The 144,179-nt window shown below is 43.3% G+C and overlaps 1 protein-coding gene across 1 annotated transcript; it reads left to right on the top strand.

Annotated features, from left to right (window-relative positions):
• The first annotated feature begins 50,908 nt into the window (after window positions 1–50,908).
• Window positions 50,909–130,978, top strand: gabra4 (gamma-aminobutyric acid type A receptor subunit alpha4). The gene is made up of 9 exons (XM_060927907.1): window positions 50,909–51,003; window positions 51,218–51,336; window positions 64,825–64,892; window positions 66,555–66,775; window positions 72,925–73,007; window positions 75,983–76,117; window positions 84,435–84,587; window positions 115,267–115,535; window positions 130,123–130,978. Exons 1-9 carry the CDS (start codon window positions 50,909–50,911, stop codon window positions 130,654–130,656), a joined length of 1,677 nt encoding a protein of 558 aa, XP_060783890.1. The 3' UTR covers window positions 130,657–130,978.
• The last annotated feature ends 13,201 nt before the right edge of the window (window positions 130,979–144,179 follow it).

The raw sequence follows: 144,179 nt of genomic DNA, 5'->3' as shown, positions 1-144,179 counted from the left end.
AATTCTGTGTAAGCTCTAAAGACTGTTGTATGTGAAATTCCCAGATCAACTGCTTCTGAAATTTGCGTGTGTGTGTGTGTGTGTGTGTGTGTGTGTGTGTGTGTGTGTGTGTGTTGTTGTGTTTTAAAAGCTGTGTAAAGCCTGAATTAATCCTCAGTAAAGGTGATGAGAGAGTAAGGGTGTTAAGAGAGCTCACCTTCAACATCAACACTATATAGGCAGGAGTGTTCACAGGATTGTCAAAGTGACATTACAGAAAGTCACAGTGGCACAACAGATACTAAGTTTCAGGATGGTTGCTTTGCTCTTGGCATGTACTAACAGTGCACAGCCCTATGTACTATCAACTGCTATTACTGAAACTCCAATTTTCTACTCATACCATTATGCATGGTAATGTCAGAAATATGGGTACAGTAGGAGTCCATTTCTGTCCCCCAAGGTACAATCTACACTAATGTACCCCCTCGAGTTCATTATTGGACTTCAATGTAACTATGCGTAACTATTTAGGGTCAAAAAGGTACATCCCAGTCAGTATATAAAAGGTAGAAATAAGTCCCTTAGAGGGAACTGCCTCAGTGACAAGCCTTTGTACCCATAAAGGTACAATGATGTACTTTGCTTTCTGAGCGTGTATATATATAAAACACCAGTCAGTAATGAACTGTAGACCTCTCTTACAATATGTAACATTTTCAGGACTACCATAGACCATAGAATAATGATATTCTTAGTCTGTGACCTAGTGAACCAGCATCAGGATGTATTTACTGATAGAAAATTCAAAACACTTATGTAACTCATTCTGGATAAGGGTGTCTGCCAAAAGCAATAATGTAAATCAAATTTACCATAATATTTATTTGTGCTAAATTCACATTGAAATTAAATGAATAGTTCAGATCAAATATATCTGCTTGTCACAAAGTTGAAAATACACAGAGGGTAAATAAGTATTTGGACACTTTTTTAAAATTATCATTTACTGTAATAGGGCGGCATGGTGGTGTACACTGTAAAAAATAATTTGTTGTGTTAACTTAAAAAAAGAGATTAGCCTGGTTGCCTTAAAATTTCAAGTTTGTTGAAACTCATAAAGTAGGTTGGCACAATCCAACTTGATTGCCTCATTACTCTAACTTACTATATGAGCAGGGGCGCAGATAGGATTTTTGAACTGGGGGGACTGAGCTGTCAGCAAATTATTCCATTTTGTGTATGCATGTATGTGTGCGTGTGTGTGTGTGTGTGTGTATATATATATATATATATATATATATATATATATATATATATATATATATCTCGTCTCATCTCTCGTCTCGTCTTCTTCCGCTTATCCAGGACCGGGTCGCGGAGGCAGCAGTCTAAGCATGGAAGCCCAAACTTCCCTTTCCCCAGACACCTCGGCCAGCTCCTCGGGAAAAACACCGAGGCGTTCCCAGGCCAGCCGAGAGACATAGTCCCTCCAGCGTGTCCTGGGTCTTCCCCGGGGCCTCCTCCCGGGGGGACATGCCTGGAACACCTCCCCAGGGAGGCGTCCAGGAGGCATCCGAAAAAGATGCCCGAGCCACCTCAGCTGGTTCCTCTCGATGTGGAGGAGCAGCGGCTCTACTCCGAGCTCCTCCCGAGTGACTGTGCTTCTCACCCTATCTCTAAGGGAGCGCCCAACCACCCTGCGAAGGAAACTCATTTCAGCCGCTTGTATCCGCGATCTTGTTCTTTCTGTCATTACCCAAAGCTCATGACCATAGGTGAGAGTCGGAACGTAGATCGACCAGTAAATTGAGAGCTTCGCCTTTTGGCTCAGCTCCTTCTTCACCACGACGGACCGGTAAAGCGACCGCATCACTGCGGAGGCTGCACCGATCCGCCTGTCGATCTCACGCTCCATCCTTCCCTCACTCGTGAACAAGATCCCGAGATACTTAAACTCCTCCACTTGAGGCAGGACTTCTCCACCAACCTGGAGAGGGCAAGCCACCCTTTTCCGGTCGAGAACCATGGCCTCGGACTTGGAGGTGCTGATTCTCATCCCAGCCGCTTCACACTCGACTGCAAACCGCCCCAGTGCATGCTGAAGGTCCTGGTTTGAAGAAGCCAACAGGACAACATCATCCGCAAAAAGCAGAGATGAAATCCTGTGGTTCCCAAACAGGATTCCTTCCGGCCCCTGGCTGCGCCTAGAAATTCTGTCCATAAAAATTATGAACAGAACCGGTGACAAAGGGCAGCCCTGACGGAGTCCAACATGCACTGGGAACAGGTCTGACTTACTGCCGGCAATGCGAACCAGACTCCTGCTCCGTTCGTACAGGGACCGGACAGCCCTTAGCAAAGAGCCCCGAACCCCATACTCCCGAAGCACCCCCCACAGAATACCACGGGGGACACGGTCGAATGCCTTCTCCAGATCCACAAAGCACATGTGGACTGGTTGGGCAAACTCCCATGAACCCTCGAGCACCCTATGAAGGGTATAGAGCTGGTCCAGTGTTCCGCGACCAGGACGAAAACCGCATTGTTCCTCCTGGATCCGAGGTTCGACTATTGGTCGAATTCTCCTCTCCAGTACCCTGGAGTAAACTTTCCCTGGGAGGCTGAGAAGTGTGATTCCCCTATAATTGGAGCACACTCTCCGGTCCCCTTTCTTAAAAAGAGGGACCACCACCCCAGTCTGCCACTCCAGAGGCACTGTCCCCGACCGCCACGCGATGTTGCAGAGGCGTGTCAACCAAGACAGCCCCACAACATCCAGAGACTTGAGATACTCAGGGCGGATCTCATCCACCCCCGGTGCCTTGCCACCGAGGAGCTTGCAAACCACCTCAGTGACTTCGGCTTGGGTAATGGACGAGTCCACCTCTGAGTCATCGGCCTCAGTCTCCTCAGTGGAAGACATGACGGTGGGATTGAGGAGATCCTCAAAGTATTCCTTCCACCGCCCGACAATGTCCCCAGTCGAGGTCAACAGCTCCCCACCCGCACTGTAAACAGTGTTGGCAGAGTACTGCTTCCCCCTCCTGAGGCGCCGGACGGTTTGCCAGAATTTCTTCGAGGCCGACCGATAGTCCTTCTCCATGGCCTCCCCGAACTCCTCCCAGTTCCGAGTTTTTGCCTCTGCAACTGCCCGAGCTGCAGCACGCCTGGCCTGCCGATACCCGTCGGCTGCCTCAGGAGTCCCGGAGGTCAACATGGCCCGATAGGACTCCTTCTTCAGCTTGACAGCATCCCTTACTTCCGGTGTCCACCACCGGGTTCGGGGATTGCCGCCACGACAGGCACCGGAGACCTTGCGGCCACAGCTCCGAACAGCTGCATCCACAATGGAGGTAGAGAACATGGTCCACTCAGACTCAATGTCCCCCGCCTCCCTCGGAAGCTGGGAAAAGCTCTCCCGGAGGTGGGAGTTAAAGACCTCCTCAACAGAGTGCTCGGCCAGACGTTCCCAGCAGACCCTCACCATACGTTTGGGCCTGCCAGGTCTGTCCAGCTTCCTCCTCTGCCAGCGGATCCAACTCACCACCAGGTGGTGATCAGTTGACAACTCAGCCCCTCTCTTCACCCGAGTGTCCAAGACATAGGGTCGGAGATCAGATGACACGACTACAAAGTCGATCATCGACCTCCGACCTAAGGTGTCCTGGTGCCACGTGCACTTATGGACACCCCTATGCTCGAACATGGTGTTCGTTATGGACAAACTGTGACTAGCACAGAAGTCCAATAACAAAACACCACTCGGGTTCAGATCGGGGAGGCCGTTCCTCCCAACCACGCCCCTCCAGGTGTCACTGTCATCGCCCACGTGAGCATTGAAGTCCCCCAGTAGCACAATGGAGTCCCCAGTCTGAGCACCCCTCAGTACCTCTCCCAGGGACTCCAAGAAGGCCGGATACTCTATACTGCTATTTGGCCCGTAGGCACAAACAACAGCAAGGGCCCTCTCCCCAATCCGAAGGCGCAGAGAGGCGACCCTCTCGTTCACTGGGGTAAACTCCAACACATGGCGGCTGAGCTGGGGAGCTATAAGGAAGCCCACACCAGCCCGCCGCCGCTCACCACGGGCGACTCCAGAGAAGTGGAAAGTCCAGCCCCTCTCGAGGAGCTGGGTTCCAGAGCCCAAGCTGTGCGTGGAGGTGAGCCCGACTATCTCTAGCCGGTACCTCTCAACCTCCCGCACAAGCTCAGGCTCCTTCCCCCCCAGCGAAGTGACATTCCATGTCCCAACAGCCAGCTGCTGTGTCCGGGGATCAGGTCGTCGAGGCCCCTGCCTTCGACTGCCACCCAATCCACACTGCACCAAACCCCTACTGCTACCTCTGTGGGTGGTGAACCCACAGGAGGTCGGGCCCACGTCACCTCTTCGGGCTGAGCCCGGCTGGGCCCCATGGGCAAAGGCCCGGCCACCAAGCGCTCGCATACGAGCCCCAACCCCAGGCCTGGCTCCAGGGTGGGGCCCCGGCTGCGTCCTACCGGGCGACGTCACGGTCCTGGATTTTTTCTCCATAGGGGTTTTTTGGTGAACTGCTCTTGGTCTGGCCTGTCACCTAGGACCTGTCTGCCTTGGGAAACCCTAACAGGGGCATAATGCCCCCGACAACATAGCTCCTAGGATCATTCAAGCACACAAACCCCTCCACCACAATAAGGTGGCAGTTCTAGGAGGGGATATATATATATATATATATATATATATATATATATATATATATATATATACACACACTACCGTTCAAAAGTTTGGGGTCACTTTGAAATTTCCTTATTTTTGAAAGAAAAGCACTGTTCTTTTCAATGAAGATCACTTTAAACTAATCAGAAATCCACTCTATACATTGCTAATGTGGTAAATGACTATTCTAGCTGCAAATGTGTGGTTTTTGGTGCAATATCTCCATAGGTGTATAGAGGCCCATTTCCAGCAACTATCACTCCAGTGTTCTAATGGTACAATGTGTTTGCTCATTGCCTCAGAAGGCTAATGGATGATTAGAAAACCCTTGTACAATCATGTTAGCACAGCTGAAAACAGTTTAGCTCTTTAGAGAAGCTATAAAACTGACCTTCCTTTGAGCAGATTGAGTTTCTGGAGCATCACATTTGTGGGGTCGATTAAATGCTCAAAATGACCAGAAAAATGTCTTGACTATATTTTCTATTCATTTTACAACTTATGGTGGTAAATAAAAGTGTGACTTTTCATGGAAAACACAAAATTGTCTGGGTGACCCCAAACTTTTGAACGGTAGTGTGTATACATGTTATTTCACCTCCCTCACTGCCATCACCAGGAACTACCTGCAGGCCAGGACAATGATAACATTTTAACATAGCCTATGGAAATCCAAAGTTTACACATTATCATCACGCACAGAAATTGCAAAACTACAAAACTAGTTTTAAAACCGCTAAGTTCCAACTGTTAACCATAGCGAGAGGCTGGGCTACGTGTGTGCGTGTAAAGTGTAAACCAGTGCATCCTGACTTTCTAACTATGCCTGTGTGTTGCGTGAGCGGCAGTCAGTCAACAACTCTTCGCAAAGTTTCCTTATGAAACACTATGCTCGCTGAAATTATGGCAGGGAACGCCAGATTAAACATTAAAACTGCCTTCTGAGCACTGTATCTACAGGCTACCACCGAAAGAAGGAGGCTACCAGAAAGGCATCTCTACTCTGTACGATTTTACTTTCACTACGACATTACTTTGAACAGACTATCAAAAAATTGCAAGGTGATATGATAAAGTAAGGCACAGTTTACTTACAGTCGTTTTTTTTTTTTTTGAAAAAACGATGCAATCGTTTTCTGCCTTTTGGCACCCTTCATCATGCCGTGTTGGGGTCCTGAACTAGGAGGCGCTGTCCCCGATATGCCTGTCAAACTTGTTGTGGGTAACCATAGCAACCAAGCTCGAGCTCGCAACCTGTGCAGTCTGCGCAGTTGCAACTATGTATGTACTGCTGTGCACCTCAATAAACCGAATGGTAATTAGTCTTTTGATTTTTCCGTGAGGTTTGCCTTATGCAAAGAAAGACAGCATAGACGTTTTTTCCTCCCTATAAGTGGGGGGGACCGAACGAGGTGAATTTAAATCTGGGTGGGACGAATCCCCCCCGTCCCCCCCTCTATCTGCGCCCGTGTATATGAGCACCGGCGCGGGAACCGGAGGTGCGGGGGGTGCGGCAGCACCCCCTGGTGGTTGACCCTCAAAACTGACATGAACATAAAACAAAACTTACGTGAAAATATATTTGTTTATTTATTTGTTTTCATTTGGCTCTGCTGATTTTATATGTCATGTTTTAGATGTAGGATGATGAGGGCTACATTTTAGTTATTTAAAAAAGGATTTAATTAAAACTTATAACTTAATATGTAGCCTAGTGGACCATCAGAATTTTTTTTGTCGTGACGTTGACGTTCAGCTTTTCAGCGCGCGAAATTACAACAGGAAGCGAATACGAGTCGACCGTCTGTAGAGAAATACAATGTTAGCACATTTCCAGTTTGGTATCTGCGTTGGGTGTGTTAAACCGTGTGGATTTAAGTGGAATAATTGCGAGAAGTCATATGATCAAGACAGCGTTTTAAGGTAAGGCCATTTGGTTATTAATTTTGCCCGCTGTGTCGTGTTCACTTGAGCCTATTTGGTATGCCTTGAACAAGTGCAGGTGTTGCTAGCATCGTGCTTTGAAGTTGACTCAGATGTAACTACAGTCTTAAAAAATGTTCGTTTAAAACGGTGTGTCCATGCTCATCATGTTTTACTTTTACTTTTCTTAATGGAGAGTGTGAAATACCGCTGCATCACTTTTATGAGTGATTTTTACAATAGAACACTAAGTTAGTGTCACTAACCCATAGTAGTAGGATGAGTGGGTTCATGGATTTCGGTCTGTTGATTGAGAGAACCATGGTGTTTGTGTTGTTCCAGCGAGAGTGTTGTTCTGTTTCATGTGTGTGTGTGTGTGTGTGTGTGTGCGCGTGCGTGCGACTAACTACTGTATTTGAAATGCACACTCGCTTGACTGGATCTGGGTATGTAAGGCTGTAATTGGGTGGAATCCACGTCTCCTTCAGTTTATCTAGAGCAGATGTAAAACCTGCGACTGTTAAACCACAGCTGTGCGCTTCTGCTTCTAAAATAACCTGTCCTTCGTAATCGTGTTAACTGAGAATTGTCATTGACAGACAGGCTTCAGATTCTTCCGTCATCACTCAAAAAAAAAAAACGTCGTTTTTACGGATTAGGCCTATAAGTAGTAGGCAGTTTAACGAAATATTGCAATTGCAAGCTTAAAAGGATTTCGGACGCCTGATTGGTTAAAATGCAGGAAATTGCATCTAAGAAATACAAAATTTTCTGGGGGAGGACCCCCAGACCCCCCGTCAAAAAAATGTCCCAGGTCACGTCACAGCACCCCCTGCCGACAATGTCTTCCCGTGCCGCTGTATATGAGTTTTAATGAGCTCAAAATTTGAAGGCAAACAGGTTAATCACATTCTTAAGTTAACGCAACAAATTATTTTTTACAGTGATAGTGGTTAGCACTGTCGCCTCACAGCAAGAAGGTTCTGGATTCGAGCCCAGCAGTCGACAGGGGCCTTTCTGTGTGGAGTTTGCATGTTCTCCCTGTGTCTGTGTGGGTTTCCTCCAGGTGCTCCGGTTTTCTCGACAGTCCAAAGACATGCAGGTTAGGTTAATTGGTGGCTCCAAATTGACCATAGGTGTGAGTGAGAGTGTGAATGGTTGTCTGTCTCTATGTGTCAGCCCTGTGATGATCTGGTGACTTGTTCAGGGTGTACCCCGTCTCTCACCCATAGTCAGCTGGGATAGGCTCCAGCTTCCCCGTGACCCTGCACAGGACAAGCGGTTACGGATAATGGATGGATGGATTTACTGTAATATACATCCAGTGCATGTATGCACTTTATGGGAATACAAACTGTCCCAAGTCTCCCCCATCCTGAGTCTCTCCACTCTCCCCTAGTCCTAAAACATATTTGTCAGTACAACTGATTTGATAATATGCAGATGGAAAGTTTATGGGACCACAACTAATCATCACCAGACAGGTGCACCACACAAGATATCAAAACGTGCTTTCAGACTAATGATGAGGAAGATGAGCTCACAAGGCAGCTGTTGCTCACAAAGATTGACCTCAAAGCAACAAAAACAACAGTTACACAGACAGCAATGAACTGTACTATTTTCTCAAATTTGCGCCCAAGCATAAATCAGAAATCTTTTGGAACAAAAGATGAAACAAAAATAGAACTCTTTGGCAGCAATTCAGATCATGATGTTTGGAGAAAGAAGGATTGCATGTGTGGTCCCAGTAACACCATACTTCACAGTGATGTCTGGACGTGGGAGCAACATGATGTGGGACTGCTTCTCTGCAAATGGTACACATCATTGAATGAAACATGAATGGAGTGATGTACCAGGACATACGTACAGTAGCAGAGGAATTCCAGCCAAGAAACTAAATCTGGGGAGAAGATGGACATTTCTACAAGACAACAACTCCAAACAAACAGTAAAAATAACTCAAGACTGGTTTGTGAAAAAAAAAGAAAGTGAAGCATGGCGTAAAATCTGCTGACTTTATTTACAGATTTTGAAATTGCATGTCAATCAAAGACACCCTTGTAACCTTGGGAATTAAAGACAATTTGCCAAGAGGAATGGGCCAAGATTGAACTACACTGCTGCCAAAAACTAATTACTTCTTACGGTCAATGTCTCAGAGCTCTAATTACCAACAACAGCTTTGCAACAAAGTACTAATGTTGTTAGTTAGTGGTGTCCAAATACTTTTTCTCTATCAAGTTCACTTTTTAAACATATCTTTGTTTATTCTTCTGAATGCATGCCTTTTGTTTATATTTGTTCATATTTGTTCAAAGTCAAAAGGCATTATATGTGTAAATTTGAATGGATATTGGCTGTAATTATATTAAATAACAAAAATAAAAGTATCCAACTATTTACTTGGTTCCTATGATTAGACACTGTTGTAAAATTAACATTTTCCAGCATAGCATAATTTGACTATTTTACTGTTTTTATGTATTTTATGTATTTTCCTTAACTGTATATTCTCAGTACATTGACCATCATTTATGCTTACACTTGGTAGATATCAACAAGGTAATTACTAAATTAGATAGACCCCATTGACATCCAATTTGGGGCTGGAGTAGGGCTCCATCCATTAACCTTTCAATTCTCTGTGGCATAACATTTCTTCCTCAGCATTATTTGTTCAGAGGTTTTTCACTCCCTCTTATATAACTAACTGTCTGGCCTGTGGCTAAGCACTGTTAATGTGATTGAGTTTGTCTCCCTTACTGTACCCCATACTGTTTGTTTTTTCAGCCTTCTACTATAGTGGGGCTGTAGTCAGGTTTCCCTCTATTCCGCCCTTATCCTCGTCACCAGATCATGTCCTCTTTCTATGTTTTTCCCTTGCTGCAGCACCTTGCAAACACCTTCCACCACTGAAGGGTCTCAAAGAACATTGCCATGAAGGGCAGGGGCTAATGGTGGGGTAATTTAAAACCAAAAACATTTCTAAATGAGCAGCAATTACATGAAATCAGAGGTTTTCATTCCTGCAATGATTTGGCGACTTGTCCAGGGTGTACCCCGCCTCTCACCCATAGTCAGCTGAGATAGACTCCAGCTTGCCTGCACAGGATAAGCAGTTACTGATAATGGATGGATGGATGGAGGTTTTCATGTCATTTATCCTGATGACAGTGTCACAACACTACACTACACAGTGGGCAACTAACTCCACTTATGCCAAGGACCTCACTGATATCTCAGCCCAACAAGATTGCTGCATGGTTCATAATCCAATTCTAGTTTTGAGATGACTGAACTCCCTCCATTTTCCAGATGCTAAGGTTTCAGAGGTAATTACTCCTATGCAACTCAAAAGCACTACACTGAGCACCTAACACTGAAACACGCCACATAATTCATTCTCATTCATTGAGAATTCTACCCACATTGCCAAACCAAAGTGTAACAGATAGTATGGTACTCATCTGTTGGGTTCAGCCAGGTTACTCTGTGTGAAATTGGCTCCTGCTGTAATGCCAGGATTACTGACAGCAGCCACAGTGGTAGTTCCCTTGGGATTGCTGGAACTTAGAGACTTTCAGAAGTGGGTTATTAGCCTGTGGCTGTATCCCAAATACCACAGGCAGAGACGGGGTCCTCATTTCAGCAAAAGGGGCACAGGTTCTACTTGCCTTCCTAAGAAAGGGGTCTTCTTAGGAGCAGTCATCTATTGGAATTACTAGCTGGTGGGTAATGTGGTACCACAGAGGTACAGGGGATTTGTGGCCCCTGATGCGAGATCAGAACATATCAAGCAGCTATGGCTGAGGATGGTTCATAAGGTGATCCATAAGGTTATTGTGGCCAGTTTTCAGATATTGGCACATGCAAGTCCGTACACCGTGACAGTCAGATACAATCAATCATCAGCATTACCTTGGATGACTTTCTTCACCTTGCATGGACACTCCTCATGTGGGCCTGTTTATGATTTGTCTTACTAAGATCAAATAACATACCAGAAGTATTCCTGGGAATCTGAAAAGTTTGGCAAAATGCAGGTGGACCTTTGTACTTTTTGCTGATTATGGAGCGAGACAGCAAGCTTGGACAAGAAGACTTACTACATACTGCCCCTTTCTGCCTCTACTGCAGATTCTGCATGTTGCACAGAATTCGGCAACTGGACCACCTTAGTCTTCATTGTTACTTTTGCTAGTGGTCAGGACACCCTGACACTTTCCTCACTGTGATCTGCTATCCCAAATGAACAGAAAAATTTAGTACCCCCAGCCAAGTCACTTGTGCTTTTGGGTTTGGCCCCTTGGAACAACACATGGACTAAGGACTTCAGTCCCTAAGTGGTGTATCCTTAGGTGGGAGCCGTTCCTCATATAATATGCACCTTATCAGTTTGAGCCTACGGTCAGGTTTTCAAAATACTAACTTTTCTTCAGGGGCCACTTGACAGCAACAAGGTTCCATCTACATTAAAACATATGTGGAAGCCATTGCAGAATGTCACAGCAGCATGGATTTTATCTCTCTGGAAAGGGAATCATAATATTATTTATGATCTTTCTGAAATGGGCAAAGCATCAGCCACAATTCTCCAAGAGCTTAGCACGGGTTCTCTCCATTGTGCTATAGTTCACTTATGGCTGCTCTTTATGTGGCCATGCTGGAAGCTGAACTGCAAATGGGTGTCTCTAAAAGCTGCTTTTTTTGTTAGTGATCATTTCAGTTTCAGCAAGTGGGAGTGGGAAAACTGGTTGCTTTGCAAGCATCGGTGGCCAGATGGAGTGATTTTGTTGTTAAACCCACGTTTTCTGCCCCCAATTCAAACCTTGTTTAGGATCACCAAAGGCTAGTGTAAGCTCTGTTCATTAGAATTCCACAACATTCCACCCCCATTTTAGCACTACTGTCCAAATCTCCAGCCGAGTGTTCTGTTACCTGGCACTATCCTCCCTCACTGCTTCCAAATACCCCATCTAATGTACCAGATGTGTCCATATCCCATGCCATCCAATCAGAACCAGAGCTTTTTCCTCCAAAACTTGATCCACCAGGTGGCATTGGCAGCTTATATGTAAGCATTGGCAGCATGTATGTACTACATTACATAACTATTCCCATTCTCTCTAATATATATATATATATATATATATATATATATATATATATATATATATATATATATATATATATATGTATGTAGTAAAAATAATTTGTATTACAAAAATGTAATTATTTCAAGTTCTGCAGATCATGTTTTTTGTTAAAGTGGTTGTAGTAAGAAATAATGTGTAAACATTTATTAACATGGTTGTAAAGGAGAAATAAGAAAGGTCTTTTTTCAGATGTGCACTGGATCCCACTCCTCCTGCGCAGTATGTCTAAATACAGAGAGAGAGAGAGATCTCCTCCTACCCATGCATGTATGACCTGGCACATCTTAAACAGCGAGCCAGCCCACACATACTCACACACATGAACAATTTTAATATCCACAGATCAGAGTCTCTCAATCATGCGTGCATCTAGTGTGTGAGGGAATCATGGAGCACATCACAAAATGGATGCAAGGTTGGCTTGGGAATATGGAGATCAAAGAAGGAATAAAAGAGGTCCATCTCATCTCATCTCATTATCTCTAGCCGCTTTATCCTGTGAAAGAGGTCCATACTTGCAAAAATGTAAACGTGTGTAGGCTGAAAAGGAGAAAACAATGAGTTTTTTTTTAATGCAATATGGGTTATGCTTGTTGATGTTGGCTGTGGAGAATTACTAAGCAGAAATTTTCAGAATTACTTACAGCACTCATTGTGCTTGTGAATGCTTTGATTGATTTGTGCTGTGTGCTGTGCTGTGCTGGTATTGACGTCCACTGACAGACTGGCCTGTGTTCCAGTTTGTATTTGCACAGTAAAGAAGCATCCATCTTATTCAAAATTGTTCATGAAAAGCTGTGGATAAAAAAAAGTACTGTATCACTTACTGCATCAGGTGGCTCATGCTCTCCTCCCCATCACATCATACTGACACTGACCCACTCACAATGAGGGAGAAAGAAACCTGCAGTAGCCATCTTGGCAGGTCCTAAAATAGATTTCATTTAATTTATTTCATATGACTTTAGCTCAAATAGTCATTTACTTTTTTTTCCATTTAGAGGACAAGTTATTGACCAAACATAATGGCAAATAAAGCAGAAGATTTATGAAATATAAGACTCATATAGATAGCTCTATAATCATTTACAGCCTTTGATTTCATACAATAAATATACCTGAAAGGGATAGCAGATTATTACCAGACATACGGAGTCTTGATCTTGCTGTCTTGGTCTTGAGACCTCTGACAAAATGTGAAACGTGAACACAAAAATATGGCCTTGGTCATCGTTTTTATACTGATTTAGGGCCTGATCTTGCTCTAGGTCTAAGACTATGTCTTGGCTTATGGTCATAGACATGGCCATATCTGCCACACACACACACACACACACACACACACAAAAAAAAAAAAAAGCTTTTCTTACATTTGATGGTTTTCTTGCAATACATTGGGAAAAAAAAGTTGGAACAGTAAACCTTTACCACTTTGTAATTTTCATCTCATCTCATTATCTCTAGCCACTTTATCCTGTTCTACAGGGTCGCAGGCAAGCTGGAGCCTATCCCAGCTGACTACGGGCGAAAGGCGGGGTACACCCTGGACAAGTCGCCAGGTCATCACAAGGCTGACACATAGACACAGACAACCATTCACACTCACACCTACAGTCAATTTAGAGTCACCAGTTAACCTAACCTGCATGTCTTTGGACTGTGGGGGAAACCGGAGCACCCGGAGGAAACCCACGCGGACACGGGGAGAACATGCAAACTCTGCACAGAAAGGCCCTCGCCAGCCACGGGGCTCGAACCCGGACCTTTTTGCTGTGCGGTGACAGCGCTAACCACTACACCACCATGCCGCCCTGTTTGGAATATTGATCACCAAAAATTAAAATGCAGAATTTATAGTAAATTAATGAGAAGACTCCAGTGACCTGTACTGTTATTTTGCAATAGCATCAAGTCAGTTATTATTGTAAACTGCAGTTAGTCGCACTGTATTAAATTTATCATTTTGGCACCAAGAAAAATGTAAGACATAAATACTGGAAAACTGGGAAAATCACAGACCTAGCAATGTTGTTACTTGCATCCTCAGTCACACTGAGTGACTGTAAATGGAAAAAAAAAAGCATGGTGAGGCAGTGGGGAGCATTATCCCCTCACAGCTCCAGAGTTTCAAGTTCAATCCTGATCTCAGGATATTCTTTGTATGGAGTTTGGCATGTTCTTTCCATGTCCATATGGGTTTCCTTCGGGTTTTCTGGTTTTCTCCTGCATCACAAAAACAAGGCAGTAAGTGGAATGATTATGTTAAATTGTCACTTGGTGTGAATGAGTGTGTGAATCTGTATGCATGGTGTTCTGCAATGAAATGGTGTCACATCCACAGTCTATTCCTGCCTCATTCCCAGTGTTCCTGGAATATGCTCTGGAGCCACTGTGATCAGTTACTGAAGATTAATGAATGAATGAATGAATGAATGAATGAATGAATGAATTCCATCCATTATTTATAGTGCTTATCTGTCAGGGTAGCAGGGGAAGCTGGAGCCAATCCCAGCTGATTTCAGGTGAGAGGCAGGGCTCATCTTGGGCAGATCGCCAATCTATCACAGGGCTAACACAAAGATTAACAGCTCACCTTCACACCTATGGGCAGTTTAGAGTAGCCAGACCTAATCCACATGTCTTTAGACTGTGGAAGGAAACTGGAGCACCCAGAAGAAACCCGCACAGGTACAGGGAGAACAACGGTGCTAACCACTGTACCACCATGCCACCTGAATTAATTAATAATTAACCAATTAATGACCTCAGTCTGTACAGAGCAAAGACCCAATCATTACCTCTTCCAAGGAGGTTATGTTTTCAGTGCAGTTTGTTTGTCTTTCTGTTTGTTTGTCTGACTGTGAGCAGGATTACGCAAAACCTAGAAACCCTATGTCCATGAAACTTGGTGGAAAGGTTTACCATGGGCCAAGGAAGAGCCCATTAAATTTTGGAGTGGATTTGAGTCACAGGACGGATCAACAAATGTAGTATTACTTTCATTAATATTGAAAGATACAGCATTGGCCTTGGTGAAGGTCTGCGCTCTCAGAGTGCCTTTTGAGTTTGTTTTTTTTTTGGGGGGGGGGGGGGGGGTTATATATAGAATCAATGTTTTTTCTCCTCTAAAACCCTTATTAACAAATCATTCCCAAACTCATTTGTTATCTCAGTACTGCTGCGGTGAATATCCCAAGTGCTGAATGTGGCATTGATTTCACCCATCATTATCCTTGTACATGTGTTTCAGTCTATTTTCAGTGGAGCTGTAGTAAAAGTTGCCAGGAGTTGTATAAATTTATTTTGTCATGTAACTACTTCCAAATTCTGTCTTGCTGAGCAGCTTCTTGTTCTATATTATTTCCCATATTATTGTTCCGTAACGCACTCTATATACTCTATGTCCTCAGGTAAAGATGCCATCTGGCACTTTTCTGTTCTGTACCGCACATAGTCTAGAAAGAAGCTGGTAAATTGGTAGGTTGTACAATAGTTTGGGAATTTAATGAGTTTAAAAAAACAAGATAGATAGAGAACTGTACTCTATTCTTCTTGTTATAGGACATAGCCAGTACATAATTTTTAAACCATTGTAAAATAAGTATTCATTCACTTTTTAAGATTCTGAAGAACAAACTTGCTCTGCATCTGATAAGGCAACACTGATTATTATAATTATGGATTTGTATGCAGCATGTGTCCAAAATATTCTACGAATGAATATTGGTATTTGGTGTTTTAGTACTTCTGTCATACTAAATCCATCCATTATCCATAACCATTTATCCTGTGCAGGGTAGCAGGCAAGCTGGAGCCTATCCCAGCTGACTGTGGGCAAGAGGCGGGGTACACCCTGGACAAGACGTCAGGTCATCACAGGGCTGACACATAGACACAAACAACCATTCACACTCACATTCACACCTACAGTCAATTTAGAGCCTCCAATTAGCCTAACCTGGATGTCTTTGGACTGTGGGGGAAACCAGAGCACCTGGAGGAAACCCATGCAGACACGGGGAGAACATGCAAAGGCCCCCATCGACTGCTGGGCTCAAACCTTCTTGCTGTGAGGCAACAGTGCGAACTACTACACCACCATGCCACTCATATTAAATCATACTACAGATTTATTGTGCCACTTGGTGAGGATGTAAATAATCAGCATTCTTTCAAGATACAGGGTTTCACTGTTATCCCAGTTTTGCTGGTGCACAAAGTTTAAAAGTGCCATATTATACCATTTCTACAAGTTGATCCAGTTCCCTGAGGTCTTAATGAAATGTCTATGACATGCTCTAGTCAAAATACCACAAGCACCACAGTACCCTTTTCACCCTGTCTAAACAGCCAGGGCCGATTTGAGTACCTTTTCCTTTAAATGATAATGAGCCACTGTTCCCCCTCTTCTGCTGGCCAATCAGGTAGCACATTCCTCATGAATATTCATTAGCAAAGGCAATTTTTCAGCCATGAGTGGAGATACTCAGATGAGCAGGTGGTATCATTTTAATGAGGGTCACTTGTGACATAGAAAGAGGAGCCAAACCTAAACAGCTTGTTGAAGTTTTCTGAAGTAGGCAGCCCAAGAGAAACTGACTGTTTTGTCTTATTTCAGAATTTTTGGGTTAGTATTACATTACATTAAATTACATTACATTGCATTTAGCAGACGATCTTATCCAGAGCGACATACAACGAGTGCAAAAGTCAGGTACACGAAGTGCTGAACTTCTAGACAAGAAAGTTCTAGTGCCAACTGTATATGTGACAGCAATACCGAGTGTCGTATTCTGTTGAAATACCAATACTCAAACAGCCAAGGAAACAAACCAAACATATAAAGTACAACTAAATAGAGAACTCAAACGGCTAACCCCAGACTAGACAGTACACAGCCTGTGTTGGTCAAGACTGAAACCCAGTTACACAGTGGGTAGGGAAGCAGGGGAGAGGTGCAACCTGAAGAGGTGAGTCTTCAGTCTGCGCTTGAAGGTGGTCAGGGAGTTGGCAGTTTTGACCTCAATGGGAAGGTCATTCCACCAACAGGGAGTCAGAACAGACAACAGTCTTGAGCAGGCTGGGCAGGAGTGGAGAGGAGGAGGGGCCAGGCAACCAGCAGCAGCAGAGCAAAGGGATCTGGCTGGTGTGCAGGGGTGGATCAGACTCTGGAGGTATGCTGGACCTAACCACTTGAGAGTCTGGTAAGCTAGCACCAATGTCTTAAATTTGATGCGAGCTGTGATAGGTAGCCAGTGCAGGTTAGCAAGCAGAGGGTGACATGGGAAGGACCAGGGAGGTTGTAGACCAGGCGAGCTGCAGTGTTCTGGATGAGCTGCAGGGGTCTGATGGCAGGACCTGGAAGGCCAGCAAGGAGAGAGTTGCATAGCACTTGGATCAGGAGCTAAGTAGAGTAGATGGGGAGAAAAGGGCAGATCCTTCGGACATTGTAGAGGAGGAATCTACATGTCCAGGTCACTGCAGCGATGTTTGCTGAGGAGGAGAGTTTGTCATCGATGTCCTCCATGGAGATGACAATGTCCAGAGGATGGAGCAGGAATGTAGATTACCTCTGTCTTGCCTGGGTTGCCCTTAGCAAAAAGAAGTTTATTCAAGTGTACTATGAGTATACTTATTTTTTACTAAAACTGAGGAAGTACACTTGAAGTTGATTTTTTTATAAACTATATTTTATATACTTAAGAATAGTATAGTGAAGTATACTTGGCTTATACTGAAAAGTATAAACAAAAGTCTAAGACTAAGTACATTAATACTAAGACTTATACTTTAACTGGGCTGCCAACTCTCACGCAATGAGCGTGAGACACACGCATTTGATTGTCTTCACACGCTCACACACCATACCTCCAATTTCTCATGCTAGAAAAAAATCTAGTTTATCTATCTAATCTAGGCTACCCATTGCGTCGCGCCAACCACTTGCGATTGATCAATTATGCCTTACGCACGGCTAAACAGGCAGAGAGGTGTTCCCTTCTGTACACACTCCCCTATGGTAGGTGGCGCATCTAATGATGCTGCACTCGCCGGAAGTTGGATAATTGCCTACCGTCAATTTAGAAGAATAGGAGAGAGAAGAAGGTATCCGAGTTGAAGACGGGTGTCTCAGACTGGTTTGTACATATGCACGTCAATGTGTGGTGTTACTGGCGTAATTATGAACTTATATAAAGTTTCTTAATCGTTTTAGCCTATAAATGTTGTGAGAATATTTAATGCCATATCGAGAGCTGTGTACTAGGCATGCTAAATCATTATAGGCCTACTGCCGTGCCACAGCCTCTATCTTCCCCAACAAGCAGCATGGGAGAGCACCTCCTTAGCACCCACGTGCAATGAACCGGTGCTCTAGCCCCTGCCCCTTTTCTGTTTGCTGTCCAAAGTGCCCTTTTCATAGGGACTGTTTTACAAATATTAAAAAAAAAAAAAGATAAGTTAGCTCCAACATCAATATTCTCTACAATTTGACAATAATAGATTAAATTATAGATTTATAAAATAACGCTTTTCTATGTAAATGCGGGCATCAATCCGTGACGTCATGCATTCAGTGAGCCTCCGTGCAGAAAGCGCATGCAGGCGGTTGACAGTGGGAGACAGTGCGAGGAACGGCATGGTAAGGTCACACTGAAAGTCTCCTTTCATTTCTTATCTGAACATGCAATATTGTGCAGCTCAGAACACAACAGTAAATGCGTAGGGTTGTTTATCATTTAATGAAGCCGCCTAGGCTATATTTAAACCGTTTGCTCCATCCATTTCATTAACGTGGTAGATTCGGAAACTTTAGTTTGAACGACGGCGTTAATAACATATTCTAGCAGCTTCAAAAACTTAAGGCTGAATGACGACGTCCACAACATATTCTGGGCTGTCAGACCTTCTTCTGCTGGCAATTGAGAAAGATATCCATATTGAATACAGTGTTGTCATAGACATTTTCAAGAACATGGCAAACCGAAGACTGCTGCTTTGAAGAATACTGCAGCATTTAGATGGATCTCACACACACACACACACACACACACACACACACACACACACACACACACACACACACACAGAATGTTCAGCTGCAATTGAAATTTAGTTTTGAATAAAGTTAACTTGTGTGAAAAATTTGTTCCAAGTGCCCTTTTTTGAATGTTGAGCCCCTGCCCCTCTAAAGGTCTTTGCACGGCCCTGCTCCTTAGCACACGTTTGTTAAGGCGCATTTTTAGTTTGTTTACTGTATGTTATCATACTTTATGACTTTATTTGAAGCCATACTGGAAATGTTGTAAAATAAAGCAAGTAAGAGATAATATTAGAAATGCAAGAAGAGCCATTAGCCACCATACCTATTGTTTATTTACAGGGTTTTTATTTTTAATTATTTATGATGTATGTAATTGCTCAGTTAAAGTAAATAAAGCATGGTCACCTGTAATATCAAAGAACTTGAACTTGTGAATAATTAAAAAAAAAGACAGAACAATATACTGAGGAGACAGGGTTTCAAAGAGGGCAAGACAGGTAGAGAATATTTGTCAGATAACAGGCCCTGACAAATGCTCTATTACTAATAAGAAACATAGATAAGAAATAAATTAATAAGAAATATATTAATATAGCTTATTTAAATATGACCAAAATTTTTAAGCCCAACTTTGTGTGCACATTCCCACGTATGGCCAAGGTTCAGCTTTTTGTGTTTCAATACTGTTCAAACTTAATCATTTTAATGTTTCTTGTAGCACATGCACATTTTTCTTACTGTTTAAGCATTTTATTTGTTCTTTTGCTGTTGATATTTTTCCCCATGCCAATCTTCTGCTGAACCCAGTGGTGGGGAAAGCCCTTAAATGCATAATGAATAGTCAGTGAGGGACAATCTTATTTTTGCAACAGTTATTAAAAACTTAACATTTAGTTTCAATTCAGAAGGTGTTTAGGCTTAGCTGATGAAATATTTTCAAACATGAACTTGCCTTTAAATCTGAAACACAGGTCTATAGGGCTACAGGAACATTGGCAGTCATCTGTAGTTTTCTAGTGTGGGAGCTTTTAAGCCAAAACTTGGTGCTTTTGTTGGCCACAAGCTGAAGGCCTGGCAAGTCAGGGTGTGTAAGAATGTAGGTATGGCACAGCAGGCCACTCCAAAAATCCACCAGAATGCAGGAACATCTACTAAATCCAAAATCTCAACACACACCCCCCATTGTCCATCTCCAGCTGGACGACCCATAAACAAAACACCAGAATGCAGGGGGACAAGTGAATATCAAACTGAATACAAAATTCCCACTTACTGCATGGTGTGCGGAAAAATTTTGCCATCGAACCCCCCCCCCCCAAAAAAAATCTCACTCCAAGGAATTTCGAAAAGTTGGCAGCCCTGACTTTAATACTAAAACTTATACACTACCGTTCAAAAGTTTGGGGTCACCCAGACAATTTTGTGTTTTCCATGAAAAGTCACACTTTTATTTACCACCATAAGTTGTAAAATGAATAGAAAATATAGTCAAGACATTTTTCTGGCCATTTTGAGCATTTAATCGACCCCACAAATGTGATGCTAGAAACTCAATCTGCTCAAAGGAAGGTCAGTTTTATAGCTTCTCTAAAGCGCTAAACTGTTTTCAGCTGTGCTAACATGATTGTACAAGGGTTTTCTAATCATCCATTAGCCTTCTGAGGCAATGAGCAAACACATTGTACCATTAGAACACTGGAGTGAGAGTTGCTGGAAATGGGCCTCTATACACCTATGTAGATATTGCACCAAAAACCAGACATTTGCAGCTAGAATAGTCATTTACCACATTAGCAATGTATAGAGTGGATTTCTGATGAGTTTAAAGTGATCTTCATTGAAAAGAACAGTGCTTTTCTTTCAAAAATAAGGAAATTTCAAAGTGACCCCAAACTTTTGAACGGTAGTGTATCAAACTTGTTTTCAACATTCTGTCTTGTGATTTTGTAAATGCATCACACTCTTGTGTACATACAGTATGAGTAAACTTTAAGAATACTTTAAGGAGTATATTTCCAGTATATAAATAGTAAGCTACAAGTAATATGCCAAGCAAACTTAAAGTATAACAAGTAAACTAGTGAAATAACCAACGTTTATAAAAGTATACTTAAAGTATACAATAATAAACTAAAAATAGGGACTCGAAGTATATAACTAGTACAATGGCAGTATATCGATAAGTGTACTTGTGGTATACTTTAAGCATACGAGAGGGATATACCAAGTACATTGATAGTATATAGATGAGTGTACTTGTTGTATACTTTAAAGTGTACTTTTGCAAACTTAAAATGAACTTTAAAGTATACTTTTATAAACTTGAAATGTTCCAATTTAGTCCGAAAAAGTATTAAATTTGTATACTTTCTAGTACACTAAAAGTACATGGTCTGTAGTATACTTGCTATACTTATACTGAAGCATACTTAATAAAATGAACTGTAAGTATACTACTTTTTGCTAAGGGTGAGTTTCAAGTGATGGTTGTCGCAATCCAGATACCCAAATGTATATGCAGAAGCACCAAAAAAAGTGAGTTTTTCCCCTTTATAACAATTAAATTTAGAAAGCAAATGAGAGAAACATGTACAGTACCAGTCAATTGCTATGAATAAGTGTGTCCAAACTCTGGACTTGTACTGTATGTGATCCGAAGACTAATCAGAGGCATAACTAATGCCTGTTAATTGCAAATAATTACCAAAATTGACTTTGTGGATCAGTTCCAAACAGGCTAGTAAGTTCTAGTAAAAAAGAGTAAGTGCAAGCGAGAGACAGAGAAGGGGGAAGGTGTGAAATTATTGTGATTTTTTTGGGAGAAATTCTGTGAGGTTGTTTTAGGTTTAACACGTAGGATGAGAAAACAGGCTGTTTTCTTAATCGGTTTGAACTCTTAAGCTTTCTTTGCAGTAAGTCTTGTCTCTGGGTCTGTTATAGAGAGTGTGAAAGATATCAGAAGTAAACTGATGACTGACTAATTTAAGAACTCAAAAAAAAGACTAATTCAGATAAAAATGCAGTGTATTTAATACCAAGTTCACTTCGAACATAGTCAAATTAAATCAATAAAAATGACAGTATTACTTCTAATGACTGGAAGCTGCTTGCCACGCGGTAGCAAAAACAGAGCTATTAGCTTTCACTGTTTCTTAATAATTTTGCACAAACTGTTCCTTTAACCTGAAAATCTCCTAGGAGGAATGTGGCAAGCGTGGCCCTCAGTGAACTATAGAGTCAAGAGCCTCTGCCAAATCCTTCCCTGGCCAATCTGAACAATCTGTCACCACAGCTGAAATCCAGAATGCTCCATCAGTTGATGTGAGCAGTCTTCCTATATAACCCTCAGACTCCTGGCTAGGTTTGCCATTATTCAAATAACCAGTGCATATGATATAGATTTATATAATTTGTGTGTAATGTAATATGAAGATGTATCCATTTTCACATGAAAAGTTAATTGCAGTGACCAATGCGATGTACTATGATCATGCAATATGGTGATTTAGATCTTTTTCGTTTCTTTTATTTAGTCTTATAATGTGATCAAATAGCAAAATATTAAAAGTACAATTAATGTAAGACCCTACAAGTGAATAGGGTAGTTTTTTTAAAACAATACATCACAATCAGTCTTCATTAGTCGATTTGGTGTATTGGAAGCTTACATTTACATTTGTTTATGCACATAAGGCTTTGTCTAACTAATTGTATAATTTTTCATACAACCCTGATTCCAAAAAAGTTGGGACAAAGTACAAATTGTAAATAAAAACGGAATGCAATGATGTGGAAGTTTCAAAATTCCATATTTTATTCAGAATAGAACATAGATGACATATCAAATGTTTAAACTGAGAAAATGTATCATTTAAAGAGAAAAATTAGGTGATTTTAAATTTCATGACGACAACACATCTCAAAAAAGTTAGGACAAGGCCATGTTTACCACTGTGAGACATCCCCTTTTCTCTTTACAACAGTCTGTAAACGTCTGGGGACTGAGGAGACAAGTTGCTCAAGTTTAGGGATAGGAATGTTAACCCATTCTTGTCTAATGTAGGATTCTAGTTGCTCAACTGTCTTAGGTCTTTTTTGTCATATCTTCCGTTTTGTGATGCGCCAAATGTTTTCTATGGGTGAAAGATCTGGACTGCAGGCTGGCCAGTTCAGTACCCGGACCTTTCTTCTACGCAGCCATGATGCTGTAATTGATGCAGTATGTGGTTTGGCATTGTCATGTTGGAAAATGCAAGGTCTTCCCTGAGAGACGTCGTCTGGATGGGAGCATATGTTGCTCTAGAACCTGGATATACCTTTCAGCATTGATGATGTCTTTCCAGATGTGTAAGCTGCCCATGCCACATGCACTAATGCAACCCCATACCATCAGAGATGCAGGCTTCTGAACTGAGCGCTGATAACAACTTGGGTTGTCCTTCTCCTCTTTAGTCCGAATGACACGGTGTCCCTGATTTCCATAAAGAACTTCAAATTTTGATTCGTCTGACCACAAAACAGTTTTCCACTTTGCCACAGTCCATTTTAAATGAGCCTTGGCCCAGAGAAGATGTCTGCGCTTCTGGATCGTGTTTAGATACGGCTTCTTCTTTGAACTATAGAGTTTTAGCTGGCAACGGCGGATAGCACGGTGAATTGTGTTCACAGGTAATGTTCTCTGGAAATATTCCTGAGCCCATTTTGTGATTTCCAATACAGAAGCATGCCTGTATGTGATGCAGTGCCGTCTAAGGGTCCGAAGATCACGGGCACCCAGTATGGTTTTCCGGCCTTGACCCTTACGCACAGAGATTCTTCTGGATTCTCTGAATCTTTTGATGATATTATGCACTGTAGATGATGATATGTTCAAACTCTTTGCAATTTTACACTGTTAAACTCCTTTCTGATATTGCTCCACTATTTGTCGGTGCAGAATTAGGGGGATTGATGATCCTCTTCCCATCTTTACTTCTGAGAGCCGCTGCCACTCCAAGATGCTCTTTTTATGCCCAGTCATGTTAATGACCTATTGCCAATTGACCTAATGAGTTGTAATTTGGTCCTCCAGCTGTTCCTTTTTTGTACCTTTAACTTTTCCAGCCTCTTATTGCCCCTGTCCCAACTTTTTTGAGATGTGTTGCTGTCATGAAATTTCAAATGAGCCAATATTTGGCATGAAATTTCAAAATGTCTCCCTTTCGACATTTGATATGTTGTCTATGTTCTATTGTGAATACAATATCAGTTTTTGAGATTTGTAAATTATTGCATTCCGTTTTTATTTACAATTTGTACTTTGTCCCAACTTTTTTGGAATCGGGGTTGTACATAAAGCACAAATCAAGTATTTGGATCTATCTATCATCAGTGCCCTGTAGGGTGTTTGGCCTGTGAGTTGCCAGCCTCTTACGAGGCTACCTGCATCAACCTTGAGACACTTCTAGGACACTTCATCTACCACCAGCTTGCTAGGCTTGTTGCAGCTTCCCAGACAAACAACCATTCACACACACACAGGCGATTTAGAGTAGCTAATTAACATAACTGTATGTCTTTGGGGAAAACCAGAGCACCCACACAGACACAGGGAAAACATTCAAACGCCACACAGAAAGGCTCCCATCAGTCGCTGGGCTCAAACCCAGAACCATCTTGCTGTGAAGTGACAGTGCTAACCACTGCACCACCGTGCCGCCCCAACTATTTAGATAATGTTTAATTTTCTTACACTGTGAATACATACTGAAATTAAAGACTTTTACAAAACAATTGGTTGCAAAATTATTTCTTTAATTTTATATTAAAACAGTTATGCAACCCCAATTCCAAAAAAGTTGGGACAAAGTACAAATTGTAAATAAAAATGGAATGCAATAATTTACAAATCTCAGAAACTGATATTGTATTCACAATAGAACATAGACAACATATCAAATGTCGAAAGTGAGACATTTTGAAATTTCATGCCAAATATTGGCTCATTTGAAATTTCATGACTGCAACACATCTAAAAAAAGTTGGGACAGGGGCAATAAGAGGCTGGAAAAGTTAAAGGTACAAAAAAGGAACAGCTGGAGGACCAAATTGCAACTCATTAGGTCAATTGGCAATAGGTCATTAACATGACTGGGTATAAAAAGAGCATCTTGGAGTGGCAGCGGCTCTCAGAAGTAAAGATGGGAAGAGGATCACCGATCCCCCTAATTCTGCGCCGACAAATAGTGGAGCAATATCAGAAAGGAGTTTGACAGTGTAAAATTGCAAAGAGTTTGAACATGTCATCATCCACAGTGCATAATATCATCGAAAGATTCAGAGAATCTGGAAGAATCTCTGTGCGTAAGGGTCAAGGCCGGAAAACCATACTGGGTGCCCATGATCTTCGGGCCCTTAGACGGCACTGCATCACATACAGGCATGCTTCTGTATTGGAAATCACAAAATGGGCTCAGGAATATTTCCAGAGAACATTTTCTGTGAACACATTTCACTGTGCCATCCGCCGTTGCCAGCTAAAACTCTATAGTTCAAAGAAGAAGCCATATCTAAACATGATCCAGAAGCGCAGACGTCTTCTCTGGGCCAAGGCTCATTTAAAATGGACTGTGGCAAAGTGGAAAACTGTTCTGTGGTCAGACGAATCAAAACTTGAAGTTCTTTATGGAAATCAGGGATGCCGTGTCATTTGGACTAAAGAGGAGAAGGACGACCCAAGTTGTTATCAGCGCTCAGTTCAGAAGCCTGCATTTCTGATGGTATGGGGTTGCATTAGTACGTGTGGCATGGGCAGCTTACACATCTGGAAAGACACCATCAATGCTGAAAGGTATATCCAGGTTCTAGAGCAACATATGCTCCCATCCAGACGACGTCTCTTTCAGGGAAGACCTTGCATTTTCCAACATGACAATGCCAAACCACATACTGCATCAATTACAGCATCATGGCTGCATAGAAGAAGGGTCCGGGTACTGAACTGGCCAGCATGCAGTCCAGATCTTTCACCCATAGAAAACATTTGGCGCATCATAAAACGGAAGATACGACAAAACAGACCTAAGACAGTTGAGCAACTAGAATCATACATTAGACAAGAATGGGTTAACATTCCTATCCCTAAACTTGAGCAACTTGTTTCCTCAGTCCCCAGACGTTTACAGACTGTTGTAAAGAGAAAAGAGGATGTCTCACAGTGGTAAACATGGCCTTGTCCCAACTTTTTTGAGACGTGTTGTCGTCATGAAATTTAAAATCACCTCATTTTTCTCTTTAAATGATACATTTTCTCAGTTTAAACATTTGATATGTCATCTATGTTCTATTCTGAATAAAATATGGAATTTTGAAACTTCCACATCATTGCATTCCGTTTTTATTTACAATTTGTACTTTGTCCCAACTTTTTTGGAATCGGGGTTGTATAAAAATGGTCTTTTTTCAGTATAAAATTGTCAAGAACCAGGCTACAGATGAATGTAAGTCCAGATGAGATGTCTAACAAAAACACTGGCAAACGTCTCCAAAAACATGAGATAAAGACTCAGTTGAAAACAGGCACAGGTCAGTTGATTTGTCCACAGCATTTGTCAGTAAACCCGTTGAGAAAGAACGAACTACAAACATGAACACTCTGGACTACAGCTCCCAAAACACACAGCGCCCTCTGTCTCCAGCCTACTGAATCTCAGCTGGCTCTCATTTACTTACTCACCTGTTCCTCTATTTAAGCTCCCCTAACAAACACACTGTTGTGAAGTATTGTCCTGCTGGTTCAGTTCATACTAAGCCTTGTAGCTTTTCTGACTGCCTCTTATATTTCTGACCCTTTGTTATTTCCTCCATGGTTTCGCTCTTTGTCTTCCCTATGTTACATTGTTCGCTGATTGCCTGACCCTCGCTAGTTTACCAACACTGATTCCAGTCCCTCGGCTTGGCTTTATTGACATTCTGCAATCTGTTCTCCTCTGTGCATACATCTGTAGGTGCCTGCCTTCTAACAGCATTCAGAGGTCAAAGACAAAGAGCAGATAAATGATATACAGAACCAGATCAAAACTGTGATATCAGGAGAACAATAAAAGCTCAGTAAGTTCAGGTAACTAGACACTGAGCGTTACTTCACAAAAGTGAGTGTGTGGAGAGAGTCCTTACACACTGTGAGCTGTGATTGTGTGAAACAAGGAAAAGGTGTGTATGGTTTAAAGTCCAGTAAGTGTGAACATGACAATTTGAGCTGTGTGTGGGTGGGTGTTGTAGTCCTTGGTGGCCATATTTGTAGGCTGATGTGTGTTCTTGGAAGTGGAGTTCAGATGGAATTCTGGTGCATACATGACACATCTTATGTAAATCCAACAATCAACATTTTGGGAAATTCTTCTGCAACACTGTTCTAAATCAGAGTAGGAATGAACTTTTCAGAAATGCAGGTCATCTAGAAACTGAGATTTTTGGTTCTGACTGTAGAATTCTTTTTAGAACAACAATATTAAAAAAAAAACAATTTCATGTGTTTGGGGCAGCACGGTGGTGTAGTGGTTAGCACTGTTGCCTCACAGCAAGAAGGGTCTGGGTTCAAGCCCAGTGGCTGATAGGGACCTTTCTGTGTGGAGTTTGCATGTTCTCCCCGTGTCCGTGTGGGTTTCCTCCGGGTGCTCTGATTTCCCCCACAGTCCAAAGACATGCAGGTTAGGTTAATTGGTGGCTTTAAATTGACCATAGGTGTGAATGTGAGTGTGAATGGTTGTTTGTCTCTGTGTGTAAGCCCTGTGATGACCTGGCGACTTGTCCAGGGTGTACCCCGCCTCTCACCCATAGTCAGCTGGGATAGACTCCAGCTTGCCCGCGACCCTGCGTAGGATAAGCGGTTATGGATAATGAATTGACAATCATGGCTTGATAGACTGTATTAGTACTGATTTAGAAAGAATTATATTTGATTGAGCTTCATGTAAATATGTCACAGTTGAAATATGCTATTGCCTGTAGAAAGAGAAATACTGTATGAGTAGAGTCTTCTTTCCCACGTCTAGATTTATCAAGGAGCCATATATTCTTCCTGTTTTCTCTTTGGTCTTTTTTGGTGGTGTAAGCTGTGATTCACTGTCAGGAAACAGTTTATGATTCACCATCAAGCATTTGATGGTGTCAGTATATTTCTATGGAAAGGCTTCTGTTGCCTTAGAGATTAGGAGGCTTGTTAGGAACCCATTGGTTCACGGAGGTTTGCTATTCACACAACTAACATCCAGATCAAGCAGAATGTCATTTTAGAAATGGGAGTGGAAGGGCCAAAGACATACACAGACCATGGAATGTGACTGTTTCCAGAAATTTCCTGCCACAAGGGAATGATTCATGATCCATCCGGCAACTATTTCAAGGTATTGGGGTTACATGATGTTTAACAACCTATATCAAAAACACTGTTTCAAAACCTCACATAAGGACAGGTTCACCCTTATCAAAAAGAAGTATACTTCAAGTTCATTTTATTAAGTATACTTAAGTAAAGGGTGGCACGGTGGTGTCGTGGTTAGTGCTGTCGCCTCACAGCAAGAAGGTCCAGGTTCAAGCCCCGTGGCCGGCGAGGGCCTTTCTGTGCGGAGTTTGCATGTTCTTCTCGTGTCCGCGTGGGTTTCCTCTGGGTGCTCCGGTTTCCCCCACAGTCCAAAGACATGCAGGTTAGGTTAACCGGTGACTCTATATTGACCGTAGGTGTGAATGGTTGTCTGTGTCGATGTGTCAGCCCTGTGATGACCTGGCGACTTGTCCACGGTGTACCTCGCCTTTCGCCGGTAGTCAGCTGGGATAGGCTCTAGCTTGCCTGCGACCCTGTAGAACAGGATAAAGCGGCTAGAGATAATGAGATGAGATGAAATACTTAAGTAAAGTATATTTCCTTCAGTATACTTTTGCGTACCAAGTATACTGATATCAATGTACTTACAAGTATACTGTAAGTAAACTAATCTAATACTTCTTTGGACTAAACTGGCCCGTTTTTTATTTATAAAAAGTATACTTTAAGTCTAAGAGAAGTAAACTTTGAGTATGCAACTAGTATTTTTTTTTTTATTTTGTACTGCAAGTATACCACAAGTAAACTTATATACTAATAGTTTTTTTGTTTTATACTTCTAGTCCACGTTTTAGTTTACTAAAGTATACTTTGTATTATACTGGAAATATACTATTGGTTTACTCGTTACACATTTCTAGTCCATGTTTTAGTTTATAAAAGTATACTTTATAGCATACTGGAAATATACTCTTAGTTACTGATTATATACATCTAGTCCACGTTTTGGTTTTGAAGTATACTGCAATTACCCTTCTAATAAAAAACTAATAAATAATAACTATTAGTTTTCTAGCCCTAACCCTTACCTCATGTGCACTACCAGTAGACAACTTAAGTGTTTTGAGCTGACCACAAACTTATGGTACATGCAGGTTTAAAAGATGGGATTTAAAGCATGCTGCCATATATCACAAAAAAGCCAATATGTGTGAAAAAGAAGTATTTTATAGGCTACTATCAAAAGGATAAGCACAACTACAGGGCAAGTACACTTAAACATAAGGCACAAATATTTTAATAATTTATTACACTTCTAAGTATATCTTGGGGGCGGCACGGTGGTGTAGTGGTTAGCGCTGTTGCCTCACAGCAAGAAGGTCCGGGTTCGAGCCCCGTGGCCGGCGAGGGCCTTTCTGTGTGGAGTTTGCATGTTCTCCCCGTGTCCGCGTGGGTTTCCTCCGGGTGCTCCGGTTTCCCCCACAGTCCAAAGACATGCAGGTTAAGTTAACTGGTGGCTCTAAATTGACCGTAGGTGTGAATGTGAGTGTGAATGGTTGTCTGTGTCTATGTGTCAGCCCTGTGATGACCTGGCGACTTGTCCAGGGTGTACCCCGCCTTTCGCCCGTAGTCAGCTGGGATAGGCTCCAGCTTGCCTGCGACCCTGTAGAACAGGATAAAGCGGCTAGAGATAATGAGATGAGATGAGTATATCTTGATCAAAAGTATAAACTTAAGATACCTAGACTTTTCTATATATTTTTTTCATTATAGGCCAAGTATACTTATGTATAACTAAGTAGATTTCTGATAAGTAAATAAAAAGTAAGCTGAAAGCATACTCTCATTTTTTAGTTTAAAAGAAGTATACTAGAAGCACACTTGAATAAACTTCTTTTTTGTAAGGACATATACATTTGCTGATGTACTCAGGCCAAAAAAAGACCACTACGTTAGGATCTGGCTCAATAATAATGACTAAACAACAGAGCATGGGCAGGCAAATACAATATAGATTATGCAGCAACGATAGACATATACTTAGAAATGAGCCATGACCTAACGATCAATAAAAACAAAGATGGTTTTAAGCTGTTTCTGGAAGCTAAAAGGCATGTGTCACCCAGGCCAAATTCATTGTTTACACACACACACACACACACACACTGAAGGTGTCCTTTGCCCCACACAGCCAGTTGGTAATTATCCGTGCTCATCTGGTCCTGCTGGCTGGACAGCCGGTGAAAGAAAGACAGAAAGAAAGATTGAGGGTTTCAGGAGTGAGAGATTCATAAGCTTAACACCCTCATACTGTGATGCATGTATAGTTGATATAAATGTATATGAATAGGTTGTAGAAAATAGCGTGTATGAATTCAGTCGCAGTACATCCTAGACACAAGTACCATATGATTTATACTTTATCCTAAAAAGCTTGTAAGCAGTGCAAATTTAAAATTCAATAAGATTAGATTATTGTGATGTGAAATAGTCAAGTGCTGTATATCTACAGTATAATAACATCTCTCTCTCTCTCTCCCTCCCTCTCTGTTTCTTTTTAGGTTGATCACATGGTCCTTGTCATTGTGTAATGGGATGAGAGTATGACAGAACCAAAGAGTCAGAAAAAGACAGCAAGAGAGGTTTTCACACTAATTCTATTCTCAGTCGGCTGTGCTGCTTCTGTTTCTGCTTATCCAGAGATAACATGAATGCACACACACGGAAAGCAAATCTTATCATATCCATATGGGACTTGAACTATGTTTTGCAGTGACTAAATATTCCAAGGCCTTCAAATAAACTTTAACTCAGACTAACTTCAGTGACCAAAAAATATTACACACACAAGCATGCACGCACACAATTTAGATTTAGCAATGGATACAGTATGTGGCTGAATCAATCCTTATCACTGGGAATTGATAACAGATGTATGGGATTTTGCGCATTTATGCACATTTTCTTAACGCTCAAAGTGCTATAAAGTTTTTCGATGAACTGTCCATCTCATCTCATCTCATTATCTCTAGCCGCTTTATCCTTCTACAGGGTCGCAGGCAAGCTGGAGCCTATCCCAGCTGACTACGGGCGAAAGGCGGGGTACACCCTGGACAAGTCGCCAGGTCATCACAGGGCTGACACATAGACACAGACAACCATTCACACTCACATTCACACCTACGGTCAATTTTAGAGTCACCAGTTAACCTAACCTGCATGTCTTTGGACTGTGGGGGAAACCGGAGCACCCGGAGGAAACCCACGCGGACACGGGGAGAACATGCAAACTCCACACAGAAAGGCCCTCGCCGGCCACGGGGCTCGAACCCGGACCTTCTTGCTGTGAGGCGACAGTGCTAACCACTACACCACCGTGCCGCCCATGAACTGTCCATAGTAATTTAAATTGGTGTAGCACTTGAGACCACAAATCAGTCTCAGTCTTGTCATAAATTCAGGTGAAACTTTACCTGGTCTTGTCTCAATCTTGGCCTACGAAGACTCAAAATATTTTTTGAGACCACCCAAGACCCAAACAGTAATGAACAAATACTTTGTAATGTTCCCATTAAAGTCTCATCTCATTATCTGTAGCCGCTTTATCCTGTTCTACAGGGTCGCAGGCCAGCTGGAGCCTATCCCAGCTGACTATGGGCAAAAGGCGGGGTACACCCTGGACAAGTCGCCAGGTCATCACAGGGCTGACACATAGACACAGACAACCATTCACACTCACATTCACACCTAAGGTCAATTTAGAGTCACCAGTTAACCTAACTTGCATGTCTTTGGACTGTGGGGGAAACCGGAGCACCCAGAGGAAACCCACGCGGACACGGGGAGAACATGTAAACTCTGCACAGAAAGGCCTCGCCGGCCACGGGGCTCGAACCCGGACCTTCTTGCTGTGAGGCGACAGCGCTAACCACTACACCACCGTGCTGCCCTGTTCCCATTAAAGTACAAAATGTAAATATCAATCTCTGTATGTAGAGTTACAACCCCAAATCAGAAAAAATTGGGACAGTATGTTGAAATTAGAGCTGAAAACAATGATTCAGAAATAATCTTTGACCTGTATTGCACTCAAAACAATACAACAGCACATTATTTGATGTTTTACCTCATGAATTTTATTTATTTCATGATAAACATCCATCCATTATCCATAACCGCTTATCCTGTGCAGGGTTGCGGGCAAGCTGGAGCCTATCCCAGCTGACTATGGGCGAGAGGCAGGGTACACCCTGGACAAGTCACCAGGTCATCACAGGGCTGACACATAGAGACAAACAACCATTCACACTCACATTCACACCTACGGTCAATTTAGAGCCACCAATTAGCCTAACCTGCATGTCTTTGGACTGTGGGGGAAACCGGAGCACCCGGAGGAAACCCAAACAGACACGGGGAGAACATGCAAACTCCACACAGAAAGGCCCCCTTCGGCCAATGGGCTCGAACCCAGAACCTTCTTGCTGTGAGGCAACAGTGCTAACCACTACACCACCATACGGTTACATACATCATTAACCTATTTGAAAAAGTCCCAATGTGCCGCCGTCTGATTACCAGCAATTTATTTATGTGTTTCTTATGTTCTTTCAGAGAGAAGCCAGTAACCAGAGAGACCGCTGAACAGCCAGCACTGTGTATGTGCATGTGTTTGTCCTTAGAGTAAAATAAAATAGCTGAAAGGTGGAAGCAAGTGAAATAAAATGTACCTTGAGTTGTCACAAGCCTCTCTCACATTCCTTTGTTTCCCCTGAACTATTTAAGTGTTACAAACACTCTTCTAAAGTCATGGAGTCTAATTCTATCCAAGGGCTCCTTGATTAAGGGAAGAGGGTGTAGTGTGTGTGTGTGTGTGGACACGAGTGTTTTATGGAAAATACGCCACTTGTATTTTTCATACAAGCTACATCCGGGGAATCGAGAACTAAAACCATGACATAAATCTCTATATGTTACTCATGAGGAAATCGATGAATTGCTTTGAGAAATTTGGGTACTTTTTGTTTGTGACTGTGTCTCTATATAATAAAAAGAAAATCACACACTGACTTGAAGATATGATGTTTATCTTCTCGTGTTGAAAAACTCACATTTTTCATCCGAAATGCATCACGAATCTGAATGACATATTTAAATATTATTGGCTGGCATTGAGTGGTATATCAGATATATTCCATTCAGTTAGCATGATACTGAACGAGTCAAAGACAAGTTCAATATCATGCTAGCTGAATGGAATATATCTGATATACTACAAAAAAAGCCAGCCATTATCATTATTATACATACACACTCTCTTGGCGGCACGGTGGTGTAGTGGTTAGCGCTGTCGCCTCACAGCAAGAAGGTCCTGGGTTCGAGCCCCGTGGCCGGTGAGGGCCTTTCTGTGTGGAGTTTGCATGTTCTCCCCGTGTCCGCGTGGGTTTCCTCCGGGTGCTCCAGTTTCCCCCACAGTCCAAAGACATGCAGGTTAGGTTAACTGGTGACTCTAAATTGACCGTAGGTGTGAATGTGAGTGTGAATGGTTGTCTGTGTCTATGTGTCAGCCCTGTGATGACCTGGCGACTTGTCCAGGGTGTACCCCGCCTTTCGCCCATAGTCAGCTGGGATAGGCTCCAGCTTGCCTGCGACCCTGTAGAACAGGATAAAGCGGCTAGAGATAATGAGATGAGACGAGACACACTCTCTTCATATCAGCATTCTCGTGAGCTTACCTGCAACTCGGTGCTGTTATTGCGGCAGTCCATTGCCTTCTAGCCGGTGTAGCATTCCGCAGTAGCGTTAGCGAAGGCCAATGCGAGCTTACACGTGAGTCGATGCAGTTACTGCACCTTCTAGCTGGTTAAGTGTTAGTGCAGGCCAATTCTAGCACAGTCAAGCTGAATAATATTATTATTGTTGTTGTTTTCCCTGAATAATTTACTTAGTTACTTTTAAAATCAACATTGACAACTACACTGTCAGTCCTGCGTGCTGTGGCACATGCACCTGAAGGCGTGCCCCGGGCTGCACGCGCGTTGAGCGGACTCCAGCACATACGCCATTAACGATGCGCACCTGAACTTAATTAAGGAGCTAGATGTGCACCTATTTAAGGACTGTTCAGATGCAGTATCCCTGCAAAGTATTATGCTATGTCAGTATGCATTCTTGAGCTTTGTTTCCTGTTTCTGATTTCCTGTGCCTGTTCCTCATTCTCATTTTCACTCTGCCTCTGATATCCTGTTTGCGCCTCGCCCGACCCTTTGCTTATTTAACGTTTTGGATTTAGCCTGCCGATTTGAACTGTTTGCCTGCATGTCTGTTTTCACTCATGTATATATCTTCATTGTTGTTATTAAATTTACTTCTGCACATACATCCGCTGCCTACCTCGTACCTGACATACACACAGTGGCAGTCAAAATTCTTTCAAAATCTTCCGCTTTTAACAAAGCAAACCTCACGGCCCTGTTTCTTTACAAACTGTCACAGTCACTCGCTAACATGGAAGTTTTACATCTCCAATGTGTCTCTTTTCCAGTTTTTCGATGTCCATTGGTATGTTTTTCTCTTGTAAATATGCATGAAGAATATATAATGAAGTTTTGGTAGCCTTTTGGGTGTTCAGCACGTCTTTAGTTTCAGTTTTCAGTTTATTTATTTAGTGCTTAAACCGAGCACTGAATTAGCCTCGTCTTCTTTCTTTCCCGACCAACAAAGAAATGATTGTGTGCATGCGCAACAGGAAAGTTTTGTCATTGAATCTTCGCATGAGCTCTGATGTGTGATGTTGTGTTGTCTTGACAACATGCAGTATTACAGTATGACAATATTACATGCTCATTCTCCATTGGGGAGAGTGGCGTAATACAAGGAGGATAAGCGATATGATAACAATATTGCATGCCATCAATAAACCCTCTAGAAGGGAATAGAATACATGTTTTTATTCCATGGAAAAAGTGGCCCGTATGTATAATATTTCCCAATATTTCACTTCGATGATGTCACTCCCAGTGTTTTTCCTGATAACTAGATGAGCGTTGTCAAAATGGTGACCAGTTCAAAATTAAAATTCTTTTGATTAACTTGTGTATTTTTTTTTGGATGTGTCCATGTAATATAAAGAACATTACATGTTGGTGCAAAGATATGAAGTTTGTCTTAGCTTACTCGTGAATAGATTCACCACTCGAAGATAACCTTCATAGCTTTGTGCAACTTTGTTTTATATATGCCACAAGCCAGCCACTCATGTTCTTGTGACTCTTCATAGATTATGTCCTGTGTCCTTTTCCAGAGCTAGGTCTTCCATGTGGAGATGTTTCAGTGCCTGGTTTGTTGGGAACTTGGCCATCCACCCGGCCATCTCCCGAGAGCTAACTGGGAGAGCTGAGGCTTATTTTTGGAACTCCTATTTATACTCCTGTCTTCTGGATAAGGAGCAGTTAGTAGAGCAGACCGGCATCAAGGCTTTAGAGATTCACAACTGCCCTCACTCAAGCATCAGGGATCGTTCACTACTAAGGGCAGATCAGTGGTTCAGTTAAAGTTCTCATAGGTTGTGTGTTGAATGCTGTATAATGGTTGACCATAGACTCGAATATGTCATTTGATGTGGTTGCAATATGTGAATAAAACATTTTATCATACTTCCCATACATTCTAATATGGCATAGAACCTTAAAGTGATGTTCAATGACCCCTCCTAGCTTTTAATCATAATCGATACATCAGAAGATATTAGCTATTTAATTCATCCATTTATGAACCAATCTTCAGTAACCGCTTTATCACTGTCAGGGTCAAGGTCAATCCAGAGCCGATCTTAAAAACACTGGGTGTAAGGCTGAAACGCTCCTTACATATGATGCCAGCCCATCACAGGGCATGATGCTAAACTCATTTATAGCTAGGGACAATTGAGATATAATCAACCCATTTACCAGCAAGTTTTGGGAAGTGGGAGGAAACCCACATGAACACGGGGGAATCAAATGTACCCCAAGCTCAGCATCAAACTATGGACCCTGGAGCTATGAGCTGTTAACACTGCTTGATGTGCCACTATGTTGTTGTGACCCATTTAATTAAAGCTTAATATTTTTTAGGACAAAGAAAACATGTTAATTCACTATCCTTGCTATATTTTATTGAATCTGGCCAGTGAGTTTATAACCCAACAAACTTTGTCTCCAATCTACTTCTGGAACATTGCTAGCTTTATTGAAAATTATGTGTGGTTGGCTCAGGTAGGTTTCAGAACTATACATCAAAACTATGTTAATATCTTGGAAGGATTTTCCCTGGCGAGCGACACGGTGGTGTAGTGGTTAGCACTGTCACCTCACAGCAAGAAGGTCTGGGTTCAAGCCCCGTGGCTGGCGAGGGCCTTTCTGTGCGGAGTTTGCATGTTCTCCCCGTGGCCGCGTGGGTTTCCTCTGGGTGCTCCGGTTTCCCCCACAGTCCAAAGACATGCAGGTTAGGTTAACTGGCGACTCTAAATTGACCGTGAGTGTGAATGGTTGTCTGTGTCTATGTGTCAGCCCTGTGATGACGTGGCGACTTGTCCAGGGTGTACCCCGCCTTTCGCCTGTAGTCAGCTGGGATAGGCTCCAGCTTGCCTGCGACCCTGTGGAACAGGATAAAGCAGCTAGAGATGATGAGATGAGATTTTCCCTGGCCACCAATTTGGAAAGATTTTCCCATTTGCTCTCTCCTGACCCTGAGTCTGGAACAAAGGTAATGAGGTCATGAGGTAACCTGCTCATAATCTGATTCCAACCATGTTTTCTCAAAGAGGCTGGGACGTATATCCAAATATTTTGGACAGAAAATGGACACATCTCCAACTTAATTTGTCCACAGCTCCATACACAGCAACAATAACTAGGTATCAGCTATAAAGCCTACAGTGCCATGATACACTTCCACAAACGTGTTGTGAAGATCAGACTTTGATAGATCCCTGTTCTTTAAATAAAACAGGGTGCCCACTCACACCTGATTGTCATCCCATTGATTGAAAACACCTGACTCTAATTTCACCTTCAAATTAACTGCTAATCCTAGAGGTTCACATACTTTTGCCACTCACTGATATGTAATATTGGCTCATTTTCCTCAATAAATAAATGACCAAGTGTAATATTTTTGTCTCATTTGTTTAACTGGGTTCTCTTTATCTACTTTTAGGACTTGTGTGAAAATCTGATGATGTTTTAGGTCATAGTTATGCAGAAATATAGAAAAAACTAAAGGCTCCACAAACTTTCAAGCATCACTGTATATACAGTGAGACAATATATACACAGGCAAACAACCCAAAATGGTAGGCTAGATCAAAAGCAAAAATACAGGCAAAAGGGTCAGTCGAGGCGCAAACAGTACATCAAAGGCTAAGCGAGGACAAGAACGAGAAACGGGCACAAGGATTGTGAAACAGGAAATCAAGACAACGGGTAGAAAGGCTCAGTCATGCGTATTGTTATACTTCGCGATGCAAACGTATCAGCACAGTCCTTAAATAGGCAAACACATTGTACCTTAATTGAGCTCAGGTGCGCCTTGTTCACGGTGCGCGTGCAGCTCAAGGCACGCCTTCACATGCATGCGCCACAAAGCGCAGAACTGACACTTCATCACTGATGAAGCTGGCAAATCTCGAAATTAATCTAAATTGGAATGATATGGTGATCTGGCCGCTGTGTAAACAGTTTTCAAAATAGCGGCACTGACACTTCACGTTTGAAGTCTCGTACAAATCTCATGAAGATCGCGCGGATAAGCAACGCCTGCCGTGGACCATACAAACTACATTCAAATCAAATCAAAGTCCTTCCCATGCCATGTGGCGCATAGGGCGGCGCCGATCTCTGTTTCCATAGCCCTCGGCCTCTCACATAGCTAGGGTTACAGTGGGAGGCTAGTCCTCTGGTAACCGCGAGAGTTTGACTCCCCACTCGCATCTGTATTGCAGCGTGCCTTGCCAGACAGCAGTAGGTACCATTTTTATGATGGTCTTTGGTATGACCCGACCGTGAGTAGAACTCACAATCTCCCGATCGAGAGGCAGACACACTAACCACTAGGCCAACTCGCGGTATGAACTACATTCAGCATGGCTAAAAACCGAAAAGGCTGATAAATGTAATATAATATGCCAATACGAGTCACGATGTAAGTTTAATAAAACAGAAAATGTAATTGAATAACATGTTAAGAAATAAAGCAAGTTTAAAAATGACTTCAGTTCCCCTTTAAAGACAAAGCAAATACCTAATGTGTTTGTGTTATATATATATATATATATATATATATATATATATATATATATATATATATATATACACACACACACACACACACACACAGTGGGGCAAAAAAGTATTTAGTCAGCCACCAATTGTGCAAGTTCTCCCACTTAAAAAGATGAGAGAGGCCTGTAATTTTCATAATAGGTACACTTCAACTATGAGAGACAGAATGGGGGGAAAGAATCCAGGAAATCACATTGTAGGATTTTTAATGAATTAATTGGTAAATTCCTCGGTAAAATAAGTATTTGGTCACCGACAAACAAGCAAGATTTCTGGCTCTCACAGACCTGTAACTTCTTTAAGAGGCTCCTCTGTCCTCCACTCGTTACCTGTATTAATGGCACCTGTTTGAACTCGGTATCGGTATAAAAGACACCTGTCCACAACCTCAAACAGTCACACTCCAAACTCCACTATGGCCAAGACCAAAAAGCTGTCAAAGGACACCAGAAACAAAATTGTAGACCTGCACCAGGCTGGGAAGACTGAATCTGCAATAGGTAAGCAGCTTGGTGTGAAGAAATCAACTGTGGGAGCAATTATTAGAAAATGGAAGACATACAAGACCACTGATAATCTCCCTCGATCTGGGGCTCCACGCAAGATCTCACCCCGTGGGGTCAAAATGATCACAAGAATGGTGAGCAAAAATCCCAGAACCACACAGGGGGACCTAGTGAATGACCTGCAGAGAGCTGGGACCAAAGTAACAAAGGCTACCATCAGTAACACACTACGCCGCCAGGGACTCAAATCCTGCAGTGCCAGACGTGTCCCCCTGCTTAAGCCAGTACATGTCCAGGCCCGTCTGAAGTTTGCTAGAGAGCATTTGGATGATCCAGAAGAGGATTGGGAGAATGTCATATGGTCAGATGAAACCAAAATAGAACTTTTTGGTAAAAACTCAACTTGTCGTGTTTGGAGGAGAAAGAATGCTGAGTTGCATCCAAAGAACACCATACCTACTGTGAAGCATGGGGGTGGAAACATCATGCTTTGGGGCTGTTTTTCTGCAAAGGGACCAGGACGACTGATCCGTGTAAAGGAAAGAATGAATGGGGCCATGTATCGTGAGATTTTGAGTGAAAACCTCCTTCCATCAGCAAGGGCATTGAAGATGAAACGTGGCTGGGTCTTTCAGCATGACAATGATCCCAAACACACCGCCCGGGCAATGAAGGAGTGGCTTCGTAAGAAGCATTTCAAGGTCCTGGAGTGGCCTAGCCAGTCTCCAGATCTCAACCCCATAGAAAATCTTTGGAGGGAGCTGAAAGTCCGTGTTGCCCAGCGACAGCCCCAAAACATCACTGCTCTAGAGGAGATCTGCATGGAGGAATGGGCCAAAATACCAGCAACAGTGTGTGAAAACCTTGTGAAGACTTACAGAAAACGTTTGACCTCTGTCATTGCCAACAAAGGGTAAATAACAAAGTATTGAGATGAACTTTTGTTATTGACCAAATACTTATTTTCCACCATAATTTGCAAATAAATTCTTTAAAAATCAGACAATGTGATTTTCTGGATTTTTTTTTTCTCATTTTGTCTCTCATAGTTGAGGTATACCTATGAAGAAAATTACAGGCCTCTCTCATCTTTTTAAGTGGGAGAACTTGCACAATTGGTGACTGACTAAATACTTTTTTGCCCCACTGTGTGTGTGTGTATATATATATATATATATATATATATATATATATATATATATATATATATATAAAATCATACTGTTAATGTTAAAGCTACACACACGTGAACCTTACTGGGCTTCTCCCTGTTGCCTTGTTCAAGTATTGTCTGGTTATAGTAAGATGTTATAGTAAGATGTATCAGGCCAGAATACAATGTGTACGCATGCATATGTTTTGGGCTGGAAGGGGCTGTGTGGGTGGTAGGTATTTATTGCTTTAACATGGGGTGGTAGTGAGGCGTTTGGTAACACAGCCAGTTTACACATAATCTTATCACGGCTGTCGCTCGAGCCTCAGGGCACCGATAGCAAGGTAGAGAAGGAAGGAGGAAGAGTTGGTGGAATTGGAGGACGTTAAAAGCTATTCCTCTTGTCTACACACTAATTCTGCCCCCCTGTCTCTATAGTCTCCCACCTCTTGTTTCATCGCTCTTTCATAGCTTCTTTCCGTTTGACTCATTCTCTCTCTCTCTCATATCAGAAAGCATACATTCTATCAATTGTGTGAATAGTTCATGAACGAAATTCTCTCTTGTTGTGCTACTTTAAAACTGGCAGAGCAACAGGGAGTAGGTAATGCTTTGCAGTTTGACAGTGGCACACTGCTAATCTCCACAGAAACACAGAGGCTCTTCCTACTGTGTTCATTACTAGTTTGAGTGACTGTATCACAATTAGCTAAAGGAGATTGTGAAGTTCTGCCTCTTCTTTTGCCTTCTCAGATTTTCTGGCTAAATGAATGTTTTGATCTGCAGATTGTACATGGCTTATGTTCACTTGTGGACCTTGTAAAAATACGAATTCTTGCTGCTTTGTTGTGACACATTGCAAAGAGAAGCTGCTTTTTTATAATGAGGTAATGTTTATTACCACCCTCCACTTTTTCCTCACTACACATGCACTCCTCATCATTATCTCATGATCTACTGCAGTGGCTCACATGGAGAAGAGGAATCCTAAGGAGTCTTATCATTATAAATTCTGACATGGTGCTGGTTTTTAGTACCTTTTACACTATACAATTCCTTGTCCCAAGGGTTTGCATAGAGAGATCTGCTATGGATGTTGCTAGCAATTCTTACTTTCACTTCGGTTTTAAACCAGTCAGATAAACACTGCTTTTACACACACAATGTGGTATTTTTTTATTCTATTTGTCTATAAAGTGATTATAAAAATTATTTGAGGTACGTTGTAGGTTGGGCAGCATGGTGGTGTAGTGGTTAGCACTGTCGCCTCGCAGAAAGAAGGTACTGGGTTCAAGCCCAGTGGCTGATGGGGGGCCTTTCTGTGTGGAGTTTGCATGTTCTCCCCGTGTCTGCGTGGGTTTCCTTTGGATTCTCTTGTTTCCCCCACAGTCCAAAGACATGCAGGTTAGGCTAATTAGTGGCTCTAAATTGACTGGAGGTGTGAATATGAGTGTGAATGATTGTACCGTATGTCTCTATGTGTCAGCCCTCTGATGATCTGGTGACTTGTCCAGGGTGTACCCTGCCTCTTGCTCATAGTCAGCTGGGATAGGCTCCAGCTTGCCTGTGACCCTGCAGAGGATAAGCGGTTACAGAGAAGGGATGGATGGATGGACATTGTAGACTTTACTTCTTGTTAAGGATAAACACACTCTGGGTATTCATTCATTCATTCATTCATTATCTGTAGCCGCTTATCCTGTTCTACAGGGTTGCAGGCAAGCTGGAGCCTATCCCAGCTGACTATGGACGAGAAGTGGGGTACACCCTGGACAAGTCGCCAGGTTATTGCAGGGCTGGCACAGAGACAAACAACCATTCACACTCACACCTGCGGTCAGTTTAGAGCCACCAATTAACCTAACCTGCATGTCTTTGGACTGTGGGGGAAACCGGAGCACCCGGGGGAAACCCATGCATACACGGGGAGAACATGCAAACTCCACACAGAAAGGCCCTCGCCGGCCATTGGGCTCGAACCCAGGACCTTCTTGCTGTGAGGCGACAGTGCTAACCACTACACTACCATGCCGCCTCATTCATTCATTCATTCATTCATCTACGTATCTTCTGCAACTTCTTTATGCTGGTCAGGGTTGCATTTCATTCGGAGCCGATGCTGGGAACACTTAAGTGGAAAAACACCCTGGATGTGATTTCAGTCCATCACAGGGCAACATGCACATATATATTTGCACAACCATTAACACTTGGGCAAATTAGCATAGCCCACCTACGACCATGTTTTCTGAGGAAACCCATACCCAGGGAGAACATATGAAACTCCATCTTTGAGTTCCCACAGCAATTTAACAACTGTGTAAATCATCATACAATAAGTACAGTAATATTTTTGAAGTGCCTAACCTGAGAAGGAAATAAATGAACCACATTTAGCAGCACCATGGGCACTATGAATACCAAGTAATGTCTTATGGGCTAACTAATGTATCTTTTATCTTCCAAGATTTTGTCAATTGTGTGTTCCATTACAGGTGGTCAGACTCATTAGTGCTATTTTCTTGCACTTCTGTGGATGATTACACTAATTATATTTCAGTATCTCTGAGATATTTGCAAAATAATTATCTTTATGACAACCAGTCCACCTCTAGAGAGAACACTGGAAAGCAGTTGGGAGTACATAACTTCAGGATACCATCTGCAATCCAACAGTCAAGTGAAATGCACCAACCAGGAGCTTCAGAGATTTCTACAGGCGTCACTGCAGCAACTGTCAAGTTGAGTGGGCTCATTTCCTGTACTGGGAAGAATATACCTAAGACTTCCTGCACCACTATTCCACAGATCTCACTCCATTTCAAAATGTGATAGGTTTCCAACCACCATCATTGAATGCCTACACAAATGGCAGCTCTCTTTGTGGAGGAGTGATTTCACTGTGCCAAACAGGGTTGAGACAAAGCCCACATATGACTTTAAAAAGCTATGTGTAGACCTTGCGTAGGAGGGGATATCCATACGGGATTCCTACCAGTAACATCATCTTAGTCCCATTCAAAGTCAAATTCAAGTTTCTCACCATTCTTTTGACCAGGTTTCCAAGTCTTAGAGTTTTTTGTTTGTCAGACATTTACAAAATATTTATAAGTTGTTGTTGTTGTTGTTGTTGTTTTCACCCCTTATCCTGATAGACACTGTGTTTTATTTGTTATATATCACAGTGATCATGTATTGCACTTTATGCAGTGAAATACAATTAATGTAACTGTAGTAATGCTTAACATGTTTTGTCTCCTTTTCAACCCTGGTTTCTGGTTTGACCCCGTTTGTAATTTTTGACCGATCTTTCTCTCCTCCATGAGGCAATTTTGTTTTCCTCACCTTCACTGTAAAATCTCAGTTGGCTGATGCATCACTTCCTGTCTCTGAGCCTTGGTGACAACACCCCCCACCAGCAGCAGCAGATGCAACCCGGCTCTGACAGCCAGCTTTTGCTGAGTAGCAACATCATACTGCTAGAATTTTCCACCATTTGGCCTTCATGCCCTTCTTGTAACACTGAGACTGGGCAGCTAACCCTCAGAAGCTATAGCAGACATTATTGTCAGCCTTTCTGTAATTTGATTTTATCACTACAGTGACCTTGTCAATGCTGAATAGGTAGTGCCATTGTATAACCTATAAACCCTTGATGTAGGTTACACAAGCCCCATTATAGATTTTATTCAGGGAACATGGAATGACCGCAGACTACTGAATGTCTTCATCTGTCTGTACTGACGGAGGTTGAATTGACAAAGTATGATCTCGGAATGTAGACCTCTGCCGCCCAAGACATTCTGCCTCACGGATGTACTGTATCTGGGAGCAACAGTCACTGACACAGACATGACTGCTCAGAGATGTTCTTCAGTTTATTGTAAGACAAACATGAGTCTACAGTTACGGCCAAAAGTTTTGAGACTGACACAAATTTTGGTTTTCAAAAAGTTTGCTGTTTCAGAGTTTTTAGATCTTTTTGTCAGATGTTTCTATAGTATACTGAAGTACAATTATAAGCATTTCATAAGCTTCATATGCCCCAAACAGTCTGAAAGGGGCTTCATCAGAGAAAATAACTTTACCCCAGTCCTCTGCAGACTGCAAAAAGTCCTACAAAAAGTTATTTTCTCTGATGAAGCCCCCTTCAGACTCTTTGGGACATCTGGAAAAATGATTGTCCAGAGAAGAAAAGGTGAGGCCTACCATGAGTCCTGTGTCATGGCAACAGTAAAGCATCCTGAGACTATTCATGTGTGGGGTTGCTTGTCATCCAAGGGAGTGGACTCACTCACAATTTTGCCGAAGAACATTGCCATGAATAAAGAATGGTATCAAAGCATCCTCCAAGACCAACTTCTCCCAATGATCCAGGAGCAATTTGGTGATGAACAATGCTTTTTCCAGCATGATGGAGCACCATGTCACAAGGCAAAAGTGATAACTAAGTGGCTCGAGGAACAAAACATTGAAATTTTGGGTCCATGGCCAGGAAACTCCCCAGATCTTAATCCCATCGAGAACCTGTGGTCAATCCTCAAAAAGCGATTGGACAAACAAAAACCCAAAAATTGTGATAAACTCCAAGCACTGATTATGCAAGAATGGGTTGCCATCAGATGGTGGTGTAGTGGTTAGCACTGTCACCTCACAGCAAGAAGGTCCTGGGTTCGAGCCCAGTGGCCGATGGGGGCCTTTCTGTGTGGAGTTTGCATGCTCTCCCTGTGTCCACGTGGGTTTCCTCCAGGTGTTCTGGTTTCCCCCACAGTCTGAGGGCATGCAGGTTAGGCTAATTGGTGGCTCTAAATTGACCATAGGTATGAATGTGAGTGTGAATGGTTGTCTGTGTCTATGTGTCAGCCCTGCGATGACCTGGCGACTTGTCCAGGGTGTACTCCGCCTCTTGCCCATAGTTAGATGGGATAGGCTCCAGCTTGCCTGCGACCCTGTAAGACAGGATAAGTGGCTATAGATAACGGATGGATGGATGGGTTGCCATCAGTCAGGATTTGGCCCAGAAGCTGATATCCAGCATGCCAGGGCGAATTGCAGGACTCTTGAAAAAGAAGGGTCAACACTGTAAATCTTGACTCTTTGCATAAACTTGATGTATTTGTCAATAAAAGCCTTAGAAACTTATGAAATGCTTATAATTGAACTTCAGTATACGTACCATAGAAACATCTGACAAAAAGATCTAAAAACACTGAAGCAAAACCAAAATTTGTGTCAGTCTCAAAACTTTTGGCCACGACTGTATATGATGATGTGATTGATGAAGCTGTTATCTGTGAAGGACAAGGCAATGTAAATGGGTGATGCGACATTACATCACTAGTTTAGCTCACATTATGAAAGAAGAGAGACATTATGTAACATTACATCATTTGTCAAGATCATCTTATGAAAGAAGAAAGACATTACTGGTCAAAATAACCTTCATTAAGCAGACAGCAGCGTGTGCAAGCAAAAATCAATCTCAAGGTTTTAATTAACCAAAACAAATAGCAATCAGAAGAGCCTGTTCCAGTTTCAAGCATGCCAAACATATCTCTATCAGTTCAATATGACAGAATCTGAGAGAACAGCCTACACTGCAAAAAACTGAAAACTGAATTTGAGGAGAAAATTCCTTAATACTAGTGAAATTATCTTGCTGCATGGACAGATAATTTTACTTAAAAAGACATCTTAGAATAAAGTGGTTACAATCTAGAACTGGTTTTAATAATCTCAGAGTTGGTGTCTTGTATTCTTCTACACTGCAAAAATGATATCTTAAGTTAAAATATCTTGAATATAGTTGAAATGATCTAGCATTTCCTATTAGAAGAATACAAGACACCAACTATGAGATTATTAAAACTAGTTCTAGATTGTAACCAACTTATTCTAAGATGTCTTGTTAAGTAAAATTATCTGTCCATGCAGCAAGATAATTTCACTAGTATTAAATAATTTTCTCCTCAAATTCAGTTTTCAGTTTTTTGCAGTGTACAAATCACAAATTCTTCTTCTTCTTTTGGCTGCTCCCGATTAGGGGTCGCCACAGCAGATCTTTCGTCTCCATTGCTCCCTGTCTTCTGCATCCTTCTCTACCACACCTGCTACTTTCATGTCCTCTTTCACCACATCCATGTATCTCCTCTTTGGCTTTCCTCGTTTTTGTGTGCCTAGCAGCTCCATCCTCAACATTCTCCTTCCAACATGCTCTGCATCTCTTCTCAGGATGTGCCCAGACCATCTCAGTCTCATCTCTCTTAGCTTAATTCCCAAGCTCTCCACATATGCTGTCCCTCTTATCTGCTCGTTCCCTATCCTGTCCAACCTTGTCACTCCCATCGCAAACCTTAACATCCTCAACTCCGCCACCTCCAACTTTGCCTCCTGTCTCTTCGTTAAGGGTACGATCTCCAATCCATACATCACAGCTGGTCTCACTACTGTCTTATACATCTTACCTTTCACTTTTGCTGGGACTTTCCTATCACAAATGACTCCCGAAATCCTTCTCCAACTGCTCCACCCTGCCTGCACTCTTTTTCTCACCTCACTATCGCAGCCCCCGTTTTCCTGCACAGTTGACCCCAGGTACTTGAATTCACCAACTTTCTTTACGTCTACTCCTTGCATCTTCACTAAATGCTCATCCCCATTCTCATTGATGCACATGTATTCTATTTTGCTACTGCTCACCTTCATTCCTCTTCATTCCAATGCATACCTCCATCTCTCCAAACCCAACTCAACCTCCTTTCTACTTTCACCACATATCACAATATCATCTGCAAACATCATGTTCCATGGTGACTCTTGCCTCACTTCGTCTGTCAAGCTAACCATCACTATGGCAAACAAAAAAGGACTCAAAGCAGATCCTTGATGAAGTCCAACCTTCATCTTGAACCATTCAGTCATTCCAACTGCACACCTCACTGCTGTTTCACTGTTCTCATACAGGTACATGTCTTGCACATGTACAAATCACAAATTCAGATTAGGAAATTCTACAAACTTGTATTGCAGTGAGTTGAACAGCTGCCTGGAAGAGATTTCTCCCTGAACCATGATGATGCAGTCATCTGTGACACTGCCATAGCCTAGGGGATGACACAGAAGCACTATTCTTTCCGATAGTCCATTTCGATGGGTGTTTTTGTGTGTGTCTATGTGTACGCATATGCATTTTTTTTTTCATGTCAACTGCTTTTCTTTGTTTGGAATTTGATTACCAGACAGCTTGAGTCACAGTTCTGAGTCATTAGTTTCATTTGCCAGGCCTCCAGAAGAGCCCTATCCACATGAGCACTGCAATAAAGAGGCCTCTCTCTTCTTCCTCCTCCTCCTCCTCCTCCTCCTCCTTTTTCTCCTCCCGCTCTCATTTTCTCTCACCCTCAGCACACTGAATGCTTTCACACCCTCTCACTCTTCTCACAATGTTCTCACAAAGCCAAAATCCATTTGAGTGGTAATGTACTAATTTACAGTGCATATCTACTACCGACTGCTGGGATCCACATCATATCTTCCATCTTTCTGAAGTTCCTGTATATAACTAAAATTAAATTATAATTAAAGTTTGGTTATAGGAGGGTGCAAATTTATGTCAGGGTGTCACGACTAACTTGCATTTATTCCCTACATTTTCATGTTATAGTTCATCCTATATTCATGGAACCTAATAACATCTGTTCAGCTGTTGTGATGTGATGTTAAGAACTGTAAAATTTACCAATTGTGAGTCACATAAAATACAATCCATTTGTTGTGATGATTTTTGTTAATGCAATGTCTTAGCTATTTCTAAATTCCTACAAATGAAATCATGTAAGGTGAACCCAAACTACTCATTAGTACAACACAGATCAAAATAGCAACCTGAATCATAAAAATATAATTAACGTGGTGGCTGATGTGAATTTACTTTTGTTTAGTTTTGTTTGTGTGTAGTGTGGAGGGATTGGGTAATATTAGGTTCTGTGCTTTAAGCTATTAAGCTTGACACTTGAATCTTTGAACCTGCTCCATGGAGGTCCAGGACAAAGCAGAGACGGATGCATACGCATGCACTTTTTCCCCACACATATCCTGTGCATATGTTTTTATAAATGTATAGCACCTTACATGCGGATGCAGTTCTCAGCATGAACAGACACTGACCATGAATACACACACACACACACACACACACACACACACACACACACACACACACACACACACACATATTAACCTCTCTTCATGGTGTCTGCAGAGTCACTGAGAGTCAGGCTGAATAGAGTAGGAAAGGTCATACAGGCTTATTTTAACTCTAAATTAGGACACGCCTCAAAGGTCTTCTTAGAGGAGGAAAAAATAGGTACAATATAAAATGTGAATATTCGTGTGTATTTAATAAAGAGCTGATACTCAATGTTTAATAAATATTTAATTTTTTTTCATTTCTAGTTATTACTATGCTTACGTAAGTATCCATCCATTATCCGTAACCACTTATCCTGTGCAGGGTCACGGGCAAGCTGGAGCCTATCCCAGCAGACTATGGGCGAGAGGCAGGGTACACCCTGGACAAGTCGCCAGGTCATCGCAGGGCTGACACATAAACACAAACAACCTCATCTCATCTCATCTCATTATCTCTAGCTGCTTTATCCTTCTACAGGGTCGCAGGCAAGCTGGAGCCTATCCCAGCTGACTACGGGCGAAAGGCGGGGTACACCCTGGACAAGTCGCCAGGTCATCACAGGGCTGACACAAACAACCATTCACGGTCAATTTAGAGTCACCAATTAACCTAACCTGCATGTCTTTGGGGGAAACCGGAGTACTCGGAGGAAACCCATGCAGACATTGGGAGAACATGCAAACTCCACACAGAAAGGCCCTCGTTGGCCACTGGACTTGACCCCAGGACCTTCTTGCTGTGAGGCAACAGTGCTAACCACTACACCACCGCGCCACCCCCTTATGTAAGTATGTTTATGGCAAACTGTAAACGTGAAAAGGTTAGTATGCACAGTTCTTTGAGCAGTGTTTCTCACACCTGGTCTTGCAGTAGCACCACCCTGCGTATATTTGTGTTTTCCTTCTTCCTAACTCATCAGCCAATTAATAAGCCTGAATCAGTTTAAACTGGGTGAGTTAGAGGAGGGAAAACACCAAAATGTGCAGAGCAGTGGTATTCCAGGAAGATGATTCAGATAGTGTCTTAGAGTAATGAGGCCATGGGACTCTCTCTCTCTCTCTCTCTCTCTCTCTCTCTCAGGTTCATTTTTATCTTCCAATTCTAACTGCAAAAACACTTCCACCCTGCATATTAATGGTACAGCATCACACTGGTCAGCCTCAGTAGTTCCAACTAGATGAAAGTGTTGATCTGATAACAGCCCAATTTCCTGTTCTACATAACAACTTGAAATGTGCTTGTTGAGTATCTTTTATCTACTGGATAGGCATGGGGGAAGCCATGGCCTAATGTTTTGAGAAGCAGCTTTGGGACCAAAAGGTTGCCCGTTCAATTCCCTAGACCAGCAGGAATGGCTGAAGTGCCCTGGAGCAAGCCACTTATCCCCCAACTGCTCCCCAGGCTGCTCTGGGTATATTGTACATTGTTTTGAATAAGAGTGTCAGCTAAATGCCTGTAATGTTTTATATATATATATATATATATATATATATATATATATATATATATATATATATATATATATACATCCGAGCTGATAGGAAACCATCGGTAGCACTTTTGCAGTCTCCCCAATGTGACTTCATGTTCAGCCTGCAGGTGTTAATTAACTTTCCTCTATCATTGCTCAGATTAAATGTGCTTTGCAAATAGCAAAGAATGCCAACATACTGTTTTTCCCATGATAGTGATTCCCCGCCCCACACACACACACACACTGAAGACTATGAAGACTTTGTCTTGACTCAGGTGAACTGAAATCTGTGAAGCAGCTTGCAGTTTGTCCCACTTACTGTACAATGTGACTGTACCTGTGAAAGTGTGTGTGTGTCATATGAGATTGTTGCGACCCATTTAAGTTCATGGTGTTGTTTTTTCCATTCCCAGATTTATGCTTTGGTGTATTTAGTGGCACTGTCACTTTTTTAAACAAACTGCAGGAATAATGAATCCTTTGAGGCAAGTGGCTATCACACCTACTCTGACACACACTGATTAACGACTGCAGGATCACTTTGAAAGTTACACCTCTGACTGTATAGAAGAACATCAATTAACACAAGCCATGGCATGTCTTGTTATACCTCGCCATCACACAAACTAATCACTGCGTTGCCAGATTGGGCGGTTTAACTCCCAGATGAGAACGGTTTAGTCATAGGGGGTTATAAATACTGACTTCGCCTGGGACATATGTATCGCAACCCAGAGTTCAACTTCACTTTGGATTGGTTTCTACTGAACTGGGAGGCTTTTAAGACCTTGACTGGATTCGAAAGAGCCTCTCCAGTCTGGGAGTGTGCGCGCTGGGAAAGTGAGCACTTGTGCGCTCGAAGCCCTGCAGCCTCACAGCCCAGTTTTGAGCGCTGAGATTTTTTTTGCACTGCAACATCTCTGTTCTGTATGAGGATGCTTTCATACACTGACAGAGTTTTACCTTTGGATTTAGCCTCTATCTTGAGTCAAGAGATGGGACTTTAGATGGATTCTTTGTTTGGCTTTCCTTTCATTGAACATCGACACATTTAGGGTGATGGTATTAACGCATTTGGTGCGGACGCGCTCGTTTTCTCGCCTGCTACCTTTTCCTGGGACAAGACATTTGGAAATGTGAAGGAAGCTTGAAGTATGGCATGCAAAAGATGGTCTCGGCCAAGAAGGAGACGGTGATTGCGATGTGCCCCACTTACATTTCCATACTCTTCTACTTTCTGTGCGTTACGGCTTGGTGAGTTCCATAGGCACACGTTGCGCACTCGCCTCTAGTTCTTTGGTCCCATAATCTAACATCCAGTTCCCCACTCCGGGTCACGTATAAGTGCAAGTTCAAGAGCATTGACATTGTTTTAGATGTTTAAAAGGGACACAAAACGATCTTGGCATCATTTTGCTGTGCGATGGCGCATCATAACATCATCGTTTGTCTTCTTGCGTGTTTGCAGCATTAAGAAAATCTCAGGTCAGGTAAAGAGGGATGAGAAGTTATACCCTGAAAATTTCACCCAGATCTTAGACCGACTTCTGGAGGGTTATGACAGCAGACTGCGCCCTGGATTTGGAGGTACGTATCAAAATCAATCAATAAAAAAAAAAAATCAATCCAACATTCTAGTAGTCTAACAGAGTGTCTTCCTTCAAGAAGTTGAATAAGCTTCAATAATCACATGCTGCTCCCTTCCTACTTCCAGTCCCTCTTTTTTTATGAGAAGAAACCTGGCTGTCTTAATATCCCTATACTAATGAATTCTCACCTGTGTTGTTGCTATAGCCCAAACCTTTGCATGAACAAAGAGAGTGTTGAATTAACTCTGAGAAAAGGTGCAGGATTAGTTTACATTGTTGAATAAAGGCTTTCATCGTTCATTTAGATCCAGCTTGGGATTATTATGCTTGATGGATGGTGTGCGTAACTCCGAGCTGAAAACTCAGACCTGCTGTGGTTGCTGCGTAGATTGGTACCTTAATGAGGGCGAGAAATGGGGTGGCTGAGACATGAGCCCCTTGGCGCAATCTTGGCAGTATGCACAGTTTTGCCAGGCTACCCAGGGTAAGAACGCGCACGAGCTTTTTATTCATGCTTGTGCCTAGAGCTGTGCGCTGGACCGTTTTTTTTCCCCCTTTAAATCCCACACTACTGACTCACGAAGTCCCATCGACACCTTCAGAAACTCTTAACGAGTGCCTCCAGTTCCTACAGACAGCCTTGACCAATCCCATTTGCACCCACAGAGTATGCTTGACCAATCCCGCTAGCTCCCACAGACAGCCTTGACCAATCCCATTTGCACCCACAGAGTATGCTTGACCAATCCCACTCATTTGTATCCTCTGGTGATGTTTTCTATTGACCTTAGTTGGTTCTGTTTCCCAAAATATAAACAAATTGGTCATTTAAACCACAGCCATGCTAACCTGGATAGGTCTACAACGGATGCTGTAACTGTGCTGTGCAGCTTCATATCTGACTGCCTACTTCTGCTTGCATGAAAGTAAAAATACTCCTGTGACATTTCTTGTTGGGTTCAGCAGGATCCCAGTCACGATGCACACCTTTAATGCCCTTGGCACAGTGATATGTCAGTAATGTACAAGTGTTTTAAAACAAATAACGCTGCAGCTTTCCAGCTCACTTGCCCCTTTCACTCAGGTTAGAATTTGCTCTGTTCACAGCCACACGCACATGCTCAACTATACATGGGACAACAGTTGGCCTAGTGGTTAGCGTGTCCACCTCTCGATCAGGAGATCACGAGTTCTACTCACGGTCAGGTCATACCAAAAACCATCATAAAAATGGTACCTACTGCCGTCTGGCAAGGCATGCTGCAATACAGATGTGAGTGGGGAGTCAAACTCTCACGGTTACCAGAGGACTAGCCCCCCACTGTAACCCTAGCTATGTAATAGGCAAGAGGCCGAGGGCTATGGAAACGGAGATTGGCGGCGCCCTATGCATCACATGGTGTGGGAGTAGTACCTCTAGCTCATCCACAAACACCTCCCTCCTGGTGTTAAAGTAGGGAAATCATGCAGGGCAGGTGGTACTCCAGGACCAGGTTTGGCAACCTGTGTAGTAAGGAATAAGTTCAGAGATTGTATATATGCATTTACACCACACACATAACTTATCATGTGAGAACTTGTATTCTAAGAAGTTGTTTCACAGTTTTTATCCTTTTTTTTTTTAGCTCTAACAATGATCCACATAGAGCATAGACCAGAGGAGTCAGACATATGTCCTGGCCCAGTACATGTTCTAATCCCTAACTGAATTTAGATCCTTGGTCTAAATTAACATTGCCTTGTGGACCGTAATTGAACTGAACGATTTGAAAAAGAGCTAGTCTCTGTTACTCCACTAGGGGGCAAAATAGAGCAGTAAACACAGCTACTTGCACAATGTGCTAATGATGTGTAACTACTCATTAGCAAGCTGTAACTGTCTTTCCAAAATAATAATTAGGGATTTCACAGCAACGGGAACGGAAACTTATGCAATCCCAACTTTTACGTTTTTCATTTGTACCTTTCAGATAAACACCAATAAGCAAAGAGAGGGGTTATTGATGTGTTACTGGTGTACTAAAGTGATTTATTTATTTATTTATTTATTTATTTTGGCTTGGCCCACTTAACGTAATGTTTGTTAATAATTTATAACAGTTTCTGAAAGACTTCTGTTTATTTTATATCCACTGCAATGATCTGCTGCTGCTTCTGTTGCTGTTGGAAACTGGAAAAGGTTCAGCACTGGTCGACTGGTGAAAGTGTAATGAAGCTTTTTTTTTGTATGCATTCACTCTGTTGTATGCAACATTCGTGCACTTCCCTCTTCATTGGACTAGCCTGCAGGATGTGTGAGAGGCACACTTCTATGACTGTTTTAGAGAATTTTGAAATTGTACAAATATGATGATCACACACACACCGGCCACTTTATTAGATATGCCCATACTCCTGCTGTTTTATGCAGTTATTTAATCAGCCAATCCCTTGAAAGCAGCACAATGTATGAACTCATGCAGATACAAATCAAGCGCTTCAGTTAATGTTCACTTCAAACATCAGAATGGAAAAATTGTGATCTCTGTGGCATGGGTGTTGGTGCCAGATGGGCTGGTTTGAGTGTTTCAGAAACTGCTGATCTCCTGGGGTTTTCTCATAAAGCAGTCTCTAGAGTTTACACAGAATGGTGTGAAAAACAAAAAACATTGAGTAAGTGACAGGTTTTGTGGGTGGAAACACCTTGCTGATAAGAGAGATCAGAGGAAAATGGCCAGACAGGTTTGAACTCCCAGGAAGGACATAGTAACTCATATAATCACTCTTTACAACCGAGGTGAGCAGAAAAGCATCTTAGCATATATATATATACAGGGGGCTGCAAAAGTAGGTATACAGTAAGGATTATTCCAGTATTACCAGTATTATAATAGTGGTGCTAGGTTTCATTTAATACTAATGTTTTGTGCAGATGTTTTATTTTTCATTACTGTATACCTATTTTTGCGGCCCCCTGTGTGTGTGTGTGTGTGTGTGTGTGTGTGTGTGTGTGTGTGTGTGCTGAGATATTTTTCTGCTCACCACGGTCGTAAAGAGTGATTTTATACACACACACACACACAGGGGGTTGCAAAAAAAAATATATATATATATATATATATATATATATATATATATATATATAGCGGCACAGTAGTGTAGTGGTTAGCACTGTCACCTCACAGCAAGAAGGTCCTGGGTTCGAGCCCAATGGCCGACGAGGGCCTTTCTATATGGAGTTTGCATGTTCTCCCTGTGTCTGCGTGGGTTTCCTCCGGGTGCTCCGGTTTCCCCTAAAGACATGCAGGTTAGGCTAATTGGTGGCTCTAAATTGACCGTAGGTGTGAGTGTGAATGGGTGTTTGTATCTATGTGTCAGCCCTGCAATGATCTGGTGACTTGTCCAGAGTGTAACCCACCTCTTGCTCATAGTCAGCTGGGATAGGCTCCAGCTTGCCTGCGACCCTGTTGGACAGGATAAGCGGCTACAGATGATGGATATGTGGAGTTGTGTATGGAAACACAACTGCTAATTTTCAGAAGTGGATCCACTAACCAAACAATAAATATTTTATAGTTTGCTGTTTGCAACCCATGTCTCAGACATTTTTAACGAGTGTTCGGTTGGGTTTCAGTAAATCTTGAATGTTTGTAACACGTAGTCTGATTACTAAGCAAATCACTATCGATACCTATATGTATCTTTAATCGCAACATGATAGTACACCACTAGACCTGATTTGCACTTTTGCACGCTTATGGTTCCCTTGCTCTTTACTGACAATAAGTTTAAGGGCTGCAAACATTCAGAGTGTTTAGTTCCATGTGTTCAGCATTGGGTTTCACATTTTTGCAATGATGACTCGATAAACCTTTTTTTTTTCTTTTTTTGAGAAGTGCATCATGATTCTCCTCATCCGGAATCGTATGTTCAGGACTGATTTGGACTCTGTTTCTGGAAGGGCTTGAGTTAAATTGTGTTTAGATGAGAATGTTGGCCATGAGGATACTTGAAACTTGGCAGCCAAGCTTTTTTTCTTCTTCTTCTCATCTGTTTTCTCTCAGAACATTGAACTGGCAGGGTAATGATGCAGTGTGTGCCTTCTGCAGCCATTTGTTTAATGTTTGAATTCAGTTCAGTCCGTAATGCCTGCAACCCAAATGAGGATGCTGTGGCAAAATCATGTTCAGACAGATAACAGATGTGAGACGTGAGAACTAACTTCGGGAGGTTTTTTTTTTTTTTTTTTGATGCCAGGTTTTTTTGTCAGATTCAGAGCCATAATCATCATTTTCAGGGCAATCAAGTGGGGAAGCAAAAAAACAGTAGCAGTCAAACTCAGTGTGCTAGAAAGAGTTCTGGGGATATTTTGCCCTGACAAAAATTAAAACTTCGCTCACTAAGTAATAATACCAGTTCTTTTTTTTAAATAAAAAAACCCTGTATGTTCTGCAGTCCTCAGTGAAGAGGTTTTAGTTTGTATATTAAATAAAACTAAGAGCTAAATATGAAAGTTGATAATGTCACCATTTCAGCAAACCATAAGCCTTGGGAATAGTAAAGATTTTTAAATATATACACTCACCATCCACTTTAATAGGGACACCTGTACAGCTACTTATTTATGCAATCTAATTAACCCATGTGACAGCAGCACAATGTGTAGAATCTTGTAGATACAGGTCAAGAGCTTTGGTTCATGTTCACATCAAACATCAGAATGCAGAAAAAGTGTGATCTCTGTGAAAAAGATAGTTGTAGGCATGCTCTATATTTAACAAATAATCTTTATTTCAAATGTTGTTAGAGTCAGGTGCTCTGTTGGTGTCAAAGGAAATAATTCAATGGGGGAAAAAAAGGAGAAAAAATATTCTCCAAACCAAGGCACTCCTTAGATTAAAATGTCTTTATTATATTGACATATCCTAAGTCTGGTAATGAGTCTGTGACTGAGCCCTGTTCTCATTGTGAAAGATCATCCCCCCCCCCCCCCTTTATTTTTAAGATACCAAGGATGTATTGTGCAAACGTATGTACATTAGGTTTGTTGCAGACTGTTGTGACTCTAGATGTGGCCATTTTATACACCAAGATAGATCACTATGAAGGTATATTAGTCCTACAGCACGCTCTGAGACTAAAATCTGATACTTTTTACTCTCTCTTACTCAGAATGGACTTTAGACAATATATATTTTTTCCTGTAGGACTCCCTTTATAGGCAGTGCAAGTGAACAGGAATGGGTTGCCCCCAATTATGCAAATATCTTCTTGGGTCATTTAGATAAAGAGTATATCTATAATCAGTTAAATAACCAATTTTGTGAAAAGATCAGGTTAAGGGGCGACTACATCGATGACATGGGGCGGCACAGTGGTGTAGTGGTTTAGTCTGGCTAACGCGACTTCAAAGCTCTACGAGCTATTGGTCTGGCCAAGCTATTCAGCCCAACCGTTTCCCAGAGCCCGTGGTTGACCCGCCTCCCTGAAATGCCTCAGTTTGCTACTGGTCGAAGCCAGAAAAGGCTGTGACGAAGCTTAAACCAATCACATCACTCTTTCATCTGACGTATGTGACGCGACAATAGGATTCTTGCTGAGCCCCATTGATTTGGCTACTAGCAGGGCTAACTGGTAGATTAAACTCTTACTGAAGCCGGTCGGGAGCAAGGCGAAAACGTCCTTCCTTTCAATAAATACCTCCAGGGCTGCTCTTTGCTCCGTTTTCAATGAGAACTTCCCGTTGAATGCTTTCAATACAGCATGATTCTGTAAACAATCTATGGCTTCCGGTCGCAGTTCTACTACGTCACTGCCTTGAACACGCCTCTTCCCAGGGCCGATGGAGATGCTCAAAGTTGATTGGCTCCCGATTTTTCCGGCGCTTGGAAGAGCTGGAGATAGCTTGCCTGGCCAGACTAAGCTCGCAACAGGCCCTCGTGTTGCGTCACGCTTAGGATGGGCGGACCCAGCACTGTCACCTCACAGCAAGAAGGTTATGGGTTTGACTCCAGTGGCTGAACCGGCCCTTTCTGTGTGGAGTTTGCATGTTCTCCCCGTGTCTGCATGGGTTTCTTCTGGGTGCTATGGTTTCCCCCACAGTCTAAAGACATGCAGTTAGGTTAACTCGCTACTCTAAATTGCCCATAGGTGTGAATCAGGGCTTTACATTAACTTTTTTGCTCACCGGCCACTGTGGCTAGTGGTTTTCCCGAGTCACTAGCCATTCAGCCTTTTCACTAGCCACAATTTTGTTGCCAGGAAATCGCAGTTTTTTCTTCACCATGATACGTTAAAGTTCGGAAGATCTAGATTTAATTATGAATGGCAGCGTATAATATCTCTACAGTAGCACTCAAGTATTCAGTGCTGTTAAGGTAGCTCCCTATATGAAAACATGCAACCAGTTCAGACAAAAATATAAACAGAGTATTCTGTTTATTGAACTCAAATTCAAGCCCCTTACAATATGAAATATCGTATAATATGAAAAATAACATTCAGTACAACTGAACTGATTCTAATATTAAAAGTCCAATTCAAAACATTTATCACTGAAAAACATTTGATGTTTTGATATGCAAGTATTATGTGTATTATCAAGCATTATTATGTATATTATGTATTATCTATTAATAGTGTGTGTGTGTGTGTGTGTGTGTGTGTGTAGAGAGAGAGAGAGAGACATTAAATGTCCTCATTACATTCATCATCAGATGAGTATGAATGGTCCATGAAAAATGGTCTTCGTGACCTGAGGCTTCCAGCAGGCCGTAAGTTGATAGCTGGGGCGGGATCAACTTCTTTCCAATCGCGTGAACGTTTCTAAACAGCAGCTCCATCCTCTCCAGCTCAGTCGACTTCATGACAGCCAGGGACTTGAAAGCAATGCTGTCCTGTAGTAAACCAGCCATCTCTGCCTGTTTTGATGTTATAGTACCGATGTGTGCATTTAACTTTTCATGGTCCTTTATAGTTTCGAGTTTAAAATTACTGGTGCCTGTCTTTGCCAGACTTTCTACAGTCTTCGCAGTACATGGTATTTTTGGTTTTGCTCTGAACTAGCCAATCTTGCCTGAACTTCCTTTTGTCATTGAACTGTCTTATCTTCCTATTAGCGTCTTGTTCATCTGCATGGCCATAGCCATCTATGAGGCCCCCACGGTCCGGACCTCAGTCATTTTTAAGAGCTGAAAATACATTTGTATGCTAAATATTCAACTGGATAAAAAAAATAAAGAATAACATTAAAAAGTCTCTGTAAAAAGTGCATTGTTAATTATGTTAAACGTTGATTCTGTCTTCTGTGTCTGTTTCGTGTGCGTGGCTCTGAGACCAAGAACACAAAAGCAAATGAGCGCGTGACTCGGGGGAGGAACGCAGTGCAGTAGACACGTTTTTTTCATGGGAACCATCAGTGCACTTTCATCAAGCTGTTCAATTTACATTTTCGAAGCAGTGCAGTTGTAGCCTGCCTTGTTTGTGATTTAAAAAATAAATCATTCGATAAGTCAAAGCAATAGAGTGGAAAGTTTCAACTTGTGTTTGTCTTGCCTAAAATATGGTGGTGTATACTGATTTTTTTTCCCAGAATTTTTTTTTTTTGTGTGTAGGTGTAACGGATGCCAGATTGTTAATATATCTTAGTTACATAGACTACATGGTCAGGGTATCTTTTGTCCTCATTGCTTGCACCAGATCAAACCATTAAACAAGCTTAAATTATTCTTACTCTTGCCACAGACATGATTTTTTTTTTTCAAAACTGATGATATTCAGTTCAAACACCATTAAAAGTAATTTCAGGAATAGATCTCTTGTGTGATGTGTAATTCACCCCACTCATTTAAATATGTCGAAAATGTTTCGGCGCGCGCTTTGCGCATCACAGACCTCGGGGATTTTAAAATGCTGCTCCGGCCCTGCTCATCTCTGCCCCTTTTTTCCCTGAGCAGCAGGGTTTGAAACTCCAGCTATATGCCGCCACATAGTGTGCTTGTCAGTCGTCAGCAACTTTGTTGCTTCGTTTATTAACCGCAGGTTACCATATCACTGATTTTATCTAAGACGTTCTAAACAATTCTAACATGTCAGAATGTTTATGCAGGTGCTCATGGGAATTGTAGGCACGTAATATTACATTGCAACGTGTTTATTATATCAGATGCCTTCAGAGAAAACTACAATTAAAATATAGTCATACCACAGAGTAAACCACCCGCCAAAGTGGCTAGTGGGACTAAAGTTATTACCCGCCAAAGCCGGATTTTACCCGCATTTGGCGGGTGGGCGGGTACTAATGTAAAGCCCTGGTGTGAATGTGAGTGTGCAGAAAGGAACTGGTCACTCTACTGCTGCGATTCTGGCCAAGCTAACCAAACATGGTTCACTTCAAGCCCAGATCGGGTTCAGCAGTGACAACATCGATGACATCCTTATGATTTGGTTGGGCAATGAATGTGAGCTACTAGAATTCTATATCAACACCATCAACCCAAATATACGTTTATCAATTGATTACTCTAAACACATCAATTTTCTGGACTTGTCCAGATGAGTGGTCTTTTGGACACTGCTTTATGCCGCAGAAGAACAAACAGCAATAATCTGCTGAGGGCTAACGGTTTTTCATCCAAAGGGATTTAAAAATAACATCCCTTTTGGACAGTTCCAGCATTTAAGATGCATTTATGATGAGAAGTCAGACTTTGAGAAGCAGGCTCAAGAAATGCAATCCAGATTTTGTGAATGGGGCTGTCCATCATCTTTAACTGAGGGTGCAATAGCCAAGGCACATTCACTAACACATTCTGACCTCTTAAAGAACACTTGGTATACATAGTTTGCACATGACGTCACAGAGTCGGGGATTCCCTAGTGGCGGCCATCTTGCGGGTCAAGCTTACCGTACGGGTCACTGAGCACACATTGTAACTCGCGAGTACAAAGTCTTCAAAAGAACCCAAGCAGGCTATTTAAAGCTAGCAATGGTGCACACCTGTTGTATTCACGGCTGTCGTAATAGGTCAGATGATGACGTCAAGCGGAGCTTTTATGGAATTCCCACTGTACGGGAGCACGAAGGCAAGCAAACAAAGAAACTCAGCACACAAAGGAGAAATCTATGGCTTGCGAGAATCAACCGCAAGGATTATCAGCCTTCCAAACACAGCAAAGTCTGCTCCGATCATTTTATAAGTGGTAAGTTGTTTAAATAAACAATCAATTGTGTTTAAGTTTGTTTTTGGAAACCAAAACATCGTGTAAACAATCTCTGGAGAATGCCTAACTGGAACCGCTGAGTGTACATTTACATTGTATACTGACATGGTACTGTAATACCACTAATGGATGTAAAATTTGTCTTAAATCAACTCGATATTATACACACACATATATTTATATGCAGTGTTGAGAGCTCTAAAATTCCAATGTTTACATACCTTGGCTGTAATTAGGACACGACTGTCACTTGTTTTTATATGGTGGACTTCACGGACCCAGCCACAGACAAAATAATTGTATGACTCCAGCGACTTGTATGCTTTGAGGTCATCAAGTGTGTAGGCACTTTTACTATTCACGAAATAGTTCACAATATCAGGGTACGATATGGATGGCAGCCCTGCATAGTCACTTGAAAATGCATCTTTGTCCACTTCGTAGGGGTCAATTCCCCCAATCAAGGCCAGTTTGGCTACATACCGTTGTCGTGAGATGTCGTCCAATGTATCTATATACTTCCGTTTGCTTGATTTTGCCGACATTGTTTATTTTAGAAAACTGACTATATAACTTCATAAATTCGTCCAAGATAACGTAGCCGGTAATGGCGATGGTCCGTTTTGTTTGCCCCACAAGATGGCGGCTGGAGGGCGTTCCCCGGAATGCCGTGACATCAGTGAAAACTATGTATACCTCTGCCAAGCCATATATTATCAATATCAAAATCAAGTCACTAGAACCTAGGATAATACTAAAGCTGTACACCAAATTTCATCAAAATCCATTGACTACATTTTGAGTTATGTTGGGGGAAAAAAAAACATCCTGGATCTGCATACATATCTGGAGTCTGGATTCACAGTTATATATCCAGATTTGCATCAAAATGTAATCAATTGTTCCTTGGCCCATGGCCCACCATTCCTTATGATTTCATCAAAATCCGTTCACTACTTTTTGAGTTACGTTGGGCAAAGGCAAACAAACAAATGGAGGACAAACATAACCTCCTCCAACAAGGTTGGCGGAGGTAAAAAGACCCATGCCTTGAGAAAATAACTCTAGACCATAACACAATATGGTCACTGTGCTCTTAAAATTAAACAAATTATTTAATTCTACTGGAACATAATGCACAATGATCTGATATTAAATTGAAATGACAGTCTAAAGACAGGCACCATCCATAGACAGACTTGTAAGAAGCTACGTAACATGTTCTAAACCATGACCATGGCTGAACAAAGGGGTTTTGGGGACTTAAAGTGTGACACATGCAACCATTGTGAGAGCATCGTTCAAAGAAGGACATTTCATGACTTAAGAAAACAGAGAGAATACAAGGCCAGTGGCTTTACTAGTTGTAACTCTGAGTTTGTTGTGTACTGACTACCGTGTTCTTGTGGGTGCTTCTATGTGGGTAGGGTGAAAAGAAAGTGAAGAGTATTGTGTAGAATACAAATATGCAATCTGTCTCAATAATAAAGACTACCCCTTGGCTAAAGACAACAAAGAGGTACACCACAGCAACCCTTTGTCGTTAAAGATTCAGGGAACTGAAATTATTATTTCAGAAAAGGTTTGATATTCTGCATATTTTTGATTCTGAGGCTGTTATGTACCGTACTCCTATATCTTTTCATACACAAAACCAATTGGTTTAAATGTCTAGCCAATGGAACATTTTTGCAGTTGGGATTTAGTATGGTTGGTGCAGCTCCTGTCCGAATGATTATAGGTACTCTTGTGCACTATATATGCTCTTGCCTGACTAATTAACTGAATATATATACTGTACCTTTTTCAGTTCAGTTTGTACTCTGCCCTGAAGAAGGCACGAGCTGCTACGCATGGGCAGTTTTTTTTTTTTTTAACAGTCCAGCTAGAACATGTCGATATATTAAAGTCATTTAAACCTCATGAGTGCCTTGGTTTGGAGAGTCTTTTTCACTCCTTTTTTCCAGGGTGATCTCTGTGACTTTGGCATGTGCCAGATGGGCTGGTTTGAGTATTTCAGATACTGTTGATCCCATGGGATTCTGACACACTACAGTTTCTAGAGTTTACATAGAATGGTGTTAAAAACAAAAAACACTGACTGATTGACAATTCTGTGGCTGGAAACATACTGTTGATGAGAGAGATCAAAGGAGAATGATCAGACTGGTCTGAGCTGGCAGGAAGTCTATAGTAACTCAAATATCGTCATGGTGAGCAAAAAAGGCATCTCAGCATGCCCAAAAATCAAACCATGAGATGGACTGGACAGTTGAAGACCGGAAAAAGACCAGGCCATTTTTATTTATTTTATTTTTAATTCTTATTTTCTCACACCCTTCTGTGTAAATTCTAGAAAGTATTGTGTGTCAAAATCCCCAGAGAAAAGCAGCTTCTGAAATACTCAAACCAGCCCATCTGGCACCAACAAACATGCCATGGTTAGTCACAGAGATCACAATTTTTCCCGTTCTGATGTTTAATGTGACCATAAACTGAAGCCCTTGACCTACAGTACTGTGCAAAAGTCTTAAGCACCCTATTTTTTTCATACAAACTTTCTATTTTATGACTTCTGCATTATCAAGTCAGTACAAAAATATTTTAGAGTTCCAAATATTCGTTTTCCAGCACAAAATTAAATGTTACAGAAAAAAACGTTTGTATCTGAGCAGCGTATTACATAAGAAATGACTTTTCAGATTAAAAAAGAAAACATAATGAAGGCTACTGGGTTTTGCTGCAAAATTAAGAAGCAAGTGTGACAAAGTGTCCAGAAGAACTGTGGCTGGTTCTGCAAGATGCTCAGTAAAACCTACAGCTCATTTCCTTATCAAACTGCACTCATTATATCTGAGACTACATTTTTTTTTATTTTGTAATGCCTTTCAGATTTTTCAAGTGTAGGTCATAAAAATAATTTTCCCTGACACCCAATTATTTTTGTTTAGTGGACCGAGAACTACTGAATTCAAATCACAGACTTCCAATTTTATTAGTTTTTTTTTAAAATAGAACAATTAACGAACTTAAGGCCACGTGACCATTCTCTGCTATTTTTTCCTGCTTCACCATGACCCAATTCAAGATACTATGTCATGTATCACATGGTGGGCTTTCCCTGTTCGCACAAGGCATTGTGGGATACAAATTTGAAACAGTCGAGAAAAATGAAGGACGTGAGTGTGCGAATGAAACTTGAAAGACCAAATACAGTAACGGAAAGTGAGAAGAAAAGACATTATGTTGCGAAGGAAAAGAAATGCAGGACCAAACTAATAAATATCAGCTGTCAGCGAGCACCTCGGTGTGATCAGCTGTTCGTTTAGCGACAGAATGATGGAACTGTCAGTGCACGGTCAAGGTAAACCTGTAGATGGCAGTAATGCAACACTGTGGATGCCAGCTGCTATAAAACCCAAAAGAAGAAGTTGTTAAACCTGCGCATACGCATACAGACTTCCTCTGTCTGCTTGACTGCGCAATTTCATGCACATTATTTGCTACGGTATCCTCTCATCTCATTATCTCTAGCCGCTTTATCCTGTTCTACAGGGTCGCAGGCAAGCTGGAGCCTATCCCAGCTGACTACAGGCGAAAGGCCGGGTACACCCTGGACAAGTTGCCAGGTCATCACAGGGCTGACACATAGACAACCATTCACACTCTCATTCACACCTACGGTCAATTTAGAGTCACCAGTTAACCTAACCTGCATGTCTTTGGACTCTGGGGGAAACCGGAGCACCTGGAGGAAACCCACGCGGACACAGGGAGAACATGCAAACTCCACACAGAAAGGCCCTCGCCAGCCACGGGGCTCGAACCCGGACCTTCTTGCTGTGAGGCGACAGCGCTAACCACTACACCACCGTGCCGCCTGCTACGGTATCCTCTCAAATTAAATAACTTCCCAGATATTACAGACGTAAACATATATCACAGTGACCAAATTTCAGAGGGAACTAAATTTCACTGATTTTATGAAATTGAAAGGCCGTCTAGCTTTAAGCAAAGGGTTGTCTCACACCAGATATTGACTTTGTTTCATTTATTATGTCTTACTGATGTTTATAGTATTTTTTAAATGTTGAAACATTTTATTTCATTTCATAATTTTTAAGCCATTTTTGGTCTACAGCATTTCTTTACATGCGCCTAAGACTTTTGCACAGAAGTGTATATGTGCATAATTTTATGCACAGTGTCTATGGTTGTAGAATTTCTATCAGAGCCCTAAGCAGACTAGCATGCAGAATGAATAATGGTGTCCATCCTTTAATAGGTCCAGTGACTGAGGTGAAGACTGATATCTACGTCACTAGTTTTGGCCCAGTATCTGATGTGGAAATGGTATGTATGCCATCAACATGAATAAGAACCGATCCTTGCAGTGATCAAATGTCCAAATATTGATAGACTTGTGGTATATGACAATTGTGACCTTGTAGGGCTACTTCACTTCTTTCCATTAACAAATTGTAGCTGAAGAGCTTTTTGGTTACTGAGGTTAGTGGGAGAGTTGGGGTAGATGAAGGTATTGCATCATTTTGTGAAGTTAATTCAAATACCCATGTCCATCTTAAAATATATTTTTGTGTTGATTTATAGACATCAATTTCGACTACTGTTGATACAGCATCAGTCATATGTACAGTCAAGGATATGTAATGTAAACGCTCAACAAGCTAATTAACAAGCTAATCAGCTTATCAGGAGAACAGCATGTATGATCGTGAATATTCAGCAGTGAAATTTGTTCAATGCTGGAATCAGTGCTCTGAGGTTCATAGTTGTTATAAATATACCATTGCACAGTTCTGTTTATAAACAACAAAAGAAAATGCTTTTAAAAAAAGAGATATTCAGAAAGAGAACATGATTAATTGTCTTTTCACACAATGATATTAACCAATAATTTATATAATGCCCAGGTCAGATGGCAGGCTGCAACTAGTTTTCAACTCCTTGCGTCTACCTGCGATAACAAAATCACAAGTAGACGTAAGACTGGTCTTGCGTCGATGCACGATGACACAGATAATGGCAGAGTGTTGCAGAGGGTCTTTATCAGAGGCAGGTTGATGCAAGTGGATAACGATCTGTTCGCATTTCAGCTGCGATTCGCTTCTAATTGGTGCAAATAGCAGGTTAACGCATGTAGAGGCAGGCGGTCGTGCAACGCTTGAGCAACCAATTGCAGGTTGAAGCAGGTAGTGGCAGCTAAACGCAGGCTGACGCAGGGAAAGACAAGTCTTCAGAGATGGCTGCGATGCATTGCAGATAGACGCAGACTGCACCTGCAAATAGTTTACAACAAACTGCAAGCAGTCTTATGGCCTTGTATTTTTTAAAGGTTTTCTGTGTGCTGCGTCAACCTGCATTTAGCTACGTCTGCTTCTGACTGGTTGCGTCCTAGGTGCAAGACTAGACTCAACCGGTCGTAACCAGACACAGCTAGACACGGCTAGATACCGGGTCTGAACGTGGGGTATAAATAGATGGTGGATTTGCAGGTGGTGATGTGATTAGTCGTGTGATTATTTGCTACTCATCTCAAGTAGAGACAGGTGGTAGTAGTAGGCAGGATAAATAATGGAAATAGTGAGACGCAGAGCTATGTTGCATCAAATCTTATCAAATCACAGACTATTTGCAAGGGACTTCTGCCTCCACTCTTTAACACTCACAGGTAGAAGCAGCCAATCGTGCGTCTGATCGTGCAACGCTTGCACGATTCACTCTACAAAACCCTGCGATCAGCACAGATTCAGGTTAAAAACTCTGCGTCTTGCAATATGTCTGACCACAACAAAGGATTTGATGCAAAACGCCTGTATCCACCTGCAATCAGTCGGGTGGCAACTGATCGCAGGTCACCGCATGTGTCTTTCTGCCGTCTGACCTGGGCAGAACTGATGCAACTTCATCCATCTTAGCATGTAAATATCATGTCATGGAAGTTACATGTTTGAATGCTCACATCTGGTTGTTTGATTCTTTTTTTTTTTTCAGGAGTACACAATAGATGTGTTTTTCCGACAGACATGGGAGGACCGGAGGCTGAGGTACGAGGGACCAATTGAGATTTTGCGGCTAAATAACCTGATGGTGACCAAAGTGTGGACTCCTGATACCTTCTTCAGGAACGGGAAACGATCTGTGGCTCACAATATGACTGCCCCAAACAAACTCTTCCGCATAATGAAAAATGGCACAATCCTTTATACGATGAGGTGCATATATAATACTTGTACACAATTATATAATATACATAAATAGAGTTGGAAAGATTGTATCTCTATTCTATGGTTTGGTAATATAAAAAATAACTTTTTGAACCATGTGGCCGACTGGGGGCCTTTCTGTGCGGAGTTAGCATGTTCTCCCCGTGCCTGTGTGGGTTTCCTCTGATAGATTAGGTCAACTGGCTATTCTAAATTGCCCATAGATGTGATTGTGAGTGTGAATGGATATCCATCTTTGTGTCAGCCCTGTGATAGATTGGTGACATGTCCGGGGTGTACCCTGCCTCTCAATCAAAGTCAGCTGGGATTGGCCCCTTCTTCCCCCACAACCCTGACAGATAAGAGGTATAGATGATGGAAGGATGGATAGTTTTCCATTAGTAGTAAGTTGTTACATATGGAGCCCCACTGGTGATCCATCCATCCATTATCTGTAGCCACTTATCCTGTTCTAGAGGATAGCAGGCAAGCTGGAGCCTATCCCAGCTGACTATGGGCGAGAGGTGGGGTACACTCTGGACAAGTTGCCAGGTCATCACAGGGCTCCCACTGCTGATCTTTATGGTTAATAAAACTAATGCATGGCCATGACTTCCATGTGTAGTAAGACTTAGTAAAATATAGGAATGAGATCATGGGAATTTGTAGTGCTCATACATACAGGGTTTAATGATTGTTTTCACTGAACAATTTTATGCAAAATGAACATTCAGCTCTAGGAAAAAATACATCCAGTAACAAATAACACATGCATGTAAACTTTTCTACAACATGTATACATATTTTTGAATGAAAAATATATGCATATTTGTAGCAATCCCTGATGTGGGTGGAGCACAGAAGCACGGCAGGCGAAAGTTCGTGTTCACACAGACACTTTATTTTGCGAACTATCATCAGCTTTTCAGCCTCTCTCACTCACACAGTCACACACACGTATCCTGGCCGGGGGCAAAATTCTTCTCTCCTCTCCCCCTCCTTTTATACTCCATCCCTGCAACAAACACACACGCACACACACACAAATTGACACCAGGTGTAATGACTTAGCCACTTACCTTCCCCGACCCCGCCCTCCATTCACAGACTGCTGCTTGGCCACGCCCCTGCTGCCACATACCCCCACCGTCCGACTCAGGCCGGGGAGCCGTCCGGCCTGAAGCTGACGCCCCCCCGACAGGACAGGAAGTCGGCCACCACCATCTGTGCCCCCAGCCTGTGGATCACCTCGAACTTCGCTGGCTGGAGAGCGAGATACCAACGGGTGATCTGCGCATTGCCATCCTTCATGCGGTGGAGCCACTGGAGGGGCGTGTGGTCCGAACAGAGGGTGAAAGGGCACCCCAGCAGATAGTATCGGAGGGCGAGGACTGCCCACTTGATGGCGAGACACTCCTTTTCAATTGTGCTGTACTTGCTTTCGCGCATCAACAGCTTTCGGCTGATGTACAGCACCGGGCGCTCCTCACCCTCCACCTCCTGGGACAAAACGGCCCCCAGCCCCCTGTCCGATGCATCAGTCTGCAAAATAAAGAGGAGAGAGAAGTCAGGGGAGTGTAAAAGTGGCCCCCCACACAGTGCAGCTTTTACCTCAGAGAAGGCCTTTTGGCATTGCTCCGTCCACTGGACCGGATCTGGAGCCCCCTTTTTAGTGAGGTTGGTTAGCAGGTTGGTGACGTCCGAATAGTTAGGTAGAAACCTACAATAATAGCCAGTCAGCCCCAAGAACCGCCTCACCTCTTTTTTGGTCTTGGGCCTCGGGCAGGCCGCAATCGCTGCAGTCTTGTTAATTTGGGGACGCACCTGCCCATGACCCAAGTGGAACCCCAGATACCATACTTCCACCCGCCCAATCGCACACTTTTTCGGGTTAGCTGTGAGGCCCGCTCGCCTCAGCGACTTTAGAACAGCCCTCAGGTGTTCCAAGTGCCGCGGCCAATCATGACTGTAGATTATTATGTCATCTAGATAGGCGGCCGCATAGGCAGCATGAGGGCGGAGGACCCTGCCCATAAGCCGCTGGAACGTAGTGGGCGCCCCAAACAACCCAAAGGGGAGCGTGACGAATTGGTGTAAAGCAAACGGTGTGGAAAAGACTGTTTTCTCTCGGGATAGAGGAGTCAAGGGGATCTGCCAATATCCCTTGGTTAGATCCAGTGTCGAATAAAAATGAGCAGCACCTAACCAATCAAGCAACTCATCAATGCGAGGCATTGGGTACGCATCAAATTTAGACACCACGTTGACCTTTCTATAGTCCACACAGAACTGGACCGACCCATCAGTCTTGGGAACCAGGACCACTGGGCTGCTCCAGTCACTGTAGGACTCCTCAATTATGCCCATTTCGAGCATGGCCTTGAGTTCATCCCGAACCACCTTTTTCTTGTGTTCCGGCAAGCGGTAAGGGCGGCTACGCACTACCACCCCCGGGGGCGTTTCGATGTGGTGTTCTATGAGGTGGGTACAACCCGGAAGGGGTGAGAACACGTCGGAAAATTCCTTCTGCAACTTGGCTACCTCCGTGAGTTGGGTCGGCGAGAGGTGGTCTCCACAAGGGACCAGAGTGGTCTTAGATGTTATCTTTTTTTTACCTCCGGCCCCAGCTCCACCTTCTCTGGGACTACCGACACCAACGCCACGGGGACCCCCTCATTCCAGCGTTTTAAAAGGTTGAGGTGGTAGACTTGCAGTGCCCCGCCCCATCCGTTCGCTTTACCTCATAGTTGACATCCCCGACTCGCCGTGTGACCTCGAAGGGCCCTTGCTACTTGGCGACTAATTTAGAACTCGATGTGGGCGATAATACGGGTACTTTGTCTCCCGGCGTGAATTCTCTAAGGCGCATGCCCCTGTCATACAGCCGGCTTTGACGTTCTTGTGCCTGCCGTAGATTCTCCTGGGTTAGTTGCGTGAGGGTGTGGAGTTTTGCGCGCAGGTCAAGAACGTACCGGATTTCATTTTTACTCGGTGAAGGTCCCTCCTCCCAGTTTTCCTGCAGCACATCCAGAATGCCACGCGACTTACGCCCATATAATAATTCAAAGGGAGAAAACCCTGTGGAGGCTTGCGGGACCTCTCGTACTGCGAACAACAGGGGTTCGAGCCACTTATCCCAATTACGCGCATCTTCACTAACGAATTTCCGGATTATGTTTTTGAGTGTCTGGTTGAATCGCTCTACTAATCCATCCGTTTGTGGGTGATATCCACTGGTGCGAATAGACTTAATCCCCAGTAATCCATACAGCTCGCGCAGTGTGCGTGACATAAACGAGGTGCTTTGGTCTGTCAGGATTTCTTTCAGAATCCCAACCCGGGAGATGACATGGAAGAGCGCTTCTGCAATACTGCGTGCTGAGATATTGTGGAGAGGCACTGCCTTGGGATATCGCGTTGCATAGTCCACTAGAACTAAAATAAAGTGATATCCCTGTGCTGACCGATCTAATGGCCCGATGAGATCCATCCCAATTCGCTCAAACGGGGTCTCGATTCGAGGAAGAGGGCGCAACGGCACTTTTGGAGTGGCCGTGGGATTTACTAATTGGCATTCACAGCACGCCGCACACCACCGACGGACATCCCCGCGAATCCCTGGCCAATAGAACCGGGCCGTTATTCGGGCTAGTGTTTTGTCTTGCCCCAAGTGTCCAGCCATGGGATTAAAGTGAGCCGCATGGAATACGAGTTACCTACGGCTCTTTGGGATTAACAACTGGGTGACTAGTTCCTTAGTTTGAGTGTCCTGCCTCACTCTGACGCGGTGTTGATGCAGATGGCTCTGTGACAGCTTCTCCAGCCAGTGTCACACCAGGATCTTCCCGTGACCTACTAGGGCAGGACCCACTATGTGTTAAATACTCCATTAGTTCTGTAAATCCCAGCCAATCAGTACCCAAGATCAACGAGTGGGTAAGACGAGGACTAACCGTCGCCTTCATTCTATGCGTTTGGCCCCGGAATAGAATATGGACAGATACTACAGGGTAATGGTGAACATCCCCGTGCACACACAACACCTTCAACGCTTGTGCTCCCCCCAATGCCTCACCTTGCACCAGGCGTTGGTGAATTGAGGTCTGATTACAACCGGAATCCACCAAAGCATGATATGTATCCCCTTGCATACTCACCGGTACGCAATACATTCCGGCCTGATCGGGGGCGGTTTCTGGCGTGTCGGGGATCCGGATGACAGCCCCCAACTCCCTTGCGGAGCTCTGACTCGAGACGCTCCGATTCCCTGCCGCGCCAGCACACCGGCCCAGGCTTTCCCTCTGCACTGGTGTTATGGGTGTCACTCACCTGAGGGGGAGACAACACAGACACAGAAGAGGGAGATGGGAGGACACCACGGGGGTGACGGGCTGGCTGGGGAGGAGCCAGCCGCCGCCTTCATGGCAGGGGAACAGGGTGGAGAGGGGGACAAAGAGACAGGAGAGAGAGAGAGAGAGAAGAGAAGCGAGGGGAGACGCCTCATCTGCCTGCCGTCAGAGCTGCCTCCAGATGGTCCTCCACCAGCTCGATGGCTCATTCCAGCAACGCCGGGTGGTGACACTGGACCCATTCCTCCATTCCTTCCAGAAGTTGAGAGATAAACTGCTCCAGTGCCACCAGATCGATGATCTCCTCGGCGTCGCGGTCTTCCGCCCTCAGCCATCGCCGGCAGGCGTCCCAGAGTTGCTGGCCGAATGCAAACAGCCGGCCAACCTCCTCCGGTGTCAGCGTCCAGAAGTGCTGACGGTGTTGCTCCGGGGAGCGGCCGAGCTGCTGCAGGATGGCTTTCTTTAGATCCGCATAGACCAGCCGGCTGTCAGCAGAGAGCTGCTGCGCTGCGAGCTGCGCCTCGCCAGTCAGGAGTGGGAGGAGGCGTGCCGCGCGCTGCTCCAGCGGCCACCCGCATGCCTCGGCTGCTTGCTCAAAGAGCACAAGGAACGCTTCCGGATCGTCCTGCGGTCCCATCTTCGTGAGGGTGGCGGCAGCGGTGGCCGGCGGCCCAGCTGACGTGAGCAGATGCCGGAACGCCTGACGATCTTCCTGCTGGGCCAGCATCAAGGCTTCGAAGCACTGCTGCTGCTCCTTCCGGAGGGTGATCAGCGCTTGATGCTGGTTCTGCTGGGCGGTAGCGAGGGCATGGATGAGCTCTTCGAACGGGGAGGACTCCATGGGGTGGTTCCCTTCTGTGCTCCTGGGTTTCAGCACCACTGTAGTAATCCCTGATGTGGGTGGAGCACAGAAGCACGGCAGGCAAGAGTTCATGTTCACACAGACACTTTATTTTGTGAACTGTCATCAGCTTTTCAGCCTCTCTCACTCACACAGTCACACACGCGTGTCCTGGCCGGGGGCGAAATTCTTCTCTCCTCTCCCCCTCCCTTTATACTCCATCCCTGCAACAAACACACACACACACACACACACACACACACACACACACACGCGCACAAATTGACACCAGGTGTAATGACTTAAGCCACTTACCTTCCCCGACCCTGCCCTCCATTCACAGACTGCTGCTTGGCCACGCCCCCGCTGCCACAACATCATTTTGCGCATAGTTGGCTCACACGTCTATAGGTGAGCTATTACCATCATGCGACGCCCGTCGTTCGTCCATCCGTCCACAATTCACAAAAATTGCTACTCCTCCCTGAGTTTTCAATGGATTTCGATTCTGATTGTTTTGTTTGGAAGATCTAATCAGTCTGTGCAAAAGTTACTCCCTGGTTTTGTGATTTCTCATGAACAAGTTGCTAATTAGACCGATTTACGAACTTTCAGGAAAATCGCGACTCCTCCCTGAGTTTTCACTGGATTTTGATTCTGATTGTTTTGCTTGGAAGATGTAATTATTCTCATGAAGAGCAACTTAGCTAATTATAAACAAATCTGGTTTCTCATTGTACAGCTGTGTGAGCTACTGCGTCGCTGACGCTCTGGTTTTCCTTTGCATTACTAAGTCAGAGCCACGACTTTTTTATTTTTATTTTTTAATCTCATTCCCACAACTTAATGATCTCTTTCCCAAGCCTTACTAAGACATGGCTATGTATTTTTATTTTTTTTATTGTGGAGGGATCTCACCTTGTCACATATGTGTCAATTTCTGTTTGTGTTTGTGTGTTGCTATACAGGCTGACAATCAGTGCAGAGTGTCCAATGAAGCTAGTGGATTTTCCTATGGATGGCCATTCCTGTCCACTTAAGTTTGGGAGCTGTAAGTTTTCTCATTCCCTTAATGTGATCGGTTTGGTGCAGTAGGGTTGCACTGAAGTTAATGTTACTGGCAACTTTTCCCATTACAGTTTGTAAAAGCACTGATGAGTACCGCTGAATTACTTCTCATTATAAAGACTTTAAACTTGAAAGAGTTGCTCTTGCATTAAGACAATAATTGTATGCGGTTTACTGGCTTGTTATAGCTGAGAAAGCACTAAACTCTGCGTAGTGCTGAGTCTAATAACTCCAATGAACAAGTTTGAATGTTATGATTAAGTACTCGCAATATATATGTACACTACCGGCAAAAAGTGCTGGCACCCGTGCTCATAGAAGGGTTTTCTCAGTTTTTACTAATTTCTACTATTTTGGAATAATAAACAAGGCTTTATAAAAGAAAACACAAGTGTTGCCAGGCAAAACAAACCTCGCCCGGCAGCACTTATTTTATACCTATATGTTGATAATGGTAACATATCTCAATCATCAGCTGTCAGGTTATAGTCCTATGAAAATCCATGACCTTGAGTTTGACATTTCAGAGTCGTCAAAGGTCATGGTGCCAAATGAAAGCCCATATGGCACTTCCTATAAGTTGATAATAGTAATTATCTGTCTACCATCAACTGTTTTCAAGTTACAGCCCTCTGAAAATCCGTGACCTTGAGTTTGACCTTTCAGGGTCACTCAAGGTCAAAGATTATGGTGCCAAATGAAAGGCCATATTGGAGTTCCTATATGCTCATAATAGTAAACATTTGTCTATTGGCAACCGTTTTTGAGTTATCATGGAAAATATATTATTTTGACCGATATCTATCGTTTTTAAATTCTCGCAAGAATCTGGATCATATCAGGAGCATATCTGGAGATGTTTTGAAAACGCCATGATCGGCGAGTACCTAACACGGATTTCATCATATATGGGTCAGAGTTTGAAATATCCAGGCAAAACCATGTTTGGATTCTGGGGTATTTTGTTCGGTATCTATTTTTGAAGTACAGGGCATCTTTTTGTGGTTTCATATCTTTGAGGCTGTAAACCATTAAAGGAAGAAAACTGCTAATTAAGGAAGGAGGAGGGAATGTACAAGTGGGAAAAACAGACTTGAATACCCAAATGTCCCAGCATGAGCAATTTTGCCTGAAATACACCCACTAGTGCAACTATCCCTAATAAATTGTTCAGAATGGTGGCAAGTAAATGGTCTGTATTTGCAGTGAATCATATTTAGAGGCACTACTGCGATGTGGATGCAGACTGCCTTGTTTCTGGTTTCTCTATATAAAGCAGCACAGAATTTTATGATCTTTTGCAATTTGTCGCATGCAGGAATATAAATCAGCTCCTCTAATTGCATTTTTTTTTTTTTGGTGAGAGTGTATAGATGTAAAATTAGATCAGAACAAAGAATCCCTCTATCAGCACCTGCCTCTGTGGTGGTCAGTCAGCAAAAAAGGAAAGCTAAAAAGCAAAGGGGATCTCTAATCTCTGATCGAGGAATGTGTGGTTGGTGTACCGCAGGGGGCTTTTATCTTCCCGAGCTGACAGATTTGTAGATAAAATCAGTCCAGGAGATGGGGAAAAGAAAAGCTTGACTGGCGAGAGGCTTTATCGAGCTCCTCCTTCCCTCTGCTATCCAAGTCGTTAGATTGTGACATTGTAGAGAAGGACACACAAGTTCTGTTTTTTCAAGAAGAGGTTTCATTAATCTCGGTTGGGGAGAATGGTTAAACTGACTCTCTTGTATAGGTATGAGGGAAAACAGGCAGACAGGGAGCTGATGGAATCCTGCAGAGCTGACAAGGTCACTACATATATATATTTTTTGTCCCGGAACAGTGTAGACCTATTCCAGCTCCTACCTTCTCAATCGCTCGTTTTTGTACACTGGTTTTCCTCTGCTGCATAATTCTGTTATTTTAATCACCTCTGGGGCTTTTTTTTTTTGCTCATCTTTGTAATATGCTTTCCTTACTTACCTTAGTTCCTTCCTCCCTGTACTCACATTTTCATACCTGTTTTAACCTCATACACGCGCGCGCGCGCGCACACACACACACACCCCTCTTACTGTTGACGGATGTTTCGTTCCGCTTCAGCAATGCTTTTTTTTTCTCAGCTCTGCATCACACTACTGGGGACTTAGAGAAACAGACAGTCGGGGGGACAGAAAAAGATGGATGGTCTCAAAGGAGGGCAGGAGAATTGGGACTATGGGAGCTGAAAGACAGGCCTATCAGACCAAAATCCTCAATGCCATGTAAAATTCAGCCCCTCGTTTGGCTCATGATGTATAGAGTGACGCTCTGGTGTATTCCACTAATACTGAGCTATGCCTGGTTTTCTATAATTGCTCATTTCATGCTTGTTTGTGTAGCAGTAATTGCAGTGTGCAGTGTTTGTGGCTGATTGTGAAGTCCTTGGCTGTGTTCGAACACTGGCTGACACACACACACACACACACACACACACACACACCAGAGACATGCTGAAGATTGTGACATTGCAGTGAACCCACAGGGCTGAAAGTCAACCATCATGTGTCCTATCATGTCCTATCTAAAATGAACCCATACTCTCACGAACACATTCGCAATCTAATCTAGACACAGATACCATTCTGTGCTGTCTTTACTTGTCTATACCTTACCCACAACATGTCAGACATTTAAACATTACTTCTTCCTTGCTCATTCTTCTCTGTCCACATTTCTGTTTTCTACTGACGCACAATCCGTGTCCAAGCTCAACCACTGCTCTCAAAATAGCTGTGATTTCAAAATAACTGTGTGACATTACATCAGATAAACATTTTTGACACATTTGCGGTTTTTCTTATTTTTACTTATTCCCTCTCGACTTTCCTAATCTCTCTCACACACACACACACACACACACACACACACAGTGTCATGAGACTGTGTCCAGCTCCAATCATCTCTCTCAAAAATAACTGTGTTGTCTCCCAGATGCTTACCCTAAGACTGAGATGATCTACACATGGACCAAGGACTCTGTGGAAGTTCCTCCTGAATCATCCAGCCTTGTTCAGTATGATCTGATTGGACAAACCGTCTCCAGTGAAACAGTGAAATCTATTACAGGTACACATGTATATCTTTTGAATAAAATGACAAATTACCTTCTGTTGCAGAAAAAAAAGTATAGATCGAGTTATTTCTTTACTGTATGCATTAAATGTAGTAATAACTTGAAGGTTTATATAAAATCACTTGAGACACTGTAGGAACAGAAAGGGAATATATGTCAGATATAATCACAAATATTGTACAGTATGTTTTCAGCTGGGGGGGGGGGGGGGGAGCTCTGTGAACGTCCTTAGGTATTTATTTCTTATTTATTTGCTTGAGCAAATCTTTTGTAGCTGGCATGGTGAATTCTATAATATTTAAACATGTAGGACTGTAGGATTTTACTGGTGGGACATGTGGGTAAGGATAAGATTTATTTGAACAGTGAAATTCCATGTAAAATTAAAGATAAACGTGAAGAAATGCAGTCTAAGTATGGACCAGAAACGTTACCACTTTCTGCTTCAATACAGGGTTTATACAGTACTGTGCAAATTTTGTTAGAGAAACTTTGTTATAGATTTCTGTTTTATGACTTCTACATTATCACTTCAGTACAAAAACGTTTTCGAGTTCCAAACGTTTGTTTTCCAGCACAAAATTAAATGTTACAGAAAAAATATGTTTGTATCTGAACAGGATATTGCATAAGAGAGCACTTCTCAGATTAAAAAAGAAAACATAATGAAGGCTACTGGGTTTTGCTGTAAAATTAAGAAGCAAGTGTGACAGTCTAAGGGTCCAGAAGAACTGTGGCTGGTTCTGCAAGATGCTCAGTAAAACCCACAGCTCATTTCCTTATCAAACTGCACTCATTGTACCGGAGACTGCTATTTATTTTTAAAAGCAAAGAGTTGTCTCACACCAAATATTGACTTTTTTTCATTTATTATGGCTTACTGCTGTTTATAGTATTTTTTTTAATGTTGATTTATTTATAATACTATAGATGACTTGCAACCACATGATCAAAATGTGCTATGTCATGAGCATCCGCCATGATGGTGGATATACAAAGCAACTAGGATGGCAGCCGCTGAAGGCGTGTCTGTAAACATTGCTGAATTTTCTCAGTATTACACGATTTGAATGGTCCAGCGAAGATTCGATACAAGATAGAGAAGATAGATTTGTTTGGTTTTGACCCATCTTATTTTAAAAAGTCAGACTTTTCTGAAGATAATACGCTTCTACCGACCATCAAGTACCCAGATATTGCGTTCTATCTGGTTTGGCTGCCGAAGAATCAAGTCCGACCTTGGAGGAAACATAGCCCATTTTCTGAGTGGAGTGGGTGCCCAGTCTGGATTGTTTCTATCGTATAATTTTGTTGGCGCTCTTAGAAGCGAAATGGTACTACACGTGTTAAAATTATAACAACCGAGTGAACCACGACAAGAGAACGCTCATTTTACAGCAAAATTCTAGCAACATGAAATAAAATTCTTCTATAATATTACTGAGAGAGCTTTTGACTCTCACCTGAGATAAAATGATTACTGCAAACACGAGCTGTTTTGGTTTTAGCCTCTGTTAAATCAGCCCTGCTGATGTTCAGCCATGCTCATCTCCTCTCTGTACTAAGCCTCAGAGATTCCTTGCCCTCTTTACGAATCACGGATGGAATTCTAAAAAATCGGAACGTGCCACAGTCACGAGTACTATTATGACCACAACCATATACAGCACAAAGATATGGCATAGCTAAAAGAACACTTAAAGCAGTGGAAAAACAAAGAGTTGTGCACGCGTGACTATGTTTTATATGGAATGTCGCTTGACCTCGCATTTGTATCTCCAGCAACATGGTCAACATCTGGGTTTCTGTTTTACTTTGACATCACTTGCAAGTCAAGGATAAATAATGAAAAATTTTCATTTCATTATTTTTGCAGCATTTCTATAGCATTTATTTACATGTGCCTAAGGTGGGGTTTACATTAGACCGTATCAGCGGATCATCAGATTAACGTTTTTAAAACTATTAGCGTGCACACAGCAACGCCAATACACGATTCGCGTGCACACAGCAACGCCAATACACGGATACGCTCGGCTCCGCAGGCATCCTGCGCTCCAAATCACTCCGCCCTGAACAGCGAGTGCCCTCTGGAGGGTGCGCACTCCGGCCCTGCGCAGCTCACAGAGCGCGCGAGTGAAGTGCACAAGCTGTGATTCGGGACTGAGCCGCTGTGTGTGATCCCAGTGCATATCGGGCATGCGCGTCACTTACCACTTGCAAGTGGAAGGATGGCAAGCCTAAAGACAATCATAACTACACAATGGGCAGTATTTGCATCAGTATTTTCATACTTTTATACTCTTTAATGAAAGGTGATGCAAGGCGGAAGTCCGCGCCGTTTTTCAGCAGTCGCGTCACATGACCAACGCCAGCGAATCAGGAAGGTGGATGTCACAGTGACGTTGTCCAATGAGACGCCAGCTAGAGCTCAGCACAGCGTATCCGCGTATTCTCAATGTTTACACAGCACCGGACCAGACACGATCTGGATTGAATACATGGACCCTGGCGGATTCCCGTTTCCCAGCGTTTCCAGGCGTTTTAATGTAAACGGACAGTGCATCCACGAAGAAAACGAGACAGATACGGTCTAATGTAAACTTGGCCTAAGACTTTTGCACAGTAGTGTATATTCATGATTCTGGTATCCATTTTCGTCACACATTGAGGCTCTTTGGTAGCGATTGAATAGTTCTAAGTTTGAATCCCAGGAAGGTCAGAAAGCCACCGCTGGGCCCTTCAGCAAACCCTTCAACGCTCAATGGCTCAGATATATTTTTGGATTGCATTAAGCCTCAGTTGGATTGTGTTCTGTCTCACCTTGCTTTTGATAAATAGTGTCTGCCAAATGAATACATGTTTGAGGGGAAAAAAGAAACTGGTAGCACACAGTGTTATAAATAAATCAACAGTACAAATAAAGGGTGAAATTTAAATGCATTTAATTTTTTTTTTTTTTGCAGCCCTCAGTCTAAACTGCATGCTTCACATCAAACAGATGGTCCAAACAACGCCCCATTTCATTAGGCTCATTTTAGGAAGTAATAATTTCTAGAAAGCTATATACAGTCAGCTCCAGTATTGCCATGCTGAGCAACAATAAATCATTCATTCATCTTCAGTAATCACTTTATCCTGGTAAGGGTTGTGGAATATCCATACAGTAAGCAGGAATACACTCTGGATGGGATGCCATTCCATTGCAGGACACCTTGCACATATGCAGCAAGAGGCATTTCAGTATAGCTTATACACCTACTTACATGCTTTTGGGAGGTGAGAGGACACCAGACGACCTGAAGGAAACCTTTACAGACATAGGGAGAACATGGAAAACTCCACAGAGACAGTGTAGTTCCAGATAATAGTTATTTTTTTATTATGGCCCTGATTGTGTGAATTGTATTTAAAGTGTCTCTGTATTTTATATTCACTACCTGCTTTGTGTCAACAACCAGACAGTGTTGTAGTCGAGTCACTAACCTCGAGTCCGAGTACAGTCTCGAGTCCCCAGTGTTCAAGTCCAAGTTATTAAAGAAAATTTTGAGTCGAGTCTGAGAACAAGACTCCAACTGCACCATTTGACGGTGGCTGTTGCTGCCTTTATGTGAAAGCGTCTCTGCTACTGTGTTGGACTAACGTTACTGCTTGACTGCCCCATTTTAGTTAACAGGCTACAGATAGAAAGCTTGTTCATCGCTCAGCAAGCCCCGCCCACTATCAACAGGGCAAATAACATGAGAGAGGGTTAACACTAGCTAGTTCATCGCTCAGCAAGCAAGCCCCGCTATCAACAGGGCAAATAACATGAGAGAGGGTTAACACTAGCTAGTTCATCGCTCAGCAAGCAAGCCCCGCTATCAACAGGGCAAATAACATGAGAGAGGGTTAACACTAGCTAGTTCATCGCTCAGCAAGCCCCGCCCACTATCAACAGGGCAAATAACATGAGAGAGGGTTAACACTAGCTAGTTCATCGCTCAGCAAGCAAGCCCCGCTATCAACAGGGCAATGAACATAGCGTGTCACTGACTTCTCTGGGTGGAGTCTTACCAAATGACGATTGAAGTTTGAGGTTGTCCCCGTTGTCTCCTTGATAGTTCTTCTACATATGGAACACATAGCAATGCATTTTTCCCACTGCACGAGAAGTTTGTATAGACCCTTTTCAGTCACGTGACTTTCGTAAACGCGACCACCATTTTGGACATGTAGCAGACTTCGGCTCGAATTGGTTTGAATGCGAGGAAGGCGACAAACGGAGAACATACAAGAAAAAGGAGCGAGATGCAGAAAACACCTTCGCTATCCAGCGACGTGGGGCATTTACAGGGCGAGCAGGGGGAGAAATAACAACAGTAACGACACATTAGCAACGCCGTACAGAAATAACGGTTTATGGCACAGACCCTTTCGGTTCTTGCTCATCTAGCTGCTACAATGACTGCTTAGACTGCAACAATAATACCTAACACACATTTAAGTATCCGTCGTAAAGACGTGAAACTCGTCGAGTGACGAGTGTGTTCATTGATAAGCTAACACAATCTAAAAGTAGACATACCATCACACTGCCCTGGCGCTGTGTACAGTTTACCTTCTATGGTTTGTGCACTCGCTATTTGCCATTACTTTCTCCAACCGTTGTTAGAGATTACAGGGAACGGCCTGGATTTAAGAGACAAATACATGTTCCTCTTGTTTTGAACACTTAGCCCATGTTTACATTAGACCGTATCAGCGGATCATCAGATTAACGTTTTTAAAAGCGATTAGTGTGCACACAGCAACACCAATACACGATTCGTCTGCACACAGCAACACCAATACACAGATGCACTCGGCTCCGCAGGCATCCTGCACTCCAAATCACTCCGCCCTGAACAGCGAGTGCCCTCTGGAGGGTGTGCACTCCGGCCCTGCGCAGCTCACACAGCGCGCGAGTGAAGTGCACGAGCCACGATTCGGGACTGAGCCGCTGTGTGTGTGATCCCAGCGCAGATCACTTACCACTCGCAAGTGGAAGGATGGCAAGCCTAAAGACAATCGTTTTTTTTGTTGTTGTTGTTACATAGTCAAGAGAGGTGTTGGATCACTGGATCCAGTGTAAATAGCTGCCGGAGCCAACGCCCTAGGTTCCGGAGCGCGCTCCGGCTTGCTCCCCCTCAAATTAAGCGCTGTTTGTAGGACACTGCCTCTGATCTGTCCTACAGTCTACCAACAGCAAAGGAACACAACGCTAGCTAATGTCGTTAGCTAATAGCTACTACAGAAGAACAAAGAGGTTACAATGGGTTATTTTAGCCTATTTGGTTACACACTCGCCGCCACAGAATGTTAACAGCAATGTAATGCCTTTTCTGGCTAATTTTATTCGTCTTACCTCCAACAAAGTGGTCACTACACAAGCGCTGGTATGCCGAGGGCTGCCAATCTGTTAATGGCCGCTATCCATCTTCTCCGTCGGGATCCGATAAAATGATAAACCTTGCCTTGTTTGTTGATGGTTACTACATCCAGGTGCACAACAATATAGTGGCATGATGGAAGTCTTGCTGAAAATAAACACTTTCTTTGCTGCTGTTCCTCAATGCTGGCTGTGGTAAACTACTGGTAGTACATGTCCAAAATGGCGGCCGCGTTTGTCGTGACGTCACGTGAAAAGGGTCCATAAGCAAAGTGGACAATCCTAGGGTCATTCTCTCCAGGCATTTTAGTGCCAGAGCAAGTGAATGTGCATTCTCTTGCACAAAATTAGTATAAAAATTAATGTAGATATAAATATCTTATGCCAAATTTTTATGGCATGTTGCAAAAAATAAAGAAAAAATCAGAGTCCTCGTCTCTAATTTATGAGTCCGAATGCAGTTAATGCACAAGTCCAAGTCATCAGTGCTCAAGTCCAAGTCAAGTCACGAGTCCTTAAAATTAGGGCACGAGTCAGACTCAAGTCCGAGTCCTGGACTCGAGTACTATAAGCCTGCAACCAGATGTCTTTTTTTGTGTTGAAAATTTGGTGTTTTTTTCTCATTCTCTTAAAGGGTCTCAAGAACGCAAGTGCCCTATACTAATTCCTTATTTATATCAGCATGGCTGTGATTTGGCCATAGGCATGAGCACTCTAGCAGATATTCAGTATGACTACATGATCGCGAATGTGATATTGCTTTTATACAACAGTTCTAGGCGGCACGGTGGTGTAGTGGTTAGCGCTGTCGCCTCGCAGCAAGAAGGTCCTGGGTTCGAGCCCCGTGGCCGGCGAGGGCCTTTCTGTGCGGAGTTTGCATGTTCTCCCCGTGTCCGCGTGGGTTTCCTCCGGGTGCTCCGGTTTCCCCCACAGTCCAAAGACATGCAGGTTAGGTTAACTGGTGACTCTAAATTGAGCGTAGGTGTGAATGTGAGTGTGAATGGTTGTCTGTGTCTATGTGTCAGCCCTGTGATGACCTGGCGACTTGTCCAGGGTGTACCCCGCCTTTCGCCCGTAGTCAGCTGGGATAGGCTCCAGCTTGCCTGCGACCCTGTAGAAGGATAAAGCGGCTAGAGATAATGAGATGAGATGAAGTTATATTCCTGAAAAGTATCCATTGATGATGTCACTAACACTAATGTAGTAACCATTTCAAACTAGGAAGTGGAATTTTGCATGGCGGACACTGATGAGTGAAATGATAAACACTCTGAGAAGAAGAAGATGAAGAAGAAGAAGCCTTTATTTGTCACATGCACACTCAAGCACAGTGAAATTCCTCCTCTGCATTTAACCCATCTGAAACAGTGAACACACACATGTACCCAGAGGAGTGGACAGCTATGCTACAGCGCCCAGTTGGGGGTTACTGTAGGTGCCTTGCTCAAGGGCACTTCAGCCTATGGCTGCCCCATGTTAACCTAACCGCATGTCTTTGGACTGTAGGGGAAACCGGAGCACCAGGAGGAAACCCACGCACACGTGGGGAGAACATGCAAACTCCACACAGAAAGGCCCCCGTCCACCGTTGGGCTTGAACCCAGAACCTTCTTGCTGCAAGGCGACAGTGCTAACCACTACACCACCATGCTGCCTAGTGCAGTTAGAAGAAATATAAGCACTCTTGGAACGCTGCTCGACAAATCAAAATAGTGGACTGGAATTAACTGTTGTATAATACTCATTATATTGCAATGTGCCTATTTAAAGAACATATTTTTCACACTTTTCTGGGTCACAAGCACACTTTTAAAGAGAACATGAAACAAATCATAAGTCATAGGTTTTTGGGTTTTTTTTCTGTGATTTGGCATAGTTCCAGGTAAAACAGGCTGAGCTTTTTCACATAATCATACCTGGAACATGATATGACCTGAGATGATTGGTTAAAGGTGTTAACTTCAAAGTCATATGAAATTTAATTTTTTTTATTGTGCATGGCATTTTCCTATGTCTCGCAAGAAAACTATCATGGAGACGAGGCATGATCATTTTGATGTGCTGAGGGTCGTTTTTCTCCATTTTGGGATCAAATATCCTCCCTCCTGAGGTAAACAGTATGGCCCTACGGAAACAGCTGAATGCGAGGAGCTTTAACTATTTAGTATAACTATGGAGCTGTGCCACACCAAGATGGCGATGCGCGGAAAACCTCATCGTGACTCTGCATCGACCTCGTAGAGTTTTGAATTGCAGGGATGTAATTTGTGGTTGATATTCATGAATAGATCCGTGAAACAAAAGACAAATATATCTTCCTCTGTTCCTGCCTTTGTGTTCTAATTTCTTTCTCTGTAAGATCGAAACATCAGGTGTATAACTCCATACTCGCTACCGTGGAGTCAAGCCCATATATTCTAAGGCTAAGATACAGTAGCTAAGCACTAGCTATAATGATTTAGTTATTTGTCCAGAAAAATTACGTCATCTAACTTTGCTCTATCTTGCAGTTCCACTCACTAGACAGGCTTTACTTTTCTTTTCTGCTTGCGGAAGAGCGGAGTCTGCCATGTTACCGACTTGTTTTGATTAAAAGTAGGTCAAACACACCTCACAGTGGTCACATGATATTGTTGCTCACTTGCTTCGGCAGTCTCCGGAATCATAAAATGCGGGACGCTTTTTATTTCGGCAAAAATATTTACACAGAGGATACACGATGTGTGCATCAGTGAAACATCTCAAAACTCCAGCAGCAATAGAAATAGAATATTTTGCTCAGAATTCAGCTTTGCAGTCAGCACCTTTAATATCGGTTTACCTTGTTTCTATGTTGGTTTAAATTTTGACAGTCGAGGTTTTTGAAGTTATAGTTATTCCTGTTTCCTGCTCTTTTTCAGGTGAGTATGTGGTGATGACTGTCTACTTCCACTTGAAACGGAAAATGGGCTACTTCATGATTCAGACGTACATCCCATGCATCATGACAGTAATCCTTTCCCAAGTGTCCTTCTGGATAAATAAGGAATCTGTGCCTGCCAGAACTGTCTTCGGTGAGTATTAATCACAAATCCCCGAGAAAGTTCCGTCTCTTTCTCTCTCAGAGGTTGAAACAGCATTCTCATGCAAATATAGGAGAGAAAATGTTGCCTGCCTTTCTCTTTTGCTCGCTTTCTGTCTTTGTCTCACTTCTCTTTTCACGTCTCATCTAATGACGTCTCCCCACTGTTAGACTTTGAGTCTTTAGCTAAATAAGGGAGAATTGTCTATAGGTTTGAATTATCTCAAATCTCACTGTCTCTCACTCATGTTCTGTCTTTCTTAGCTACACACACACACACACGCACGCACCCCTCCCGTGTCTTGCTACACGTTACCTGGGGCTATGGTGATGCTGAGAATAGCACGTTCTCATTCTTCACTGGGAAAGTGTACCATTGACCCACCTTCAAAAGCTTCCTCACAGTGTGGTGTGTTTGGAGTGTTGCCAGCAGAGTGGGCATGAACGTGTGGTTAGTGACACTAGAGCAAGATGAAGGACAGCACTTAGAGAGAGTGAAAGCAGCAGAAACAGAGAGGACTGAGAACACATGATATGATTAATAGTGTTTAACACTGTTTAATAGCGCATACGATATTTCAAGTGGGCACAATATGGTATCATCAGAGCTTAATTTGTTTTCTCAGTTATGCCTTTATTCAAATTGATGCAGCGCAGGAAGGTTTCAGCGATCTTTCTTGCATCATGTCTATAATGATGGCGTATGGCAATCTCCTGAGAGATGGGGTATTTGGTTGATGGCTAATGATGAAGGCTGCTATTCATAATGACTCACTGTACTGATGCAGGGACTTGTATGCTTTTTAGTCACACCTCGCTAATTAAAGCTGTAAATGCACTGTGTGTGCGCAGTTCACTTCGTATGTGTGTGTGTATATATATATATATATATATATATATATATATATATATATATATATATATATATATGTGTGTGTTTACTGCCAGGCATAAATCAGTGCCCTCATCCTAAACTTGGCTGCAGTTGTTTTTAATGTTGTGGTCCTACTGCGACACTTCTCGTGATCTTGTTTAATCACATATACAGGAGATTAATGGACTATATGGGCAGCCAGATTAGTTTAGCATCAGAGAACTAAAGCAAAGCATATGCAGGTCTTCACATCATGTACTTTATCAGAAAAAAAAGAAAGAAAAAAAAACTGCAACAACTCTGGCTATAAACGGTGATCTAAGTTGTGTTTTTTTTTTTTTGCTTAACTGATTCCCGAACTGGCACGGTGGTGTAGTGGTTAGCGCTGTCGCCTCACAGCAAGAAGGTCCTGGGTTCGAGCCCCGTGGCCGGCGAGGGCCTTTCTGTGTGGAGTTTGCATGTTCTCCCCGTGTCCGCGTGGGTTTCCTCCGGGTGCTCCGGTTTCCCCCACAGTCCAAAGACATGCAGGTTAGGTTAACTGGTGACTCTAAATTGAGCGTAGGTGTGAATGTGAGTGTGAATGGTTGTCTGTGTCTATGTGTCAGCCCTGTGATGACCTGGCGACTTGTCCAGGGTGTACCCCGCCTTTCGCCCGTAGTCAGCTGGGATAGGCTCCAGCTTGCCTGCGACCCTGTAGAAGGATAAAGCGGCTAGAGATAATGAGATGAGATGAGATGATTCCCGAACAGGGTCTATGGAGGACTGCATATTTCCAGGGGTGTAAAGGGTTTAGAACACACTGATCTGAGTAAAATTACTGCTTGTCGAGTAACAGAATACATGGAACAGCGTTACATGATGTGGACACAAAAAAGGTGACTGTATTGGGTTAAAGTTACATCAAAAAGACGCAATCAGAGGGCGGCACGGTGGTGTAGTGGTTAGCGCTGTCGCCTCACAGCAAGAAGGTCCGGGTTCAAGCCCCGTGGCCGGCGAGGGCCTTTCTGTGCAGAGTTTGCATGTTCTCCCCGTGTCCGCGTGGGTTTCCTCCGGGTGCTCCGGTTTCCCCCACAGTCCAAAGACATGCAGGTTAGGCTAACTGGTGACTCTAAATTGACCGTAGGTGTGAGTGTGAATGGTTGTCTGTGTCTATGTGTCAGCCCTGTGATGACCTGGCGACTTGTCCAGGGTGTACCCCGCCTTTCGCCCGTAGTCAGCTGGGATAGGCTCCAGGTTGCCTGCGACCCTGTAGAACAGGATAAAGCGGCTAGAGATAATGAGATGAGATGAGACGTAATCAGATTAACAATACATTCAGTAAAAATAGGGATCATTATCGGGATAATATTTTTAAAATACATTTTAAAATAAAGAATGATATACTACCACGCACATGCACACACATTACAACACTTCATGAGTCTTACAACGCCACTCTAGTCTTGAATGAAATCACAGCAAATCTTACAGTTGCCAGTTCATTATCATGGTGAAAAAATAATAATAAACCTTTCACTAGGTGGAAATTTTGCCATTATTTTGTCTTTAAAACAGAAAAGGAGAACAGCGTTGCAGTACAGCGTAAGTTATGCCTTCCAGCTGTAAAAATGCTGTCATCATCCAAATACTTGACATCTAATTTCATCCAAAAGTAACAGAATGTAATCAAGTTATGTTACTTGAATATTGTGATACTTGGATTAGGTTGGGTGGCATAGTGGTGTAGTGGTTAGCACTGTTGACTCACAGCAAGAAGGTTCTTGGTCCGAGCCCAGTGGCTGACAGGAGCCTTTCTGTGTGAAGTTTGCATGTTCTCTCCATGTCTGATACCCCTTTTCCACCAAATCAGTTCCAGGGCTGGTTCGGAGCCAGTGCTGGTGCTGGTTCACAACTCGTTCAACTTGCGAGCCAGCTGAGAACCAGTTTGCTTTTCCATAGCTCGCGGTGCTAAGTGGAGCCATGTCATTCCATCGATGTAAACGTCATTACGTCGCTGTATACGTCAGTTATGGCGCTATGTTTACATAAACCTTGGCACGAATATCAAAGCAAAAACAACACGGAAGAAGCAGCAGCGGCAACAACAACAATAATAATGGATGACTTCGCGTTTGTACAGCTGCTGCTTCTCGTTGCTTAAAAATGGCGATCTTTCGCGGTCTTGTTATTGTTGTTGGTCTTAACAACTCCGCCCCCCCGCTGACGTAAGCGGTTCTTTCCTCTGGCCCAGCAGAGAGTTGGTGCTAGCCTGGAACCGGTTTTTCTGGCCCCAGAGCTAGTTCTTTGTCAGTGGAAACAGAAAACCCGGTTCCAAACTAAGCACTGGCCCCGAACCAGCCCTGGAACTGCTTTGGTGGAAAAGGGGCATGTGTGGGTTTCCTCCGGATGCTTTGGTTTCCCCCACAAATTAAATCCATGCAGTTAGGCAAAATGGTGACTAAATTGCCCATAGGTGTGAATGTGTGTGTTAATGGTTGTTTCCCAAGCCTGGAAATGGGATGGTTGTGGCAGGAAGGGCATCTGGCGTAAAACCATGCTCCAATTAATATGACATGTGGCTCAAAAGGGTCCACATGGACCCTAACCTGGCAACAGTGCTGGAAAAGGAGGAGGAAGATACCTGGATTTGGTTACTCACTACATTAATTAGTAATTGTATTGGAATACATTTTTACAGTGACTCTCCCAAGCCTACTTTTACTTTAGTAACAAGCTACCAGAATAAAGGTAAAAGTAATGTTACTTTTACAAGTACAAATTACTTTTTATATGTGACTCAACTATATGCTCTATTTTTATGCCTCCGCCACCGTAAGGTGCAGGAGGCATTATGTTTTCGGGTTGTCCGTGCGTGCGTCCGTGCATCCGTCCTGAAACCTTGTGAATGCGATATCTCAAAGGCTAATGAAAGGAATTTCACCAAACTTTCACCATTTGTGCGCTTTGGGACAAACATGAACTGATTAGATTTTGAGATCAAAAGGTCTAAGGCCAAGGTCACTGTGAGGCCAAATGTCTGTCCGAAAACCTTGTGAACACAATATCTCTAAAGCAGATGAAAGGAATTTCACCAAGCTTTCACCATTTGCGCATTTGGGGACAAAGATAAACTGATTAGATTTTGAGATCAAAAGGTCTAAGGTCAAGGTCACTGTGAGGTCAAATGTCTGTCCAAAAACCTTGTGAACACAATATCTCCAAGGCTGATACAAGTAATTTCACCAGGTCAAGATTACTGTGAGATCAAATGTCCATCCCCAAATCACAACTTAAGGCGTGTAGTCTACCCGGCGGAGGCATCCCCATCGACGCCGTTGGCGTCGAGTTCTATCTAGTTCTATTCAGGTCTCATGTTAACTAAACAAGTGAGCAATGTGAAAGCGAACACCATCTCAATTATTAACAGTATAATATATAGGCAGTGCCTAAAAGCACAGCTCCTGATGAGTGTACAGTGGTGCTTGAAAGTTTGTGAACCCTTTAGAATTGTCTAAATTTCTGCATAAATATGACCTAAAACATCATCAGATTTTCACACAAATCCTAAAAGTAAAGAGAACCCAGTTAAACAAAAGAGACAAAAATATTATACTTGGTCATTTATTTATTGAGGAAAATGAGCCAATATTACATATCTGTGACTGGCAAAAGTATGTGAACCCTTGCTTTCAGTATCTGGTGTGACCCCCTTGTGCAAAAATAACTGCAACTAAACGTTTCCGGTAACTGTTGATCAGTCCGGGACACCGGCTTGGAGGAATTTTAGCCCATTCCTACGTACAGAACAGCTTCAACTCTGGGATGTTGGTGGGTTTCCTTACATGAACTGCTCGCTTCAGGTCCTTCTACAACATTTCGATTGGATTAAGGTCAGGACTTTGACTTGGCCATTCCAAAACACTAACTTTCTTCTTCTTTAACCATTCTTTGGTAGAACGACTTGTGTGCTTAGGGTCGTTGTCTTGCTGCATGACCACACCTTCTCTTGAGATTCAGTTCATGGACAGATGTCCTGACATTTTCCTTTAGAATTCGCTGGTATAATTCAGAATTCGTTGTTCCATCAATGATGGCAAGCCGTCCTGGCCCAGATGCAGCAAAACAGGCCTAAACCATGATACTACCACCACCATGTTTCACAGATGAGATAAGGTTCTTATGCTGGAATGCAGTGTTTTCCTTTCTCCAAACATAACGCTTCTCATTTGAACCAAAAAGTTCTAATTTGGTCTCATCCATCCACAAAACATTTTTCCAATAGCCTTCTGGCTTGTCCACATGATCTTTAGCAAACTGCAGATGAGCAGCAATGGGTTTTTTTGAAGAGCAGTGGCTTTCTCCTTGCAACCCTGCCATGCACACCATTGTTGTTCAGTGTTCTCCTGATGGTGGACTCATGAACATTAACATTAGCCAATGTGAGAGAGGCCGTCAGTTGCTTAGAAGTTACCCTGGGGTCCTTTGTGACCTCGCTGACCATTACATGCCTTGCTCTTGGAGTGATCTTTGTTGGTCGACCACTCCTGGGGAGGGAAACGATGGTCTTGAATTTCCTCCATTTGTACACAATCTGTCTGACTGTGGATTGGTGGAGTCCAAACTCTTTAGAAATGATTTTGTAACCTTTTCCAGCCTGATGAGCATAAACAATGCTTTTTCTGAGGTCCTCAGAAATCTCCTTTGTTTGTGTCATGATACACTTCCACAGACATGTGTTGTGAAGATCAGTCTTTGATAGATCCCTGTTCTTTAAATAAAACAGGGTGCCCACTCACACCTGATTGTTATCCCATTGATTGAAAACACCTGACTCTAATTTCACCTTCAAATGAACTGCTAATCCTAGAGGTTCACATACTTTTGCCACTCACAGATATGTAATATTGGCTCATTTTCCTCAATAAATAAACAACCAAGTATAATATTTTTGTCTAATTTGTTTAACTGGGTTCTCTTTATCTCTATTACTTTTAGAACTTGTGTGAAAATCTGATGTTGTTTTAGGTCACATTTATGCAGAAATATAGACAATTCTAAAGGGTTCACAAACTTTCAAGCACCACTGTATGAGCAAAATATTTGCAAGGGCATAAATTCAACCTAAATAGAATAATAATATTATACCATATGAACCATTGAATTGTGTAGTGTAGTGTATTTCGCATCAATAAATTGCTGCATTGTCTTGTGACAGTGACACCAATAATGAGATTCACATTGCAGTTACAAATATTTATTTATTCCTTTGACACCGCATGCCATATGCCAGAAACAACACCACGACATTTATTATGGTGTGACTCTGCTGGGTGCCTGGTGGACAGCAGTGAACCAGCTCTTTCACTTTACGTCATTACTATAAAGTTACAATCAAATATCAAACTTGGTATGTCAAACAGTTGTCTGGTTACATCTTTCACATCCATGCACATTGGAGCTCAATGCGCGCAGCCACAGATTGCAAAGTGCGTGCATGCCATAAGGTTTAATTACCATGCCCCTGTTCCTGATTAGAGCTCAATCACAGCGCACAACTATAAGGACTCTCAGTAACACACCGAGTTTGAGAAAGCCTTGTCTTTTGTATCACTTTTTTGGTTTTGACCCTGTCTGTGTTTTTGGACTGTGAGTATTGTATTACCTCTGATATCCTGTCTGTGCCTCACTTGACCACTGCCTATTCTTTGACTCTGCCTTTGTTTGTGTATTGGAACTGTTCGCTAGCATGTTTTCAATAAAACTGTTCCTGCACTTACATCCGTCTGTCATTCTTACATGACAGAAACTGTCAATTGGCCAACAAGCTAGTGGACTAATAAAACTGTTTTAACTAGTTTTACATGAAACTGTCATGAATACTTTCCATAAAATGTGCTCGTTAATAATCCCATGTTATTTTTTAAAAAGCAAGTTTAAAATAAGCGTTGGATTTCCATCCATTACCTGTAGCCACTTATCCTGTTCTACAGGGTCGCAGGCAAGCTGGAGCCTATTCCAGCTGACTATGGGTGAAAGGCGGGGTACACCCTGGACAAGTCGCCAGGTTATTGCAGGGCTGACACACAGAGACAAACAACCATTCACACTCACCTTCACACCTACAGTCAATTTAGAGCCACCAGTTAGCCTAACCTGCATGTCTTTGGACTGTGGGGGAAAACGGAGCACCCGGAGGAAACCCACGCGGACACAGGGAGAACATGCAAACTCCACACAGAAAGGCCCTCGCCGACCGCTGGGCTCGAACCCAGGGCCTTCTTGCTGTGAGGCGACAGTGCTAACCACTACACCACCGTGCTGCCCCAAACTGGCAACCTTTTGGAGTTAAATAAATAAATAACCTTATGTAAATAAAAAGATACAAATTCGGTTATCTGGTGGTCAAGTGTTTGTGAGATATGTTGCCTTGCACTTATAGTCAGGTTCCTTGTGGTGGTACACGTTTGCTGTTTGTCGTACGTACAGACATCATACAGTCAAGCCATCAAAAATCAGGTTGATGCATTTTTCTTAAGCATGTAGCTTCGCTATGAAGAAAGGTAGTGTTACCTGGCAAGCCAACTTATACAAATGCTCCCAATGCTTTTAGATTGCCAGGTTCATTATCTAGCTTGCTAGCTCATGTTAATTCATGCATGTATGTTTCTAGCCTCTTGCACATTATCCTGGACATTGTTACTGAACACTTCACAGTTATTCCACGAAATCAAGTCGTACATGAGCTGATAGCCAACGAGGCACATAGCACAGAGTTGGTTATAAGCCATGTAGGACGAGATTGAGTGGAATAACTGTTTTATTCTATCCACATTCACTGGATTTTGAATAACAGAGCATTTTTATTTTTTGCAAATTCGATAAATAAAAAGTTTTTACAAACATCCGACAAAATAATTTCCACTTAGAATGTAAACAAATGACAATAATGACAGAAATGACAGGAGCCTATTTGGGGAAAATGCTATAATAATAATAATAATAATAATAATAATAATAATTCAAGAAAAATTTAAAAAGATATGTCCTTACCATCAAATACTTTTATTCTATATTTTGTTGCTTTTTTGTATTTTTGGTAGTTTTCTTCTTCTTTAGGGTTTTTTTGGTGGTTGGAATACCAACTGAAAGGTGCATTGCCGCCATTGACTGGGTTGGAGTGTGGAACAGGAGCTATTGGGGGGGGACCTATATTCTTTTAGCTATTTCTGTTTCTTTTAAATACTTGATTACAATTTTTGGAGTTTTGTTTTCGAGTAGAATTTTTAGTTCATCCTCAGTTGGTTCAGCAACACACTCCGCCATTTTGTTTTTCTATACTCACAGTATATGAGCTGACATCCTAGTAGCAGAGAAGCCGATCAGATTGCTCATATCCAGTGAATGTGGATAGAATAAAAAGTGATCTCATCTCATTATCTCTAGCCGCTTTATCCTGTTCTACAGGGTCGCTTGTTTAATACAGAGCATTCAAGTTAGTTTCGCATGCTTAGGCAACTAATGTCTTACCTGTACATGTTTCCACAGGCTTCCTGCTTCCTTCATGTTTCCACTGATATCTCAACAGCTTTTACCTCGCATAATTTGCAGATCATTACCAAGCTGTTTCCTTTGAGACAGTTAAAACTGAAGATACCTGATAAATGTTTGTCTGTCTCCACTGTCTCAGCCATTGCTGCTGCTGACTAAGCATTTGGTGTCTAGCGTGTAGGGTTTTTTTTTGTTCAGGTTTGGAAACTATTTAAATTATTTAAAATTTGGACATGTTGTATTTATATTTTACACACACACACACACACACACACACACACACACACATATATTATTTATATATATATATATATATATATATATATATATATATATATATATATACATATATATACACACACACATATACACCAGTGATAAAAAATAAATGTAGCAAAGCTGAATATTTTATTTTTAAAAACTCATGTATAAGTTACAGTACTATTATTAAATTATACTCAAAAATTATCATTGCACTGAGCCATGTACTTAAGCACTGTAATGAGAGTACATGGAGTTTGTTACTTCCCACCCCTGCATATTTCACATGAACAACATAGCATGTCTGATGCTTTTTGCATGTTTGGGTGTTTCTACCAAACGGTACAAAGTCCTGGGTGGAGTCAATGCAAAAAGACTAATTTAAACATCCGCAGTGTGATTAGCTAAACCTGAAAGTTACTTCAGGAAGGGAAATTGTGTGCGACTAAAAGGCAGCTATTACATTTGGAGAAATCACCCTAATTGAAGGCAAAATACTAATTGCTGTATTTACTAGGTTTTAATAATGATCAGATTTAATACGATTATCTCAAAGTTTCTCAAAGCGATGACAAAGTTGGTTTCGTATTAAATGTTCACCGCCAAGCTCACACCTCTGATGCCAACAGCATTTAGATAGAGCCTGAAAAAAAGTTTTTATTCACACCTTATGAGCAGGACATATGCGCTTTAATTTTGCTTTCTTATTGGATTTTGAACAGTTTTTCAACATCTCACTGCCTTTAATTATACTGGACAGACAATTACTGTATGTGTATTTGCAAGGCTGAACCTTTTGCTTTACTCTACTGGGAGTCTCACTCTGGCTGTCAAGATCAAATAGCACATAAAAAAAAAAAGTAGTCTATGTAAATTAGCCACAATACACCCACTAACTGCTCATTTACTACTCAGCTTCTTAAGGTTTAAGCTTAGGGTTAGTGATGGAGTTACTTTTCTTATAACTTGTACGAAATCCAATTAAAATGCCCTCAACTGTTCACATTCCTATGAATTTTGTATGAGCTCATACCTCATTTGCCAAGACAGTCTCACGATTTATAAAAACTCACAGAATCGAACTTTTTAAGACGTGATGAATTTGGATTTATAGTATATACATTAAATTGTGCTATGAGTGCTGTACACACACACACACAGATGAAAGAATGATTATAATCACCTTGTGCTGTTTTGAAGCAATCCACTGCATGCTGTTTTACACCATGTTCTTGTTCATTTGAAATGCTCAATTTGATAAGTGGATGATGAAAATCCATTTTTGTATGAGCGTGTGTATGGTTATTTTCATTCTTGTGTGTTTGGATGTCTTTAAATATGATATATCTTGTGGCTTGTGTGTTGGCTTGAGGCTGTTGTGTTCAAGCAAATATTGTTGCGGTACCTCTGTCCACTGCCTGATGCAGTCAAGCTTGTGTGTGTGTGTGTGTGTATACAGTAGGAGGAGAAGGGGCTGCTGGCTGCCTTTGTGTTTGTGTGTATGGGAGTGTGTGGAGTGGTGACTCAAATTCTGGCACACTGGATACTTTATGGCAGGGTTCAGGAAGAAATGCATGCATGCATTGCCACTTGTTCAAAGAAATACATTTTAATTAACAATGAGTTAGGGGCGCCCCCTTGTGGATGAAAATGCTACTATGCGTTGGATTGCTTTGCACTGTATATGCCGTGTCAAATCTATACTTAAAAGTCACTTCTGTGCTCCCTTTGTGTCCAGAAGCACTTCTTTCTCTGAGAACCTGTGCATCCTAGAGCTTTTTGTTCTATCCATGAGACTTTTTTGGCACAAACGACCATTGTTTTTAATCCCAATAACAGCATCATGAAACTCACAGGTCACGCTTGGCATAACTCTTCGTTAGTTTTACATTACATTAATGGAATTTAGCAGACGCTCTTATCCAGAGCAATGTACAACATACCCAGAGCAGTTGGGGGTTAGATGCCTTGCTCAAGGGCACGTCAGCCATTCCTGCTGGTCCAGGGAATCAAACTGGCAACCTTTTGATCCCAAAGCTGTGTCTCTAACCATTAGGCCATGACTTACACTGAGTCAGTTCTTGTTTACCTCTATTCTATTCAACTGTGTTGTTGTCTTTGGGAGCTCTCACAAGCCCAGCCTCACTAACTCTGACTTCATCAGTAAAGCGAACTGCAGAGTGAGAGGAAGTTCTGCCACAAGCAAAAGGAATGTGAAGCAGTAGACAGCTTTGTATTTGTTTGAGGATGACGGCAAAAATGCATATTATTAGATTCCTATTCCTGCAAGGGCCCAGAGATAAAGACACAGTTATAAAAACACGGCTGGGCTTTTCTAGACATGTGTAAGACAGCCAGTATTTCACCTCAGAGTTCAGTTGAATTGTGTGTCTATAAACAGATTCAGTAGGAATGGAAACAAGGCATCTCAACTGAACTTGTGTGGAAAATATAGCTCCTACACTATGTTACTGAACAATCAAATTCCATCCATCGTCTATATTGCTTATCCTACTAAGGGTTGCAGGTGAGCTAGAGCCAGTCCCAATGAGGTACACATTGGATATGTTGCCAATCAATCACAGGGCTGACTCATATACCCTGTCCACACTAGGACTACTTTCGTACCGCAACACCTGTCCACACTAGCAACTATACCGGTACTGCAGCGGCATAACTGTATCGGTACGAAACCCACAAATGTATGGGTTTCGTACCGGTACAGTATCGGTACTGTAGCGCTTCACTGTAGTGTGGACAGATGAAGCGGCTCTGTATCGATACAAATATAATGCACATGCGCAAAGTCACACACCTCAATCAATGTCTTCGCTGAATAAAATAGTGAAGAACAGAGATTCGTTTGTTTCTTTTTCAACTGCCTCGCGCGTTTTATATGATTCGACTGAATAAATGACCACCAGAAATACAGACTGTACATTGACAACAAAAAGCACACACGTTGTTTCATCCATACGGAAGCCGAGAGAGGCCCTTCATATAATCCATTTTTTTTTATTCACCTTGTTATCCCGAGATAACGATATAATTAATTCAGGATCTCAAGAAAACACCACAACTAATTTGAGATCTCGAGAAAACAAAACAATTATTTCATGATCTCGAGTAAACAGCTGAGAAATGGTTCATTCAGGTGCGCCAAGAGACTTGTGATTTGCTGACTTTGGGGCTATTTCTCATTCTGTATAGACGCAACTTTGGTCATTAGAATGTCTGGAATAATCAATCACCTAATAAGGCAATATTTTGATCAGGGGTTGACACAGGGAGAGATTGCATTAAGTCTTTTAATAAGGGATAATTTCAAAATTAGTCCGCGGCACCTCCGCAGAAGACTGGCCCGGCTTCGTCTCTACCGATGGAGATACAGTGATCCAGCTGAGATCATGAAAATAATCATTTAGTTATCTCGAGATCACGGAATAATTGTTTTGTTTTCTCGAGATCTCAAAATAACGGATGCCATATATTCTCGGAAGGAAGTTACTCAGTAACCACGGAAACATTTCGCACATGCGCATTTCAACTACCGTGAAAGAAAACCGCAAACATTTCTCGCTAGTGTGGACAGATGCACTAAACTGTACCGGTATACTTTGTATTGATACAGTTATACCACTTTTGTACTGGTATAAGTGTGAACACAGCAATAGAAACAAACAGCTATTCATACTCACATTTATGACCTAATCTGCATGTCTTTGGATTGTGGGAGGAAACCAGAGCACCCAAAGGAAACCTACACAGGCACGAGTAGAACATGCAAACTCTACAGAGAAAGGTCTCAGTCAACTGGTAGCTTTGAGCACAAAGCCTCCTGGCTGGCAACAGTGCTAACCACTGCACCACTGTGCTGCCCAATAATCAAACCAGAACATCAAGGACGTAGTAGCTCATCTGGCCTGCCATCAAAACAACCATGACTACCAAAACATCAAACAGAACAGAAATATGACAATGTGAGAGAGGACCAACCGCCATGACAAAATGTTTACAACAGGAAAATCAACAAAGGACTAAATTTTGTTCCCCAAGTGAAGATCTACCCAAAACATTGATCAGAACTGAATTCATATGATAAATGAGAGAGGAGATACAATTCTGGTCAGAAAAAAATTAAGTTGACTAACTTACTAATTTGTTAGCAAAAAATTGACAATACAATGACCAAGTTTTGTGCAGAAGTTCTAATTCTTTCAAATAAAGCAATCAGAACTGAAATCCATTAAGAACTGAGGGAGGAGACACAATTCAACTGAAAATAAACAAAGTTGTAAACAAATTGTTTACAGAGACTTTAGACATAGACTTTCTTTATTGTCATTCAGATTTGCATCAAACAATACACATCCGAACAATATTTTTTTGCTTTGGCTCAGTGTAGTGCAGAACGAAACAGCAGCAAGTATATTACCTCATCTCATCTCATTATCTCTAGCCGCTTTATCCTTCTACAGGGTCGCAGGCAAGCTGGAGCCTATCCCAGCTGACTACGGGCGAAAGGCGGGGTACACCCTGGACAAGTCGCCAGGTCATCACAGGGCTGACACATAGACACAGACAACCATTCACACTCACATTCACACTTACGGTCAATTTAGAGTCACCAGTTAACCTAACCTGCATGTCTTTGGACTGTGGGGGAAACCGGAGCACCCAGAGGAAACCCAGGCGAACACGGGAGAACATGCAAACTCCGCACAGAAAGGCCCTCGCCGGCCACAGGGCTCGAACCTGGACCTTCTTGCTGTGAGGCGACAGCGCTAACCACTACACCACCGTGCCACCAGTATATTACCTGAAAAAAATATATATATATATTTTATATATATATAAGAAGACAGTGTATAAAGTCCTATATACAATATAAAGTGTATTGCCTGAATATAAAGCATATTGCCTAGGTGGTGGGGGGGATTAATTCGGTTCAACAGTCAACTGGTCAGCATGGCATTCCATGTCCCAACAACTAGCCGCTGTGTTCGGGGATCAGGTCATCGAGGCCCCTACCTTCGACTGCCGCCCAATCCACACTGCACCAGCCCCCTACGGCTACCTCTGTGGATGGTGAACCCACAGGAGGTCGGGCCCCGTAGGCAAAGGCCCGGCCACCAGGCGCTCGCATACGAGCCCCAACCCTAGGCCTGGCTCCAGGGTGGGGCCCCGGCTGCGCCATACCAGGCAACGTCACGGTTCTTGATTTTTTTCATTTCCATAAGGGGGTTTGGTGAACTGCTCTTGGTCTGGCCTGTCACCTAGGACCTGTCTGCCTTGGGAAACCCTAACAGGGGCGTAATGCCCCTGACAACATAGCTCCTAGGATCATTCAAGCACACAAACCCCTCCACCACAAAAAGGTGGCAGTTCTAGGAGGGGATCGCGGATACAAGCAGCCAAAATGAGTTTCCTTCACAGAGTGGCTGGACGCTCCCTTAGAGATGGGGTGAGAAGCAGAGTCACTCGGGAGGAGCTCAGAGTAGAGCCACTGCTCCTTCACATTGAGAGGAATCAGCTGAGGTGGCTCGGGCATCTCTTTCAGATGCCTCCTGGACACCTCCCTGGGGAGGTGTTCCAGGCATGTCCCCCAGGGAAGACTCAGGACACGCTGGAGGGACCATGTCTCTCGGCTGGCCTGAGAACGCCTCGGTGTTCTTCCTGAGGAGCTGGCCGAGGTGTCTGGGGAGAGGGAAGTTTGGGCTTCCATGCTCAGACTGCTGCCTCTGCGACCCGGCCCCGGATAAACGGAAGAAAATGAGATGAGTCTTATGGCATGTGGGAAAAACCTGTTGTAGAACCTGGCTGTTCTACTCCGAAGGCTGCATAGCCTCTTTCCAGAAACCAGCAGCGAGAACAGTCCATAGTGGGGGTGGGAGGTGTCTCTGCTGATGTTGCGAGCCCTGGTCAGGCAGCGTTTTTCTGCAATATCCTGTATCAGAGGAAGTGAAGTCACGATGATTTTCTCCGCTGTCTTCATCACCCTCTGCAGGGACTTCCAGTCAAAGGCCCTGCAGGCTCCTGACCATACAGAGATACAGCAAGCCAGTATGCTCTCTATAGTGCCTCTGTAGAGAGTGGTGAGAATTGGAGGGGGGAGATGTGCCTTCTTCATCCGGTGAAGAAAGTGCATGTGCTTCTGAGCCCTCTTTACAAGGGCCCCGGTGTGATGGGACCAGGTCAGAGTATCCGTTATCTGCACTCCCAGGAACTTTGTGCTGCTGACTCTCTCCATTGCTGTGTCGTTGATGATGAGTGGTGTGTGAGTGGGCTGGCTCCTCCTGAAGTCAACGATGATCTCCTTGGCTTTGGCAACATTCAGGATCAGGTGGTTGGTTTTGCACCAGTCCACTAGGTGTATCACCTCCTCTCTGTAGGCCACATCGTTGTCACCCTGGATAAGGCCCACTACTGTTGTGTCATCTGCAAACTTCATGATATGGTTAGTAGTGGACCTGGGACAGCAGTCATGGGTCATCACGGTGAACAGCAGCAGGCTCAGGACACAGCCCTGAGGGGAGCCAGTGCTCAGGGAGATGACACTGGAGGTGTTGTTGCCCACCCGCACAGACTGACGTCAACAAACAAATGACCAAATTTTGTTCCCCATGGGAAGATTGACCCATGATCATCATCATCATCATCATCATCATGTTCCCCTAGTGGAGTATTGTAACTCCTCAGGGTGCTCCTGTCAGGACTTGGCCCAACAGTTGCTGGAAGTCTGTCTTATCCATCATTATTCTTCTAATTTGTTATGCGTCTAATCCCAGAAGACTCAAACTTTTGGGTAGATGGACAAACATCGATCAGAACTGAAATCAGGTGAGAACTGCGTTAGGAGATACAATTCTAGTGAAAAGGCTGAAAAGTCATTAAGGTGACCTAATTACCAGTTTGTGAGCAAAAATTTGACAATACAATGACCAAGTTTTGTACAGATCTAGTTCTTTCAAACAAAATCAGAACTGAAATCCATTGAGAACTGAGGGAGGAGATATTATTTAACTGAAAATAAACAAAGTTGTAAACAAATTGTTTATAATCAGGAAAATCAACAGACAAATAACCAAGTTTTGTTCCTCAAGGGAAGCTCTGCCCAAAACCTCGATGAGAAATGAGAGAGGAGATAAAATTCTAGTAAGAGGCCTGGAAAATTTGTTAATTTGGCCTAATTACTCACTCATTAACAAAAAATTTGACAAAGCAATGACCAAGTTTTGTGTCAGAGTGATGAGTTCTTTCAAGCAAAACAATTGGAACGGAAATCCGTGGAGAATTGACGGAGGAGATACGATTTAACTGAATTGTGGACAACGGACGCCATGCTTTGGTGATAGCTCATCAGTAATCATTCCCTGTACTGTTTAGAAATGTAAGCAAAGTGTAAGTGAGAAGCAAAGAAGAAGTAGATGGGATGAGGTTGTAATATTTTTTGCTAAATTTAGCATCCTGAATGCACAGTTCATAGATCCAGATTAGCCATACTGCATTAGTAAACACGCTTACACACATGCATACACAACTACACCAGATCCCCTGTTATTGATTAATCTCATGCTATCCTGTCATAATTAGAATTCAATATTTTATGGTATTACCCAATTCTAGGAGTGTAACACAGTGCCACGCTCTGTATCTGTACCAGGCTAGTGCTCTTAAGTATTTGGATTTGGTCAGAAATACAGTATACGAAAATGACACCTGAGCACAGAGAACAAGGAGTTGACACTCAATAAATTCTATCCACCATTTATTTCACCTTTTTGTGTGTGTCTTGTGGCCAGTGTTGTAGTCAAGTCACTAAACCTTGAGTCCAAGTCCAATCTCGAGTCCCCAGTGTTCAAGTCTGAGTCAAGTCCAAGTCATTAAAAAAAAAAAAATTGCCTCGACTCCAAGTCGAGTCCAACACTCCAACTGGTTGTTTTAGCTCCAGTAACATTAGTTTGTTCCTGAACATGACGTATGAATAGGTGAATGTGCTTCTCTTTATCAGGGAGTAAGAAGTATTCTGTCAGAGATGGTTGGGAGACAGATGTAAATGCAGAAGGTGTGTTTATTAATACAAGTAAAGACAGGTAAACAATCCAGAATGGCAGGCAAAATCATAAAACAGTGATACAGGCAATAGGTCGAATGAGGCACAAACAGGCTATCATAGATTCGGCAGAATCAAAGATGAGAAACAGGAAATCAGGGCTCAGGAAACCAAACAAGGAAATGAGGCTCGGTAATGCATCAGCAACACAACTCAATACTTTGCAAAGTAAGTGTGTTTTCACAGTTTTTATACAAGTGTGCTGATTGCACCTTAATCCTGTGCAGGTGCGAGTCGTTTACGGTGGGCGCGTGAGAGTCCGCTTGGCATGCGCACTGTCCAGAGTGTGTCCGAGAATCTCTGATGCATGTGCCAAGGCATGCAGGTGTGATACTCTTGCATGAAAATTAGTACAAAAATTAATGTAGATATAAACATCATATGCTAAATTATTCTGGCATGTTCCAAAAAAATAAAGAAAATGTCAGAAATGGCAAGCTGAGGTGAAGTGAGGACCCAAGAGCAGACTCAAGACAGGCAGTGTACAAAAAGAAACTTAATTAAAGAAGTACAGGGCAGAGGTACAATAGGGCTCAGGCAAAATCAGTGGTCAAAGAATGGGCCAAGAAGTCAAAAACACAGAAGACCAGGCAGGCATGGTCAGGGACAAAAAACAGGGACAAGGGAAACCCAAGCAGAGGAAGCAAAAACACAATCCAAAGGAACAGGCAAGTAAGACGGGCAAAAACTGGACAGAAAACTAGACAAAAAAAAAAGGAACAATACAGGAGGGGGGAATCGAGAAGTCACAATACCAAAGGGCTGTAGCGAGGCAAGGAAAGTCTGCAAGAGACAGTCTTGCAACTGGAGTAGCTCCAAACAGCTCTTAAGAAGGCCCTGGCTGATGGGAGAAGAGTGGTAGCAGGTGTGGGAGTGCCGCTTCAGGGAAGATGGCCTACAGCAGGGCAGGACTGAATTCCTGTCCTGGATCTGGCATGGATCTGGCGTGGAAGTCCCACAAACTCAGGCATGGATGGACTGGACCGGACTGAGACAGTACCCCCCCCCCCCCAATGGGTGCCTCCAGGTGCCTTAGGAAGTGCCTCAGGGTGTTGTTGGTGGAAGTCCGTGATGAGGGTGGGATCCATGATGAACCTGGCAGGAACCCAGCTCCTCTCCTCAGGACCATACCCCTCCCAATCAACCAGGTACTGGAGTCCTCTGCCTCGCCGTCGTACCTTCAGCAAACTCCTGACCGTGAAGACCTCACCACCATCTATGAACCTGGGAGGAGGAGGGGGTTTGGAGGATGGGGATAGGGAACTGGAGACAAGGGGTTTGACTTGGGAGACATGGAAAGTTGGGTGAATATGGTGCATGGTTATAGGCAGAGACAGCCTTACAGAGCAGGGATTAATTACCTTGGAGACAGAGAAAGGCCCAATGAACCTGGGAGCCAATTTGCGGGAGACCATCTTGAGGGGCAGGTAGAGAGCATCACCCACTCCCCCACCCGATAGATGGAAGCTGCTGAGCAGTGTTTGTCGGCTTGCTCTTTAAAAATCGACAGAACTTGGGAGCTTTTTCCTGGTCAATGCCCACATTCTCCTGCAGCGGCGCACAAACACCTGGGCAGAGGGCACGGTGACTTCTTGGATGGGGTGGCTGGTAACCCAGAGAGCACTGAAAGGGGGAAAGACCTGTAGCAGAGGTGGGTAAGGAGTTGTGAGCGTACTCTATCCAAGGAAGGGTCTTGCTCCAGGAGGCCGCATCCTTGGACACCATGCATTGGTCTGAGGGTGGAAACCTGAAGACAGACTGTGAGAAGCACCAATGAGTTTACAGAAAGCTTTCCAGAATTGGGCAGAGACCTGGGGTCCACGGTCTGACACGATGTCTGAAGGGAGTCCATGTAGATGAAAAATGTGGAGTATCAGCAATTCGGCAGTCTCCTTGGTGTTGGGAAGCTTGGGTAGAGGGATAAAATGAACAGCTTTAGAAAAATGGTCCACAACATTGAGGATACAAGTATTGCCACCTGAATTGGGGAGTCCGGTGATGAAATCCAGGGCCATGTGTGACCAGGGCCGGTGGGGAACAGGAAGGGGTCTCAGCAGGCCGGCAGGGGGTCTGTTGCCAATCTTGTTCCTGGCACAAATGTCGCAAGCTGCCACAAACCTCTAGACGCCCTCCTTGATGGATGGCCACCAAAAACGTTGTCGGATGAGTGTCAGAGTCCGGGCTGCTCCTGGGTGGCACGCCATTCTAGAACCATGACCCCACTGCAACACCTGTGCCCACACAGAAACAGGAACAAAAAGATGGTTAGGAGGTGCATTACTGGGCCCTGGGTCCTGCTCATGGGCCTTCTGGTCCAGGGTTTTCACCTCTAACAGAGCGGCCCCCACCAGGCACCATGGACAAAGGATGGTCTCAGGGGAGGTTGATTCCTCCTGGAGGGGAGAAAACATTCTGAACAAGGCATCGGGCTTACCATTCTTAGAGCTTGGGCGGAAGGCCAGTTTAATGGCCAACAGTTCCCTATTGCCAATGTCATAGTTTCTCTCAGAGGGGGAAAGCCAACGAGAAAAGAAGGAGCAAGGATGAAGCTTGTTGTCACTAGCCGATCTTTGGGATAATATGGCTCCAACCCCTGACTCCGAAGCGTTGACCTCAACCACGAACTGCCAGGATGGATCTGGAATGGTGAGTATGGGTGCTGACATGAACCTTTGTTTGAGCTCAGAGAATGCCTTCTCGGCCCCTTCCCCCCCAGCTGAAAGGGACCTTGGTGGAAGTTAGAGCCGTGAGGGGCCCAGCCACCGTACTAAAGTTCCTGATGAATCGCCTGTAGAAATTCGCAAACCCAAGAAACTGCTGGAGTTCTCGCCGAGAGGATGGGGTGGGCCAGTCAGCAACTGCCTTGAGTTTCAAGGGGTCCATCTGAATCTGTGCAGGGGAGATAATGAAACCCAGAAAGGAGACAGAGCTTCTATGGAACTCTCATTTCTCGGCCTTAACAAAGAGTTCATTTTCTAGGAGTCGTTGAAGGACCTGCCTGACGTGGATGCAGTGTTCATCAAGGGAGCGGGAAAATATCAATATATCATCCAGATAAACAAAAACAAAAAGGTTAAGGTAGTCCCTCAGGACATCATTAACGAGGGCCTGGAAAACCATGGGAGCGTTAGTCAGGCCGAACGGGACCACGAGACATCCGTAGTGGCCCGTGGGGGTGTTGAACACCGTCTTCCATTCGTCCCCTTCCCTGATCCTCATGAGGGGGTAAGCATTGCACAGGTCTAGCTTGGTGAAAATTTGGGCTCCCTGGAGTAACTCAAACGCCATGGTCATGAGAGGTAGGGGGTAACGGTTCTTGATGGTGATGTCATTTAGCCCCCAGTAATCAATGCAAGGGCGCAATGATTTGCTCTTCTCCACAAAAAAGAATCCTGCCCCTGCAGGAGAAGAGGAGGGACGAATAATTCCAGCTGCTAAGGACTCTGTGATTTATTTATCCATGGCTTGCCTTTCAGAAGGAGAGAGAGAGAGTAAAGTCACCCTTTAGGTGGTGCAGTCCCAGGGAGAAGGTCAATTCCACAGTCATAGGGCCTATGGGGAGGAAGGGAAACAGCTTGAGACTTGCTGAACACAGGTTTTAAGTCATTATACTCGGGAGGCACATTAGAGAGGTCAGGATATTCACTAATGGTAGGCTGGAGCAGCTTGGCGTGAGGGAGGGCAGATCTTAGGCATGGCGATAAACAGAATTGACTCCATCCTAAAATGGTGTTGTTAGTCCAGTTGACATGGGTGTTATGTAGAGTTAGGCAGGGCAGACCAAGAACTATGGGCACATGGGGGTTGCTCATGATGAAAAACTGGATTCAGAGTGGTTGCCAGAAATTCTTAAGGTGACCAGGGCTGTTCTATGGGTGATAGCGGTCAGACCAGTACCGTTAAGCATCAGGAAAGTGAGGGACAAGTTCAGAGCCAGTAGTGGAATCCCCAGGCACTTGGCGGTGGTCGAGCAGATCAGGTTTCTGTCAGCCCCTGAATCAACGTGTGCCTGGAGGTCGTGGGCTGATTGCCATGGATAATGACCACTGGGAGTAGCGGTCGATTGGTAGGGGGCTGATTCTGGACATTGCCCACCAGGGCCCCTAAACTCACTTGTGGGCTCTTCCTTTTAAAGGGCAAGATTGGCAGTAATGCCCCAGCTGTCCACAGTAAAAACATGCCCTCATATCCCGACGGCACTGTTGTTCCTCAGGTGAGATGCGGACTCGGTCTACCTGCATTGGCTCAGCGGAGGGAATGGGAGGCTGAGGGGGAGCAAGACTAGTCCGAGTTCTTTCTTTCACCCGCTGTCTGATCCGGGAGTCAGTATGACTGGCGAGGTCCATGAGACCGGGGAGATCAGGTGGCAGTTCTCATGAGACCAGTTCATCCTTGATGGAGTCTTACAGCCCGTTCAAAAATGCATCAAATAAGGCACTTTCATTCCAGCCACAAGATGCCGCCAAAGTGCAAAACTCAATTGCATAGTCAAAAGCAGACAGGGCGCCCTGCCACAGCCCCATGATTTCTCTTGCTGCCTCTCTGCCAGACAGAGAGCGGTCAAAGGTTCGCCTCATCTCCTCTGTGAAATTCTTGAAGCTGGCGCAGCATGGTGCATTGGCATCCCACATAGCTGTTCCCCACTCCCAAGCTTTGCCAGTGAGGAGAGTGATGGTGTAGGCCACTTGGGAACGCTCTGTGGGGAAGGCCAGTGGTTGAAGCTCAAGGGTTAGCGAGCATTGAGACAAGAATGCTCGGCAGGTACCTGGTTCTCTGTCATATGGCTGTGGGGCAGGAAGTCTCGGCTGCCTGAAGAGTGCTGGAGCAGGAGCTGGAGGAGCGGTAGGCGGAGGGGGTTGTGTAGAAGCAGACATTACTTGAAGCTGTTGTAGCTGAGTGGCAAGAAGATTGAGAATGTTAGAGATGGCGACAAGGTTTTGGTTCACCTGTTGGATGTCCTGTTGGTGGATCCCAAGGAGAGTTCCCTGCTTTTGCACCACTGCTCTTAGCTGGGCAAAATCTTCTGGGTCCATGCTGGCCAGACTATGCTGTCAGAAATTGCAAGCTGAGGTGAAGTGAGGACCCAAGAGCAGACTCAAGACAGGCAGTGTACAGAAAGAAACTTCTTTAATGAAGTACAGGGCAGAGGTACAGTAGGGCTCAGGCAAAATCAGTAGTCAAAGAACAGGCCAAGGGGTCAAAACACAAGAGCAGGCAGGCATGGTTAGGGACAAAAACAGGACAGAAAAATCTTCACAAAAGCTGAAGAAAACAGGGACAAGGGAAACCCAGGCAAAGGAAGCAAAAATACAATCCAAAGGAACAGGCGGGTAAAACGCCGACCTGATGGTGGTGTATACACACACAGCGGCTCCTCTCCGTCCCAACAGAACAGGTGTTTTCATGCTTTTTGTGTTTTAAAACAGCATATATTTGTTCGTCTTTGTTGCGTCCATCAGTCTTAAGGCGCACATGCTCCCATGAGTTTCTGCTCGACATCCACAGAACTATATTCACGAATATAAATCCAGCGGATGCGGAAGTGCTATGCAACTATGGTTTGCTCCAGAGGCCTGCTCAACCACTGACCCCCACTCCTGTATCCAGCCCACAGTGGAGGCGCCACTGGCGGAACATGCGGAAGCAGAAGAGGGGCAAGCACAGAGGTATCCAGGCTAGGCTAGCCCTCACCGGCCGGCTATCCCTACCATCACTCTGGCCAACGTACGCTCGCTGGACAACAAGCTGGATTATGTCCACCTACTCCGCTCATCTTCTGTCACGGAGTAGCACAGTTCAGGTGTAGGTCCACTCATAAATAAACTGGCTCCACCACAGCAGCACTTTAGTGCAAGGTGTTTATTTTAAAAAGTGCACCCAAATAGTCCAACAGTGCAAAGGTGAGGATTGTAAATAAAGCTGGCCAGTAGCAAAATTTACTAAGAAAAAAAAGTACTTTCCTAATGTAACAAATCAAACACGAGAATATTACAAAGCAGTTCAGTTCAGTTCAGTTTAAATTACATCCAACAACTACAGCCACAATCTGCATTACAACTGGTTACCTGAGGCCAAGTTTACATTAGACCGTATCTGTCTCGTTTTCTTCGCGGATGCACTGTCCGTTTACATTAAACCGCCTGGAAACGCCGGGAAACGGGAATCCGCCAGGGTCCACGTATTCAATCCAGATCGTGTCAGCTCCGGTGCTGTGTAAACATTGAGATACGCGGATACGCTGTGCTGAGCTCTAGCTGGCGTTGTCATTGGACAACGTCACTGTGACATCCACCTTCCTGATTCGCTGGCGTTGGTCATGTGACGCGACTGCTGAAAAACGGCGCGGACTTCCGCCTTGCATCACCTTTCATTAAAGAGTATAAAAGTATGAAAATACTGCAAATACTGATGCAAATACTGCCCATTGTGTAGTTATGATTGTCTTTAGGCTTGCCATCCTTCCACTTGCAAGTGGTAAGTGATATGCGCTGGAGTCACACACACAGCGGCTCAGTCCCGAATCACAGCTTGTGCACTTCACTCGTATGCTCTGTGAGCTGTGCAGGGCCGGAGTGCGCACCCTCCAGAGGGCACTCGCTGTTCAGGGCGGAGTGATTTGGAGCGCAGGATGCCTGCGGAGCCGAGTGTATCCGTGTATTGGTGTTGCTGTGTGCACGCAAATCGTGTATTGGTGTTGCTGTGTGCACACTAATCGTTTTAAAAACGTTAATCTGATGATCCGCTGATACGGTCTAATGTAAACATGGGCTGAGTTGGTACTCTGTTGCTTCTCCCTCACTCTCTCTCTCACAGAATGATCAGGGTGAACATTTTAGGCTCTCAACCCCTCCCCCAGGTCATACCATTACATAGTTTTAAATAAATTACCACAAGTAAACATTTTCAGACATAAATAACACAGCCATCAAATAGTTTATCAACAATACCCTGCATAAGCATCCATTTCACAAGTTTATACCCCACAAACACTATTATTTCATTAGTTTGCAAAACACCCCTCAAAACTTGGTTTTGCCCATACCCATGCTGCATTGCGCAGCCCTGACGCTACTGAATTAGCCCTCAGTTACTGTTGCTCGGGTTGGCCTGTCATGGCGGCGTGCAAGCCATTCAAACCTTCCCCAAACAAATGCCGACCGGACTAAAACCCCACAGAAAAGACGGACAAGACAGAAAAAAACAAACAAACACAAGACACGATCAACATTACCTAGACAGCTCAAACAAGTAAGTATATGTTTATTTTAGCGAGCTGTGTTTTTACCACGGTAGGGAAAAAGACATGAGTTTAATTGTATTTGCGTGTGGTTGTGTGTGCATGTGTTTGTTTTCATGTACTGTTGTTTGTTACCGTGTGTGTGTTGCTACTAAAGTCAGGTGTGCACCCCTGCTGTAGTAACTAACTGGGAAAGGGAAAACAGACTTGAAGAGGAGCTAGACAGAGCCCTCTGTCACATCTTCTAAGTGTGTGAGTGAGTGTTGTGTCCTTGTGTTTGTGGAACCATGGCTTAACGACAGCGTCCCGGACTGTGCCATTCAGCTAGCCCGGCTAACATGCTACTGGTCAGACAGAGCACTAGTCGAGGGGGGAAGACTCGTGGTGGAGGACTCTGTGTTTACATCAGTGATGCCTGGTGCCGCGATGCTGTTGTGGTCTGCAAACACTGCTCACCACCGGTGGAGTTTATAATTATTAAGTGCCAGCCATTCTACCTGCCGAGGGAATTTACAGCCATATTGCTCGTAGCAATATACATCCCTCCCGGCTCCAATAGCAAGAGGAGTGAAGCACTGAATGAACTCTATCAGCACATCAGTGAGCAGCAGACAACCCACCCAGATGCTTTCCTCGTCCTGGCTGGGGATTTCAACCATGCAAACCCCAAGAGCGTGTTTCCAAAACTCTATGGACATATCAACTTTCCCACACGTGGAAACAATACTCTGGACAATGTTTACACCATACATAGAGGTGCCTACAAAGCCCTCCCCCACCTTGGGGCCTCAGATCACTCCACTGTTATGCTAATGCCAGCATACAGGCTGCTGGTTAAAGTCACCAAACCAGCTACAAAGCAGGTACGTGTGTGGCCAGAGGGGTCCTCAGAGGCACTCCAGGACTGTTTTTCCACCACTGACTGGAGCATGTTCAGATAGGCGGCCACCTACAACAATACTACAGATCTCCAGGAGTACACGGAGACCGTCACTGCCTACATGAGTAAGTGCATGGACGACGTTACAGTCACCAGAACCATCTCCATTCGGGCAAATCAGAAGCCATGGCTGACAGGGGAAGTTCACAGGCTCCTGAGGGCTCGGAACGCCACCTTCAGAGGTGGCGACAAGGTGGGCCTGAGGACAGCTAGGGCCAACCTGTCATGAGGCATCAGGGTGGCCAAGAGACAGTATTCCAGGAACATTGCTGACTACTTCAGCGACAGCAGAGACACCAGGAACCTGTGGCGGGGGATTCAGACCATCACAGACTACAAGCCCTCGCCACAGACCTGTAATAACTCCACCTCTCTGCTGAATCAGTTGAACGACTTTGCTTGCTTTGAGGCAGACAACAGCACCACGGCACAGAAGACCCCACCACCTCCCGGCGACCAGGTGTTGACGCTGTCCCCAGACAGCGTGAGGAGAGCTCTCAGGACGACAAATGCACAGAAAGCCCCGGGTCCTGATAACATTCCTGGTCGTGTCCTGAGAGACTGTACCGAGGAGCTCACAGATGTCTTTACAGACATCTTCAACATCTCGTTGAGCCAGGCTGTTGTCCCCACATGCCTCAAAGCCACCACCATCATCCTGGTCCCGAAGAAGCCGTCTCCCTCCTGCTTCAATGACTACTGCCCGGTCGCACTCACTCCCATCCTCATGAAGTGCTTCGAGCGGCTAGTCATGCGGCATATCAAGTCTGCCCTCCCCCGCCCTGGACCCTTTCCAGTTTGCATAATCAGTCCAACCGTTCGACCGATGATGCCATCTCCACTGCCCTCCACTTAGCCTTCACCCACCTGGAGACAAAAGACGTGTACGTCAGAATGCTGTTCATAGACTTTAGCTCAGCATTCAACACAATCATTCCTCAGCAGCTCATTCATAAACTGGACCAGCTGGGACTCAACACCTCCCTGTGCAACTGGCTGCTGGACTTCCTGATGGGGAGACCACAGGCTGTACGGGTCGGCAGCAACTCCTCCAGCACCATCACATTGAACACGGGGGCCCCCCAAGGATGTGTGCTGAGCCCCCTCCTCTTCACTCTGCTGACCCACGACTGCACACCAACGTCCAGCTCCAACCTCATCATTAAGTTTGCGGATGACACAACTGTGGTGGGTCTCATCAACACTATCGATGAGACAATCAACAGGAGTGAGGTGAGCCGCTTGGCCATGTGGTGCAAGGACAACAATCTCCGCCTGAACGTGGAGAAGACAAAGGAGATTGTTGTGGACTTCAGGAGAGCGCACACCCAGCATGCTCCACTAACTATTGACGGTGCTGCAGTGGAGAGGGTGAGCAGCACCAAGTTTCTGGGTGTGCACATCTCTGAAGACCTGTCCTGGAGCAACAACACCGCATCACTGGCCAAAAAAGCCCAACAGCATCTGTACTTCCTCCGCAAACTGAGGAGAGCAAGAGCCCCAGCCCCCATCATGCACACATTCTACAGAGGCACCATCAAGAACATCCTGACCAGCTGCATCACCGTATGGTACGGCGCCTGCACCGTGTCCTGCTGCAAGACTCTGCAGCGCATCGTGAGAGCAGCTGAGGGGATCATTGGTGTCTCTCTCCCTTCTCTTAGGGATATCTATAACTCCCGCCTCACCCACAAAGCCATCAGGATTGCAGGTGACCCCACCCACCCATCTCACAGCCTCTTCAGCCTGCTGCCATCGGGGAGGAGACTGCGGAGTCTCCAGGCCAAAACCAGCAGGCTCAAGGACAGTTTCTTTCACCAGGCGGTCAGGAGGCTCAACTCCCTCCATGTTCTGCCCCTCCTCCCCCCTCTGCCCCCTGCCACAGATTCTGCCCATACACCCCCCTGCCCCCCCTTCAGCATCTGACATCATGTCACCCTCACAGTTCCCCCCCCAACACACACACACACACACACACACACACACACTCTCAACATTCATTCGCACACTGAACTCAGGGGCTGCACATTTCACTTTACCTCACTCATTTGCACTATTCCGCACTACCTCACCTTAACAACTATTAGTTTATTGTTTATACTGCTTATTTCATGTTTACCTGCTATACCTCAAGTGCCCTTGACTGTTTATTTTATGTCCTTTTGCTCCAGTTTATATGTATGTATGTATGTATATATATATATATATATATATATATATATATATATATATATATATATTAGTGCAGTCAAGCGATTAAAATATTTAATCGCGATTAATGTCGCGACTGTCATAGTTAACTCGCAATTAATCGCAATTTAATCGCACATTTTTGTCACATGAAAAACCATTGTAATTCTCTTATCAGCATAAAAAAGTGAATGGGCTTGCTTTGTACCAATGTTTTTTGTTTTTTTTATTGCAGAGCATAACACGTCTTGTCACAGCCACTGACATCCATAACTTCCATATTAGATGAGAAAACCAAGGGATAAAAAATAAAGTGCATATCACTGTGAAAATAAAAAAAAATTATTTTACTCTTCATTAGTTTCTTTTGAAGAGAAGTATTTGCCATAAAAGAAGAAAAAAACAGATAAAAATAAAAACATTCATCATACGTTCAAAAACGTTCATCATAGTGTGGCGCTGTATTATCTAATGCTCACTGCTTATAACTCTACACCTACCCGGTGGAGATAAGCTGGGAAACTGAAGACTGAAGGAACAGTATTGAAAAGTATTTTTCCAGTCTCACCTGTGAAAGGTAATCCCATGTGATCTCGTTTGGACGGTAAACCTGTTGGTACAGTTAAACGCAGCGCGCGACAAGCCTCAGCAGGAACTACGGGTGACTCGCAGGGCCAAATTAGAATTTGCGTTAACGGCACTATTTTTTTAATCGCGTTAAATTGAGATCGCGTTAACGCGTTATTATCGCGTTAACTTTGACAGCACTAATATATATATATATATATATATATATATATATATATATATACTGTATAAATATATACACATATATATATATATATATATATATATATATATACACACACACACACACCTGTGAGCGTTTAGTCTATGTCTATTTCTTATCTAGAGTGTTTATACTGTTTATTTCAGTTATTCTATTTTTTTTTATTGCATTGCCTGTTTGCACTGTGGGTCAGAGAGGACTGATATTTCATCTGTGCTGTATGTCGAGCATGTATAGCATATTTGACAATAAACTTGACTTGATGGGGCAAAAACTGGACAGAAAACTAGACAAAAAAATATGGAATAATACAGGTGGGAGGAATCGAGAAGTCACAATACCAAAGGGCTGTAGCGAGGTGAGGAAAGTCTGCAAGAGAGTCTCCAAACAGCTCTTAAGAAGGCCCTGGCTGATGGGAGAGGAGTGGTAGCAGGTGTGGGAGTGCTGCTTCAGGGAAGATGGCCTCCAGCAGGGCAGGACTGAATTCCTGTCCCAGATCCGGCCTGGAGCTGGCATGGAAGTCCCACAAACTCAGGCATGGATGGACTGGACCGGACTGAGACAGAAAAAATCCGAGTCCTCGTCTCCATTTTCCGTGTCCTAATGCAGTTCATGCACAAGTCCGAGTCATCAGTGCTCAAGTCTGAGTCGAGTCACGAGTCCTTAAAATTGGGGCACGAGTCGGACTTGAGTCCAGGTCTCGGTCCTACAGTACTACAGTACTCGAGTGCTACAAGCCTGCTTGTGGCTCAGATTAGCAGCTCAGCATCTATAATTGTTTTATTATTTTTTAATACACAAAATGGTTAATTTAAACTCACTGGCCTCTTTAACAGAGACTTGTTCTTGATTCTAAGATTCCTGCTCTTGGCTGGCAGGAGTGGAGCCTGATGTGGTTTTCTGCTGTTGCATGCTGAGATGCTTTTCTGCTCTACACAGTTGTAAAGAGTGATTATATGAGTTACTATATCCTTCCTGGCAGCTCAAATCAATCTGTCCATTTTCCTCTGACCTCTTTTATAAACAAGGCGTTTGTTTCCACCCACAGAACTGTCACTCACACACTTTTTTGTTTTTCGCACCATTCTTTGTAAACTCTGGAGACTGCTATGTGTGAAAACCCCAGGAGATCAGCAGCTGTCAAGGGATTGGCTGATTAGATAACTCCATAAAATAGCAAGTGTATGGGTGTACCTAATAAAGTGGCCAGCAAGTGTACTTACTGGTGCACTTGGGTTCAAATCACTTTTTCGCTCTAATCAAACTGCACTAGAGTTTGATTGGACCTGGAGCATAATCACCTTGCTCAGATGGTCTTGATCAATGCCCGAGTGTGATAGCTGTTCTGAAACAGCACCAAAGTGGTGCTGGTTTGATTCAAGCAGACTAAACACTGCATATGAGAAAGCAACCTAGGGATGAATATATGGAGGTTGTAAATGTGTCACACATGACTGCATGTTCATTTTTAATGAAGATGGTCTTCGTTTGTCCAGCAAGCTTCATATCTGACTATTGGCTGATGTCCACATGAAAGTAAACCTCCCGCTCACATGACGCATACGTCTAGTGTCAACCTGGTCTGTCTTAATCTTGTCTGTGAACCTTTTTAGCACTGTGTCCTCACATGTACTTGTCTCTGTTTAGATCAAATTACCTGTTTATTGGAAATAATGTATTCATATTGCATTATCCAATCCACTTTTTTTTGTTATATTGGTTTCTTATTGGTCTGGTTACATCATCACATCACCAGGATGTAAATATAATGTGTGATGATCAAGCTTCATGACATCAGAGGTATGAATGAAATACAGAGCAAGATAAATGTCAGGTGAATATCTGTGAAGGATTTTCATCATCCAGATCATTTTGAAATTCTGGGTTATACCGTAGGTTTAAAGGTTCGAAGAGTCCAGTGTGCTATCCGAAGCAAGGTTATGATACACATCCAATTTTTTTTTTGAGGTTAAGCTACAGATCAAGTCACCTTTAGTAGAAAATCAGCATGACCTATATGAATGAAAGCAGACATCCATGTACATTTACGATTATGCATTTGGCAGATATCCTTTTGCAGCTGTTCTTTGTTGTTTGCTTGGAAATAAATACTGTATGCGCATACAGATAATGGAGGGGTGGCACGGTGGTGTAGTGGTTGGCACTGTCGCCTCACAGCAAGAAGGTTCTGGGTTCAAGCCCAGTGGTCGATGGGGGCCTTTCTATGTGGAGTTTGCATGTTCTCCTCGTGTCTGCATGGGGTTTCCTCCGGGTGCTCTGGTTTCCCCCAAAGACATGCAGGTTAGGTTAATTGGTGGCTCTAAATTGACCGTAGGTGTGAGTGTGAATGGTTGTTTGTCTCTATGTGTCAGCCCTGCGATGATCTGGTGACTTGTCCAGGGTGTACCCTGCCTCTCACCCATAGTCAGCTGGGATAGGCTCCAGCTTGCCCATGACCCTGCACAGGATAAGCAGGTATGGATGATGGATGGATGGAGATAAGCTAGAGTCCAGTGATACTAACAAGGCACCAAAATCCACAATCACTGTTTAGTATGAAGACAAGAAACTCAGAATATTATTGTAACGTCATTATCCATGCTTGGGAACCTTTATGATTTACCATTAGCATTTGAAAAATAATCAACAAACTTTTCTTCAATTGCTTTTATCATACATTTTTAATCATAGTTCAACTTTGTAAGCAGTACCATTGTTTATTTCCTTGTTATTTTTCAGGTATCACCACAGTCCTCACCATGACCACTCTGAGCATCAGCGCCCGTCACTCTCTGCCCAAGGTTTCCTACGCTACAGCCATGGACTGGTTTATTGCCGTGTGTTTCGCCTTTGTTTTTTCAGCCCTCATTGAGTTCGCTGCTGTGAACTATTTCACCAATGTGCAAGCGGAACGAGCGAAGAAGAAGGCAGCCAAGAACGCGGCCGCTGCAGCTGCCAAGAGCTCCATGCCATCAGGCAAGGGCAAGGACTCTGAGGAGATTCTACAGGTGAGTACAGTAAGCCAGTATATATCGCTAGATCGTGAACATTGCTGTTTCATTTGTCATTAGCAATGTACATCAGTTATCTTATTGAGCAAAAATTAAATAAAACCACACACTGTAATGTGATGGATTGAGGGGTTAAAGGTCAGTTAGGTTGTTCTAACCTTCTGGATAGGTTTATTTTTCTAATGTACAGTACTATGCAAAAGTCTCAGGCACCCTATTTTTTTCATACAAACTTTGTTATAGATTTCTATTTTATGACTTCTGCATTACCGAGTCAGTACAAAAATATTTTAGAGTCCCAAACGTTCATTTTCCAGCATGAAATTAAATGTTACAGGAAAAAAAGTGTGTATCTGAGCAGCATATTTCATAAGAGACCACTTTTCAAATTAAAAAAGAAAACATAATGAAAGCCACTGGGTTCTGGTGCAAAACTTTAGAAGCAAGTGTGACAAAGTGTCCAGAAGAACTGTGGCTGATTCTGTTAGATGCTCAGTAAAACCTACAGCTCATTTCCTTATCAAACTGAGCTCATTGTACCTGAGACTACTTTTTTTTTTTAAAGTAAAGGGTCGTCTCACACCAAATATTGACTTTGTTTCATTTATTATGGCTTACTGCTGTTTATAGTATTTTTAATATTGAAACATTTAAATTCATTATTTTTTTACGCCATTTTTGGTCTACAGCATTTCTTTGCATGTGTCTAAGACTCTTGTACAGTACTGTGCCAGTCAGAAGGCAAGATGATCTGACTGGAAAGTCTATTTGATAGTATGTGTGTTAGAAATAATTGACTTTTTCCTCCACATATTTTTAAAGAATATATCTCATTGACTATTGTATTAATTTTATATTACATTGATCAGATCAGAGACTTATAAAAAAAATTATTTTTGAGATTGGTGCTGTCAGAGCTTTATGTGGAGAAAGTGCTAATAAGGAATGATTGCAGGCTGATGGTGGTTTAGTGGACCACCATATGGCTAACAGATTAATGGGGTTGCCTTGGCAACGGAGGCAAGGCACATCTGTAACGACTTCTGCTAAGCTACAGATAGAAGAAGGGAAACCAATACTCCTTTTCTCGACAGGGATAGAAATATGGGATTTATAAGATAGTATAACAGTTTGCAATTTCTTTCCCCTCTCCCTTATTCTGTAAAAAAAGAAAAAAAGAGACAATAAGCAGTGCTGCTTTTCTAGATGTTTCGATAATTAGTGCTTTTAATACTAGTCATAGGAGAATTTAAGGTGATAAAATGTACTGCACAGACATACTCTACCCTCAGAGGTATAAAGGATCTAATAAAGGCTGTAAATTCCAGCTGCTGACATTTATGTTGTACAAACACAAAGATTGACGCAGGTTGGTGCTCTAATCATCAACACTGCATCTTTCACACTGTGACACCCAAAGGGTGTCCTCCAGGTTTGAACCCATATCAATCAGGGACACATGTTTTCAGTGCATCAGTAACCCACGTACAAGCTTACAGTGCCTTCCATAATCATTGGCACCTTCCAAAAATTAGCAAACATCAATGTGTGAAAAAAAAATCGATTCAAACAACAGGAGAAATTATTCTATTGTTCTAACAAAAAAAATTCCCATTAGAACTATATTTTTGATAATAGTATTATGTTTCTCAGAAATATTCCATCCATCCATTATCCGTAGCCGCTTATCCTGTGCAGGGTCTCAAATGAGCTGGAGCCTATCCCAGCTGACTATGGGCGAGAGGCGGGGTACACCCTGGACAAGTCGCCAGGTCGTCGCAGGGCCGACACCTAGAGACAAACAACAATTCACACTCACATTCACACCTACGGTCAATTTAGAGCCACCAATTAGCCTAATCTGCATGTCTTTGGACTGTGGGGGAAACCGGAGCACCCGGAGGAAACCCACACAGACACGGGGAGAACATGCAAACTCCACACAGAATGGCTCCCATCGGCCGCTGGGCTCAAACCCAGAACTTTCTTGCTGTGAGGTGATAGCACGAACCGCTACACCACTGTGCCGCCATCTTAGAAATGTATGAGCAAAAATGATTGATACCCATACAAAATATCTATCTACCCAAACAAATTGGCATTATGAGATTTTTTTTTTCTTTTTTCCCCCTACTTTTTTCCAATTTTTAGTCCTCTGGGGCAAATGGATTCAAACTTCCCACTTCCCTCATTTTTAAAACTTTCTGCCGTTTATATTAGGGAAAAAAAGACAACTGCTCTTTTGGCATATTTTTGCATTCTGTTAAAATGTGGAGCACCTACGCAAAATGTGTTCAGGCTCTCAGGTCTGAAATGGTCATTGAATTTTTTTTTTTGTATTTTCCATCTCACCTCCTCTTCACCTGCAATTCGCCCAACAGTTTGAATACCTCTCTACCTTTCAGGTATAAATATGCGTTTCATAAAGAACAGTCAAAAGATCAGTTTTAGAATTGCACAGTCTGGTTTATTTTTGCGACTGTCAAGTTTCAGAATCAACCGTTAGATTCAGTGTTCATAATAATAAGCTGTTTGGATGTGTTGCAAGAAAGAAGCCGTTCCTTAGAGCATCTCTCAAAATGCAGTGCCTCAGTTTCATCAAGCATCATTACAACTACAATTGGCATAATGTTAAAATGAAACTCTTTGATCACGCAAACTATTAGCATGTTTGGCAACAAAAGGAAACTGGAGATAAAGATAGCCTCGAGATCACCATGGGATTACTGTAGATGGTACCATTCATACACCTTAAAAATGAATGTAGATGTTCCTCCTTGGATAGATTCAAGTCTGAACAGTTTGGTGCGAGAGACTTAGAGTTAAAACTCTAATGATACTCATATTCAAGTTACTTTTAAGGCACTTAACACTGCTTGAATTTATAGTATACAGCTATGGAAGAGAAATTATTTATATTTGTGCTTTTTGGTGTCACCCAGCCATGGATGAGTTCCCTTTTGAGTCTGCTTCCTCTTGAGGTTTCTTCCTCTTGTCGCCTCGGGGAGTTTTCCCTTGCCACTTTTGCCTCTGTCTTGCTCATGAGTGATAATTCAAATTTTGTGTCTGGATTTGTGTCTACCTACTTTGTGACAATGTCCATTGTTAAAAGTAGTATACAGTTGTGGTCAGAAGTTTACATACAGTGACATGAATGTCATCTTGTATATGAATGTCATGGCAATATTTGGGCTTTTAGTAATTTTGTTGAACTATTCTTTTTCTGTGGCAGAATGTACAGCATACAGCTTTAATTTAAAAAAAGAACACTAGAATTTGGTGCACAAATTTTAATTTTTGTTGGGTTTTCTGAAGTCAACAGAGGGTTAAAATTATACATACAGGGTCAAAAATATGCATACAGCACACCTAATATTTGGGTAAAATGTCTGTTCGCAAGATTTACTTTGACCAAACATTTTTGTTTACCATGAACAAGCTTCTGGCAGAATTCTGGTTGGATATTTCATGACTCTTCATGGTAGAATTGGTAGAGTTCAATTAATTTTTTTTTCTTGGCATGGACTCGACTGGGCGGCACGGTGGTGTAGTGGTTAGCGCTGTCGCCTCACAGCAAGAAGGTCCGGGTTCGAGCCCCGTGGCCGTCGAGGGCCTTTCTGTGCGGAGTTTGCATGTTCTCCCCGTGTCTGTGTGGGTTTCCTCCGGGTGCTCCGGTTTCCCCCACAGTCCAAAGACATGCAGGTTAGGTTAACTGGTGACTCTAAATTGACCGTAGGTGTCAATGTGAGTGTGAATGGTTGTCTGTGTCTATGTGTCAGCCCTGTGATGACCTGGCGACTTGTCCAGGGTGTACCCTGCCTTTCGCCCGTAGTCAGCTGGGATAGGCTCCAGCTTGCCTGTGATCCTGTAGAACAGGATAAAGCGGCTAGAGATAATGAGATGAGATGAGATGAGATGAGATGAGATGAGATGAGATGAGATGGACTCGACTTATAAGCATGGTCCATATATTTTCAATAGGGTTGAAGTCAGGACTTGTTTTAAGGTTAAAGTGCATATCACACGTAAATTCAGGAGCAAGATCAATGTAATTCTCTTATTTTATATTAAACTTTGGTCAAATATCTGTAACATTCTGCAGTCTCTGCAATTTCTTTGCCTTGCGCAATACCAGAAAAATTCTGTTGAAATCAAGCCATTTGAGGCAAATTGGTCCGCCTCTGAAAAAACTTGGCATTTGAATTTCCCGGCAAACATTTTCGTGACGTCATCTGTGGGACGCCTCCCTCTGAATCCTACATCAGCGCTGGTTTGTTTATGAGAAAACGACCTGGTGGTTTTCTGCAAATTTCTTCAACGTTATCGCGTAATTATTAAAATGGTGAACAGATGTATCGTAGGAGGGTGTAGCAACACCAATCTTGATGGGATTAGTACTCATCGTTTTCCAAAAGACCGGACAATGAGAGAGAAATGGGAGCACTTGGTCCACACAGGCTGTGCACTGAAACCGTGCAAAGCTTGCGCAGCCTGCTGGCGCTTCCACAGGTAATGTCACGAATCTGGCTCCAGACTCCCTTGGGATTTTTCCAGACGCGTTTTGTTATTTTATTTTTTTCTGCTGTAGACAGATGGTCTTGTGCAAAATTACCGTTCTGGATGAGTGTGTAAAGGGACATACTTTCATATAAAAAAACACAAAATTGGTCCAGAATATGCACTTTAATGTTAGGCTGAATGTTATCCTCCACACCTAGCTCTGATGCGTGTTTGGGTTCATTGTCCTGTTGTAACTCCCAGGTCCCAAGTCCCAAGTCATGTTCAAGTTTCTGATGGTTTATGCTGAAGAATTCTGAGGTAGTCCTCCTTTTTCATTATTCTATCCACTTTGTGTAATGAACCAGTTCCTCTAGCAGCAAAACAGCCCCAGAGCATGGTGATCCTACCACCACCACCAGCTGGTACAGTGTTCCTCTGTACATGGTAGTCATTGTGGCCAGACAACTCAATCTTTGTCTCATCTGACCATACAGCTATCCTCCAGAAAGCTTTTTCTTTGTCTATTTGGTCAGCTTCAAACTTTAGTTAAAGCATATACACAGAGCCATGGCCTCACTTTCGTTTATAAGTGCCTTGAGACCTCAAGAATGGCACAGGAATAGTTTTAAGCATTAACAATAAATCTAATATACAACCCCGATTCCAAAAAAGTTGGGACAAAGTACAAATTGTAAATAAAAACGGAATGCAATAATTTACAAATCTCAAAAACTGATATTGTATTCACAATAGAACATAGACAACATATCAAATGTCGAAAGTGAGACATTTTGAAATTTCATGCCAAATATTGGCTCATTTGAAATTTCATGACAGCAACTCATCTCAGAAAAGTTGGGACAGGGGCAATAAGAGGCTGGAAAAGTTAAAGGTACAAAAAAGGAACAGCTGGAGGACCAAATTGCAACTCATTAGGTCAATTAGCAATAGGTCATTAACATGACTGGGTATAAAAAGAGCATCTTGGAGTGGCAGCGGCTCTCAGAAGTAAAGATGGGAAGAGGATCACCAATCCCCCTAATTCTGCGCCGACAAATAGTGGAGCAATATCAGAAAGGAGTTCAACAGTGGAAAATTGCAAAGAGTTTGAACATATCATCATCTACAGTGCATAATATCATCAAAAGATTCAGAGAATCTCGAAGAATTTCTGTGCGTAAGGGTCATGGCCGGAAAACCATACTGGGTGCCCGTGATCTTCGGGCCCTTAGACGGCACTGCATCACATACAGGCATGCTTCTGTATTGGAAATCACAAAATGGGCTCCGGAATATTTCCAGAGAACATTATCTGTGAACACAATTCACCGTGCCATCCGCCGTTGCCAGCTAAAACTCTATAGTTCAAAGAAGAAGCCGTATCGAAACATGATCCAGAAGCGCAGACGTCTTCTCTGGGCCAAGGCTCATTTAAAATGGACTGTGGCAAAGTGGAAAACTGTTCTGTGGTCAGACAAATCAAAATTTGAAGTTCTTTATGGAAATCAGGGACGCCGTGTCATTCGGACTAAAGAGGAGAAGGACGACCCAAGTTGTTATCAGCGCTCAGTTCAGAAGCCTGCATCTCTGATGGTATGGAGTTGCATTAGTGCGTGTGGCATGGGCAGCTTACACATCTGGAAAGACACCATCAATGCTGAAAGGTATATCCAAGTTCTAGAGCAACATATGCTCCCATCCAGACGATGTCTCTTTCAGGGAAGACCTTGCATTTTCCAACATGACAATGCCAAACCACATACTGCATCAATTACAGCATCATGGCTGCGTAGAAGAAGGGTCCGGGTACTGAACTAGCCAGCCTGCAGTCCAGATCTTTCACCCATAGAAAACATTTGGCGCATCATAAAATGGAAGATACAACAAAAAAGACCTAAGACAGTTGAGCAACTAGAATCCTACATTAGACAAGAATGGGTTAACATTCCTATCCCTAAACTTGAGCAACTTGTTGCCTCAGTCCCCAGACGTTTACAGACTGTTGTAAAGAGAAAAGGGGATGTCTCACAGTGGTAAACATGGCCTTGTCCCAACTTTTTTGAGATGTGTTGTTGTCATGAAATTTAAAATCACTTAATTTTTCTCTTTAAATGATACATTTTCTCAGTTTAAACATTTGATATGTCATCTATGTTCTATTCTGAATAAAATATGGAATTTTTAAACTTCCACATCATTGCATTCCGTTTTTATTTACAATTTGTACTTTGTCCCAACTTTTTTGGAATCGGGGTTGTAGTAATTGCCTGAGCCCAGCGGTAATGGCGGAATATACAGCATGGAGGAAAGGGAATGAGTGGAGCAGCTGTCTTATTTCTAAACTGGATATTGCTGCCATCTCGCCCTTACATGGAAGAAGTGAATGAATGGAGAACTGAACAAACAACTGAAAGTCAGATTGTTTCAAAAACAGTCGGTCTTCAAGAAGTGAGAACACAGACGGGTAAGCTCCGACTCTCATTTAGATAAAAAAACCCAACACGTTGTTTACCTGCGTTTAGATAAATACATGTAACTTGTACTGTGTATTTAAGTTACCGGTATAAGATTATTTAATTTGCTTCAGAATGTGATTGTCTCAGTTCATCAGATTATTTAATTAGCCCTTTACGTTTTATCAGTGAAAATGCATGCATGTACACGTATGTTGCATAAATTATAACACCTATCCTGTTTTCATGAGAGTCAACCCACAATCAATGAAGTCAAATCAGTCTCAGCTGAGCAAGTCAGTAACAGTATTTCTTACTTTCACCATAAATTTTTATTTATATGACTTTGGTCTATAGCTGTAAAAGGCCTTGGCCTTAAAACCGGTTCCTGCTGTGATGTCACGCACTCAGGGCTGGCTGGCTCAGCGGGGCAGCTTGAATGCCAACTTTGTGGTCGATTTTAACTCTCGAAAATATCTATTTTTTTATTCCCATTTATGCAGCATACAAGAGTCAAGGATGGAGATACTATCCACTCAGAAATTTATTTTAAAATAAAGGCTCTGCGTATCTCCTTTAAGCTTGAAGGTGTCAATTTTGGAGCGGGGGTTATTTCTCGGATAGCAGCCTCTTAGTCCATGGTGATCTGAACTGTAGACAGTGAACCATCAGCTTCCAGTTCATGGCAGAGCTGTGCCATGGTGGTTCCCAGGTTGTTCCTGACCATCCAAACCAATTTCCTTTCAGCTGAGGGTAACAGTTTGAGTTTTATTGAAGCAAAGTGGCTTGGCAAAGTGAATACACTTCACAATAACTTGGATACAAATGTTTGAACTGATCTTGGAATTTGCAGTTGTTTAGAAATGACTCCAAGAGACATTCCAGAGTTGTGTATATCTGTGATCCTCTTTCTCAGATCTGCACTGAGCTCCTTGGACTTTCCCATTGTATTGTGTGTTGGTCAACCCAGTGAGTGCTGTAAACAAACCCTTTTTATAAAGGCACAGAGAAGCTACCAGCTGTAGTCAATCATGATTACTAACAGGAAGTTAAGAGACCTCAGCCTTGGCAAGATAAGAGACATTTTGGAAGTTTCAGCACCTCTGAATTAATAATCTAAGTGACCATATGTAAATTTTTACCCTGTATGTATAATTTTGTCCCTGTGTTGATTTCAGAAAACCCAAAGAAAATTAAAACTTGTGCACCAAATTCTAGTGTTTTTTTTTATTAAAGATGTATGCTGTACAATCATTCTGCCACAGAAAAAGAACAGTTCAAAGAAACTACTGAAAGATCAAATATCGCCATGACATTCATATCAAGCCTCAACACCAGGCATTGCCCGAATGCCCAATTTGCCTGACCAAGACATTCGGGCAGAAATATTTTCGCAAGTTAGGCCCGTTCGGGCACATCTATGGTCGGCTTCTTTAAGCACAAAAATGATTTTCGAGCGAGTACATTACAGAAAACAAGACATATTAACCAGCATCCTTGCCTCCCCTGTGATCATCATTTTGCTTTTTTCTTCCCGATTTGTAACGGCGATTCAGATTGGCTCACTTCAGGCGCACGTGTGCACTTGTGCTTTTCATCACAGAACAAGACAAGCGAAGATGTCTGGCATCTCTTGTCTGAAGAAAACTACAGCTAAAAAAGCTCTACTGCCAGATTACTTGGATAATCTTAGTCAGAAAGAAGTGAAGGATAGATATATGCGGAAATTAGAGTTTATTAGTGGTTATGATCTGTACAAAATTCCTCAAAACGAAGGGAGTGATGGTGTAGATTAGTGGCCTAGCGTTAGCATTAGCTACTTGTTGGAATATGCCTTCTTTTTCCTGAAATGTCCCAACACGGAACAGTTAAAAAAAAAAAAAACTACAAAAGCAAGAAAACCTTCTTTGTGTCAAGACTGTTTCCCGACATCAGCTTTTGGGAACAGAGTCACTACGTTTACATGCACATCCAAATCGAGCTACTGTCAGTAATCGAGCAAAGGGTCCCAGCAGGGGTGCCAGAGAAATCCAATCCTACATGCACAGTGTTTAAATCGAGCTATTGTTATGAGGTGCATTGTGCACCCGAGCCACAGGTGGCGCTACACGCCCCATCGTGTTGGTACACTTCCGGTTGTCGTCATGAAGAAGAGCTATTCAAGAGTATAAACAAAGTGACTACAGGCGGAAATTAGCATGTACTGCTATAACCTGGGACAGACATCTGTCCTTACCACAAGGATAATGTTTAATTTGTACACTGTCCCTTTTAAAAATAAAATAAACTCTAAACTCTAAGAAGAGTGTTTGTAGTTTGTATGTACGAACAGAAGTGTTCCTAATAAAGTGGGCGGCTAAGGTGAAGTGTCATGCCGACCGAGGCTGTTTTTTTTTTTTTTTTCCCGACCGAGGCTGTTGTGTTTCCCGCTTGTGGTCTCGTCACTTGTCACTTCTGGAAGGGGCAGTGCTGAAGTAAGTAGCTGGACTGCGTGGCTCGATAGGGTATACATGCACTAAGTAGCTCGGCAAAAATCGCATAATCTAGGTCGTGTAGCTCGATTGCGAGAAATCAAGTTCGATTCAATTTAAGCCTAGCTAAGGTGTTTACATGCCATTTAGAGCTTCGATTTCAGACGAGCTACGGCACAAAATTCGATTTTCTCTATGTGCATGTAAACGCACTGACTGTTGTGAAAGCCAAAGCATTTACCTTCAAAGGACTCCGACCTGAACTGTGGGCTAGATGGTATTCCTGCCCCTCCATGTCTCAGCAACCCCAAGGACATGTAGTTGCAGAGCTATCTGCACTATATCTTTTATACAGTGATGCTTATTATTGTTAAAACAATATCTGAAGTGTTATTTGTAAAATAACAAAATATCTTGCTCTAGACTTTCAAAAAATGTTGTAAGATTTTATTTTAATTTTACTTAATAGCGTATGGTACAATAATTACAAATGCTAACAGAATCAGCACATTCCAGTTGTAGCTATAGTCATATAGTAACTATAATCATTCTTGTACACAGCAAATTCCTCAGTGTTGAATTAACACTTTCAGAGTTAATTTGGGTCCAATTGGACCTATATAAACACTCTGGGTGTTAATTCAACACTGCGGATTTTGCTGTGTAATAATAAAAGCTAGTGGTAAGTTATTCAGTGAATGGAAAGACATGCTTTTGTGTCTCAAATAGTAAACCATACCCTCTACAGTAAATATCTATCATTTATATAGTGAATTATCCCATAGATAAATCTATCTAGGCGGCACGGTGGTGTAGTGGTTAGCGCTGTCGCCTCACAGCAAGAAGGTCCTGGGTTCGAGCCCCGGGGCCGGCGAGGGCCTTTCTGTGCGGAGTTTGCATGTTCTCCCCGTGTCCGCGTGGGTTTCCTCCGGGTGCTCCGGTTTCCCCCACAGTCCAAAGACATGCAGGTTAGGTTAACTGGTGACTCTAAATTGACCGTAGATGTGAGTGTGAATGGTTGTCTGTGTCTATGTGTCAGCCCTGTGATGACCTGGCGACTTGTCCAGGGTGTACCCCGCCTTTCGCCCGTAGTCAGCTGGGATAGGCTCCAGCTTGCCTGCGACCCTGTAGAAGGATAAAGCGGCTAGAGATAATGAGATGAGATGAGATAAATCTATCTTACCCCATTTATCATGGACATTAGCTCATCATGCATGTGTAGATGAGGAGGACAGATTGTTTAATTTTCTCCTAAATGCAATGGCAAACTGAATGATGAGACAGTACTGTAGTACACACTTCTGTTTTATAATGCTTTTAGTTTTATAATTCATCTTTGCAATATTGCTAGTCATTGTTTTAGACAAAACAAAGTGTGTTTTGTGTCCTAAACTCTATAAAAAGACATATTATGTACTAGTACCATACGTTAAGTCTTACATATATGATACTGATTTGTGTTTCATGATTTCAGGGTTTGTCTTGTTCTTTTGTTGCAGAAATAAATCTTTTTAAAAATATATTTTTTAATTTACTTTTGTCTAAATAACTCAATTATATCCCTAGAAACGGGGGGGGGGGGGGTTGCAGGCAAGCTGGAGCCTATCCCAGCTGACTACGGGCGAAAGGCGGGGTACACCCTGGACAAGTCGCCAGGTCATCACAGGGCTGACACATAGACACAGACAACCATTCACACTCACACCTGCGGTCAATTTAGAGTCACCAGTTAACCTAACCTGCATGTCTTTGGACTGTGGGGGAAACCGGAGCACCCAGAGGAAACCCACGCGGACACGGGGAGAACATGCAAACTCCACACAGAAAGGCCTTCGCTGGCCACGGGGCTCGAACCCAGACCTTCTTGCTGTGAGGCGACAGTGCTAACCACTACACCACCGTGCCGCCCTTGGGACAAAGTACAAATTGTAAATAAAAACAGAATGCAATAATTTACAAATCTCAAAAACTGATATTGTATTCACAATAGAACATAGACAACATATCAGATGTCGAAAGTGAGACATTTTGAAATTTCATGCCAAATATTGGCTCATTTGAAATTTCATGACAGCAACACATCTCAAAAAAGTTGGGACAGGGGCAATAAGTGGCTGGAAAAGTTAAAGGTACAAAAACGGAACAGCTGGAGGACCAAATTACAACTCATTAGGTCAATTGGCAATAGGTCATTAACATGACTGGGTATAAAAAGAGCATCTTGGAGTGGCAGCAGCTCTCAGAAGTAAAGATGGGAAGAGGATCGCCAGTCCCCCTAATTCTGCGCCGACAAATAGTGGAGCAATATCAGAAAGGAGTTCGACAGTGTAAAATTGCAAAGAGTTTGAACATATCATCATCTACAGTGCATAATATCATCAAAAGATTCAGAGAATCTGGAAGAATCTCTGTGCGTAAGGGTCAAGGCCAGAAAACCATACTGGGTGCCCATGATCTTCGGGCCCTTAGACGGCACTGCATCACATACAGGCATGCTTCTGTACTGGAAATCACAAAATGGGCTCAGGAATAATTCCAGAGAACATTATCTGTGAACACAATTCACCGTGCCATCCGCCATTGCTAGCTAAAACTCTATAGTTCAAAGAAGAAGCCGTATCTAAACATGATCCAGAAGTACAGACATCTTCTCTGGGCCAAGGCTCATTTAAAATGGACTGTGGCAAAGTGGAAAACTGTTCTGTGGTCAGACAAATCAAAATTTGAAGTTTTTTTATGGAAATCAGGGACGCCGTGTCATTCGGATTAAGAGGAGAAGGACGACCCAAGTTGTTATCAGTACTCAGTTCAGAAGCCTGCATCTCTGATGGTATGGGGTTGCATTAGTGCATGTGGCATGGGCAGCTTACACATCTGGAAAGACACCATCAATGCTGAAAGGTATATCCAGGTTCTAGAACAACATATGCTCCCATCCAGACGACGTCTCTTTCAGGGAAGACCTTGCATTTTCCAACATGACAATGCCAGACCACATACTGCATCAATTACAGCATCATGGCTGCGTAGAAGAAGGGTCCGGGTACTGAACTGGCCAGCCTGCAGTCCAGATCTTTCACCCATAGAAAACATTTGGCGCATCATAAAATGGAAGATACAGCAAAAAAGACCTAAGACAGTTGAGTGTTGTCATGAAATTTAAAATCACCTAATTTTTCTCTTTAAATGATACATTTACTCAGTTTAAACATTTGATATGTTATCTATGTTCTATTCTGAATAAAATATGGAATTTTGAAACTTCCACATCATTGCATTCCATTTTTATTTACAATTTGTACTTTGTCCCAACTTTTTTGGAATCGGGGTTGTATGTGTATGTATATATGTGTGTGTGTGTGTGTATATATATATGCGGCACGGTGGTGTAGTGGTTAGCGCTGTCGCCTCACAGCAAGAAGGTCCAGGTTCGAGCCCCATGGCCGACGAGGGCCTTTCTGTGTGGAGTTTGCATGTTCTCCCCTTGTCCGTGTGGGTTTCCTCTGGGTGCTCCGGTTTCGCCCAAAGACATGCAGGTTAGGTTAACTGGTGACTCTAAATTGACTGTAGGTGTGGATGTGAGTGTGAATGGTTGTCTGTGTCTATGTGTCAGCCCTGTGATGACCTGGCGACTTGTCCAGGGTGTACCCCGCCTTCCGCCCATAGTCAGCTGGGATAGGCTCCAGCTTGCCTGCGACCCTGTAGAACAGGATAAAGCAGCTAGAGATAATGAGCTGAAAATGTTCTAATGGACCAAATTACCTCTACAAGATTACATCACATTACATTACAGGCATTTAGCAGATGCTCTTATCCAGAGCGATGTCCAACATACCCAGAGCAGCCTGGGGAGCAATTGGGGGTTCGGTGCCTTGCTCAAGAGCACTTCAGCCGTTTCTGCTGGTCCAGGGTATCAAACTAGCAACCTTTTGGTCCCAAAGCTGCTTCTCTAATTTAATGGCCATGACCCCCCCCCCCCCCCCCCCCCCCAAGTGTTTCCAACCTTATTAAACATTACAGGAAGAAATCCAGAGCTGTTATTCTGTCCAGGGTCAGAGTCACAAGATTATATTTTGATATAAAAAACAGTCTTTTGTAGAAAAGCAAACACTATTTAAAAAATACTTTACGCAAACCAATACAATGTTTCCCTGTATGATTCGACTCAAAATACCAATTATTGCATATTATTACTGACTAATTTGTGTTCATTTTCATGAAGGGCAGCATTAATTCTGTACATAGACATTCAGTGTAGTTTGGAGTGTGCAGTATGGAGTCGTGCATTTCTCTCCCTGTCCCTTTGTATGGTGATGTAAGCTGTGTGGTTAGTACAGTTCCACACGCCTCCACGTTGCTCCCACTGACAGTAGAATAACACATGCAAAAGCTTCTTACTGATGCATATGCATGAAAACAGGCCTGTGCACATCTACTGGGGTGGATGCCTGAATAGACACACACAGTTTACTGTAGAGTCATTTGCATTTGAATAAAAGTCTTTTCTTGTCTTGCTTAATGCCTTTTCATTTCTTATGAAAGCACACCAAGTATTTAGCTGCATGTGAAATATTGTAAGTAAATAATAACTCGCTATAGCTTAAGTAATGTATATAAATAATTAAGGTACCATTCAGTTGTGAGGTTAGACATTAAATGTGAGAGATCCATGCTCCCATCTTAGATTCCTGAGTTCGATTCCTGAGTTGGAATTCCTGTCTTTTGCATGTACTCCCCAAGTACATGCGGTTTCCTCTGGGTTCTTTGGTTTCTTCAATTTTCACAAAATATGGCCAGGATAACTTACCTCTAGGTGTGTGTGTGTATGGGGGGGGGTCCTGCACTGGACTGGCATCCCATCCAGGGTTTACTCCCAAGCGTTCCTGGGATAGACTCTGGGTCAACAGTGACCCTGACCAGAATAAAGTGGTTACTCAAGAGATGTATAAAGTACTAATGTTTAAAGGAAGTTAAATGAATAATATCATGTTACAAAAAAAAAGAAAGAAAAATGTTAATGACTGATGAAATGGTGCTGTTTTATCACAATAATGTTGATGAGATTTTTGGGGGAGATAATAAAAACTGGAATACAGGAATAGTTAAAAGGTCTCTTGCTTGTTCTTAGCTAAACACCATGTCTTTTGATTTCTCCCACAGCAAAACTCAGACACTAATGGCAACCTACGCAAACGTGTAAACTCTACGACTCAGTCTCAGCCCGACCCTAAGGGCAGCCAAAGAAATGAATCCTGCATCAGGAGCTCTATGGCCATGTCCAAAGAGCTCCAGACAAGCCAATTATCCTCCAGCTCAAGCACAACAGGCAGCTCCTCAGGCCAAACACGACTCCATCCCAAATCCTTCAGCCAATCCAAAACACTCACTCTGGCTTCAGCTTCCAAAACCACTCCCCCTGCGCCGCCTTCAACGCCAACAGTCCCTGAGCGCTCGTCAGCCAACACACCCACCGGCTCTGGCTCTCTACACCATCTCCTAGCCCCGAAGTTGGAGAATATACAGAAAACGGATGCAAAGGCTGCATCCAGTGCTCAGCCAGCAGCTTCTACAGGCGGGGCCAGCAAAATTGACAAGTATGCACGCATCCTTTTCCCAGTGTCTTTTGGGGCATTTAACATGGTGTACTGGGTGGTATACTTATCCAAAGACACCATGGAAGCAAAAGGAGCCTAATCACAGAATTTTCTGATTTTGTCATATTTCTTAAAGCCAAACAGACGATAAAGACTGCAAGATCGCTCCAAGGATCATGTCAATCAAAATCAAGACAATTTCTTGAATTTTCTTTCAATGAATGGACAAACAAAACAGCCTGGAAAAGCACCTCAGAAGATCATCTGGGTAACATGATTCAGAAATCTTTTCAAGGTCGTCAATGAGTCCTTTCACAGAATGAGCATGTGGATATATATTTTTTAAAAAAAGTCTTAGATTTACTGGCCCTTTTATAACTGGTCATAAAATGGCAGGCACATTTATTGTCAAGCACGTAGGTGTAGGGATATTGCCACTGAAAATGGAAACATAAAAAGAAAAAACATAACAATTTCATCTATTTTTCTCTTAGTATGTGTGTTTTCTGGCAAATCTCCTTCTAAATCACAATTTGTTTTCATGCTGAGACACATTTATGTATGTGTTAACAGTTAGCAGGCTGTCTGATAGATTGTCAGCAGCGAGGAGTTTTCTCATGAGGAACTTGGTTTGTGTGGGTGGATATCTGACGATCAATAGCAGATCTGTGTGCATGTCTTTTATTTCTCTCAAGATAGTCAAAGGAGAATTCACTAGCTAGTTTATAATTTATTTCCTTTTAACTTTAAGTAAAGTGCTTGTTAATTTTTGCATTATATGTTGCACAGACATTTTGACAATCATGTCCACAAATTAAACAGCCACCTTGCACCAGTTTGCACCACAATATTTTTGTTAGTTTTTACAAATCCCTTATGATATTTTAATTTTCATCCCTTATGTAGTGGTTTAGTGGAGGTGTGTAACAGTGATGGCAAATGGCAGCATGGATAAATATACAGATCCAGAATCACATACGAGTAGGAAGCATTGATGAGTGCTTCGAGTGTCCATACTAACATTATATACAATATTATTCTATCCACATTCACTGTATAGGACTAATCACACACTCTGATTGGCTACTGTACTACTAGGCTATCAGCTCATATACTGCGAGTAGAGAAAAACAAAATGGTAGCGCGTGTTGCTGAATCAACCGAGGACGAAATAAAAACTCTACTCGAAAACGACCCCACCCCCCCAAAAAATAGAAAGCAACAAAATACGGAATAAAAGTATTTGATGGTAAGAACATATCTTTTTTTAATTTTTCAAGAATTATTATTATAGCATTTTTCACAAATTGTTACTGTCATGATACTGGTTTGTTTACGTTCTAAGCAGAAATTATTTTGTCAGATGTTTTGTATAAAGTTTTTTCTTTATCGAGCTTGCAAAATAAAAAAAAATGCTCTGTTTCTCAAAATCCAATGAATGTGAATGGAATAAAACAGTTATTCCACTCAATCTCGTTGTACATGGCTTATAGTCGACTTGGCGCTACACAGCTCATCAGCTATCTGCTCATGTACGACTCGATTTCATGGAATAACTGTTAATTATTTATGACAAAGATTATGTTTATATAATTATCCGTTTTGTAAACATTTACAATGCAAATGTACGGCACTATAAGTATATAACCTTCATTATCCATAGTATGCTAGCCATTTTTGACATTTTGGTGAAAAGCAGTGGAAACTTACCCAAAATAGTAGCAATGGTAAAATGGTAGGGGTATGTGGGAACATTTTATCTAGCTTTTCTGGAACCATTATTTGTGACAACCTCCATTTACTTCATCATTAACTCTCAAACCCGTTACTGGTTTTCCAGCCTATTACCAGCACTGGCACGGAGTCAGCAGGCCTACACCTCATCGCATCCCTTAATCATATCCATATTGATCATCCGGTCATTACCAAAACAGCCCAACATCCTTCATTCAGCTAATTTAATTTCAAATGAGAATGCGTTTTGCATTCCTAACCTCAAGCCATTAACAATGCCTAAATTTATTGTGAAGAAGAAAAAAATAAGAAGAGGAAAAAATAAGAGGTTGTCTTTGTGGTTTTGTTTTTATTCTTCTGTTCCTATCTCTATTTTTCCTTTCTATGCTCTATTTCAGTTTCTGGCCTAAAGGCTAAGCATAAAACAGAGAATTTAGTAGTGGAGGGTCCCTGGGGGAATGGCATGCTGTTCCAGACACTTACCTCTACTACTGAAGTAGTCACATATACAGAACAAGGCACCAGAAGGCTTATTGCATTTCATACCCTTTGCCTTTGTCTTTCAGGATGACATTTCTTGCCACACTCGTCCTCTCATGTTTTTCATTTTCTGTGTATGTGTAAATAGAGGACATTCTCTGTGTAGTTTATGGACAGCGTTATCAGTGGACTGATGGAGCATTCCAAATGTCTGCCATTTTAGGTTTCTCCAGAAGTGCACTTGAGTGTGAAATTGACTTTGTACCCTTGCTATTACCCCTCCTAAAAATATTCTCTCTCTTTTCCTCAAACACTTACTCACTCATTCACAGAGAGACATAAAATCCTCATTAACCTGCCAGCCTCTGGTGTACTTCCTCTTTTTGTCTTTCTGTCGAAATGAAAGATGCAAATATGGATCAGAGTCACAATGGAACAGTTTGCACAAAAGGCCTGGGTATATGTACTTGACCGACTGCAAGGGCTATTTGCTCACACAACACCCCAATTCTCTCACATACATTGCAGTGCTTAATTTGATTCACTAGGCTGTGATCGGCTTGTTTAAGGGTTTAAACTCAGTGCAGCCCAATACAATTTCCATTTTTGATCCAATTGCCATAGATTGTTTCATCTATGATGTGGCTGTTTTGTGTTAGCATGATAAATTGCTCAGCCTTGGACAAGCTCTGTTTTTCCTAAAAATTCTTCTTGCTTCCTTACAATGTTTGTCTCTCTTTATACCTTTTTTTTTTAATCAGAAATGGTATTGCCCTGTAAATTCTCCCCAAAATGCTCTTTGCATGCTCTCAGACAGATGGGGGACATCTTCTCTTATAGTTCTACCGCACCCACTCGAATAGCAGAGGACATATGAGAGTCTTCCTTAGTGAAACTGTACTCAGTGCACCCTGCGGAGTGTAGTGTGCAAATATCATAATCTCTCCTTGGATTGCACAAAAACAGGGGGAAGAGAATAACCAAACCAAGGAGTGAACACGGATTATCCATTTTTGTAAAGACTCTCTTTTGTGAGAGCATACTACAACCAAGAGGAATAATCAAACATCTTCCTGTACATAATATCAATAATAGAATGTCTTTGTAAAAAAAAAAAAGAAAAAAGGTTCATATACATTTTGTGTTTTGTAGTCAAAAATGATCATTTAATATTGCCCTATGCAAGGTAATTTACCTTAGAACTGTTGTAAAGAGCACCTGCCTCAGCTTGTTTCTAAAGTTGAGGTCATCATTCAAGGTAAAATAAAGAGTGCAAATATGACAATAAATATGCACATCAGTCATGTATGTATGTATGGATGGATGTACAGTACTGTGCAAAAGTCTTAGGCACATGTAAAGAAATGCTGTAGGCCAAAAATAGCTTAAAAATAATGAAATGAAATGTTTCAACTTTAAAAAACAAATACTGTAAACAGAAGTAAGCCATAATAAATGAAACAAAGTCAATATTTGGTGTGAGACGACCCTTTGCTTTAAAAAAAAAAAAAGTCGTCTCAGGTACAGTGAGCGCAGTTTGATAAGGAGATGAGCTGTAGGTTTTACTGAGCATCTTGCAGAACCAGCCACAGTTCTTCTGGACCCTTAGACTGTCACACTTGCTTCTTAATTTTGCAGCAAAACCCAGTAGCCTTCATTATATGTTTTCTGTTTTAATCTTAAAAGTGGTCTCTTATGTAATATGCTGCTCAGATACAAAAATTTTGTTTTCTGTAACATTTAATTTTGTGCTGGAAAATGAATGTTTGGACTCTAAAATGTTTTTGTACTGACTTGATAATGTAGAAGTCATAAAATAGAAATCTATAACAAAGTTTGTATGAAAAAAATAGGGTGCCTGAGACTTTTGCACAGTACTGTATTTATGGTCTCTTGTACATATGTTCTTATTTCAAGAACCGATTCTAACTGTGGAAAAGGGAGTGTACAAAAAGAGCCATATTTATCTTGTTCATTATGGGTCCATAAATGTCCAAAGCTTTAAGGAATATATAAAACATCAATGTGCATTATTTCAATAACCCTCAAGGTTTGATTCAAAAACATCTGTGTCTACAACATCTATATTTAATTATTCACACAATACCTCTTGGAGACATAACAATGGTACATTTTAATGTAGAAAATGGAGCGTGCTACAAATACAAGTTCATCTTCCTTCAGTAAATCACAAACGTGCAGACAAATGATGTCTGATTTACTGCCTCGTTTCCCTGTGTGTGCTCATAAGCGTCTCTCAGTTCGGAAATAAAATTCTGCTGAATATAGACATTGTTACAGAACTGATGACACTTATAAGGTCATCAGCCCATTCGCCATACACCATGAATCTTTATTATTCTTTACATCAGATGCTTTCCTGACAAGTCCAACTTAAAGGCATGAGAAGAGGCACTGCTGTGAATGAATAGGCAGCTCAAGAAAAGTAATTTCAGCCCAGCTATTAAGATAAGTAGTTCAAGGTTTTGTGCTTAAAAAAATGGGGTGACTGGATGTATGACAGGAGAAGGACATTGTGCTCTTGGTCATTCCTGTTTCTTTCTTAATTTTCTCTTTTCCTGGCTCTTTTTCTGGTCCTCTCATTTTATTCTCTCTCTCTCTCTCTCTCTCTCTCTCAGCCCTGTCTGACTCATTGGCTAATTTAACTGCATTGAGGAAAGCTTTAAGCTGTTTTCTAAAAAAAAAAAAAAGGACAGCAGGTTTAAATACTGTGTGTGTGTGTGTGTGTGTGTGTATATATATATATATATATATATATGTGTGTGTGTGTGTGTGTGTGTGTGTGTGTATATATATATATATATATATATATATATATATATATATATATATGTGTGTGTGTGTGTGTGTGTGTGTACTCCTTTCATAACTGAAGTAATATCTGACCATGTTCAATGTTCAGTATGAAATGCCTAGGTCTGAAAACATAAGGTCAGTATCGCTGATTGCTTCTCAACAATGATGCTTTTAGACTGTCAAGAGCCTTTTATGATGAAGGTGATGAGTGTAGTGAAATGAGTATGTGTGCAAACTATTGCTGCATTTATCTGCTCTCGGAATGACATCATTTTCAAGCTCTGTGTGTTTGAGCTACAAAGTGGGGAAAAAGCATAGACTTCTCCATGAAAGAGTTCGCAACAAGCTACCAGCTAACATTAGTTACAGTGGCGGCTGGTAGTCTTTCAAACAGGGGAGGCTGGTCGGTTACGATATTTCCAGATTTTAAAAGAAAAAAACACATCAATTTTGCCCATACTCTTGCCTCTGATCTGGCTGATTGTTGGCAGGGTCACAAACTGAAATAACAGGTTCTTTTGGCCCATTAGCCTACTGTCCAATATACATGATGGTGGTGTTGGGGGGGTATATTTTAACATTTTATATTTAAAAATTGTGGCATGTTGTTTAAAAATTGATCATTATTGAAAGCAGCTCTTTGTCAGGAACCTCAGCAGTAACAGCAGAGTGTTCTGGAATAGGCACAAGCACTGACCTTGGGGAGCCAAACATAGAGCTGGGTGCCACACATTTCATTCAATGACACTTTCCTTATATTTTACTTATTTTGACTGAGAAATGTTTTATTGACAATTTTGATAACCCTTCACTTTTAATCCAGGTCTGTAGTGTGAAATGTTCTCAGCTGTGTTTTTATTTAAAAATGTTTTCCAAATTGTAGCTGTGTTTAATTCATATCCAGAAAAATATATATTCCAATATAATATACTCAGCATAAACATTTTAAATAGATTCTATATTTTTGGTCCATCCATGACATATTACTAAAGTAGCCTATTTACTGTTGTTGATGTGGGTCACTTGCTGTTAGCCAATTCACTTTCTTGTACCAGGAGAGCTGAAAGGAACGAGTATTATTCCCTACCTTTTTCACCAAGTCAGTTTGAGGCGTTGGTCTACCCTGCTCTTTAATTTTAATTTTTTCCTTGAAAGGAAGACTGGCAAATGGCTTCGCCAAAATTAAATCAGCAATGCTTGGCATCCGTGCACAGCTTTCTTGCTAGCTGACTAGCCCCCTCAAGTTCAAGTTCAGTCACTCAAATAAACGAAATTTCTGGAACTAAGATAGCAAACTTGACAACACTATATTTACACTTTATTTAGAATGAAAATATATACAAACTAAAGCTGGTAGAAACCGTATGTAATGAATGAAATCGAAATGTAAGCTGATCTCTTACAATACACCACAGCACTTGTGAATCCGCATGGGACTGAACTGAAATTCACCGCTGCCTGTCTATATTTGAAATGAGCTGTCAATCAAAGAAAATATCTGGCCGCTTTCACCAATCACCAGTCTCCTTGCGGAAAGCTTTGCCATGTCCCTCCCACTGTGAAGCTGGGAGTCCGGTGGGCGGGCGTTTTCGTAGTATTTGTCCAATAACCGTCTTGCATTTTGATATTGAAAAGTGCATAGCTCCCTGTGGCAGTTCGGAGCAGGTGGGTGGAGCACAGAGGACGGCAGGACAGAGATCAAGTTCCAATTGAGTATTTATTGTCACACTTTTCAGCATAACATTCATTCACAGACACACACATACGACACGACGGGTGTCTGTTCAGGCAAGAGTCCTCTGCTCTCTGCTCTCTCTTCCTATATAGGGCGCGGTCACTGGGAAGACGCACAAACACAGGTTAATTGCTCTCAGGTGTAGTGATTCTGCCACTCACCTTCCCTGACTCCGCCCTCCTGTCACAGACCGGCGCTTGACCACGCCCCCGCTGCCACATACCCCCACCGCCCGACTCAGGCCGGGCAGCCGTCCGGCCTGCAGCCGACTCCCCCCCCCCTTGGCGGGAGAGGAAGCCCGCCACGACCATCTGCGCCCCCGGCCTGTGGACCACCTTGAAATTAAAGGGTTGGAGTGCCAGATACCAACGGGTGATCCGCGCGTTGGCATCTTTCATGCGGTGGAGCCACTGGAGGGGCGTGTGGTCCGAACAGAGGGTGAAAGGGCACCCCAGCAGGTAGTACTGGAGGGCGAGGACCGCCCACTTGATGGCCAGACACTCTTTCTCTATGGTGCTGTAGCGCCCCTCACGCACCAACAGCTTCCTGCTGATATACAGGACGGGGCGGTCCTCCCCCTCCACCTGCTGGGACAAAACCGCCCCCAGCCCTCTGTCCGACGCATTGGTCTGCAACATAAAGGGGAGAGAAAAGTCAGGGGAGTGTAGAAGTGGCCCCCCACACAGTGCAGCCTTCACTTTAGAAAAAGCCCGCTGGCATTGCTCCGTCCACTGGACCGGATCTGGTGCCCCCTTTTTAGTGAGATCAGTCAGCGGTCTGGTGACGTCCGAATAATTAGGTATAAACCTACGATAATAGCCAGCCAGCCCCAGGAACTGTCTCACCCCCTTTTTGGTCTTGGGCCTCGAGCAGGCCGCAATCGCTGCGGTCTTGTTAATTTGGGGACGCACCTGCCCGTTGCCCAAGTGGAAGTCCAGATACCATACTTCCAATCGCCCACTTCTTTGGGTTGGCTGTGAGACCCGCTCGCCTCAGCGACCTAAGGACGGCCCTTAGGTGTTCCAAGTGCCTCGGCCAGTCATTACTATATATGATGATGTCATCAAGATAGGCGGCCGCATAGGTGGCGTGGGGGCGGAGGACCCGGTCCATCAGCCGCTGAAACGTAGCGGGCACCCCAAACAGCCCAAACGGAAGTGTGACGAATTGGTGTAACCCAAACGGTGTGGAAAAGGCCGTTTTTTCTCGGGATAGTGGAGTCAAGGGGATCTGCCAATATCCCTTCGTCAAATCCAGTGTCGAATAAAAGCGAGCCGTGCCTAGTCGATAGAGTAGCTCGTCAATACGAGGCATTGGGTACGCGTCAAATTTAGACACCGCGTTGACTTTCCTATAGTCCACACAGAACCGGACCTACCCGTCGGCCTTGGGTACCAAGACCACCGGACTGCTCCAGTCACTGTGGGACTCCTCGACGATGCCCATTTCGAGCATGGTCTGAAGTTCTTCCCGAACCACCTTTTTTTTGTGTTCGGGTAGCCTGTAAGGGCGGCTACGCACTACCACCCCCGGGGGCGTCTCGATGTGGTGCTCTATGAGGTTAGTGCAACCGGGCAGGGGCGAGAACACATCCGAAAACTCGGTCTGCAACTGGGCGACCTCCGTGAGTTGGGTCGGGGAGAGGTGGTCTCCACAGGGGACCGGAGAGGTACGTGATGCCAAGGTCCCTTTTTGAACCTCCGGCCCCAGCTCCGCCTTCTCCGGTGGTTCCAACACCAACGCCACGGGGACCTCCTCGTTCCAGAGTTTAAGCAGATTGAGGTGGTAAATCTGTAGCGCCCCACCCCTGTCCGTTCGCCTCACCTCATAGTCGACGTCCCCGACTCGCCGTGTGACCTCAAAGGGTCCTTGCCACTTGGCGATCAATTTGGAGCTCGACGTGGGCAGCAATACGAGTACTTTATCTCCCGGAGTGAACTCTCTAAGGCGCGTACCCTTGTTGTACAGGCGGGCTTGCCGTTCCTGGGCCTGTTGCAAATTCTCCTGAGTTAGGTGGGTGAGCGTGTGGAGTTTTGCGCGCAGGTCCATAACGTACTGAATTTCGTTTTTGCTTTGTGAAGGTCCCTCCTCCCAATTTTCCTGCAGCACATCTAGGATGCCGCGTGGCTTACGCCCATATAATAATTCGAACGGGGAGAACCCCGTGGAGGCTTGGGGGACCTCTCGCACTGAGAACAGCAAGGGTTCGAGCCACTTATCCCAATTACGTGCGTCCTCACTTACGAATTTTTTAATAATATTTTTGAGGGTGCGGTTGAACCGTTCTACTAAACCGTCCGTTTGTGGGTGATACACGCTGGTGCGGATCGGCTTAATCCCCAATAACCCATACAGTTCACGCAGTGTCCGTGACATAAACGTAGTGCCTTGATCAGTCAGAATCTCTTTCGGGATTCCAACTCGGGAGATGACGCAGAAGAGTGCCTCTGCAATACTGCGTGCTGAGATATTGCGCAGAGGCACTGCTTCCGGGTATCGCGTTGCGTAGTCCACCAGAACTAATATAAAGCGGTACCCTCATGCTGACCGATCTAATGGCCTGACGAGATCCATCCCAATTCTCTCAAACGGGGTCTCGATTAACGGTAGAGGGCGCAAAGGCACTTTTGGAATGGCCGCTGGGTTTACTAACTGGCATTCGCGACATGCCGTACACCACCTACAGACATCGCCGCGAATCCCCGGCCAATAGAATCGGGCCATTATTCGGGCTAGTGTTTTATCCTGCCCCAAGTGTCCAGCCATAGGATTAAAGTGAGCCACCTGGAATACCAATTCCCGGCGGCTCTTCGGAATTAAAAGCTGTGTGACTCGCTCTTTAGTTTGAGTGTCCTGCGTCACTCGGTATAATCTATCCTTCATAATCGCGAAGTAGGGGAAGGATGGGGTGGCGTTTGGCTGGAGCGTTTGACCATCGATTACTCTCACTTGGTCAAACGCATGCCGCAGAGTCTCGTCTCGCGACTGCTCTAATGGGAAATCCGCGAGGGATTCCCCAATAGAGAGAGGAGGAGCCGGCGGCTCCTCACTCTGACGCGGAGATGACGTAGACGGCTCTGTGACAGCGGCTCCCGCCAAAGCGACACCGGGACCTCCCCCTGTCAAATGGCAGGACCCACTCTCTACTAGGCGCGTCATTAAACCCCGAAATCCCGGCCAATCAGTCCCCAAAATTAAAGAGTGGGTAAGGCGAGGATTAACCGCTGCCTTCACTATAAATTTTTCCCCTCTGAAAATAATGTGGACCGACACCAAAGGGTAGCGGTGAACATCCCCGTGCACACACAACACCTTCACCCCTTGTGCTCCCCCCAATGCCTTGTTTTGAACCAGGCTTTGGCGAATTGAGGTCTGATTGCAACCAGAATCCACCAACGCCTGATATGTAGCCCCTTGGATACTCACCGGTATGCGATACACTCCGGCCCGATCGAGGGCGGCCTCTGGCGCGTCGGGGATCCGAACCACCATGCCCACTTCCATTGCTGTGCACTGCTGTTGAAGGTGGCCCGGCTCCCCGCAGTGCCAGCAAACCGGCCCGGGCTTTCCCTCTGCACCGGTGATCTGGGGCTCATTCACCTGAGGTGGGGGAGAGACAGACACAGAAGGGAGAAACGGGAGGGCACCGCGGGTGTGGCGGGCCGGCTGGGGTGGTGCCGGCCCCCGCCTCCGCGGTGGGGGAATGGGGCGAGGACGGGACACAGGAGGAGGGGGAGAGAGAGAGAGAGAAGAGGAGAGAAGAGAAGATGCCATCTGCTGTCCTGCCGCCGGGACAGCCGCCAAATGGTCCTCCGCCAGCTCGACTGCTTGATCCAGCGACGCCGGGCGGTGGCACCGGACCCACTCCGCAGTTCCTGCTGGCAAGCGAGCGACGAACTGTTCCAGCGCCACCTGGTCGAGGATTCCTTCGGCGTCGTGGTTGTTGGCCCTCAGCCACTGCCAGCAGGCATCCCGGAGCTGCTGGCCAAACGTGAACGGCCGGCCGACTTCCTCCAAGCGCAGCGCGCGGAAGCGCTGGCACTGCTGTTCTGGAGTGCGCCCCACGCGCTGGAGGACGGCCCGGCAGAGGTCCGCGTAGGCCAGCCGGCGGTCGGCGGGGAGCTGTAGCGCGGCCAGCTGTGCTTCTCCCGTGAGCAGGGGGAGGAGGCGCGCCGCGCGCTGCTCCATCGGCCACCCCGAGGCTTCGGCGACTTGCTCAAAGAGCGTGATGAACACCTCGGGGTCATCCTGCGGGCCCATCTTGGTGACGGTGAGGGGAGACGGGCCCGCGGTAGGAGCGCTGGTGGGCCCCGCCGACGCGAGGAGGTGCTGGAACGCCTGTCGATCTTCTTGTTGGGCCAACACCAGGGCCTCGAACCGCTTTTCTTGCTCCTTTCGGAGGGTGAGTAGCGCCTGGTGCTGGCTTCGCTGGGCCGTGGCGAAGGCGTGGACCAGTTCAGCGAACGGGGAGGACTCCATGGGGCTGTGAGGCTGCTGTGCTCCAGGTCCCGGGTTTTGGCACCACTGTGGCAGTTCGGAGCAGGTGGGTGGAGCACAGAGGATGGCAGGACAGAGATCAAGTTCCAATTGAGTATTTATTGTCACACTTTTCAGCATAACATTCACTCACAGACACACACACACACGATGGGTGTCTGTTCAGGCAAGAGTCCTCTGCTCTCTGCTCTCCCTCCCTATATAGGGTGCGGTCACTGGGAAGACACACAAACACAGGTTAATTGCTCTCAGGTGTAGTGATTCTGCCACTCACGTTCCCTGACTCCGCCCTCCTGTCACAGACCGGCGCTTGACCATGCCCCCGCTGCCACACTCCCAAATGCCATTGAAGTCCACTGAGGCTGGGAGTCCGGTGGGCATGCGTTTTCGCAGTATTTGTCCAATAACCGTCTTGCATTTTGATATTGAAAGCGCATAGCTCCCAAATGCCATTGAAGTCCACTGAGGCTGGGCTGCATCGCGCTGTCACGAGGGGGAAAAACTCATGCACACATTAGGCGAACTGGGGAAAGTTATAACGGAATGATTTCGCACTGTAGTTGGGTTGAGCACATATATTTCTATGATTCTGGATCTGAAATAGCAATGTTATAAGGTCGGCTATAACATAAGCCTAGCGCAATTCACCCTACACGATGTTCGTCATTTTTAGAAGAGGCTGAGCCTCCCTCATTGTCTTAGAGCAATCACCCGTGATTAGTTAGCATAAAACAGTGAAATGTATTATTGATTTAACAAATAAACAAGTCTGTTGTTTGATCGAAAGTAAATATTACTAAAAACTCATTTAAAGTAAGGAACTGATATTATATTTAGTGTTAATGTTGTGAGCAGCCATGTTGACATGACATCGTATGCTGATTGAGGACACCTTCCCGACGTTCTTAGCAAGAATTCTGCGTAGAAAGTGCATTTTCTTTGGCTTTTCCTAGTCTGAGGTTGGAAATTCCAAGTTACAAGCTACAGTATGACTCTAGTGGGGGAGGAATACTGAAGCGCAGACAGGCGGGGAATAGTGTCAATACAGGCTTTATTTTTATCATTTTCTTTACTGCTTTTCAGCCTTTACTTTTACACATTCTCTCGAACACACACACAAGTGCTCCAATTGGTGCTCTTTGCTTTCTCCCTCCTTTTCTTTCATCCATCACTGAAACAGGCACACAAAGCATTAATTGACAGCAGATGTAATTACTTTGCCACTCACTTTCTCTGACCCTACCCTCCATTCACAAACCAACGCTTGGCGATGCCCCCGCTGCCAAATACTCCCACCACCTGATTCAAGCCAGGGAGCTGTCTGGCCTGCAGTGGACTCCCCCCACCACCACCACGAGACAGAAAGTCCGCCACCACCATCTGCATGCCCGGCCTGTGGACCACCTCGAATTTAAAAGGCTGGAGGGCTAGATACCAATGGGTGATCCGTGCATTGGCCTTTTTCATGTAGTGGAGCCACTGGAGCGGCACATGGCCCAAACGGAGAGTGAATGGGCACCCCAGCAGGTAGTAACGGAGGGTGAGGACTGCCCACTTGATGGCCAGGCACTCCTTCTCAATGATGCTATACTTACTTTCTCACATTGAGAGCTTGCAGCTGATGTACAGCACTGGATATTTCTCGCCCTCCACCTTCTGGGACAAAATGGCCCCCTGTCCGACGCATCTGTCTGTAAAATAAAAGGAAGAGAGAAGTCAGGAGAGTGTAACAGTGACCCCACACAGTGCAGCGTTTACACTGGTGAAGGCCTGTTGGCACTGCTCCGTCCACTGGACCGGATCTGGTGCTCCATTTTTAGTGAGATCAGTCAGTGGGCTGGTGACATCAGAATAGTTAGGTATGAACCTGCAGTAGTAGCCAGCCAGCCTCAGGAACTGTCTCACCCCCTTTTTGGTCTTGGGCCTCGGGCAGGCTACAATCGCTGCAGTCTTGTCAATTCAGGGATGCACCTGCCCATGACCCAAGTGGAAACTCAGATACGAAACTTCCACCCACCCAATTGCACACTTTTTGGGTTAGCCGTGAGGCCAGCATGCCTCAGCAATTCTAGGACAGCCTAAGGTGTTCTATGTGCCACGGCCAATCATTGCTGTATATAATGATGTTGTCTAAGTAGGCCACAGCATAGGCGGCATGGAGCAGAGGATTTTGTCTATGAGCCGCTGGAACATAGCAGGAGCCCCAAATAACTCTAAAGGAAGTGTGATGAATTGGTGTAAGCCAAACAGTGTGGAAAAGGCTGTTTTCTCTCAGGATAAAAGCGAGCAGCACCGAATTGATCGAGCAACTCGTCAATGCGAGACATTGGGTACGCATTGAATTTAGACACCATGTTGAC

The sequence above is a fragment of the Neoarius graeffei genome, chromosome 8, assembly GCF_027579695.1.
Source record: "Neoarius graeffei isolate fNeoGra1 chromosome 8, fNeoGra1.pri, whole genome shotgun sequence".
Taxonomy (NCBI): domain Eukaryota; kingdom Metazoa; phylum Chordata; class Actinopteri; order Siluriformes; family Ariidae; genus Neoarius; species Neoarius graeffei.
This window is presented reverse-complemented; position numbering and strand designations above follow the sequence as displayed.

What these genes read in the sequence shown, in the direction of transcription:
- gabra4 (XM_060927907.1), top strand. Translation starts at nt 50,909, where the DNA reads ATGCAAAAGATGGTCTCGGCCAAGAAGGAGACGGTGATTGCGATGTGC. An exon ending in AACAGTGAAATCTATTACAG is followed by an intron (nt 76,118 to 84,434) that starts GTACACATGTAT and finishes GCTCTTTTTCAG; the next exon opens with GTGAGTATGTGGTGATGACT. An exon ending in GCCTGCCAGAACTGTCTTCG is followed by an intron (nt 84,588 to 115,266) that starts GTGAGTATTAAT and finishes GTTATTTTTCAG; the next exon opens with GTATCACCACAGTCCTCACC.